We start from the raw sequence: 144179 nt of genomic DNA, 5'->3' as shown, positions 1-144179 counted from the left end.
TCCCTGGCGGACCCCCCCCGGGGTCAGGCTCCCGCCCCAGGGCTGTCCTGACCACCCGCTCTATGTCGCAGGACACAGGGGCGAGGATGAGAGCCTCCGGAATGATGGGGTCGGGGGTCTCCACCAGGTCCACCGGGTCGAACTGACGGGAGAGGGCGTCAGGTTTGGTGTTCTTCGCCCCTGGACGATAGGAGATGGTGAAGGTGAACCTGGTGAAGCACAGCGCCCACCTCGCCTGACAGGAGTTCAACCGCTTGGACCCCCCGATGTACTCCAGATTCTTATGGTCCGTCCACACTTCAAACGGCTGGACGGTGCCCTCCAGCCAGTGCCTCCACTCCTCCAACGCCAGCTTAACCGCCAGCAGCTCACGGTTGCCTACGTCGTAGTTCCGCTCTGCTGGGGACAGCCGACGGGAGAAGAAGGCACAGGGGTGGACCTTCCCGTCCTTAAGGCACCGCTGGGAGAGCACCGCTCCCACTGCAATGTCGGAGGCATCCACCTCCACCACGAAGGGCCGGGTACGATCAGGATGCCCAAGGACCGGGGCGGAGGTGAAGCGCCGCTTGAGTGTGGCAAAGGCGTTCTCCGCCTCGGGGGACCAAGCGAATTGAGGGCGGCTGGACTGGGTGAGGACGGTCAAGGGAGCGGCCAGGGCACTAAACCCCTGGATGACCCCAGGAAACGTTGTAGCTGTTTCAGGGAGGAGGGCTGGGGTCAGTCCAACACTGCCTTGACCTTGGCAGGGTCCATACGCAACTCCCCCCTGGAAACGATAAATCCCAGGAAGGAGACGGTCTCCTGGTGAAAAACGCACTTCTCCGCCTTCACATAAAGCTGGTGGCGGAGAAGGTGTTGTAGAACCTGGCGAACGTGCAGCCTATGTTGGGCCAGGTCCTTAGAAAAAAGAAGGATGTCGTCCAGGTAGACGAACACGGACAGATCCAGGAGGTCCCGAAGAACGTCGTTGACCAACACCTGGAAGACCGCCGGGGCGTTGGCCAATGCGAAGGGCATGACCCGATACTCGTAGTGGCCCCTCGGTGTGTTGAATGCCGTCTTCAACTCATCCCCCTCCCGGATCCTCACCAGGTTGTAGGCGTTACGTAGGTCCAGCTTGGTGAAGACCCGGGCCTGCTGCAAGGATTCGAAGGCTGATGTCATCAGGGGGAGTGGATAGCGATTCTTCACTGTCACGTCATTCAGGCCCCGGTAATCGATGCAGGGCCGCTGTCCCCCATCCTTCTTGGCCACAAAGAAGAACCCTGCACCCGCCGGGGACGTGGAAGGTGGGATATGTCCCGCAGCGAGCGCCTCCTCGATGTACTCCTTCATGGCCAATGTCTCTGGTCGGGACAGGGAGAACAAGCGACCCCTAGGAGGCATGGAACCTGGCAGTCGATAGCGCACTCGTAGGACCTGTGGGGCGGCAGGCTCTTGGCCCGTGACTTAGTAAAGACCTCTGCCAGGTCCCAATACTCCGGGGGAACACCGGTCAGGTCGGGCACAGGGGAGGTAGGTGGCAGTGGGCGGGGAATGGGAGTAAGGGGACTGGATGGACATGTGTGGACGGTCGAACCTACCCCCAGAACAACCTGCCCGGTGGCCCAGTTAATCCGGGGGTTGCTGGAAGTCAGCCAGGGGTGACCCAGGACGAGGGGGCAGTCAGCCTCAATGATGAAAAAATGAGCCTCCTCCCAAGGAGCCCCCTCGACCTGGAGGCGCACGGGGATAGTGCGCTGTGTAATCAGGCCAGCTCCCAGGGGCCGACCGTCCAGACCGGAATGGGCTTCGCTAGCTGGATGAGCGGGACTCCCCATCCAGCCGCCAGGCTCGTGTCCATCAGGTTCCCCGCGTGAGGACCCTCTGTGGGTCGGAGCCCCACTGCACTGCGACCCAGAGAAAGGTCCGGGAATCTCCAGGAATGGAGGGTGGATCCCGTCCCGCCAGCACCCCCCCAGATACTAGCGGGAGCCTCCGTTTCCCGATTTCTCCGGGCAGGCAGCGCAGCGGTGACCCGACCGGCCGCAGTACAAGCAGCGCCCCTCGCTCAGGCGGCGCTGTCTCTCCGCCTTCGAGAGGTGCTCTGCCCCCAACTGCATGGGCTCCTCCTGAGGGACCTTCACAGGGGGACGGGGGAAGGGTTCTGGGTAGGGAGGCACATGGGGAGGTGCGCCGCGTGTCAATCGTCGCTCCCTTGATCTCTCCTGGCGACGGTTTTCCACGCGTATAGAGAGGTCGATGAGATCGTCCAATTGCTCAGGGAGCTCTTGGAAGGCGAGATCGTCCTTCATCACCTCTGAGAAACCCTGAGTGAAGAGGACGACCAGCGCGCTCTCCTCCCAACCTGCCTCCCTCGCCAGGGTCCTGAACTCCACGGCGTAGTCCGCCACGCAGCGCTCACCCTGCCGACAGGCCGTGAGACGACGGCCGGCCTCATGCCCCGACGCCACCCGGGAGGTGTCGAATACCTTGCGTATCTCCCGGGTGAACAGTGACGTCAGAGCATGCCGGCGTCTGACACTCCCACTCGGCCGTAGCCCAAGACAGAGCCCGCCCCGTCAGCAGGGTGATGATGTACGCCACCCTGGAGCGCTCCGTGGGAAAGGATGAGGGCTGCAGGCTGAACACCAGGGAACATTGGGTGAGAACTCTTGGAGTTCAGGCGGTGGTAGGCGCGGCTCCCGTGCTGGGGTCTGGGGAGCTGGAGCAGGTGGTGTTGTTGCACGTACCGCGCCGGCCTCCTGAGCCTCCGACATGGAACGGACCATGATGGTGAGTTGATGGAGGCTCTCGTCCACCTGCTGCATACCCTGCTCGTGCTGGGTTAACACTTTGCGCTGGGCTGCGGATTCCTCCTGCAGCCTGAGTATCTCCGCTGGGTCCATATTGGTCAGAGATTCTGTTAGCAATGCGGTGGACCCAAGTGCGGAGAAATACGAACGACGTAAATACAAGAACTTATCTCTTTAATAAAGAATGGTCGGGGCAGGAAGCACAAACAAACACTGGGAGAAAAGGGTAAAATAAAAGTGGAGAAAACCAAGCTCCAATTACACAGGTACTCACTGGCAGACAGGGTAAACATGAACAGACGGGGAGAATCTCTGACAAGGACATGGGGAACACACAGGCTAGATATAGCAAACAGGGGACAGAACACACAGGTGAAACGAATCTGGGTAGATTGGGAGGCCACTGGCCCCGTACCGCCAGAGGACGGCGCCAGAGTCACCAGACAGCAACCTCAGGCGTGACACATTGGGGCTTTCATATGCTGAGTTCTGATTTGTAGGTCACTTACAGAGCATAACATTAAGTTGCAGCAGGGGAAACTGTGGGAAGTAGACGGTTAACAGCAGGGTGAGTCTGTTCGACACCAGCCTAAGTATATCTTTCGAAACCTATTAGGGTTGTCATAGAATTCAAGTTATAATACTTTGAAATAAAATACCGTTAACCAGAGCTGTTGATTCATTCAAAGACTTTATTCACGCGGAATATGTAGCCGTTCAGGTTTGCAAAGCTGACCCCGTTATCTCCTCAGTCACCTGTCTTTATAGACTTCGCACAGGTTAACGCCTTCTATTCAACGTATTTCTGTTTCCTTTCTACTTGCACCAATAACATTTAAGATATTAAATATATACTATATTTCATAATCAAGGTGTGCACTGCCCATTGGGCTGGCGCCAATTCGTCTGGTCAGGCCTTGCTGACACCCAGGCTGTTTTCAAAAGCCTTTTGTTCTGGCTGTTTACAACTTTGTTTATTACTTAATACCCTAAACCCTAACTTTAATTATTCTATCCTGTTTCCTCCCGCTTTGATCCTTTGTTTTCTTCACCTATAGCAAACCCCTCAATCTAACCTCACCCCTCTTTACTGCATCCTCCAAATGTTCTAGGACCATCTGTTTTCCTGTGACCTTTTCCCTGGTGTGGGATTACAAACCCTTATATTGTCTTTAAATTTACCATATATTCCCCCCTTTGGGACTTAATAGTCCCACATCCTATATCGGTGATTTGAAAATGATATACTAATAAAACATGCAAGTGATTCTAGATAATATACATATGTGAATCGTATAAGTAAAAAATAACACATGAATTACATCAACAGTATGACATTCTATTAGCTCCTGGGGACACGTCTCCTTTACAGGTGGGGGCGAAAAACCTAACCTCTTGCCAGGAAAATTCCCCCACGGTTCTCACACTATCCAGTCATCATTGAGCAACCACTTTACAGGCCTGCAAATGAGCACCCGTCCCCATGAGCAACAACTTCCTACACATGTATATGGCTACACAATTTGTTATCAAAAAGTAAAATATCACACAATACACCAACCTGTAATGGGACCTATATTTCCATTACAGGGGAACATTCCCTGTCCCTGAACCATGACCATCCCATTGCGCCTCTATGCATACATTCAATATGGTCATTCTTGTTACTCAAGAACGTCAGCGGAACCAAATGACAGCGCTCAGAGATGGTGGGAGTTTAGCCCGAAGGCGTATTTAATTATAGAGGGGGGAAAAGGGGTAGGGGAGAGAAGGATAATCCAAAAGAGTAGTCGTGGGTCGGTCCAGGGTTCGGCAGGCAGGCGGGTAGTCAGACGAGCAGATGGTCGGGAACCCGGGAGGTCCAGTAGTCGGGGAGGGGGCTAGGTCCGTGGAAGGGTCGACGAGAGGAAACACCAGGGAGGACGGGGTATCTGGATGTGGACACAAGGGAACGTGGTGACAACACAAACAAACACAGGATACTCGAGAGAGGTAATCTAGGGCTAGAAGCGTAAGGAATACTCAAAGAGTTACCGTGGGATGCAGTACGATCTGGCAATGGAGAGAAGATCAGGCAGGGTTTATGGAGGGTGCTGATTGGGGATGTGTCGCAGGTGTGATGATAGGGGATCGGGTCCAGGTGCGCTGTCGACTGGGAAGGCGCTCCAGTGATGACCGCCGCGTTCTCGAGGTGGTGCCAGGGGGTTGGTTAGGAGGGGGAACCGTAACAATTCTATCAGTTCTACACACAATAATTGTTATACATGACACCATCAAACACATCATCGTTCATTCGAGTTGTCAATATTTCCAAGGGGAATCTAGTCCTTGTATGGCCAGGGTTTCGTCCTTCTTCATGGATGGATCAATGTTCCTCTCAAATAAGTGTAGCTGTTAGAGCTTGATAGTCCTGGCTGGGAGTCTAGACGATCTCGTCGTCATCGGATGAGGTGGCAGAAGACTCACTGCTGCCTCCCCAGTCGAGAACAGGATATAGGTCTAGTTGGCCTCCCATTCTGTTGAGTGCCATTGGAGCTATCCCTCTGGTTACACTCATCTGCTCAATTGTGCCCTGTATAAAGAAAGATCTCAAAACAGGCATTATACAACAAAATATCAGTCCTAACACTACAATCACTATCACAACCATTATTCCCAATTTTGCCAACATTCCTCCCCATGATCCTAGGATGTTGTCAAACCAGTCTAATATCCCAAAGTCTGTGCCCGCATTGTGTCTCACTTCCTGTCTCAAGGTTTTTAGTTTAGTCATTGCTCTAACAAAACTTCCTGAAGGATCAGTGTTATCAGGAATGAATGTACAGCATTGGTCCCCAAACATTTTACACACTCCACCTTGAGCGGCCATCAGAAAATGTAATGCTTGTCTTTTCTGCCATGTCATTCTACTTGTCTCTCTGACCTGCTCTCATAGGGCTGATAAGGCATCATCTGTATAATTGATGAACCTTTGCTGATTGTAATAAATGGCATTTATCCAATCTACATTTTTATTTATTGTGGGCCAAAGGAAAATTGATTCCAGTCCTGCCAGTATCTGGCTTCTAGCCTTATGCTCTTCAGGTACCCCTCTTGGTACTCCTATGGCATTTATATAAACTGCAGGGTCTGCCTGATATGCCCTTTTTCTCCTACTTCCTGGTTTAACTTCCCTCTGATCTGGGTTTTGCTTGTCTGCCCATAACTTCGTGTCATTTCCCATCATAATAGTTAGCGACTTGGCTAACGTAACCCTAGCACATATTCCTGACCAATCAGCGGGTAATGCCGCCATTAGCCTTCCTTCTCCACATACCCAATAGTAATCTGCCACTGGCTCATTCTGGCTAAGATATATATCGATTAGGGGTATGCCTCCTGGAGCCCCAGGAGCCCCTAATCTTAGTACCAGTGGTCCAGAATAGTTTCTTTGCCTATCTTGTTTTATCCTGCGCCTCTCATTGGATACTTCTTCTTCTGTCTCAAACATGTTAGGGGGAAGTACTACCTTACGGGTAGCATTCGTATATGTCACTATTGCTTGGTTAATAAGGTACTTTTGGCCTAGGTTGTTCCATATTCCATGGTACAATACGCCATGTGACGTGACAGTCCCCTTTAAATTTCCCCAGGTTTGTGGTGCCATATGTTGTGTTAAGTGGTTTTAAACTTTTGCTTCCAATCAATTGAATAGGGTCCTGGAATCTCCCTCTTTTTCTCATCTATTCTCACATCTATTGTTCTGCATTGGTCTCTAAAAGTTTGATCATAAAATGTATGGTATCTGGTGTTGCTTAAGATACCCAAACATTCGGCTGGACAATATGGTTGTTTTGATTCTTCTATAGGACAGGACTTTTTATTAAACTGTGCACAAGTCTGGTATGTGTGTGGGTTAGGTACAACTCGTAGTTTTTTAAGTGCTGATGGACTACACATGAGGCAATCTCCTTCTGTTACTGACTGGGCTGTAAACTCTACCCATTTATACCAATCATTTTGCTTTGCCTGTTCCCATAATGTATTTACCTTATATTCTCTGTCACTATCTCTTTTGGTTTCAACCTGTGTTTGCTTCACTTCCTGACTCAATTCTCTAGACAGGGCCTGTTCTACTTGGGACAGCATATAGATTCGTATTATTACTTTATATATCACTAGTCCCTTCCCCACTAGTCCCTTCCCTTATATATCACTAGTCCCTAGGATCCCCCTGGCTCTACTGTCCTTCCCGTTCGGCTGGGGGCTGGATTTCCGGCCCCTGTCCAGCCTTTGTACCTGCTTTTTCATTTTCCAGGTCCTCCTGTGAGTTCTTACCCGTCTCGTTGTCCTCGTCTGTGGTCTGTCCTAGTGTTTGCCTCGGGACCCTGGTGCAGTGGTTCAAGTGGTACCAGGTTAGACTCCCTCGGACTTGTATTGCAGTGGGGGTGGCTCGCACTACCTCGTATGGTCCCTCTCTCCTTGGCTCGTTCCACTTCCTCCGGAAGACTTTGATGTACACCTGGTCTCCTGGAGTTATCGGATTGGGCAGGGGTGGCTCCGGCTGCTTGTCTTTTTCCTGTGAATATATAACTTTATGTATCTCAGTTAGTTGTTTCATGTACTGCTTTAGTTCCATCTGGAGTTATTCCAGTGGGGGTCCTTTGTAAGGTCCTCTTAGTGTTGGTACTGGCATGGGTCGACCCGTAAGCATTTCATGCGGTGTTAAATGCGTGTTTCTGTTAGTCTGCATGCGATAACTCATTAATGCAAGTGGCAAGGCATCTACCCAGTTAAGCTTTGTGCTGGCACATATCTTATTCAGCTTTGTTTTGAGGGTACCATTTATTCTTTCTACCATTCCTTGTGATTGTGAATGGTAGACACAACCCAATCTTTGCTTTATTCTTAACTGCTGTATGACTTGTTTCACAGTTTTCTGAATAAATGGTGCACCGTTATCTGAACTAATCTCATTAGGTATTCCAAATCTGGGTATTACTTCTCGTTAGGAATTTAACCACTGTTCCTGCCCCTAATTCTGCCGATGGCGTTGCTTCTACCCATCTGCTGAATCTATCTATGACAACAAGCATGTATCTTTTTCCATTTACCTTTTTTATCATGTCTACATAGTCCATTTCCAAATGTTTAAATGGTCCGTCTGGAACCGGTATGTGTCCTAAGGGTGTTTTGATTCCCTTTCTCACATTGTTTTGTGAGCAAACTGTGCATTCTGCCAATGCATTTTTTACCATTGCCTGTAAATAGGGTGACCAATACCCTTGGAGTTTTATCTTTCTCACAACTTCCCCCCTTGCACAATGGTCAAAACCATGCGCATCAGCGATCAAAATCCCCAGTAGCACCGTAGGTGCCACTATAGTACCCTCATGCGATCTCCACAATCCTGTAGAGTCTACTTTTGCCCCCCTTTGGAGCCACATGGATTGCTCATACGGCCCTGCAATCTGTTGCATGCGTATTATATCCTCTAGCTGCGTTATTGGTTCTATTAATATCATTGGGGCCAACACAGCCACCTCACACTTCGAGGCTCGCTTTGCCGCTTCATCAGCAGCATTATTGCCCTGAATAATGTAATCATTGCCTTTCTGGTGCGCCTGACATTTAATGATCGCTAACCGTTTTGGTTTCATCATAGTCTACATAAATTCCTTAATTTGCTCACAATGCTGTATGGGTGACCCATCACTTTTCAAAAAGCCTCTCTGTTTCCATACTGCTCCAAACAGATGACAGACTCCATGCACATACGCTGAGTCAGTAAAAATGTTCACTGATTTGCCTTCTCCCATTTTACAGGCTTCTGTCAGTGCCCTTAGTTCTGCCAACTGGGCAGAACACGGTTGTGGACAGCTGTCTATCTTCTCTTCTCGGAATGTCTGCCCTATTTGTTTGACTATGCCGTACCCTGCATGATTTCCTAAATGATCTCTATAACATGAACCATCTACAAAATATGTCTCTTCTGCATATTGTAAGGGTGTTGATTCTAAATCTGGTCTTAACCTGGTGAATGTTAGCGAGTGTGCTATACAATCATGTTCTTCCCCTTCATCTGCCAGTGGTATTAACTCTGGATTTAAAGCTGGATTTACTGTGCTACATCTCTTGATAGTGATGTCTGGGTATGTTAATAACGACAAATATGACATGTTCCTAGCTTGTGTTAGAACAAACCTTCCCTGTTCTAACAGTTCCACTGTCTTGTGATGTGTGTATATTGTTATTGGGTAGCCCATTGTGATTGACGAGGCCTTCTCATAGGCATAGTGCATAGCTGCCACTCCCTGAAAAAGTTTGGTGCTATAGTAGGCTAACGCTTGCTTTTTCCTACCACTACACGTTTCCTGTACTAACACTGCTGAAGCATACCCATTCCTTCTGTTTGCCACATACAATAGGAATGGTTTGTTATAATCGGGCACAGCCAATGCTGGTGCTCGTTGCATTTCTTTTTTCAACGTTTCAAATGCTATTGTAGCTTCTGTTGTCCACATTAAAGGGGCTCTTAAGTTCTGCTGACCCGCTGTTTTCATCAGCACCCTCAGAGCTGCTGTTTTTATCGCATAGTCCTCTATCCAATCTCCGCTGAATCCTGTCATTCCCAATAACGTCATCATTTGGCCCACATTTACTGGTTTTGGTGTTTTACTTATGCCTTCTAATTGTCCTGGTGATATTGCTTTTGACCCATGCGCTATAGTTCTTCCCAGATAGTCAACCTGAGGTAAGCAATACTGCAATTTAGTTTTTGACACCTTGTGTCCCCCTCTGCCAATTTTTGGAGAACTCTTATGGAGTCCTCATGACATTGTTCCAATGTGGTTGAACAAATTAGCAAATCATCCACGTATTGGATTACGGTGCTGTTTATCTCCAGGTCTTCTAAATCTGCTTTTAGCACCTGGTTGAACACATGAGGCATTCTAGTGTATGTGTATTGTTGTCCTCTGTAGGTAAATGCAAACAAGTACCGACTTTCTTCTGCTAACGGTACACTGAAAAAAGCTGAGCATAAATCTATCACTGTATAGTATTTGGCTGTCGGAGGATTCAAGATTCAAGATGGTTTTATTGTCATATGCACAACAATTACAGAGCAGTCGCTGGCAATGAAATTCTTAAGTCTTGGGCTCCTCCAACAGTGCAATAAGAAGTGTAAATAATAAAAATAAAAATAAACAATAACAATAGTTACCTAAATACAAAACTAAATAAATGTAAATGTGTAGCAAGGTCCGACGATACACAGAGGCAGACGCAGCGTTCACAGTAAGGGAAGTACTTTCCCGTTTATTCCACAACAAGTGATCAATAGGGCTTGGGCTTTCCAGCCTCGTCGATACGTCTCTCTGCTTGGGCTTTCTAGCCTCGGTGATAAGTCTCTCTGCTTGGGCTTTCCAGCCTCGGTGATAGGGCTCTCTGCTTGGGCTCTCCAGCCTCCGTTCGCTGCTCGCCTCGCCTTCTCCAGCTTCGCTACTGAAATGGCAGAAGCACACACATCTTAAACATTCGCCGGCGAGACTTAATTCGCAGCAGGTGTGCAACGAAAGTCTCGCCGACACAACCCCGGCCACGGTCCTGTAGCTCCCTCTACAGGCCGAACGCTGCATGTCCCCCCACAAAATGTAAAATGTAAGAAGTGAAATGTAAACAGACGTTTTTACCCAGATGTCGACTGGTATAAAGTGGCATGTTATAAAGTGGCATAGTTAAAAAGTGTCATTGTGGTGAGCTAAGTAGCTCAGGAGTTCAACAGTCTTATTGCCTGTGGGATGAAACTGTCCCTGAGTCTGGTGGTGTGAGACCGGATGCTGCGGTAGCGTCTGCCAGACGGGAGCAGCTGAAACAGTTTGTTGCTGGGGTGATGAGGGTCTTTAATAATCCGGTTAGTCTTCTTCCTGCAGCGCTGAGTGTAGAGGTCCTCCATGGATGGCAGCTCCGTCCTGGTAATGTGCTGGGCAGCTTTCACCACCCTCTGTAATGTCTTACGGTTGAGGGCGGAGCAACTGCCGTACCAGGCGGTGATGCAGCCAGTCAGGATACTCTCTATGGTGCACCTGTAAAAGTTGCAGAGTATCCTGGAGTCCATGTTGAACCTCCGCAGCCTGCGGAGGAAGAAGAGCCGCTGTCTTGCCGTCTTTGTGATGACGTCGGTGTGGTGAGTCCAGGTCAGGTCCTCGCAGATGTGGACCCCGAGGAACTTGAAGCTGCTGACTCTCTCTACTGCCGTCCCGTTGATGGTGATAGGGGCGTGCCCGGCTCCCTGCCGCTTCCTGTAGTCCACAATCAGCTCCTTAGTTTTGCTGAGGTTGAGCTGGAGGTTGTTGTCCTGGCACCAAGATGTCAGGGCTCTCACCTCCTCTCTGTACGCCGTCTCGTCGCCGTCGGTGATCAGGCCGATGACGGTCGTGTCGTCAGCAAACTTGATGATGGTGTTGGAGCTGTGTGTGGCCACGCAGTCATGTGTGAACAGGGAGTAGAGGAGAGGGCTGAGCACGCAGCCCTGGGGTGCGCCGGTGTTGAGAGTCAGGGTGGATGATGTGGCGCCTCCTATCCGCACTGCCTGGGGTCTGCCCGTCAGGAAGCTCAGGATCCAGTCACAAAGCGTGGTGTTGAGCCCGAGGTCCCTGAGCTTCACAGCGAGCTTGGAGGGCACAATGGTATTGAATGCTGAACTATAGTCAATGAACAGCATTCTCACATATGTGTTCCTCTGGTCCAGGTGGGAGAGGGCAGTGTGGAGGGCGAGGGCGATGGCGTCGTCTGTGGACCTGTTTGCCCTGTATGCAAACTGCATGGGGTCCAGTGAGTCAGGGAGGGAGGAGGTGATGAATGATTTGACTAACCGCTCAAAGCACTTCATGACGATGGAAGTGAGTGCTACTGGTCGGTAGTCGTTGAGGCAGGATGTTTTTGACTTCTTTGGGATGGGGATGATGGTGGACTTTTTGAGACATGTGGGGACCACCGACTGGAGCAGTGACAGGTTGAAAATGTCTGTAAACACACCTGCCATTGTTAACAGTGTATGAGGATTTGGTCCTTCTGCTGGCCAATCCTGTACCACCTCATTTACTGCTCTTAAGTCATGCACCAATCTCCATTTTGACTTATCTGCTTTTAGAATTGGAAGAAGGGGGGTATTGCACGGGCTGTTTATTCTTTCTAAAACTCCCGCTGCTATCAAACCCTCTATTGTTTTGCTTATTCCTTCCTCAGCTTCAGGTTTCATAGGATATTGGGCTTTTCTAGGTAGTACACTGCCCTGTTTTGTGGTTATAATTATAGGGCTTGCTGATTTTACTAAGCCCACGTCAGTGTCATGTTTTGACCAGAGACTTTTCTTTCATCTGAACTTGTTGTTTAACCAATATGGCTACTTCCTGTGGTATACCATTCATAGGCGTGGCACATATTATTTTTATGAATTCTTTGTCTGCAGAATGTTTTACCAATGGGTTACTTGTTTCTTTCCAATCACTTTTTAATGTGGTTCTCATCATTGGTCCCAGGTCTCTTGCTCTATACCCTTTATTTACCATTAATGACACATGAGGAGCAGCATTAGGTATATTATACCATTTTTGTACAAATTCTCATTCATCTATTTGCATAGCTGCTCCCTGTTTTCCCACTATGATGTATTGTGACATTAATGGGACAACCAGATTTTTAGTTTGCTCCTGCCAAATTTGTTCTTGGTAGGAGTTGCAATTTGAGTCAAACTGCACAGTGCAGTGGTAGTCAAATCGTGGTTTTCGTGCATCTGGCAATTGGGCTTCAATACATTTTTTCCATTTTAACCAAGTTTGCTGTATTTCATGGTTTATTTCCCCTAACCAGTAAACATTTGCGCTTGCATGTATTGGTGTTTCTTGTGTCTTTATTGCCGTATTATCTACATATACACCTTCTGGGGAACACCATATTTTCATCCCCAGCATGCATAATGCATCCCTCCCCAAGAGATTCACCGGTGTCTGGTCAGAGATCAGTATGGGCAGGGTTGTGGCTCTGTCTCCTATCTTCAGACTTACTGGAGTTGACATTGGAATTAACTGCACTTGTCCCGAGAATCCTACTGTTTTAACACATTTTCCTGACTTGGGGAGGTGAGAGGCATAATTTAGACCTACACAAGTGTAGGAAGCTCCTGTATCTATCATCATGGGTATGTCTCTATCTTCTATTTGAACCTGCAGCATTGGTTCTTGATCAGCTTCTGTGGTTAACACTGGAAGCTGATCCTCCCTCTTAGGATTCTCTGGGCATCCCTAGTAACCATAATTTGATCCCTTATAGGGATTGACTAATCCCTGTGGTGGCTCCTGCTTTGGCTGGCCATAGCCCTTTTGTCTATTCTCCCTAGGTTGCCATGTATTAGTACAATTCCTTCGGATATGTCCTGGTTGTTGACATCCCCAGCACACGTCAGTTGGGTCTTGTGAGTTTGTCCTTTGGAACCTTCCTAGGGGTCTCTGTCTGCCCTTCCATGGCTGAAACTGCTGGGGCTGCTGGGTGTACACCTGGACTACAGGTACGGTGGGTTGCTCTTGTCCCTGAGGTCTCAGCACTGGAGGTGGTTCTGGTGTGGCTCTGTATGGAACTGGTTTCCCGGTTTCGGCGCCCATTACGCCTTGTACCTTCTTTTTGTTTTGTTCTGTGAGTTCCCCCAGCTGGAGCTGTGTTAACTTTCTCTGGTTCTCCTTTTCTTGCTCCTTTAGCCTTAATTCATCTTTCCACCGCATGGACTAGATGATCACAGAACTCCTTGTGTGTTTTTGACGTGAGTCCCACCACATCCTCTAACCTGCTTTTCACCGGAGGGGACATGGCCTCTATCACTGCGGTTCTGAACAGAGTTGTCATCAGTGGGTCTCCCTCTTGTTCTACTTCAGTCTCTAGTTTCCACTTCTTCAGTTGCTGGTGCAGGTATGTGGCAGGATTCTCAGTCTCTCCCAGTGGGTCTCCCTTCAGGGTCTTAGTATCCAGCCTTTGTGGATATTCTTCTCTCAGGATTGTCCACATCTCATTTCTGGTTTGATCAAATGACATCCCATCGGCTCTGGTATTGCCCTTTGCTCCTCCCAGTCCACAGCTTATGAGAATGTCTTCCATCTTTGTCACCCCCAGTACCTTGGCCAACAGGGCCTTGAGGTCTCCCACCGCCAGAAGCTTCCCTGCAGTCTCTTCCTCAAAGCTTTTACCTGCTCCATCATGTATGTCAGGTAATCTGCTAACTATTCCCTGCATGTCCTGCATACCCCAGGGCACATAGTGTCCTTGATTTCGTTTTATCAGGATGGGGAACTGAAATCTATCTGGGCGACCTATCTTTCCCCTATCCCTCAACTCTCGATCTGTTGTTCTGTATTCTTCCTCATGTCTTCTCCTAACATTTGCTTCCCAGTCACGAATCATTTCGTCTATTTTTTGTGCTTGGTGTATCTCCCTCTGGCTCATCGAAGATTTCCTCTCCTCCTGTCTCTCATCACCTGACCTCGGGTCATCTCTTAGTTCATCGCTGGGTGTCCAGGCGGTTGCCCCCTCATCTCTGGGTGTGCTGTATAGCTGTTTCTCTTTTCTGCGTGTGCTTGGTTCCTTCCCTTTTCCTCTCTCTCCTTTTACTCCGGCTTCCAATGGTTTAGTTCTCTTTTCTTGTCTTGACTCTGACCCCCACACGCCTTTGTCTACCTTCTTTTAGTTCAGCATAACAATCAAGTTCTATGGGGCTTCTTGATCCCCTTCTCCCTTCACTTCCCCTCTCTTCTTCCTCATCTTCTTCTTCCAACTTTATATTCCCATCCAGGTATATCTTTGCTGATAACATAGGGAATTCCCCATGGTTATAGGGTGGGGGCATCACCTTTTCTTCCTCATTTCCTCCCTCTGTGCCCTTCTCCAACTTTCTTAGCTCCCTAACCTCTTTTAACATTGTTTCTCCTTATGTCTATTTCTCTCTTTCTTTTCTCCTGTCTTTTTCTTAAATTTTTATCAGTGTTCCCATTTCCTTACACACTGCCACATCAAATGTCCCTTCCTTTGGCCACTTAGTATAATTCTTACTAGTTAGTTTTATTCAAAAGAGGGTTTTTATTCTCTAATATTTCTACTGGAGTTAACATGGTAATCCCTTTCTCCATTTTCCCTTTTGTCTTTCCTTTTGCAGTAATTACTTTTAGGGTTATTGTAAAATGTCTTAATTTTCACTCTTTTCTGCAATTTGTCAAAAGAGAACAATATTGTTGTAACGGGATCCGTTGTACACAGAGGCGGACGCAGTGGTGTGATGAGGGAATGGTCCTGTTTATTCATAAAGTTCTTGTTATATTTGTTTCTGGCTTTCCAGACCTCCAAACAGTCTGCAACTTTTCAGTTGCCGTTCTCTCCTTCTATCCTCCCTGAAAGCAGAGGCACACACATCTTAAACCATCGTTAACGAGGCTTCATTCGCAACAGGTGTGCGACAAAGCCTCGCTCCCGCACACTGGCCACGGTCCTGTAGCACCCTCTACAGGCCGAACGCTGCATGTCCCCCCACATACCCCCACCGCCCGACACAGGCCGGGGATACGACGGCCGACAGCCGACTCCCCCCCCCCTGCACGGGAGAGGAAGTCTGCCACGACCATCTGCACCCCCAGTCTGTGCACGACCGAAAAGTTGAAGGGCTGCAACGCGAGATACCACCGGGTGATCCTCGCGTTCACATCCTTCATGCGGTGGAGCCACTGGAGGGGAGCATGGTCGGAGTAGAGGGTGAAAGCGCGACCCAGCAGGTATTAACGGAGGGCGCCGACCGCCCACTTGATGGCCAGGCACTCCTTCTCCACCGTGCTGTACCGGCCCTCCCTCTCCGACAGTTTGCAGCTCAGGTACAGCACCGGCCGGTCAGCCCCCTCCACCTGCTGGGTCAGCACTGCTCCCAGGCCTCTATCCGACGCGTCCGTCTGTAGGGAGAAAGGGAGGGTAAAATCAGGCGCATAAAGGACCGTTTCTCCACAAAGAGCGCCCTTAAGGGCCTCGAACGACCCCTGGCACTGGCCCGACCATTGGACCGGATCCGGGGCACCCTTTCGGGTGAGGTCCGTCAAGGGACTGGCCAGCTCTGAAAACCCCGTCACGAACTGCCGGTAATAGCCAGCCAGCCCCAGGAAGGCCCTCACCTCCTTCTTAGTCTTGGGCGGCGATGGCCGCAGTCTTTTCAATCTGCGGCCGCACCTCCCCTCGACCCAAGTGGTACCCCAGATAGCGGATCTCCCTCCGCCCGATCACGCACTTTTTCGGGTTGGCCGTCAGCCCCGTCTGCCTCAGGGACCGCAGAACAGCAGACACACTCTGCACATGCTGCACCCAGGTGTCACTGTGAATGACAATGTCATCCAGGTAGGCAGCAGCATAGGCAGAGTGTGGCCGCAGAATGCGGTCCATGAGGCGCTGAAAAGTGGCGAACAACCCGAAAGGGAGCACCGTGAACTGGTATAGCCCGAGCGGAGTGGAGAATGCAGTCTTCTCCCGGGATACCGGCGAGAGTGGAATCTGCCAGTATCCCTTCGTACAATCCAATATCGTGAAAAATTTGGCCGTGCCAAGCCGGTCCAAGAGCTCGTTAACCTGGGGCATCGGGTAGGCATTGAATTTGGAGACCGCATTAACCCTTCTATAATCCACACAGAACCGTATAGACCCATCCGGCTCGTTGACAAGCACGATGGGGCTACACCAGTCACTGCGGGACTCCTCGACCACACCCAGCTCCAGCATGGCTTCCAATTCCTTGCACACAATGTCTCGTTTGTGTACCGGTAACCTATAGGGACGCGTGCGCACCGTTACACCCGGCTGCGTTTCTATATGGTGGTCGATAAGCGTAGTCCGCCCGGGCAGGGGAGAGAACACGTCGGTGAACTTAGCTTGCAAATCTGCAACGTCCGTGGCCTGGCTAGCAGAGAGATGATTATCAATACCGACCGGAGTGCTAACTTTTTAGACTACCGGTCCGAACTCATCTCTCTCTGGAATTATTGTCGCCAGAGCAACAGTGACCACGTCGTTCCATTTTTTCAGGAGATTTACGTGATACACCTGCAAGCTATCCCCCCGGTCCGAGCGTACTACCTCATAATCCACGTCCCCCATGTGACGTGTGACCACAAACAGCCCTTGCCACTTCGCGAGTAATTTCGTGCTGGAGGTGGGTAACAGTACGAGCACCTTGTGTCCCGGTGTAAATTCTCGCAGGTTAGTTCCCCTGTCGTATAGGCGCTTTTGACGCTCCTGGGCTTGCTGCAAATGCTCGCGTGAAATAACCCCTTGGGCGTGGAGCTTTGTGCGCAAGTCCAGGACGTATTGAATCTCACTTTTACTGTCGCTAGACCCTTCCTCCCAATTTTCTTTAAGAAGGTCTAGGACACCCCGGGGCTTACGCCCGTAGAGTAATTCAAACGGGGAAAACCCGGTGGAAGCTTGGGGGACTTCCCGTACCGCAAACAGCAGGGGATCTAGTCATTTATGCCAATTCCGACTATCCTCGTGTACAAACTTCCGGATCATTGATTTCAATGTACGATTGAACCGCTCACAAAGGCCATCAGTGGCCGGGTGGTAAACACTGGTTCGAATTGCCTTGATGTTCAACAACCCGTACAGTTCTTTAACCCTCGTATTGTCTTCACTTTTTGGACCCTTTGGAAGTCTTCGGGTCAAATTGACCCGGGACATTATTGGGGCTTTAAAAGCAATACAAAAATACAAATTTCCATTCAAAACTCTTTAACATATATTGTCTTTATCTCAATTCCAAACAATATAGATAACATGTATGATTAATATTTGCAATTAATCTCTGCTAGATCATATTTAACAGTGGAAGTGTAATTCGTTTTTTGTGATAAAGTTCTGCTTAAAAGATAAGCAGAACTTTATCATATCTGATAAAAGATCTGCTATAATAAGGACTTGGGTGGAATGCTTATCTCTGAAAAGTTGAAATGAAACAATGTTTTCATTGATGTTTATTATTTTTCAGGAGATATTCTCATTTGATTTTCATCTTTATCTTATTATAATCAAAGCTGTGAAAAGCAAATACAGGTGATGAACGACAATAGAAACACGAGAACCAAACTTAGATCGATTTAGTCACTGGATATAAAATACATCTCTCAAAAATGTCTCCAAAATAATTTGAGATGATTTACAATAAATAGAAACACAAAACATGAACGAAATGCTTTATTCACTGTCAATGAAATACAGTACACTGAAAAATACATCTTTCAAGCAATTCTGAAATAATATTGGATACATACAATTTGAGAGTATGTGTACTACAGACTTTTAGCAGTTTCTGCATGTGGTTTGTGTCTTTGAGTCCTTTGAGGGTTCACACACCTCGCTGTGCTTCCTCTTGTTGCCACCAGCTGCAATCTAGAATAATGAAAATACTTTATTAGTTCAGGATTTTTTTCCCACCACATCTTCTAATAGTCAATTTCAATTTGACCCACATACATACAGAGATACTCAGAAACATACACACACACACACACAGATACATGCACACATAAACAACAACAACAACAACAGGACACTTACTTCAGGCACTGGAGGTTGTGGTTGTGTGGGTCGTGCAGGTGGGACAGCAGGAGCCTCCTCCACCCTCCTCACTATGGCTAGAGAAGCTGGGTTCCTGGGCACATGTTGTCTCCTCTGTATGTGCGGTGTCACCAGTGCTCATAAGCATCACATTTTTGCCCTTTTTGGGTATGTAGGATACCAGGGCCATGTTGGCCGTAAACACAAAGTGGGAGGAATGGACTGGCCTGTTCTTTACAGTTGGGAGCTCTGTCTTATTTTTTCTGACTGTTCCACCCATTGTCAGCTTTCTTTTGAGAAGTTCCTGTCCCGGGCTGTACGATGTGAAAAAATTATCCCAAGTGATGTTGTGGCCACTGAGGCCCTGTGACATATCCAGTACCACCCGTGTTCCCTGGTGTCTCTCAGGGTCTCCTCCCTCTGGCTTCCCAGAATGTTTTGTAACAACATTGTGCAGATTCTGTGTGTGTGTGTGTGTTTGTATGTGTGTGAGTGAGTGTGTGTGTGCGTGCATGTTTCTGTGAGTCTGTGTGTCTCTGTGTATATGCGGGTCAAATTGACCCGAAGACCTTGTGAAGGACATAAATGTGTAGGGGGGGTGTAGCATGTGCACTCAATGATTTTCTTTTCTTTGACATGTTCTTCACAGTAAATAAGCCAAGGCCATGGAGTTTCAGGTTGAAAAAATGTTTCCTTGTATATTTTTTCTTCAATTAAAAATTTTACACGGGTCAATACCTGCGCTACACTCCTGGCAGAAATATTGCACAGCGGTATTGCGTAATTGGGTTGCGTAATCTATCGAGACCAACACAAATCGATATCCCTGTGCACACCGATTAAATGGCCCGATAATATCCATGGCAATGCGGTCGAATGGGTTCTCGACCAATGGTAAGGGCCGCAAGGGGGCCCGTGGAATGGCTGTGGGATTTATCAACTGACATTTGCGACAAGAAGCGCACCACCTATGCACCTCTGCCCGAATTCCCGGCCAATAAAATCGAGCCAAGAACTTTATGAATAAACGGGACCATTCCCTCATCACACCACAACGGATCCCGTTACAGTGGCACCCAACGAGGGACACAGAGAGACGGAGGAGCGACAGGGGGGGTGTGTTGGCGATGCGGACGGCCGGGCCATGTTCAGGCCGAGTACCCAGTGATGGAGGTGGGGCAGGGCGTCCGCATCGGCGATATACCGGGCCCTCCCCCCGGACCAGGAGCGGCGTATTGTGTTCTGGTAAGGATACAACACGATACGCACCAGGCGTTCTTGGATTCGGGCTGCATGCAGTCCATGATCCAGGAGCACCTGGTTCGACCGAGGGCATTGTTAAAGGCATCAAGGGTGTTGGTGAAGTGTGTGCATGGGGCCATTCACGAATATCCTGTGGTCGCGATCGAGATTCATTTTGAGAGAAAAAAGCATAGTGTACAGGCGGCTGTTAGCCCGCGCCTCACGCATCCCCTTATTCTGGGTGTAGATTGGGAGGGGTTTCCTCAAGCGGTAAAGCGGGCTACCGGGGTCCGTGCACGACAGAGAGGGAGGTGTGAAGCGTGTAATGTGCTCTGTGCTGAGGCGGTGCCTCGCGACACTGCCGAGGAGCCGGAGCCGGCAGGGGGGGTCTCAACCCGAGATTTCCCCGCCGAACTATCCGCTTCATAGTATTTTATTTTATTATTATGTATTCATTCATTCATTCATTCTAAACCTGTCTGCTGTAAAGTCTATTGTATAAACGCAGCTCAGCCCACTTGGTTGGTTCCCTCCCCCTTTTACAACAATACCGCCCAACCCGAATGACGTTTCAAGATGGCGGTCTTCCCGTTTTTGTTTTTTTCTCTTCACTTATTTCAACTATCTCTCACAATTCTTACTCCGACTCCCCAAAGGGTTGTCTCTATTCCTATTTTTGATTATTTGGTTTTTACAAAAAGTATCGTACGTTTCCTTTAAGAGGAAACGATGGCTTTCTTCCAAATCCGTGTACACATAGATATACTATATTCTGTACTCTGGGAGGCCTAAAAAGTTCACACATTGACCCGTTCTCTAAAAATGTATACTCTTTATTCTTCTGTACCTAATGTCTACAATATATCTATTAGATTAGACGTTTGTCTTCTCACTTATTTTATATACTAACTGTCGTCCTCCATTCCCGACCAACAGTGTTATACAGAATATCTCTCTCCGTTTCGAGCCTTTTGTCGCTCTACTCCCACACAGCACAACAATATATCACTCTCTCAACACAACACAGCGACTTTTACAAGCGTTTCACAACACGACACAGCAATTTTTACACTAAAACTACAGGCGGAGGTTTTCTTTCATAACACAGCGCTCTCAAGCCCTTCTGCTATCTACGTCCGCATACGTCACAATACTAATATGACGCTTCACTACACATCAGCAGTACTCTATTCGAATTACTTTGCTGACTCTTTAGCTTAACCATTCAGCCCCAAATCAATCAATATCAATTTCAGCGGTATCCATGCAATCAGCAATCTGCCCTGTCCAGTACTATAGCATTTATAGTTGTACCCACAGGTTATTGCCCGTCCGTCCTGCCCAGAATATATCTGCGTTTATCCACGGGACTTGCACATGTGACCCAACATTGGGCTTTCTAATCTTTAACTTATTTACAGTTGGTGCATGCACATTTTCTGAAATCCCCAACAGCTCTAGGTCAAATCCTAAATTTGGTTTCTTTATTGATTAGACTCATGCATTTACCTACCGTTGAGTCGGGAGACCCAGAACGGACAACACAAATTTCCTATTATAAGGCAGTAACGCTGCTCACCTCGTGTTGGCCGTATAATTTGTGCAATCCGTCCAGGTCCCTTTCTCAACGGCCGGTCTTGATGCGAGTCTTTGACATCAATTTAGTTCGTGACGCCAAGTATGTCGTAGAATTTAAGTTACAATACTTTGAAATAAAATACCGTTAACCAGAGCTGTTGATTCATTCAAAGACTTTATTCACGCGGAATATGTAGCCGTTCAGGTTTGCAAAGCTGACCCCGTTATCTCCTCAGTCACCTGTCTTTATAGACTTCGCACAGGTTAACGCCTTCTATTCAACGTATTTCTGTTTCCTTTCTACTTGCACCAATAACATTCAAGATCTATATTTCGTCATCAAGGTGTGCGCTGCCCATTGGGCTGGCGCCAATTCGTCTGGTCAGGCCTTGCTGACACCCAGGCTGTTTTCAAAAGCCTTTTCTTCTGGCTGTTTACAACTTTGTTTATTACTTAATTACCCTAACTTTAATTATTCTATCCTGTTTCCTCCCACTTTGATCCTTTGTTTTCATCACCTATAGCAAACTCCTCAATCTAACCTCACCCCTCTTTACTGCATCCTCCAAATGTTCTAGGACCATCTGTTTTCCTGTGACCTTTTCCCTGGTGTGGGATTACAAACCCTTATATATTGTCTTTAAATTTACCATAGGGTAAGACTCTTTAGGCTGAGGATTTAACCCGTTGGACGGAGGGCTGAACCAGGTGTGACGGCCGCCGGGGTGTGCGGGCGCATCACGGAGCCAAACACAGTGTAAGCAGAGAGGTCCACACCAGAATTATAATCAAAGATGTTTATTCGGTTAGCGGGGAGAGGGAAATGATAGAGAGAGGGTGGGGGTGAGAAGGCGTCGTGTCGTGAAGATAGCAGGGGGGTTCGGTACACGGTGGGTGGTCCTCTTACGTTCCAGGTCGGGGCGGCAGCGGGGTAGTCAGACAGGCGAAGGTTGGCAACGTAGCGGGCTCTCCTATGGTCAGGGGTCATACACTGGACAATGGTGACTTGGCTTATTCTCTCTCTCATCAACTGCTCCTTGGTTCGCCGTAGCAACTCCTCCCCACTGGGTGCTCCGTGGGCTACTTTTGTACCGTCTCTGCTGCTCCTGCTGATGCCCTTCACCTGTGCCTTGATGGGCAGGAACTCCATGTATGGGCATACGGTGATTATCTCCACGGGTTGCAGCTGTGGCCCCTTGGGGCGCAGGAACTCCATACATGGTCCTGCCAAAGACAACACGGGGCAAGAGAGGGACAGCAGAGACAAAGCGAGGCGAGATATATACTCCATTTACCACCGTCCCACACTCGCGCATGGGCTTAGGCACGGGCCGGGCGCCACATATCCCCCTCCTGAGCTCCGACCTCGCGGGAGGGGCGGCCCAGCCTCCTAGTGCGTCCCGCCGTGAGAGAGCGTCGGCGTTCCCATGCGCGGCCCCGGCTCGGTGGACCACGTCGAAGGAGTAGGGCTGAAGGGAGAGGAACCAGCGGGTGACCCGGGCGTTGCTGTCTTTGTTCCTCGCCATCCATACCAGTGGTGCGTGATCGGTGACCAGGGTGAACTGCCGCCCCAGTAGGTAATACCGGAGGGACTCCAGTGCCCATTTAATGGCCAGGCATTCTTTCTCTATCGTTGAGTAATTTTTCTCTCTTGGGAACAATTTACGGCTGATATACATGATGGGATGTTCCTCGCCTTCTCCTAGCTGGGAAAGGACGGCACCCACCCCGGTCTCCGATGCGTCCGTCTGTACCACTAGCGGCTGTTGGAAGTCCGGGGTCACCAACACTGGGTCCGTGCAGAGGGCCTCCTTCAGCCCTGCGAACGCCTGTTCCGCCTCCGGCGTCCATTCGACCCGATCCGGCATGCGCGCGTGGGTGAGGTCGGTGAGGGGTCCTGCCAGGGAAGAGAAGTGGGGAACAAAGCGCCGATAATAGCTGGCAAGCCCTACGAAAACCCGTACCTGTTTCTTTGTCTGGGGGCGGGGCCACCCGCGGATCACCTCGACTTTCCCTACCTGGGGCTTGACACACCCTCTCCCGATCGTGAACCCCAGGTAGTTTGCTTCTTGGAGGCCGAGCCGACACTTGGCTGGGTTTGCGGTGAGCCCCGCCTCTCGTAGGGCTTGCAGCACAGCCTCCATCTGTTTCAGGTGGGCCCCCCACTCCTCTCCGTGGATGATGATGTCGTCAATGTAGGCGGCCGCATATTCGCGGTGGGGACGGAGCACGTGATCCATAAGCCTCTGGAACGTGGCCGGCGCCCCGTGAAGCCCGAACGGTAGCTGTACGAACTGAAATAGTCCGTCCGGGGTGGAGAACGCAGTTTTCTCTCTGGCCTCAGGTGCGAGGGGCACCTGCCAATACCCTTTAGTGAGGTCCAGGGTGGTGATGTACCGGGCCCTGCCCAGCCTCTCGATCAGCTCGTCGACCCGTGGCATTGGGTAGGCATCAAATTGCGAGATCGCGTTGAGCTGGCGAAAGTCATTACAGAAGCGAATGCTCCCGTCGGGCTTGGGCACCAGCACGATGGGGCTGCTCCAGGCGCTCCGCGACCGCTCTATGATGCCAGCCTCCAGCATCGCCTGCACCTCCTGGTTTATGGCCGTCCTTCGGGCCTCGGGGATACGGTAGGGCCTGAGTTTTACCGTTTTCCCTGGGGTTGTTATGATGGGGTGGGTGATCAGGGTGGTGCGCCCGGCGGTGGAGGAGAAGACGTCGCGGTGCCTGGCGACCACCTCGGTCAGGTCGTGTCGTTGTCGTTCGGTCAGCTGCTCCCCGAATGGCACGTCCTCCGACTTGGGTTTCTGTGTGGAGAGGGGGTTTGACACAGACAGCATGGCGGCGGGGGCCACCCATTTCTTTAATAAATTCACATGATAAATCTTGGTGGGCTGCCGCCTTCCCGGCTGTCTTACCCGGTAGTTGACTGGTCCTACCTTCTCCATCACCTCGTATGGCCCGTTCCACTTTGCCAGGAACTTGCACTCGGAGGTAGGTACCAGGACAAGGACCTTGTCTCCCGTCACAAACTCCCTCGGCTGCGTCCCCCTGTTGTAGGTTCGGGCCTGTGCGGTCTGGGCCGCCTCCATGTGTTCCCTCACCAGGGGCCACAGGGTGGCCATCCGTTCCCGGAGCTCCTCCACGTGCTCGACCATCGTGCGGTGGGGGGATGGCTGGCGCTCCCAGGCCTCCTTAGCCAGGTCTAGCATTCCTCGGGGCCGTCTCCCGTACAGCAGCTCGAAGGGTGAGAACCCCGTGGAAGCCTGGGGCACCTCCCGTATGGAAAACATTAGGAATGGGAGGAGCTGGTCGCAATTCCTCCCATCCAACTCCATCACCTTTTTTAACATCTGTTTTAGTGTCTGATTAAACCTTTCCACTAAGCCATCTGTTTGGGGGTGGTATACTGACGTGCGAATTTGCGTTATGCGCAGGAGTCGACACACATCCTTCATAATCTTGGACATAAATGGGGTGCCCTGGTCAGTTAAGATCTCGTCGGGGATGCCGACCCGCGTGAACATTACCACCAGCTCCTTGGCGATACCCTTGGTGGCCATGGTGCGGAGGGGAATGGCCTCGGGTACCGGGTTGCGTAGTCCACTATCACCAAGATGTACTGGTACCCACTGCTGCTCTTGGGGAGGGGCCCGACCAGGTCCATCGCAATGCGGCTGAAAGGAACAGAGATAATAGGGAGGGGGATTAAGGGGCTTCGTACATGGGGACGGGGCGCCACCATTTGGCACTCGGGGCACTGCCGACAGTGAGTCTCCACCGCTTTCTTCACTCCGGGCCAGTAGAACCGTGCCTGAATCCGATCCAGGGTTTTCGCTACCCCCAGGTGCGCTCCCAGGAGGTGGGTGTGGGCCATCTGGAGAACTGAGGGGATATAGGCTTTGGGCACCACTAGCTGTTCCTGTCTGGCCCCGTTAGTCATGTTCATACGATACATTAGACTGTTCTTAATGGCAAAATGTGGGTTTGGCAAGTCCCTTACCCCGTCCATCCGCTGCCCATCAACCACGCTCATCTGCTGCAGCACGCTGGCTAGGTTGCGGTCCTCCATCTGAGCTGTCCCGAACCTCCCCTTCAGGCGGGCGGGCAGTGGGGCGGCGTCGGAATCCTCCAGGAACATCCCCATTAAGTCGGCGCCATCGTCAGGGGAGGGTGAGTCGCTGTCCGTGACGACGGCTTGGGTCTCCGCGAAGGCCCGTTCTGCGGCGGCGCTGCCGGCGCCCTCGGAGATGGGGTCCGTGGAGTCTCCCGCTCCCTCCTCGTTCACGGCGCACAGTTTGGGCGGTCGTGGGGTTCTCTTCCCTCGGTGGGCCCCCCAGGCCGGGTCTTCTCGAGTCATGTGGCTCCACAGTTCCTGGAATAGGGGAGTGTCCCTCCCGATCAGCACCTCCACGGGCAGCTCCGGGACGACTCCAACCGTCCCCTGGAAGACGCCCCGGGTGGTTTGGAGCCGGACGTGGGCAGTGGGGTAATGCCTGGTCTCCCCATGGATGCAGGTTACGGCGAGGGTTTCGGGTAGGTAGGGCCGTTGGGTGTACTGGGGCCTGGCGAGCGTCACCGCGCTACCCGAGTCCAGGAGCGCCGTGGCGTCCTGCCCATTGATGCGCACCGGGGTGATCGGGGGTGTTCCCGTCGGCTGAGCCCAACAGGCCGTCAGGAGCCCGCAGGGACGTCCGGGGTCGCTCGCCGAGGGCATGGACGCCTCCTGGGCGTGGGGGCAGGCCCAGGACAGATGACCCACCTCACCACAGGAGAAACAGCGTCTCCGGTCGGCCGTCGCCTCCGGGCGACTCGTCGGTAACAGGGACGGGATTCTTTTCGGTGTCCGGGCCACCCTCATCACGCCCTGGGCGGCCTGGTAGCCTTCCACCAGGGATACCAGCTGCTCGGCGCTCTGGGGGTTGTTCTGGCACGCATACCTCCGGGCCTCGTGGGGCAGTGCCCTCATGTATCGGTCCATGACCACCCTCTCCACCGGCCCCAGGGAAGGGGGGTCAGATACCAACCACTTGGTGGCCACCCGAGTCAGTTCGTGCATCTGGGCCCGGGGGAAAGCGGCCGGGTCGAAGGTCCACTCGTGGAGCTGTTGGGCCCGGGTCAAAAGGGTGTGGCCGAGCCGCTTGACGATCTCCGTCTTCAAGGTTGGGTATGGCACAAGCCCTTCCGCGCAGAGGTCCTGATAGCAACTTTGGGCCATGCCTGACAGAAATGGAGCCACCAGGCCTGTCCATTGATCGGGGGCCCAGCCTTCCCTCTGTGCTGTCCTCTCGAACATCTGGAGGTACGCCTCCACGTCGTCGTCCCCCGTTTGTTTGACCAGGAATTGGGCCGGAGTGGCGGACTTGTGCTGGCCCTTGGCCAGCAGGCCGGCGACGAGCTCCTCATGGCGGGCTTGCTGCTTGACATTGAGGTCCACGAGCTGCGCTATCAGCGCCTGGAAATCCGTACCAGTGGCCATGGCGGGGTCTGGACTGGTTTCCCGGTGCTTGGCCCCCTGGTGTCTCTGCGGTTCACTGCGTTTGGGTCCCGGGTCGCTATGCCCGCATTCTCCACCAAATGTGACGGCCGCCGGGGTGTGCGGGCGCGTCACGGACCCAAACACAGTGTAAGCAGAGAGGTCCACACCAGAATTATAATCAAAGATGTTTATTCGGTTAGCGGGGAGAGGGAAATGATAGAGAGAGGGTGGGGGTGAGAAGGCGTCGTGTCGTGAAGATAGCAGGGGGGTTCGGTACACGGTGGGTGGTCCTCTTACGTTCCAGGTCGGGGCGGCAGCGGGGTAGTCAGACAGGCGAAGGTTGGCAACGTAGCGGGCTCTCCTATGGTCAGGGGTCATACACTGGACAATGGTGACTTGGCTAATTCTCTCTCTCATCAACCGCTCCTTGGTTCCCCACTGGGTGCTCCGTGGGCTACGTTTGTACCGTCTCTGCTGCTCCTGCTGATGCCCTTCACCTGTGCCTTGATGGGCAGGAACTCCATGTATGGGCATACGGTGATTATCTCCACGGGTTGCAGCTGTGGCCCCTTGGGGCGCAGGAACTCCATACATGGTCCTGCCAAAGACAACACGGGGCAAGAGAGGGACAGCAGAAACAGCAGAGACAAAGCGAGGCGAGATATATACTCCATTTACCACCGTCCCACACTCGCGCATGGGCTTAGGCACGGGCCGGGCGCCACACAGGACTCCAGTATAGGGTCCAATACTGGGAGACACCCACCATATCCTAAAACGGGAGCATTATAGATTTTAGAAGATAACGGCTGAAGAAGAAGATGTTGTTGTTGTCTGTTTGGGAAACAGTGAGGGACCATATATACTGAAAAATGAATGCACTTACTGCAATGTAAGTCGCTTTGGATAAAAGCGTCAGCTAAATGGCATATATTATTATATTATATATTATATTATACAGTATATTAGTATATGAAAGGCAGGGGAGTGGGGGAGGGGAAGTGTTGTTCTGGGCCTCACTGTCTTTCTGTGACAGTGACTGGCTGCATGTAACTGGCTGCATGTGGAAGTACAGTATCGCCATGTACAGTAGAGGCTAGTGGAGGTAGAAATCGGAGGACAGTCTCATTGTAATGCATGGAACAGAATGAACAGAATAAGGAATGGTATCATACACACACGTTTTTCCGCTCTCCCTCCACTAGCCTCCCCTGCTCTGTAGGATACTGTTTCTGGGGCAAAATGGTTCCACACATGAAAGAAAGTATTAGTAAACAATGTACACTTACAAGTTAAGACAAAGAAAAAACACCAAGTATGATGAGAGTATTATATTGGGAAACGTCATGGAAAACATACTCCAGATCTATTCAATGTTTTTACGTCCAGTGAATTCTGTGTAAAGCCGAGCTCTCTTATCCTAGAATGTGGTATATAGCATGGCTTATCTCTCCAGAGTAATGTAAACACACAAGTGCACTAGTTCACTCCCCTTTATGTATAAAAGCATAGCATGGGTGCTGGAAATGGTGTTACGCGGGGACGTTCGGGTGGAACCAATAACGGCACAGGGAGCGGAGAAAAACGATATTGCCCGAAGGCGTCTTTAATAATAATAATAATAATAATAATAGGGAAGGGGGGAAGAGTGGAGAGAGTAGTCGAGGGTCGGTCCAGGGGTTGGCAGGAGAACGGGTAGTCAGACAGGCAGGGGTCGGGCAGGCAGAGGGGTAATCAGGGGTAATCGAGCGGGCGGGGAGGTCCAGTAACAGGAAAAGTGGCTAGGTCCGTGGAAGGGTCGAGGCGGGATCCAAGGGGGGTCGGGACTGCAGGAGGAAAACACAGGAGACAATGGGTGAGGTAACGACGAGGAGACGAAAAAAACACTGGAGGGCTGAAGCGTAGCGATGAGAATACTCTAGGGGTTACCGTATGGTCACAGTACGTTCTGGCAGTGGAGTGATGAGGGTTCTTGTGGGGGGACATGCAGCGTTCGGCCTGTAGAGGGAGCTACAGGACCGTGGCCAGGGTTGTGTCGCGAGGCTTCGTTGCACACCTGTTGCAAATAAAGCCTCGTTGACTAGTGCTTAACATGTGTGTTCCTCTGCTTTTTCAGTAGGTGGGCTGGGAGCGAGAGAGGGAGAACTCGACAGACAACTGGAAAGTTACCGAGTACATGACGGCTGGAAAGCCAAAGATAGAACATTATCGCTATTACCTTGAATAAACGGGACTAACAATCCCTCACTGAAATACTGCGTCTGCTTCCATATATACGGACATTGTTAACATTGGCGCCCAACCTGAGGCTGGAGCATGGAGACGCTGACGACGGCAATAGCAAGGATGACGCTCATCTTGGAGCAGCAGGCTCTCCTGCAGCAGAACCAGCAGGTCGCGGTGGGAGAGATGACAGCGGCGAGGGCTGAGGACCGGGACCTCGCCGGGGCCATCAAGGCGGGGCCGGCGGCTGGGTCGGCACAAGATCCACCTCCAGAAAATGGGGGACCTGGACGACCCGGAGGCGTTCCTCGCGGTGTTTGAGGGGACGGAGAGTGGGCCTACCATCTGCTGCCCCTCCTGTCAGGGGAGGCGCAGCTCGCGGCCCACAGCCTACCAGCGGCCGCCCAACGGGACTACCCGTCCCTAGCCCGGTCAATTCGGGACCGCCTGGGCCTCACACCGGAGGAGCACCGTCGCCGGTTCCGGGCCCTGACTATGGAGGAGGGGAGCCGGCCCTTCGCCTACGCCCAGCGGCTGCGGGACAGCGCGTGGCGGTGGCTGGACCCAAGGAACAGCTCGGCGGAGGAGGTCGGGGACCGGGTAGTTCTAGAACAGTTTCTCACGGGGCTCCCGGCCCGAACCGCCGCCTGGGTCCAGTACCACCGACCCCAGGATCTCGCGGCCGCCGTGGGACTAGCAGAGGACCATCTCTCCCTCCCACCGCGGGATCTGCGACGACCAACCCCGGCCCCTAACCCTAACCCTAACCCTAACCGGAAGGGGAAAGGCCGGCGCCCGCCCCGAGGACGAGATGGCAGAGGCGCACCCATCCGGAGCCAGCCCTGGCCCCACAGGTAGCACCCCGAGCGACAGGGGGGGTGTGTTGGCGATGCGGACGGCCGGGCCATGTGCGGGCCGAGTGCCCGGTGATGGAGGTGGGGCAGGTCGTCCGCATCGGCGACATACCGGACCCTCCCCCCGGACCAGGAGCGGCGTATCGTGTTCCGGTAAGGATACAGCATGATACGCACCAGGCGTTCTTGGATTCGGGCTGCATGCAGTCCATGATCCAGGAGCGCCTGGTTCGACCGGGGGCATTGTTGAAGGCGTCGAGGGTGTTGGTGAAGTGTGTGCATGGGGACATTCACGAATATCCTGTGGTCGCTATCGAAATTCATTATGAGGGAAAAAAACATAGTGTACACATAGTGTTTCATAGTGTACGCCTCACGCATCCCCTGATTCTAGGTGTAGATTGGGAGGGGTTTCCCTCAAGCGGTAAAGAGGGCTACCGGGGTGCGTGCACGACAAAGAGGGAGGTGTGAGGCGTGTAATGTGCTCTGTGCGGAGGCGGTGCCTCGCGACACTGCCGGGGAGCCGGAGCCGGCGGGGGGGTCTCACCCCGAGATTTCCCCGCCGAACTATCCGCTGCTAGGCGACTTCCCCCTCGAGCAGTCTCGTGATGAGACCCTAAGATCGGCCTATGACCAAGTGATAGCAATTGATGGTACTTTGGTACGGCCAGACACAGTGCGAGCCCACCCCTATTTTGCGATTATCAGCGACAGGGTATACAGAGTAATTCGTGACTCACATAGTCAGGAGGAGGTAACCCAGTTGCTGGTTCCCCGTAGCCGCCGGGAAATGGTCTTCCAGGCGGCTCATTTCAACCCCATGGCGGGCCATTTAGGGTATGACAAGACACTAAACCGTATAATGGCTCGATTTTATTGGCCGGGAATTCGGGCAGAGGTGCGTAGGTGGTGCGCTTCTTGTCGCGAATGTCAGTTGGTAAATCCCCCGGCCATTCCACGGGCCCCCTTGCGGCCCTTACCATTGGTCGAGAACCCATTCGACCGCATTGCGATGGATATTATCGGGCCATTTGATCGGTGTACACAGGGATATCGATTTGTGTTGGTCTTGATAGATTACGCAACCCGATACCCCGAGGCAATACCGCTGCGCAATATCTCTGCCAGGAGTGTAGCGCAGGCATTGTTTCAAGTAATCTCCCGCGTGGGAATCCCGAAAGAGATTCTCACCGATCAGGGCACTAATTTTATGTCACGCACCCTCAACGAACTGTATGGCTTGTTGGACATCAAGGCGGTTCGAACCAGTGTCTACCACCCGGCCACTGATGGCCTTTGTGAGAGGTTCAATCGGACCTTGAAGTCAATGATCCGGAAGTTTGTACACAAGGATAGTCGGAATTGGCATAAATGGCTAGATCCCCTGTTGTTTGCGGTACGGGAAGTCCCCCAAGCTTCCACCGGGTTTTCCCCGTTTGAATTACTCTACGGGCGTAAGCCCCGGGGTGTCCTAGACCTTCTTAAAGAAAATTGGGAGGAAGGGTCTAGCGACAGTAAGAATGAGATTCAATACGTCCTGGACTTGCGCACAAAGCTCCACGCCCTAGGGGTTATCTCACGCGAGCATTCGCTGCAAGCCCAGGAGCGTCAAAAGCGACTGTACGACAGGGGAACTACCCTACGAGAAATTACACCGGGAGATAAGGTGCTCGTACTGTTACCCACCTCCAGCACGAAATTACTAGCGAAGTGGCAAGGGCCGTTTGTGGTCACACGTCGCATGGGGGACGTGGATTACGAGGTAGTGCGCTCGGACAGGGGGGATAGCTTGCAGGTGTATCATGTAAATCTCCAAAAAAAATGGAACGACGTGGTCACTGTTGCTCTGGCTACAATAATTCCAGAGAGAGAGGAGTTCGGCCCGGAAGTCCCAAAATCAAAATTTAGCACTCCGGTCGGTATTGATAACCATCTCTCTGCTAGCCAGGCCACGGACGTTGCAGATTTGCAAGCTAAGTTCACCGACGTGTTCTCTCCCCTGCCTGGTCGGACTACGCTTATCGACCACCATATAGAAACGCAGCCGGGTTTAACGGTGCGCACGCGTCCCTATAGGTTGCCGGTACACAAACGAGACATTGTGTGCAGGGAATTGGAAGCCATGCTGGAGCTGGGTGTGGTCGAGGAGTCCCGCAGTGACTGGTGTAGCCCCATCGTGCTTGTCAACAAGCCGGATGGGGCTATACGGTTCTGTGTGGATTATAGACGGGTTAATGCGGTCTCCAAGTTCGATGCTTATCCAATGCCCCGGGTTGACGAGCTCTTGGACCGGCTTGGTACGGCCAAGTATTTCACGACATTGGATTGCACGAAGGGATACTGGCACATTCCACTCTCGCCGGTATCCCGGGAGAAAACTGCATTCTCCACTCCGCTCGGGCTGTTCCAGTTCACGATGCTCCCTTTCGGGTTGTTCTGACCCCCAGTCACTTTTCAGCGCCTCATGGACCGCATTCTGTGGCCGCACTCTGCCTATGCTGCGGCCTACCTGGATGACATCGTCATTCACAGTGACACCTGGGCGCAGCATGTGCAGAGTGTGGCTGCTGTTCTGCGGGCCCTGAGGCAGGCGGGGCTGACGGCCAACCCGAAGAAGTGCGTGATCGGGCGGAGGGAGATCCGGTATCTGGGGTACCACTTGGGTCGGGGGGAGGTGCGGCCGCAGATTGACAAGACTGCGGCCATCGCCGCCTCTCCGCGGCCCAAGACGAAGAAGGAGGTGAGGGCCTTCCTGGGGCTGGCTGGCTATTACCGGCAGTTCTTGCCGGGATTTTCAGAGCTGGCCAGTCCCTTGACGGACCTCACTCGGAAGGGTGCCCCGGATCCAGTCCAATGGTCGGGCCAGTGCCAGGGGTCGTTCGAGGCCCTTAAGGGAGCTCTTTGTGGAGAAACGGTCCTGTATGCGCCTGATTTTAACCTCCCTTTCTCCCTACAGACGGACGCGTCGGATAGAGGCCTGGGAGCAGTGCTGACCCAGCGGGTGGAGGGGGCTGACCGGCCGGTGCTGTACCTGAGCCGCAAGCTATCGGAGAGGGAGGGCCGGTACAGCACGGTGGAGAAGGAGTGCCTGGCCATCAAGTGGGCGGTCGGCGCCCTCCGCTACTACCTGCTGGGTCGCGCCTTCACCCTCTACTCCGACCATGCTCCCCTCCAGTGGCTCCACCGCATGAAGGATGTGAACGCGAGGATCACCCGGTGGTATCTCGCGTTGCAGCCCTTCAAATTTTCGGTCGTGCACAAACCGGGGGCGCAGATGGTCGTGGCAGACTTCCTCTCCCGTGCAGGGGGGGGGGAGTAGGTTGTCGGCCGGTGGGGGTATGTGGGGGGACATGCAACGTTCGGCCTGTAGAGGGAGCTACAGGACCGTGGCCAGGGTTGTGTCGGCGAGGCTTCGTTGCACACCTGTTGCAAATAAAGCCTCGTTGACTACTGCTTAACATGTGTGTGCCTCTGCTTTTTCAGTAGGTGGGCTGGGAGCGAGAGAGGGAGAACTCGACAGACAACTGGAAAGTTACCGAGTACATGACGGCTGGAAAGCGAAAGACAGAACATTATCGCTATTACCTTGAATAAACGGGACTAACAATCCCTCACTGAAATACTGCGTCTGCTTCCATATATACGGACATTGTTACAGTTCTTATAGGGGGTTGATTGGTGATGGGTCGCAGGTGTGCTGATTGGAGATCGGGTCCAGGTGCGCTCTCGACTGTGTCGCCAAGGGCGAGATTAGTATGGCCTTTTCCCGGCCTAAACACCATTCCCAACGTTACCCAGTTAAGCACAGCAGGATTGGCCCGAGGTTTGAGAGCAACCTTGGTGAATCACCATGACACTGCTAGAAAGAGAAAAAGCTTAGCAGCTGGGGGCCCAAACTGACGAGGGACACCGCGGCTGCGGATGTTCCTGAAATACATTTTATCTTTGATCTATCCTTCAAATAGGTGCAACTGCATAACTGCTTATGAATGATAAGTTGATTAAAATAGGTGTAAACTGCATTACTGCTTATAAATGATAAGTTGATTCAAATGTGTGTAACTGATAAGTTGATTCAAAAATGGGTAACTGATTAATGATAAATGAGTTCAAATATGTGCAAAGGCAAAACTGAATAAGAGAAATTATAAGGGTAGTGTATGACTCCGGGTCAACATATCTTGTTGAACCTCGTAGTGATAACAGTTTAACTGATACTGAAGTAGGCTGATCATATGTGCTAATGTTGATTGTATACCATATGTACTAAATGTTAACTTTGAGAAATGCCTAGATTAGTATGGCACAAGAAGGGTTGATAGTGTAGGATCTGCGGGATGTAATGGGTCCGGTTGCAGAAGTCCACAATAAAAAGTATCCTTGAGTCCATGTTTAAGCATGAGAGTGATAAGTATGTCTAGTAGACATAACAACAGGTGCTCTTATACCCATGACTAAGCATGGGGGCGAACTCAGAGTGCTGACTGAATGAACTAGATCAAATTCTATGCTTGACTGAGAACTAGATCGAATTCTATGCCTGACTCAGTGAGTGTAAAAGTTAAAGTGTATGATTATATGTTTTGTGACCCTGAGAGTTGAGGGACAGAGATACTTCCTAAAAAGAACTTCCCTAAAAAACACTTAATATGGCCTTACAAACACAGAGACTATGTCTAACACAGAAATACATGGAGAAAAAGAAAGAAACCCACACTATGTGTAACAAATATTTAGGGACAAACACACAAAGCACCGGCACTCTGGTGTTAGATGAACAGGAAGCCCCATAAGAAAAGGTGGGGGTAAAGGAAAGCCCCATTGCAAGATTAGGGCCCAGCGTGCTTGGCGGGAGTTAAGTGTTTTGGCCGACCAGATGTACGTGAGGTTCTTGTGGTCGGACCAAACCACAAACGGCTGCTGGGCCCCCTCGAGCCAGTGTCTCCATTCCACCAAGGCCGCGTACACCGCCAGCAGCTCCCGGTTCCCCACATTGTAGTTCCGCTCAGCACGGGTCAGACGCTGCGAGAAGAACGCACATGGGTGGAGTTTCTGGTCCTCCGCCGACATCTGGGAGAGAACAGCCCTGAGGCCCGTCTCGGACACATCCACCTCGACAAAGAACTGCCAGGAGGGATCCGGGTGGATGAGCACCGGGGCTGTTGTGAACAGACTCCGAGAAGGCGGCCTCCTCCTCCGTGGTCCAGGAGAACAGGCGGAGCGTGGAGGTGAGGGCGGTAAGTAGGGCGGCCACCTGGCTGAATCCCTTAATGAACCGCCGATAGAACCCCAGGAAACGCTGTAGCTGCTGGCGGTTCGTGGGTTGGGGCCACTCCACCACCACCTCGATCTTCCTCCCGTCCGCCCGAAGGTGACAACTCTCGACGATGTGTCCAAGATATTCCACGGAGGCGGCATGGAAGAGGCACTTCTCGGCCTTGAAGAAGAGCCTGTTCTCCAAAAGCCGCTGGAGGACCAGACGGACGTGTTGGTGGTGCTCCTCCTCGGTCCTGGAGAAGACCAAGATGTCGTCCAGGTAGACCACTACGAACACGTTAATCATGTCACGCAGCACATCGTTCACGAGAGACTGGAATACGGCCGGGGCGTTAGTGAGTCCGAAGGGCATGACCAGGTATTCAAAGTGGCCCAGGTGGGTGTTGAACGCCGTCTTCCATTCATCTCCCTCCTTGATGCGGACGAGGTGGTAGGCGCTTCGTAGGTCCAGTTTCGTGATGGCTGCATGACAAAGGGGCTCGAATGTGGAGCTGATGAGGGGCAGAGGGTACTTATTCTTGACCGTGATGTCGTTTAGTCGCCGGTAGTCAATGCAGGGCCGGAGGTCCGCTGCCACCGGGGAGGAGGAGGGACGGATAATGCCTGAAGCCAAAGACTCCGAGATGTACTCTCGCATGGATTGTTTCTCAGGGAGGGAGAGGTTGTATAGCCGCCCGGAGGGGAGGGCGGCACCTGGGACGAGGTCGATGACCAGGAGTCGAAGGGTCTCGCAGTGGTTCCCCGACAGGGTGAGAGAGAGAGACACAGTGCTGTGGGTAATTGTCCCCAGGAGACGGCCTGTGCATGGATATGGGTGTCCTGGGGGACCAGGGGAATCCCAGCCTCCCTGGCCAGTGTGGCGTCGATCAGGCTGTCGTTGGCCCTGGAGTCCAGGAGAGCGCCCAGGTCATAGGACTCCTGATCCCAGGCGAGGGTCGTGGGGACGAGCCGATGGTGAGGGGTGTCATGCTGGGAGATGGTCGTGCGGATTACCAGGACCCCTCTCTCTGGTAAGCCCACTTTTTTAGCTCCAACGGACGGCGCCGGATTGGGCAGGCCTGGAGGAAATGGCCGGACTGCCCGCAGTAGAGGCAGAGCTGGTCCCGGAAACGCTGTTCCCGCTCTGCCGCGGACAGCCGGGACATGCTCACCTGTATGGGCTCTTCCTCGGACCTGGGAGCAGTGGGTGTCGTAGGGGGCGCCGTAGGTCTTAGCTCCGGGGGGGTGATGGGAAACGAGCTGGGTGGTGTATGACGGGGTGTAAACCTAGCTTCTGGAGATGGGGTTCGCTCCTGGCTACGTTCGTAGTGGCGCTCCCTCAGGCAGTCGTCCATCTCCAGAGCGAGGGTTACTAGCTCGTTATAGGACGTGGGGCGGTTCTTTAGGAGCCAGTCCTTTATGGTGTCGTGCAGACCTCACTTGAACGCGCTGTGGAGCGCCTTATCCCCCCAGCCGCTCTCCGCCGGGAGGGTGCGGAACTTCACGATGTAATCCACCACCCAACGGTTCCCCTGGCCGATGACGTGGAGGCGGGAAGCGGCGTCGGAGCCCTCCTGGGGGTGGTCAAAAATGAAACAGAACTCCGCCTTGAAGTCCTCATAATTTATTGCCAAGGCGGAGCTACTATCCAGAGCAGCGACGGCCCACCTCAGCGCGCACCCAGCAGCGAGACGATGAAGGCCACCTTGTCCCCTCCAGAGCGGAATCTGCTGGGTTGAAACTGGAAGGTAAGCTCGCATTGAGCCAGGAAGCCGCGGCAGAGATCGAACTCCCTTCTGAAGGGGCAAGGCAACACGAGGTGAGGCTCTCGGAAGCCGTGGGTAACCTGGGCACTGGGTCTGGGGGCTGGGCTTGCATCTGGAGGTGGCGGCGCTGATGGTCGGAGTTGTCTCGAGGCGCCGAGCTCGAGTCGAGTGAGGCGCTCGTCGATGCGCGAAAAGACGTTGTCTAGCTGGTCCGTGACCCGGTTCAGGAGGGCGCCGTGTTGCTGGACAATGGTATGCAGAGGATGGTTTCCGAGTCCTCCCTCTGCCTCCCTCTTGCCAGGGTCTCCAGATCCAGGTCTGGTTCCGTCATGGCCAGAACGTTCTGTTACACGGGAACGTTCGGGTGGAACCAATAATGTCACAGGGAGCGGAGAAAAGCGATATTGCCCGAAGGCGTCTTTAATAATAATAATAATAGGGAAGGGGGGAAGAGTGGAGAATCCGGAAAGAGTAGTCCAGGGTCGGTCCAGGGGTCGGCAGGAGAGCGGGTAGTCAGACAGGCAGGGGTCGGGCGGGCAGACGGGTAATCAGACAGGCAGGGGTCGAGCAGGCTGGGAGGTCCAGTAACTGGAGGGGTCGGGACTGCAGGAGGAAAACACAGGAGACAATGAGTGAGGTAACGATGAGGAGACGAACTGTCAGCGGAACTTTCTGGACAAAGCAAAAAAGGTGGGGTGTGTTTTATGATCAATAACACTTGGTGCAAACCAGAGAGTGTTCATACCCTTAAGACTTTCTGCTTCCCGGACTTAGAATACCTAGCGCTGTTGTGTTGCCCTCACTGGCTACCCCGTGAATTCATTGCCGTTGTGGCAATAGCGGTGTACATTAGACCATCAGCTAACACAAGTACAGCGCTCAGCAAACTTTATGACTTTGTCAATAACACAGAAAACAAGCACCCAGAGGCCGCTCTTATTGTGGTGGGCAATTTCACCCGGGCATCGCTGAAACAAGCAATTCCCAAACTTTACCAACACATCGATGTAAACACACGTGCCGGAAGTATTCTCGATCACTGCTACACCCCCTTCCATCATGCCTACAAACCCCTCCTTCAACCTCCGGTCGGCAAATCAGACCACTCCTCCATCCTGCTTCTGCCCGCCTACAGACACAAGCTGAAACTCGCTCCACCCACCGTGAGAACGATCCAGGTTTGGTCCAAGGAGACAGAGGCTGTTCTACAAGACTACCTGGACGACGCGGACTGGGAAATCTACCGCGAGATGAATGACGACCTACATGGATACGCGCAAGGAGTCATGGGATTCATACAACATGGAATTCAGGAAGTTGTCCCCACAAAGACTGTCTCCAAATCAGAAACCGTGGATAAATAGCGCAGTCAGCGCTCACCACGAGAGATACAGCCTTCAAATCCGGTGACATCACCAGCGACAAGAAAGCCCGCTACGACCTCAGTAGAGTGATCAAGGTAGCCAAACGGGAATACAGCAATAAGATAGAGTCACAACTATGCAGCAACAACACACGTTGCATGTGGCAAGGGATACACACCATCTCAGACTTGGAGACCTGGCTGCGCAGCTACTGTAGCTAGCTCTCTCTCGGACGAGCTGAATAGCTTCTACGCCCGATTCGAGAACTCCAACGCCATCCCACCAGAGAGGACACACACCGCGGACAGCACTGCCAGCGCCCTGGTCATCACCGAAGCAGATGTGCGCAGGCAGTTCGGGCGCATCAACATCCGCAAAGCGGCCGGACCAGACGGCATCCCAGGCCGGGTGATCAGAGTGTGCGCAGCGCAACTGCCTGGTGTGTTCATCTCCACAGGAATAGTCCCCTCCTGCTTCAAGTCATCCACCATTGTCCCAGTGCCGAAGAAGAACAAGGTAGCATGCCTAAATGACTGGCGCCCTGTTGCTCTCACTCCCATCGTGAGCAAATGCTTTGAGAGGCATGTCACGGCCCAGATCTGCAGCATGCTCATTCCCACCCTGGACCCTCACCAATTTGCCTACAGGCAAAACAGATCCACTGACGACGCCATCGCCACCACACTCCACTCCGCCCTCACCCACCTAGAGAAGAGGATGCTGTTCGTTGATTACAGTTCAGCTTTTTTCTCATCAGAGACCCCAGCCACCCCAATCACAGCCTGTTTGAACTGTTGCCGTCCAAAAGATGGAGCCTCCTCCGGAGCTTCAGGGCCAACACCCAGAGGGTCTCCAACAGCTACTTCCCCCAGGCCATCAGGCTCATGAACAAGCCTACCCCGAACCCATGACTTTACCCCCAGCACACCCACAGAATGGACTCTAGTAGCACGTAGTCACTTTAACAACACCTTTTACACCAACGGCACAGTGCAGTAATAATGACATTCCAATGAACCACTTTACTTTTTTACTTTACTATTTATACTGCAATTGTGTATTGTCTATTGTCTTGTGTCCCCAACAATCGTCACTGTCCAACCGTCTCACTTATATTGTACTAGGTCACTTATTGTCTTGTCCTACCTCATTGCACTACTGCGTATTTGTATTATTTGTATTTGTGGGGGGACATGCAGCGTTCGGCCTGTAGAGGTTGCTACAGGACCGTGGCCAGGGGGCGGGAGCGAGGCTTTGTCGCACACCTGTTGCGAATGAAGCCTCGTTACCGAATGGTGTAAGATGTGTGTGCCTCTGCTTTTCAGGAGGAGAGTGGCGGAGACGAAGGACGGCGCTACGACACGCGGGCTGGAAAGTCGCGGAGACGAAGGACGGTGCTTACTAAATTAATACTGAACAATAAACGGGTTGATTCCCAGACCATTACCTCTGTGTCCGGACCTTGCTACAGTATTGTATGCTGCATTGTCAAGGAACCGAGCTTAAGAATTTTACTCCCTGCACTCGTGTATGAGACGTAACAAATAAACTTGAACTTGAAGTTGAGGTGTGCTGATTGGAGATCGCGTCCAGGTGCGCTGTTGACTGGGAGGAAGACACTCCAGTGATGACCGCTGCGGCCTCAAGGTGGTGCCAGAGGGTTGGTTAGGAGCGGGAACCGTAACAAATGGTGTACTGACACGCACGCACACACACACACATCTCCTTGAGAGCATTGATACAGATTGATAAAAGAGAGACATGTAAAAAAAAGCCACATCTCCAATTCCATTGCATCCATTTTGAGAAGATGGACCAGTGCTTTCAGTAGAGCCTGTCCTCCACCAGCCTGTCCTGCATTGTACATGATGTGGTATTGTACTGTATAGTCGTGTATTGCATGTATTGTCTCATTGCTGTATATGTCGTTGGTGAATAATAATAATAATGTCACAAATCAGAGGCTGAACCCAAATGCAGACGAGGGGCAAGCAGGTAAGCGTAAAGCAAGTAGTTTTAATAACAAAGGTATACGGGCAGGGTTCGAGCAGGCAGGCGGGTAATCGTACGGGCAGGGTTCGGGCTGGCAAGCGGGTAATCGGATGGGCAGGGTTCAAGCAGGCAGGCGGGTAATCAGGCAGGGGTCAAGTAGGTTGGGTATCTTTGTGAATGGCAAGCGATCCGGCGTTGACTAGCAGCAGGTGCAGGGTATTTGTAGTGATGAGTAGATTACTGGATCGCAGACAGGTGTGCTAGTCACTGCCGGGAAAGGTCATGGAGGCGTGACAAATAATAATAAATCTACTACTACAACTACTGCTACTACTATTATTGATTGATTGCATTTATATAGTGCCTTTCACAACACCCAAAGCACTTGACATTGTCAGGGGGAGAACTCACCTCAACTCACCGCCAACTAGGAATCAGAGTTGATTCGGCGGCCATGATGGAATGGAGGGCCGGATTGGGAATTTAGCCAGGACACCAGCGTTAACACACGATAGATAGATAGACAGAAGTGTGAAGTGTTAGTTGAGTGGGTGGTCAGGGTCTTGTGCAATAGTGGTTGTCTTTCGCATGGGATCTTATGACTCTCTTTTTAAACATCTTAATCAAAGAATGGCATCCTCTGCAAAGCAGTGCCCCATTCACTGCCCTGGGGCATTGGGGTCCCTAGACCAGAGGGAGGAGGGCTCTGTAGAGCTCCCAATTACCATTCCTCATTCCGTTCCATGCATTACAATGAGCCCGTCCTCCGATTTCTAACCCCACCAGCCTCCCCTGGTTGAGGTGAAGGCTGGAGCTAGAGCTGTGTTTATGTTGGAACTGGGGTGTTGGAACACACACAGACACACACACTTTTTACCATCACAACTGTTGAATTCCATAACAAGTAGCAACAATTCATAAAAGTTATTTGGTGTTCTTCCATTGTGGAACCAGCGATCACGTACATTACCGAACCTTGAATTGAATTGAATGAGTGTGAGTGTGATATAGACGGGGTTTGAAGACCTCCTGTATGGAAGACCCAAGCATCTACCAAGCTTCTACACCCCACTGCAGTAAGCCAATATTTGTGTGTGTGTGTTGTCCGCAGGTCTGGGAAACCTAATGTGGTGTTCCTCACACCATGGGCCCCTGTCGCCTCACTCAGCCAGTGTCACACACACACATGCAAGCACGCACACACACACACACAGGGAAAGAAAGAGAGGAAGAGGGACAGAGAGAGAGAGAAAACTGCATGACATCTGCTCCTCCTTAGCTGTTTAATATGTAATCCTGATGTGTCCCAGCTCTGTGTATACTGTAGATGACAGAACATTACCCGATAGCAGCTAATATGGCCAGTATGGTGCTGGCCTCAGGGGAGGCTGGTGGAGGTAAAAATCGGAGGACGGGTGGGCTCATTGTAATACATGGAACAGTAACACACATTTTATACCATTCCTCATTCCATTTGATACCATTCCTTATTTCGTTACATGCTGTAATGACTGTTGTACTGAGGCAGAGGACTCAAATGCACGACTCAGAGAAAAAACCTTAAATCCAATAAAATAGTCTTTACTTTCAAAAAGGTTCAGTACACAGGTAGGCCAGTCAATGGGTAGGCAGATAATCCGAAAAGGGGTAGGCAAAAGGCAGAAACACACTCAGCGATCAAAAACCAGGAATCCTTATCACTAGGAAATGCTGGGATGTATGTGTAGTGGTGTCCGTGTACACAGAGGCAGACGCAGCGGTGTAGTGAGGGAAAGGTCCCGTTTATTCTTACAGTCAGTAATCGTTAGAGTTCAATAAGAGTTTGTTGGCTTTCCAGCCTCGTCAGAGCGTCTCTCTCTCTCTCTCTCTCTCTCTCTCCACTGTCCGCTCTCCTCGCCTTTCTCGCCGTTTCCAGCCTAGCTACTGAAATGGCAGAAGCACACACATCTTAAACATTCGCCGACGAGACTTAATTCGCAGCAGGTGTGCAACAAAAGTCTCGCCGACACAACCCCGGCCACGGTCCTGTAGCTCTCTCTACAGGCCGAACGCTGCATGTCCCCCCACAGTATGACACAAAGGTACAAAGACAAACTGGCACAGAGACAGGGGAACACACAGACTAAATAGACAGGGAAGGATGATGAGGAACAGGTGAAGCCAATCAGGGCGGGGTAGACAATCACACAGGCGGGAAACACACAAGGGCAGGAAGTGAAGTATCAGAAACGAGAGACGAAGTTAGGAAACAACATAAAACAGGAAACAATGAATGAATAACATGAAACAAAGATAAACATAAACTAAGGAGCAGGGCGAGACATTACAGTACCCCCCCCCTCTAGCGACGGCACTTGATGTCCCAGGCAGGTCAGGACGGCTACGGTGGAATTCCCGGATTCCCGTCTACAATGTTCTTGGTGGAGACCCAAGACCTCTCCTCAGGCCCGTACCCCTCCCAGTCCACCAGGTACTGGCGGCCACAACCTCGACAACAAACTGCCAGGAGCTGCTTGACTGTGGACACCGGACCTCAATCAATGAACCAACTCGCAGGGGGAGGTCCCAAGTAGACAGCCAGACCTTCTGCCTGGGACGGTAAGTGGGAGCGGGGGTTCGCCAGCAGTCTGCCGTCCTCTTGTACCGGGCCGAGCACCTGCCGGGCCCGGCTCCAGGTGCGGCGACACCACCGAACGAGTGCCTGAGCAGAGAGGACGCTGACCTCCGTCTCCAGGTCAGGGAACAGCGGTGGCTGGTAACCATAGGCACACTGGAAGGGAGAGAGACCAGAGTGCAGGGTGTTATGGGTGTACTCAACCCAAATGAGGTGCTTGCTCCAGGTCGCTGGGTTCTGGGAGACGAGGCAACATAGACATGTCTCCAACTCCTGGTTGAGCCGCTCAGCCTGGCCATTGGACTGGGGGTGGTACCCGGAGGAGAGACTGATGGTGGCACCGAGAAAGGAACAGAATGCCTTCCAAAACTGTGAGATGAACTGCGGCCCCATCTGACACCACATCCCTAGGGAATCCATGGAGACGGAGAACAACATTGTCTCCGCCGTCTCCTTGGCGGACGGCAATTTAGGCAGGGGGATGAAGTGCACCATCTTTGAAAACCTGTCTACTTCCGTCAATGGTGGTGTTACCTTCCGAGGGGGGTAACCCTGTGGCGTCCAATGAGATGTCAGTCCAGGGACGATGAGGCACAGGAAACGGGCGCAGGAGACCAGGAGGTGGGCGTCGGGAGACCTTGTTCAGGACAGGCAGCCACATAGTCCCCAACCTCTCTTTCCATGGACCACCATCAGAAGCGTTGCTTGGCCACAAAGACAGTCCACCATATACCAGGGTGACAGGAGAGAAGAGAGGTATGAGCCCAATGGATGACCTGAGAGCAATGGGAGACAGGAACAAACAACCGGGTTCGGGGGACAGCCATCCGGTACGGACATTGGACGTTAGCACTCGCCTGTCTGACCTCTTCCTCAATGCCCCAAGTAACACCTCCCACCACACAGGAAGATGGCAGGATGTTTGTGGGAGACCTTGGGGCTGAGTCAGGGTCAAACAGGCGAGACAGAGCATCGGGCTTAGTGTTTTTGGACCCAGGCCGGTATGACAGGGAAAAGTTAAACCTGTTAAAGAACAGGGCCCACCTGGCTTGCCTGGAGTTGAGCCGTTTGGCAGTCCGGATGTATTCCAGTTTCTTATGGTCAATCCACACCAGAAAGGGGTGCTCCGCTCCCTCCAACCAGTGGCGCCACTCCTCCAGGGCCGCCTTGACGGCCAACAGCTCCCTGTTTCCCACATCATAGTTCCTCTTGGCAGGAAAGAATTTCCGGGATAGGAAGGCGCAGGGATGAAGCTTGTTGTCCCCCTGTGACCGCTGGGAGAGAACAGCCCCGATGCCCACGCCCGAGGCATCCACCTCCACCATAAACTGCTGACGGGAATCCGGAGAGTGAGGACAGGTGCCGAGGTGAAGCTCTCCCTCTGCCTCCGGAAAGCCTGATCCACCTGGGGAGACCACTGGGACTTGACATGAGAGGAGGTGAGGACATGCAGCGCGGCGGCTACAGTGCTAAAGTTCCTGATAAACTGTCTGTAAAAATTAGCAAAACCCAGAAAACGCTGAACTAATTTGCAACTGGTAGTGAATCTATCCATTAGTCATCACAAGATAAAGTAATCAATGCTCAGACCAGGGGCCATTGGCAGTCATAATGCTAGAAGAAGATTTTTTTTTATTATTTTAATTTTTTTTAACAGGAGAAAAACTTGTACAGGGGGATAGTGAGGGTGAAGAGATCTTTAGGAGGGACTGTTCAGATGTAGCCTGAAGAGATGGGTTTTCAATCTATGGCGGAAGATTGGTAGTGACTCTACAGTCATGAAAGCAGTGGGAAGCTCATTCCACCAGCAGGGCGCCAGGACAGTGAAAAGCCGTGACCGAGTGGCGTGGCCGCTGCATCCACGTAGAGGCGGCGGTGCCAGGCGGCCAGCCGAGGTGGAAGAGTGGAGTGATCGGGCAGGGGTTTGGGGGCTGACCATTGCTTGCAAGTAGGGAGGGGCTGTTCCCTTTGCAGCCCGGTAGGCTAGCACCAGGGTCTTGAATCTGATCCGAGCTGCTACCGGGAGCCAGTGGAGTGTGTGGAGGAGGGGAGTGACATGGGAGAATTTGGGGAGATTGAACACCAGACGGGCGGCAGCATTCTGGATGAGCTGCATGCATGATGGTGGAGACGGGGAGACCGACCAAGATGATGTTGTTGTCGAGGAAGAATCTACAGGAGCGTACTGTCGCTGTGATGTTCGCCCCACAGGATAAGTGGTTGTCAAGGATCACCCCAAGGTTCTTGGCTGTATGGGAGGAGGTCACAATAGAGTTCTCTACTGTGATGGAGAAGTCTTGGAGAGGGCAGGCTTTCCCTGGGAGGAAGAGCAGCTCAGTCTTGTCAAGTTGTCAGTCTTGTCACTGTTGCCGCTCCACTGCATGCCCTCACCTCCTCCTCTGTCAGATTTCAGTGGTCTCCCTGTTAGCAGTGCTGATGCGGTGGACCCAAGTGCGGAGAAATACTCAGACAAAAAGGCGTAAGGACAAGACGTTTACTTTAATAGGGATGATCGGGGCACGATACACAAACAAACACTGGGGGGAAAAAGGTAAAAATAAAAGTGGAGAAAACTAAGCTCCGATAACTAAGGTACTCACTTCACAAGTGGCATAACGTAGAACTTAGGAAATTGCATTGGACATGGGGAAACACACAGGCTATAAATAACAAACAGGGGACAGAACACACAGGTGAAACGAATACTGGTAGATTAGGAGGGCGCCAGAGTCACCGGACAGCTACCTCAGGCGTGACATCTCTCCAGGCGGAGCAGGCCTTCCGGAGGTTAAGGGAGTGCTTCACCTCGACGCCCATCCTCACTCTTCCGGATCCCTGTCAGCAGTTTGTGGTGGAAGTGGATGCGGGTATCGGGGCAGTCCTCTCCCACCAGTCCCAGAAAGACAATAAGCTCCATCCGTGTGCCTTTCTTTCCTGGAGACTTTCTCCCACCAAAAGGAATTATGGCATGGGAAACAAGGAGTTGTTGGCCATCAAGGCGGCTCTGGAGGAGTGGCATCACTGGTTGGAGGGAGCAGAGCATCCTTTCTTGGTATCGACCGATCATAAAAACCTTGAGTACATCAGGTCCTCCAAACGTCTCAACTCCAGGCAGGCCAGATGGGCTCTATTTTTTAATAGATTTCATTTTTCTTTGTCCTACCGGCCCGGTTCAAAGAATGGTAAGCCTGATGCTCTGTCTCGCCTGTTTGACCCTGACTCTGTCCCAAGGGCTTCCACCAACATTCTGCCCTCTTCCTGTGTGGTGGCAGCTGTTACATGGGGTATTGAGGAAGAGGTCAAACAGGCGAGTGTTGATGTCCCTGTTCCGGACGGCTGTCTTACGAACCGGTTGTTTGTCCCTATCTCCCAGCATTCGCAGGTGATCCACTGGGCTCACACCTCTCTCCTCTCTTGCCACCCTGGAATTCGACGGACTCTATTTGTGATCAGGCAACGCTTCTGGTGGCCTTCCATGGAAAGGGAGGTGGGAGAGTATGTGGCTGCCCAGAGACAGAACAAGGTCTTCTGACGTCCGCCTCCTGGTCTCCTGCGCCCGCTCCCTGTGCCTCATCACCCCTGGTCTGATATCTCTCTGGACTTCATCACAGGGTTACGCCACCATTTTGACGGTGGTGGACAGATTTTCTAAAATAGTGCATTTTACCCTCTGCGCAAGTTGCCATCCGCCAAGGAGATGGAGGATGCAGTGTTGTTTCATGTGTTCCATATTCATGGATTCCCTAGGGATGTGGTGTCAGACCGGGGGCCACAATTCAGGTTTTGGAAGGCTTTGGAAGGCATTCTGCTCACTCCTCGGGGCCACCGTCAGCCTCTCCTCTGGGTACCACCCTCAGTCCAACGGCCGGAGCGAGCGGCTAAACCAGGAGTTGGAGACCTGCCTAGGGTATCACGTCTCCCAAAACCCGGCGACCTGGAGCAGGCACATCATCTGGGTCGAATATGCTCATAACACCCTGCAGGGCTCTGCTTCCGGCCTCTCCCCCTTCCAGTGCGCCAATGGATACCAGCCACCATTGTTCCGGGACCTGGAGACAGAGGTCATCGTTCCTTCTGCCCAGGCGTTCGTCCGGTGGTGCCGCCGAGCAGGGCCCGGTAGGCGCTCCTGAGAACTTCGGCCCGGTATAAGAAGATGGCGGTCCGTCGCACTGGTGAGCTCAGCAACACAAAAAGGCCTGAACGTCCACGGAAGACAACAGTGGTGGATGATCGCAGGATCCTTCACATTCTAAAGAAAAACCCCTTCACAACATCCAGCCAAGTGAAGAACACTCTCCAGGAGGTAGGCATATCATTATCCAAGTCTACCATAAAGAGAAGACTTCACAAGAGCAAATACAGAGGGTTCACCACAAGGTGCAAACCATTCATAAGCCTCAAGAATAGAAAGGCCAGATTAGACTTTGCCATAAAACATTAAAAAAAAGCCAGCCCAGTTCTGGAACAGCATTCTTTGGACAGATGAAACTAAGATCAACCTGTACCAGAATGAAGGGACGAAAAAAGTATGGAGAAGGCTTGGAACTCATGATCTGAAGCATACCACATTATTTATAAAACACGGTGGAGGCAGTGTGATGACATGGGCATGCATGGCTTCCAATGGCACTGGGTCACTACTGTTTATTGATGATGTGACAGAAGACAGAAGCAGTCGGATGAATTCTGAAGTGTTTAGGGATAAACTGCCTGCTCAGATTCAGCCAAATTCAGCAAAGTTGATTGGACGGTGCTTCACAGTACAGATGGACAATGACCGAAAACATACTGCGAAAGCAACCCAGGAGTTTTTTAAGGCAAAGAAGTGGAATATTCTGCAATGGCAGAGTCAATCACCTGATCTCAACCCGATCGAGCATGCATTTCACTTGCTGAAGACAAAACTAAAGGCAGAAAGACCCACGAACAAACAACAACTGAAGACAGCTGCAGTAAAGGCCTGGCAAAGAATCACAAAGGAGGAAACCCAGCATTTGGTGATGTCCATGGGGTCCAGACTTCAGGCAGTCATTGCCTGCAACGGATTCTCGACAAAGTATTAAAAATGAAAATTTTATGTATGATTATGTTAATTTGTCCAATTACATTTGAGCCACTGAAAATGGGGGACTGTGTATAAAAATGGTTGCAATTCCTAAACGTTTCATACAATATTTTTGTTCAACCTCTTAAATTAAAGCTGAAAGTCTGCCCTTCAATTGCATCTCGATTGTTTCATTTCAAATCCATTGTGGTGGCATACAGAGCCAAAATTATGAAAATTGTGTCACTGTCCAAATATTTCCTAACTGTAAGCCTGTCCCCCTGCAGGCTCTGGGCAGCTTGTTGCTCCGTCTCTTACCATACCCTCTCACTAACAGTCTCTCCTTTCCTGAGGTATAAATACATAACGATGCTAACAGATGCACCTGTTACGGTTCCCCCTTCTAACCAACCCTCTAGCACCACCTTGAGTCCGCGGCGGTCATCACTGGAGCGTCTTCCTCCCAGTCGACAGCGCACCTGTTTCCTATCACCCATCGGCAATCACCTCCCTACAAAAACCCTGCCCGATCTTCACTCCAGTCCCAGATCGTACTGTGACTTACGGTAAACCTTCCATGAGACCCACAGTCGCTTCTAGCCCTCCAGAGTTCCTAGCTGTTCCTTGTGTTTTGTCTTTTCCCTTGTGACTCACCTCGTTCTTCTGTGCCCCATCCAGAACCCTCGTCTTCCTCGGATTCCCCTCCTCTACCCATCCACGGACCTAGCTACTGGACCTCCCTGCTACCGACCCCTGGGCCGAACCCCGACTACTCCCCACGGATTACCCCACGGCGCCTTTCCCCTCTCCCGAACACTGGACCTCCCGTTATCGACCCTGGACCGGACCCCGACGACCCACTCGGATTATCCTTCTCTCCACCACCCCTCTCCCTATATTATTATTATTATTATTATTATTATTATTATTATTATTACTACTACTACTACTATTAATAAATACGCCTTTGGGCTAAACCCTACCCTCTCTGTGTGCCGTCATTTGGTTCCGCAGACGTTCCCTTGTAACAGCACCAGCCCCTGTCTATTTACACACGCACGCGCACACGCATGCACGAAAACCCACCATCACCTACATACCCTGAAAGCACCCAGCGGGTAGAACATTCTGGAAGTGATTAAAAAAATAGGTGTAATACCTGACTTTGCAATTTACAAAGCATTACACTGTCAAATAGCTGAAACAATATAATTAGGTCTATCACTGATCAAAGATGAAAGAAATCTATCATCATTGTTACAAACCCTCCCCCCCAGATACTATGTCTAGGGATATAAAAGGGGGGGGAAACGTAACATACAGTGTATGTATATGCTGCTGAGGACTGCTGGTGCTGTGGTAGTGCAACACACATACACTTAGGACGACTAAGTAAAATGGCAACAACAAGCCGGATTTATTCAATATTACATACAACAAACAACCAGACAACACAGGGGGAACAAAGAGAGGGAACTGAGGGGAGGATGCCAAACGGCGGCAAATAAATAAAAACAAAAATAACACCCAAGCTAATATTTTATTCCTATCTGTTCTAACAACGAAAAGTCTGCTATCTAACTAACTAAGTCTTGCCCTCCTACCCTAAACCCAAAATACAAGAGGTGGCGCCCGTCTGGGGAAACTAACCTAATGTATATAACAAAACCAAACCTGCGTGATGGAGGTGTAAGCCCATGGGCGTCTTACATGCCTAACTCACCCTCCCCTGGGGCTAACTACAGGTGTGGCAGCGAACACAATGGTAGGACAGACACTTTACAAGAACAGTAGAATAACAACACTATGATGCAACAAATGACAGAAAACCGCTAACCGATGCTACCACACCCCCTCCTTTCTGAAGAGTGCGCAGGAGTTTTAAACAGAGATGGACTACGGTCTAATTGGATAATGGATGACTGCCATTGGCCGAAGGACAACAGGGGGACTGACGGACGAAACAATGATTGACAGTGGGATTGTACAAAATCCCCACTCACTTCCCGAATAACTGGCTTGTGTCATCGCGCTGCTTCAACTGTCCCTGCCCAGAACGCACTCATGCAACCACGCCACACCTCATGCGTAACGCAAACACCTGATGACAATCAGCTAATTAGAACCGCAATATAACCTACCTGGCTGCGAGGTGCCATCGTTTTGCATCCAGATCGTTTGCCCGAGATCCCGACACGTCTCCTATCTCCTGGCCTGCGAAATTATCCTGTCACACACACGCAATGTAACCAATTTCCAGAAACATTAAAGAAAGAGTACTTGAAAGAAAAGAATTATCAATAAATGCCCATTGCGGCTAAACTGGACTTCTCTCTGCCTGCGTCCTCCTTCCAACTCCCCAACCATCTGACCGTGGTCAGCCTGTTCCCAGTCTCTTTCAAGAGTGTCCCAGTGCCTCACCTTACCTAGAGTGTTTCCACTCGTTTCATGGTCCTTCGAGCCGGATGAAAGAGATGATGGCAGGCTATGGGTTGGAGGCTAGCATTGCAGAGCATCCAGAGGAGGAAGATGGTCTCCAGAATCCGGATGCAACCAGTCAAGAACTGCAGCCAGGTGGAACTGGTTTGCGGTCCCAACGAACGAGGAAACCACCAGACCGCTACACTGTCCCAATGGGCTCCTCTAAGTGTACACCCCGCAGTCCTCGCGTGTTGGCCATCACGTTGATTCCCCCATCCTCACAAGGGCAACCGCCAACATGTGCACCCCCAGCAGAGGAACGCCATGGGCCATCAGATAGTGGGAAGGATCAAACCATCCCCTCGTCAGCTGAACCCCCTATCGTAGCAGACTCAGGTGCTGCCCCCACAGGACTAGTTAGCCAGCCGGACTCTGGATCTGTTCCCCAGGAGCCAGTCATCCCGCCAGACTCTGGCACTGCCCCTAGGCGACCAACTGCAGGTGATACAAGGCCACATGCGCACGTGCCGAAGGCTTCCCCGGAGGAAAGAGTTAAAATCCAGCCTGAGGGTCATGTTCCACCGTGCAAGGCAGTGTCAAAGGGCCAAAGGAAACCATCTGTACAGAGAAGTAGAGCATCTGACACTTATGGGAGTAGCAAATCCAGTAATTCCACCTCTCGAATCTCACTGAGTAATTCGCAAGCAGCCAAGCTAGAAGTAGTGAGGAAACTCCTGGCTTTGGAGGAGTTAGAGAACCAAATAAAGGAAGAGCGGGAAGTGGAGACGAGATATCAGCAGTTGGATGAACAGACTCGTTCTGCTCTAAATGAGAGAGAGGGGCTAACCAAGAGGCTGTCGGAGGAGAGAAGGCTGCGCAAAGCAAGACGGGAGTTGAAGGAGGCCAGGCTCACCGTGGCAGTACTGATCGAGGGGACTGAGGCAGAACAAGCACTTGACAGCCGCTCCTCTGCAATCCGATGGACCACAACAACTGCAAAGTGACAATGACCTACACCTTAGCCCACTTCAAGACGCTCAGAAAGATTCTACTCACACTTCTCAGCCTCTTCCTATCTCTATTTATACAACACCACTGACCCCATCGCCTTTCCGTCCACTCCCGACAACTGGACGACCGACGGGACGGCACCCACGACAGGTGATGATGCATGAAGAGTCATATGTGCCCCCAATGCGTCTGGAGTCTCGAAGAGGAGAGGAAACATCACGCCCACCAGCAGGTGGCGGCAGGGACCCGGGCCCAGTGAATCCGGAGATGGCTGGTGGGGGAAAGCCAGACCACCCAGGGTCTCACAAAGGCGAGAAACTAGGCTGCCCAGCGGCTCCCAGAGGTATGGAATGTCCAGCATCACCTGGAGTGGAGGAACCGTCACGTCCAGCATCTCCAATGGGGAGAGGACCGTCCCCAGAGCCTCCGGTGGACTCCGAGTCTCCGAATGATGAGCCGCTGGAACGCATTCCATCTCCCTCAGGGACGGAGCCACTCCCTGGGCCACCAGCATTCCCAAAGCGTCATGATGATCCATCTCCGGCTGACGACCCAGTGCGCCCAGTTATTCCAAGGGGTGAGACTCCCTTGCCAGTTCCGAGCAGAGGTCCAAATAGAGAAGCCGACATGATGGAGCTGTTAGTAGCATCAGCATATGGCATTCCCAAACCGAGGCTGCCTTACTTTGACAGTGGCAGGGAGAGTGATTTCGTTTTGCTAGACATGGCCCTAGGAAATCTTGTGAGTGTCCATACCCATCTATCAGAACATTTCAAGTTCCAAATTCTCCTAGACCATATAAAGCTCCCAAGTGCCTATAAGCTAGCCAAATCACACATGTATGCGAAGGATCCGTATACCGCTGCCCTGCGAACCAGATACGGACAACCTCGCCAGCTAGTCCAGGGTGAGATTAATAGCATACTGAACACTCCACCAATCAAGATGGGTGATAATGCTGCCTTCCAAGAATTGACCTTGTCAGTCAGATCTCTTGTTGGGCTGTTAGAGTCCATAGAAGGGAAGCATGGCAGTGAGCTGAAGTGTGGATCCCATGCGGACAAGCTTTTGGGGAAACTGCCTCCGTCATACCGTGACGGATTCGTGGAGTACTGCTACAAGTATGGCCTCCTGAAGGATGGGACCAGCAGGACATACACTATTCAGCATCTGTCCACATGGCTCGGAACGAAGGCAAGGGCCAGGACCATTACTCAGCAGTTGACCTCTAATGTCCAGTGGGAGAAGAAGGAACCTGTCGGTAAAGAGGTGAGACGCAAGGAAAGCCCAACACCTTTGTATCTCACTAAAACGTCTCCCACGCCCAATGTTCCTGCTAGTCCTCGGCCTAGGCCTACAGATCGTCCCGCAGAAGCGAGGAGGAGTACGAAGCCCCCTGCTAAAGACAGGAACAGATTCCAGCCTTACTGCCCTTATCACAACAATCGTGAGCACTTCTTTGGTTCATGCCCAGAGGTGATGAAGTTCACTCCACCCCAGCTAAAAAAGTGGATTGCCGATAACAAGAGGTGTTATAGATGCGCTCGTTGCCATCCATCAGATCAATGCACCCTGAGAAAGCCTTGTAACCTGTGTAGCGAACTCCATTTGACTATTCTGCATGATATCAGTGCCACGGATTCCCCTGATCCGACCCAAGTCATGATGGTTCAGTCTCCTTGGGCTGAAGCCGTCTACCTGGACCTGCCCAATCGATCACCGAGAGTCTTGCTTAAAGTCCTAAAGGTCACACTGCATGCCGGAAACCATAGCCTGGACACGTTTGCTCTGCTTGATGATGCTTCAAGTCGAACAATCATCTTACCCGCTGCTGGTCAGCATCTTCACCTCTAGGGGGAGCCAGAGGTGCTTTATCGCCAGACGATTCGGCAGCAGATAGTTCCTGTGCATGAAATGAATGTGTCCTTCTCCATATCCCCCGCTGAACAACCAAGGATGAGATATTCCATTCACAATGCTTTCACTTCTTCCTGCCTTAGCTTGGCTGAACATTCGTGCCCGGTGGAGGCTCTTAAGAAGCAGTATCCTCACCTGAGAGAGTTGCCCCTTCAGCCCTTTGCTAAAGCAGCCCCCCTTGTGCTCATCGGCTCAGATTTCCCACAACTGATTGTTCCGACTGAGCCTGTCCGGATGGGTCCGAAGGGCGGACCTGTGGCGGTTCATACAGCTTTAGGCTGGGCATTGCAGGGACCAATTAACGCCACTTCACCTGATGAGCCCCTTCTGTCCTGCCTCTTCACAGCCTCTATCCACGATCCTCTGCCTTCAAGTGAGATGGATGAGCTGAGGAAGTCCGTCCCCTGTTACCTGACCCATGAACCATCTGTATCCATTCTCCCCGATGCTTCACAGTACAGCAGACTGGAAGATCTGACCACAGCCGCAGCCAAGATGGTCTCTGACGGGGCGGCCACTGCTTCTTCTCATCTCACAGTCGAAACACTGCTTGTCCAGAAGGCTCAGGCTGAGAGCTTCCCAGAAGAGCTCCAGGCTCTATGTAAAGGTAAAGACATACCAACGAACAGCCGACTCCTCTCTCTCTCACCTGAGCTGGACCCTGCTTTGGACCTAATCAGGGTAGGAGGACGACTCCGACGGGCTGAATTGGATCCTGATGTCCTGCATCCGATTGTCCTTGACAGTGACCATCCCCTTTCCAAACTCCTCATAAAGAACTTTGATGAGCAGCTTCTACACCCTGGACCTGAACGGGTTCATGGAGAGATGCGACGGAAATACTGGTTGCTGAAGGGACGTAGCGCCATAAAGCAGCATCAAAACTCCTGCCAGGATTGTCGCAAATGGAGAGCAAAGCCAATTATCCCCAAGATGGCCGACCTCCCATCTGCTCGTCTCCGCCTGTTTAAGCCACCCTTCTGGTCAACAGGAGTTGACTGCTTTGGACCATTCCAGGTCAAATTGGGCCGCCGAGTGGAAAAACGGTGGGGGATAATCTTCAAATGCCTTACCACACGATGCCTCCACCTGGACCTTCTGGAGAGTATGGATGCAGAAGCTTTCCTTATGGCCCTCCGTCGCTTCATATCCCGTAGAGGGAAGCCTTTTGAAATCTTGGCCGACAGAGACACTAACTTTAGAGGAGGTGAGGCGATGCTCCGTAATGCCTTCCAGAGGATGGAACCCACCTTGAGGCAACAGCTGGCAGAGCAGCAGATCACCTTCCGCTTCAATCCTCCCCATGCACCGCATTTTGGTGGGGTGTGGGAGAGGGAGATTAAATCCATCAAGGCGTCCCTCCGAGTGGTCCTTGGCAGTCAGTCCATTCCTGAGACCGTTCTCCACACTGTGCTCATAGAAGTGGAGGGCATCTTAAATTCTAAACCTCTGGGGTACATTTCTGCTGACCCTGCAGATCCTGACCCGATCACCCCGAACATGCTCCTGATGGGCCGACGTGACTCCTCACTCCCCCAGGCAACGTTCGCTTCAACCAGCTTTGTTGGCACCCGTAGGTGGCGCCACAGCCAACTTCTCACGGACCATTTCTGGTCCCGATTCATTCGAGATTACCTACCCAGCTTACAGCCACGGGGAAAATGGAGAAGGGATACCACCAGCATGGCTGTTGGACAGACCGTTCTAATAGTTGATCCTCAATTCCCTCGTGCGTTCTGGCCTGTTGGACAAGTCACCCAAGTCATCTCTGGAGTGGATGGGAGGATCCGGACAGTCAAGGTCAGAGTAGGAGAGAAAAGCTATATCCGGCCCGTGGCAAGGCTCATTCCTCTGCCAGAATTGAAGGAGGAGGATGATGAAGCTCGTGACTCTTCTTCAGGAGTGGAATTTGCCACAAATTCCGGGGCGGCTGTACAAAATCCCCACTCACTTCCCGAATAACTGGCTTGTGTCATCGCGCTGCTTCAACTGTCCCTGCCCAGAACGCACTCATGCAACCACGCCACACCTGATGACAATCAGCTAATTAGAACCGCAATATAACCTACCTGGCTGCGAGGTGCCATCGTTTTGCATCCAGATCGTTTGCCCGAGATCCCGACACGTCTCCTATCTCCTGGCCTGCGAAATTATCCTGTCACACACACGCAATGTAACCAATTTCCAGAAACATTAAAGAAAGAGTACTTGAAAGAAAAGAATTATCAATAAATGCCCCTTCCAACTCCCCAACCATCTGACCGTGGTCAGCCTGTTCCCAGTCTCTTTCAAGAGTGTCCCAGTGCCTCACCTTACCTAGAGTGTTTCCACTCGTTTCAGGGATGAACCAATACCTGGGAGAGAGACAGGGAAAAACAAACAGACAAACGACACCACACGCATACAAATGTGGGGACGTAACAATCATAGTCAGGTGGGGCGAGTAATAAGCAGTTCATGGCACATTCGGGAATCAAACAATTACTCAAGTAGAGATTCTCAGCTTTTATTTGATGGTATTTGTGTACATACTGGTTGCACCTTTCAGAAATTACAACCCTTTTTATGCATAGTCCCCCTATTTCAGGGTAACCAAAAGTGTTGGGACAATTGGCTTGACAGGTGTTTCTGGTTTGTTAGATGTGTTCCATCACATCATTTGTGCAGTCATAAGAGAGCTCTCAATGTCTAGTATTGATTCTAGGCTTTGCTTTTGCCTTTGGAGTCTGCTATTGGTGTCTGTGAACATGAAGACCAAAAGGACATTAATGAAAGTCAGGGAAGCCATCATGAGGCTGAAATATATGAGAAAATCAATCAGAAACATAGCTAAAACCTTAAACCGACCAAAATCAACAGTTTGGAACAGTTCTTAAGCTGCACGGGCCCAATTACAGGCCTGATCTCTGCTTTCATTTGATATGTTTAGATGTCTGATCAGTTAGTCATAACACATGGCATTCGCCTATGCAGTTTACTGTATCACAGGAAAGGTGCGAATCTTGGCTTTGCAATGGTGCTATAATATCTTAGTTTTTCGGTGACGGCACAAACTACGTCACCTTCGACATATTGGAAGCGCTTCAAATCATAAAGTAAAAAAAGATGGAGTCTCCCGACTTCAGACGCCCTGAATACTCGAATATATTACAGAACATACACATGTTTGGTACTGGTTGAAACAGCACAGTCTATTGGTTATAAGTAGCAGGTCAGTGTTGTTTTCTGTGAAAGTCAAGTGAATCTACAGCCCAAAGTGTTGAGATGTTGATGTTGTGTTTCATTTTCTCAAACAGCAAACATGTCATAACAGTCGCCGTACAGGTCTCTGTGTTTGATCAGACCTCATATGTATGGTATGTAGTTATTTATTAGGTTGTTATAAACATAGCTAGCATAGTTTACTGTGATCAGACAACAATTGAATGTGTGAGCACTCTAAATGAGCAACAGTGTTACTCCATCCAAAGCGTGCTGTATACCATGTTCTCCGTGTTGAAGAATCAGAAGAATTAGAATTATTTTATTTGGCCAAGTATATTTGCACATACAGGAAATTGACTTGGTGAGGTTGGTGCATGGACATAAAAAACAAATAGCAAATATTGACCAAATATTGAAATTTACAAAATAGCAAAATATTAACAAAATAGCAATAAAAACTTTACAAATTTACAAAAAAGTCACACAATGAAGCTGTAGCCTATACACTCACCGGCCACTTTATTAGCTACACCTGTTCAACTGCTCGTTAACGCAAATATCTAATAGTGTGGGGGATATTTTCTTGGCACACTTTGGGCCCCTTAGTACCAATTGAGCATCGTTTAAACTCCACAGCCTACCTGAGTATTGTTGCTGACCATGTCCATCCCTTTATGACCACAGTGTACCCATCTTCTGATGGCTACTTCCAGCAGGATAATGCGCCATGTCACAAAGCTCACATTATCTCAAACTGGTTTCTTGAACATGACAATGAGTTCACTGTACTACAATGGCCTCCACAGTCACCAGATCTCAATCCAATAGAGCACCTTTGGGATGTGGTGGAACGGGAGATTCGCATCATGGATGTGCAGCCGACAAATCTGCAGCAATGATGCTATTATGTCAAGATAAACCAAAATCTCTGAGGAATGTTTCCAGCACCTTGTTGAATCTATGCCGCAAAGAATTAAGGCAGTTCTGAAGGCAAAAGGGGGTCCAACCCGGTACTAGCACGGTGTACCTAATAAAGTGTATAGGATGTGGGATGTGGGAAACCAGACAGGCTTGTAGCCAATGAGACGGGGTCTGGGACTTACATTCAGGAGGTGTAAAGGTGATTATTGTTCATATTACTGTGCTTTATTGTATATAGTTGGTATATGTGTTGTTGTTCTACAGTTGGGTGGATTGATTTCATTGATTGTATAATGTTCTTTGCACATTTCTATGGTTCTAAAAGAAAGTACGTAAAGCATTTGGACACTTTGGAGAGATTTTGGGACAACTGGAGAGGTTTCAAGGGAACCACTCACAAAAAGCCTTATAACTTCTGTTCTGTTAGCAGTCGTAACACAATTCTTTTGCACACATGTTATTGACAAGTTGCTGAGGCACTGTGAAGTGTTTTAGCTCTTGTGACCTATAGTAGACTTGTCAATGTTCTGTGTAAGATGACTTGATATGATATTTTATTTGCACTGTCTCCTTGTCATGTGTATTATGTTATTCTGAACTATGATCTGAGCATATCCAGACTTCAAGGTGTTACCTATCAAATGGCATCCTGCTTTTGCATCTGATCATCATATTTCTAATGTTATAAGCAGTTTAGTTTGGGTATGTTTTTTTGGCGTAAATTAGTCAAATAGGGCCTAAAGTTTAAGAGGTTAAAAAGAAAGACACTGATGTGCTCAGAAATCGCAGATGGCCTGATAGGCCAAGGAAGACTTCTACAGTGGATGACCGAAGAATGCTCACCACGATTAAGAAAAAATCCCAAACTGTCCCGATACAGAACACATACGGAACAAGGTAGGAATGTGTCAAAGACGACCATCCACAGAAGACTTCACCAGCAGAACTACAGAGGCTACACTGCAAAGTGTAAACCACTAGTTAGCCACAAAAACAGAACGGTCAGGTTACGGTTTGCTAAAAAAGTACCTAAAAGAGCCTGCAGGAAAAAGGTCTTGTGGACAGATAAGACAAATATTATCATGTACCAGAGTGATGGCAAGAGCAAAGTGTGGACAAAAAAAGGAACTGCCCAATATCCACAGCATACCACCTCATCTATGAAATATGGTGGAGGGGGTGTTATAGCTTGGGCATGTATGGCTTCCACTGGAACTGGCTAACTTGTCTTAATTGTTGATGTAACTGCTGACTGAATTCTGAAGTGTACAGAAACATCTTTTCAGCCCAAGTACAAGCAAATGCCTCCAAGCTCATTGGACAATGCTTCATCATACAGCAGGACAATGACCCAAAACATACAGCCATAGCAACTAGGGAGGTTTTCAGGGCCAAAACGTTCAGGCCCAAAATCCTACATGCATTTCATTTGCTGAAGTGGAGAGTTAAGGCAAAACGTCCTCAAAACAAACAACAACTGAAGACCTGGCAAAGCATCACCAGAAAAGATACCCAGCGTCTGATGGGGTCAATGGGTCGCAGACTTCAGGCAGTTATTGCATGCAAAGGATTGTCGACCAAATACTAAATATGAGTGCTTAATTTGGACATTTGATAAATCTGTCCCATCACTTTTGGATACCCTGAAAATCCAAACCTTTGGAGTGTAGAGCCAAAAGAAGAAAAAATGCTTCACTGTCCCATTACTTACGTGTAAAAGCATAATAGGAGGAACAATGTCCTTCAAAACACCAGAAATCTCAGCTAAATTGTACAGTATGTATGAATTCAAAAATGCAATTTTGAGATACCTCAGCTAATTGCCTTGTTTATGTAGCAAACTGATCAGTTAGGAAACTGAGTCATGCTTCATTACATTCACTTGCAGGATTCAAGAACCAGTGCTAGTACTCAGAGCCCATGCGCATCTATTTTTTCATGTGAGAAGAATAATGTGACTGTGGTTGTGCAATTTCAATGTTGTTAATATTATGTGTCAGCATTGCTGCTATTGTTAGCTATGCAGATGCATTTATTCAGAACTGATTTGTTTACCTACTGTATTCTCAATATTCCCTGCATCTACAGATGTAAATGTGGGCCTTCACCTTACCTGACAAAATCACAAGACAGTACACACAACTACCTCTTCGCCATACCGGCCCACACTTAGCTCTCACATTTTGGAGGACAACAAGTGGATATAAATCTACATGGGTGAGACACCCCTCTAGATCAGGCAATCCAGCACACACACTATGCAGCAAACAGGGATAGGCAAAACCAATGACAAAAACAAAACAAAAAAACACACCTCCACAAACTCACATTCTATGCAGATCAGCGTATAACAATGTAAAGCTCACCTCCACTATCTCCATCTAAGTGTCATCTTTCAGCACGGTCTCCTTCTCTCCCAGCTCCCATAGCAACTGCATCTGGTTGTGTAGAGCATGGTGGCACTAGCAGCTTGTTCTATGAACTCCATTGGGCATGCCCAGCTAATTAAACGCTGTAGACACCAGAGAGAGCAGACAGAAATAAAATGAATGCTGGGAGTTTGAATTCGGGAAGGTGATATTGTTGATCCACAAAATGAACCCTGATGTCTGCAGTTGCGCCCTCTAACCATTAGATGGTAATATTGCACCACGATTTTCTCATGAAATCAGGCTTGTGATTAATTACGATTTCTCTGGACCATGTCAATATTGAAAAAGAGAATGTATCTCAATGACACTAACCTGGATGAATAAAGGTTAGATACAAACTAGACGTGCAATTAATGCGCGCCACGATACTGCAACACGGTCTAGGCTAGTTAATCAAATGTTGTGTGCTATAAAATAATCATATAATTGACTCAGTCTCTCTCAAATACAACAGTGTTACCAATATTTACCATTGTAACCATTAATCTATATGCTATTCTGTACTGTAGCAGCCAAAACAAATTAGTTAGTGAAATGTATTTGAATTTACTGAGCGGTAGCCACAGTTCGCAGTTCATGTTGTTTTTTTTTCAAACTAACGATGATAGGAAATAAACATGTGACTAATTGATAGGATGCGTGTCAAAAATGCATTATATAATAGGAGTCCTATATGCAACTCTTCCTGTGTTATGCAACCAAATGTGCAGGTTATTGCAAAAGATGACTTTAATATTATCAAACTGAAGAGAGAAGGACATTCATTTCAAATCCAAAATCATTCTGCCACATTCTGTGGCATTGCAAAGGGACCCCTGTTCATCATCCTATGTGTGAATACGGTTGCCCAGTCCCTTTCACACTAACATGTTCCTCAAGCAGCCACCTCCACAGTCAGTGACATAAGTGTCTCCTATTTACTCCCCTCTCTCAGCTGCACACTGAGATGCAGCCCCAGAAACACTACCTCCCTGTGTCACGACTCACCACCACCAGAGGAAGACATGGGGATGGGGGACACTGAGTTAAATACATTACAAGACCTACAAAGAGAGAAGGGATGTCGGTGAGACTAGCTGAGCAGCTGTTCTCTCATAAAATACATTTGCAGTGTAGCGTAGCCCACTCAGAATTTCTAGTTAGTATTCAACTGTATACTGTAGTTTAAACCATCTACTAAACTAATTCTGACAATTTTGCTCAAATCTCATTTAGACTTAAATGTTTGAGGTACCTCTTTATGTAGACACCGCTTGTATCAATGTCTCCAACAACTGATTCGCTGTTGTTGTTCATCACTTCATCTCACGCATGCTGTCTATTACTCTCCTCCTCCTTCTTCTACTTTAAATTGTTCATTGCCTTCTCTCTTGTAAGCTCTCTCTCTCTCTCTCTCTCGCTCTCCCTCCCCCTTTCACAAACCACACACACACACACACTGATGAGAGTTCCCCTATCTCTCAGAGCCAGTTCCTCCATTTAAGGACTGACAAGATAAGTGTTGCAATGTGTAACAATGTCCGATATACACAGAAGCAGACGCAGTATTTCGTTAAGGGATTGGTAGTCCCGTTTATTATTGTAATGTCTCTGGCTTTTCAGCGCTTAGTCCTCGTCCACGACTTTTCAGCCGTCTTATCTCCTTCTTTGCCGTTCCCAGCCCACCTCCTGAAAAAGCAGAGGCACAAACATCTTAAGCACTAGTCAACGAGGCTTTATTTGCAACAGGTGTGCAACGAAGCCTCGCCGACACAACCCTGGCCACGGTCCTGTAGCTCCCTCTACAGGCCGAACGCTGCATGTCCCCCCACATACCCCCACCGCCGGACACAGGCCGGGGACACGACGGCCGACAACCTACTCCCCCCCCCCTGCACGGGAGAGGAAGTCTGCCACGACCATCTGCGCCCCCGGTCTGTGCACGACCGAAAAGTTGAAGGGCTGCAACGCGAGATACCACCGGGTGATCCTCGCGTTCACATCCTTCATGCGGTGGAGCCACTGGAGGGGAGCATGGTCGGAGTAGAGGGTGAAGGCGCGACCCAGCAGGTAGTAGCGGAGGGCGCCGACCGCCCACTTGATGGCCAGGCACTCCTTCTCCACCGTGCTGTACCGGCCCTCCCTCTCCGATAGCTTGCAGCTCAGGTACAGCACCGGCCGGTCAGCCCCCTCCACCCGCTGGGTCAGCACTGCTCCCAGGCCTCTATCCGACGCGTCCGTCTGTAGGGAGAAAGGGAGGTTAAAATCAGGCGCATATAGGACCGTTTCTCCACAAAGAGCTCCCTTAAGGGCCTCGAACGACCCCTGGCACTGGCCCGACCATTGGACCGGATCCGGGGCACCCTTCCGGGTGAGGTCCGTCAAGGGACTGGCCAGCTCTGAAAATCCCGGCACGAACTGCCGGTAATAGCCAGCCAGCCCCAGGAAGGCCCTCACCTCCTTTTTCGTCTTGGGCCGCGGAGAGGCGGCGATGATCTTTTCAATCTGCGGCCGCACCTCCCCCCGACCCAAGTGGTACCCCAGATACCGGATCTCCCTCCGCCCGATCACGCACTTTTTCGGGTTGGTCGTCAGCCCCGCCTGCCTCAGGGACCGCAGAACAGCAGCCACACTCTGCACATGCCACGCCCAGGTGTCACTGTGAATGACAATGTCATCCAGGTAGGCCGCAGCATAGGCAGAGTGCGGCTGCAGAATGCGGTCCATGAGGCGCTGAAAAGTGGCTGGGGCTCCGAACAACCCGAAAGGGAGCACCGTGAACTGGAATAGCCCGAGCGGAGTGGAGAATGCAGTTTTCTCCCGGGATACCGGCGAGAGTGGAATCTGCCAGTATCCCTTCGTGCAATCCAATGTCGTGAAATACTTGGCCGTACCAAGCCAGTCCAAGAGCTCGTCAACCTGGGGCATTGGATAAGCATCGAACTTGGAGACCGCATTAACCCGTCTATAATCCACACAGAACGGTATAGCTCCATCCGTCTTGTTGACAAGCACGATGGGGCTACACCAGTCACTGCGGGACTCCTCGACCACACCCAGCTCCAGCATGGCTTCCAACTCCCTGCACACAATGTCTCGTTTGTGCACCGGCAACCGATAGGGACGCGTGCGCACCGTTAAACCCGGCTGCGTTTCTATATGGTGGTCGATAAGCGTAGTCCGACCGGGCAGGGGAGAGAACACGTCGGCGAACTTAGCTTGCAAATCTGCAACGTCCGTGGCCTGGCTAGCAGAGAGATGGTTATCAATACCGACCGGAATGCTAACTTTCGATTTTGGGACTTCCGGACCGAACTCCTCTCTCTCTGGAATTATTGTAGCCAGAGCAACAGTGACCATGTCGTTCCATTTTTTCAGGAGATTTACGTGATACACCTGCAAGCTATCCCCCCGGTCCGAGCGTACTACCTCATAATCCACGTCCCCCATGCGACGTGTGACCACAAACGGTCCTTGCCACTTCGAGTAATTTCGTGCTGGAGGTGGGTAACAGTACGAGCACCTTGTCTCCCGGTGCAAATTCTCGTAGGGTAGTTACCCTGTCGTATAGGCGCTTTTGACGCTCCTGGGCTTGCAGCAAATGCTCGCGTGAGATAACCCCCTAGGGCGTGGAGCTTTGTGCGCAAGTCCAGGACGTATTGAATCTCACTTTTACCCTTCCTCCCAATTTTCTTTAAGAAGGTCTAGGACACCCCGGGGCTTACGCCCGTAGAGTAATTCAAATGGGGAAAACCCGGTGGAAGCTTGGGTGACTTCCCGTACCGCAAACAACAGGGGATCTAGCCATTTATGCCGACTAATTCCGACTATCCTCGTGTACAAACTTCCGGATCATTGACTTCAAGGTCCGATTGAACCTCTCACAAAGGCCATCAGTGGCCGGGTGGTAGACACTGGTTCGAACCGCCTTGATGGCCCCGGCGAGGTCCCGGTCCTCAGCCCTCGCCGCTGTCATTTCTCCCACCGCAACCTGCTGGTTCTGCTGCAGGAGAGCCTGCTGCTCCAAGATCAGCGTCATCTTCGCTATGGCCGTCGTCAGCGTCTCCATGCTCTTGTCCCAGGTTGGGCGCCAATGTAACAATGTACGATATACACAGAAGCAGACGTAGTATTTCGTTAAGGGATTGGTAGTCCCGTTTATTATTGTAATGTCTCTGGCTTTTCAGCGCTTAGTCCTCGTCCACGACTTTTCAGCCGTCTTATCTCCTTCTTTGCCGTTCCCAGCCCACCTCCTGAAAAAGCAGAGGCACACACATCTTAAGCACTAGTCAACGAGGCTTTATTTGCAACAGGTGTGCAACGAAGCCTCGCCGACACAACCCTGGCCACGGTCCTGTAGCTCCCTCTACAGGCCGAACGCTGCATGTCCCCCCACACAATGATACTAGATTCTTTATCACTTAGACAAATGTTTGACTCCATTAGACTACATGTTTGATCCTCTGTTCTTGTCACTCTGGCTAGACTATAATCATCAAGAAAAGGGTATTTTATTTATGATCTGTGGTTGAGCAACTCTCTCAGGCAGCTGAGAGAGTGCGAGAGAGAGAAAGAGAGAAAGAGAGAGAGAGACACGGTTGAGCGACAGGAGCTGGTTTTCAGTTTGGAGGTGACTGTAAGGCAGCCCTCACAGTCACCTCAGTCCTGTGCCTGCGTTCACGGACACACAAGGGACACAGCGGAGGAAGAGTGGGGTCAGCTATGATCCCAGTGAAGGAGGAATGCAGTGGAGAGGACCTTTGCAATGAACAAGGCCAAGAGGTAAGGAGGGGGCTGTGAAACCACATTCCTTCTTTGGAAGTGTCTTCAGCATTGCAGTGTGTTTGTTAGTGAGGACCAAGTTTGTGCAGTCATGCAGTGTGAACCTTGTGGTTGCCTGAACAACTCTGTTTGATTTTATTTTGCAGTCTGTCACAGAGAAATAGATCAGTCACTGCACAGTGTAAACCTGTTCATTTGAATGCATCTTACCATGAGAGGCATTGCAACTTGTAGTACTTAAGGTACTGTATTAGTATTGTATTATTTCACAATCACATTCTTTAAAGAAAAGATGGGATGTGTTTGACCCACATATCACAGAATGATCAGCTGTGCAAATGATTTGTATATGCTGCACACAAGCACACACTGCCATTCTAGAGTTGTCTGTTGTTCACTTTGCAAGGTGTGGGGATTATGGTTTGGCCATGTGAAGCAAGTCAATGAGTCTGTGTTGATGGTGTGTCTCTCCCCAGTCAGTAGGACATGGCTGTGAATCTCGGCTCACTCATCATAATTTGACACAACCAACATTTTCATTGTTCCAAGGCATGGCAAGTGTCTCAGAGCTGGAGTCTGTTGCCCAGGAAGTCAGGCTGGTGGTAAAGCATTTCTTGTTTGTTACAGGGATCCTATGGTTGAAGCTCTTACAGTATCTGACTTAATTGATGATCAATTTCATCTGATCTGATTTTGAAATGTCAGTAGCATTTAAATTGTATACTGTACTTTAGTACAGTATGTCATTATATTGGATAAGTACAGTGCATTTGGAAAGGATTCAGACCCCTTCACTTTTTCCACATTTCGTTATGTTACAGCCTTATTCTAAAATGGATGAAATTAATTTTTTCCTCATCAATCCCCACATAATACCCCATAATGACAAAGAGAAAACAGGTTTTTAGAAATGTTTGCTAATTTATTAAAAATAAAAAACTGAAATATCACATTGACATAAGTATTCAGACCCTTTGCTATGACACTCGAAATTGAGCTCAGGTACATCCTGTTTCCATTGAGATGTTTCTACGACTTCATTGGAGTCCATCTGTGGTAAATTCAATTGATTGGACATGATTTGGAACGGCACACACCTGTCTATATAAGGTCCCACAGTTGACAGTGCATATCAGAGCAACCAGGCCATGAGGTTGAAGGAATTGTCCGTAGACCTCTGAGACAGGATTGTGTCGAGGCACAGATCTGGGGAAGGGTGCAAAAAAAATTCTGCAGTATTAAAGGTCCCCAAGAACACAGTAGCCTCCATCATTCTTAAATAGAAGAAGTTTGGAACTCCTAGAGCTGGCCGCCCGGCCAAACTGAGCAATAGGGGGAGAAGGGCCATCATCAGGGAGGTGACCAAGAACCCAATGGTCACTCTGACAGAACTCTAGAGTTCCTCTGTGGAGATGGGAGAACCTTCCAAAAGGACAACCATCTCTGCAGCACTCCACCAATCAGGCCTTTATGGTAGAGTGGCCAGATGGATTCCACTCTTCATTAAAAAGCACTTGACAGCCTGCTTGGAGTTTGCCAAAAGGCATCTAAAGGACTCTCAGACCATGAGAAACAAGATTCTCTGGTCTAATGAAAGGAAGATTGAACTCTTTGGCCTGAATGCCAAGGGTCACGTCTGGAGGAAACCAGGCACCGCTCATCACCTGGCCAATACGGTGAAGCATGGTGGTGGCAGCATCATGCTGTGGGGATGTTTTTCAGCTGCAGGGACTGGGAGACTAGTCAGGATCGAGGGAAAGATGAACGCAAAGTACAGAGAGATCCTTGATGAAAACCTGCTCCAGAGCGCTCAGGACCTCAGACTGGGGTGAAGGTTCACCTTCCAACAGGACAACGACCCTAAGCACACAGCCAAGACAACGCAGGAGTGGCTCCGGGACAAGTCTCTGAATGTCCTTGAGTGGCCCAGCCAGAGCCCGGACTTGAAGGTCTCAGTTTTTTTTCTTTTGTAGTTGTTAGCTCAGCTCTTATCAGCCTGGAAATTAGGGTTTGTGTGGGTGTTAAGGTAGCCTGACAGGGTTGTTCGACACACAATGGATCCCCTGTACTGTATGTGACCTGTGCATCAGTAATAATCAGTCGCACAACTGATCACATTCCATGACTTTGTAAACTATAAAAGGAGGTTCCTGAATAAACTTTGTGGGCTTGCAAAGTCTTATAGTGGTAGTTTATAAAGTTAATAGATGGTTTGGACTATAACTAGTCCGAAAGATGAATAGATAGAGAGATAGATAGTGTGGTGGAATTCCAAGTTAAAATACTTTGTAATAAAATGGCAAAGACTAGAGCTGATGGTTTATTCAGAGACTTTTATTCACAAGTAATAAAAGCCGAACTGGTTTGCAAAGTAGTTCCCATTGTCATCCCAATCCATCATTTTATACCATTCAAATCTAGGTTACCTCCCCCATATGCAAATCATTCACACTTCCTGGCTGTAGCCACTAATATCATTCACCCGGTTCTTATACCTTGTCACGGCCTGGTTTCCCCTCCCATTCCTAAAGATAGTTCTCGGGTTACTACAACATTGGTGGTGAGCTCATCGTGTTTATCATTGTAATTCTAGTGCCTGGTACCGATGACCTTTGCTTCACCTACCAACTGCATGTGTTTATTAGAGTCTCCATAAATCTTCACTCCCTCTCTCCCTTATCCTGTTTTCTCACGGAATAAGTGTATCTGGTTTCCATAACCTACTCTTAGCTTCTTTGTCTTGTCCCACATGGAATGCCCACAATTGATTGTTTACATCACCCCCTTCACTTCTTATTTACTATATCCTGTTTTTCATGCTCTGGTCATCTGCTTTCTCCAAGCTTTGCTCCCCCCAACCTCTAAGAACCTCTTCACTTCATTCCCCTCACAAATCAACCTCTGGTCATCTGCCGTTCCTACTCCCTCTCTACTTCAACCTTTCCTCTGTGGAATTAGGAATCTTTATTTTCTATAGAAATTTACCATAATAGAGAGAGAGTGTAAATCTGCTTAATGTTTAAAAAGTCTGGGTCAATCACATTATAAAGTTGGATTGAGATGTCAAGCTTAAATGATGAAAGAGGAGTGTCACGCCCTCCACTTCCACCTAGCTTGTGCCAGGCTCTCTCTCCCCTGTCTGTCTCTGTCTGTCTGTGTGTGGGCGTGGCCCCAGGCTCCAGCTCGATCCTGTTCACGTCATCTACTCCACCTGCTCTGTCTACACACCTGCGGTTCATCATCTCATCACCATGCAGTATTTAAACCCCAGCTTCCCATCCACTCATCGCCAGATCGTTTGCTATCCTTACACGTCAGTTTTGCTCTCGGCCACTTTGTAGCGTTTATTTCTCAGAGCTTTTCTGTGTTTAGCATTTGACTAACAGCGCTCTCTCTGTTCTATTGTGCCACTTCCCAGTTTTTGCCTACCCTGTCTGCACAGCCTGCCTGCCCTGCCTTGCTTGTCATTCTGCCCTGCCATTCTGTTCCCCCCATTCCTTCATTAAAACCCGGTTCTTTTAATATACATGTCTTGACTCTGTGTCCTGCGCTTGGGTTTTCTCGCTCTGACCATAACAGTACGATCTGGTCATGACGACGAACCCAGCGGACACGGAGTCTTTCCGCCAAGCCCTTACCTACCAAGGCGCCCTTCTTTGACAACACTCACAAGCCATCTCTGGTACGGGGGAGGTTGTCTGCCAAGCCTTCGCCAGTCAAGACGTCCGTCTGGGGCAACAAGAAGTTTGAGAGACTTTTCAGCTGCTCCCGGTAGCCTCTGCAACCCACCTACCCCTCAGGCATCTCCACTAGCCCCTAGCCCAGTCCCTAGCTCACCTCCCTTTTTTCGCGAACCTTTTGTCCCTGCGCCCGAGCGCTATGATGGTGATTTGGGTTCCTGTCTGGCTTTTTTAGTTCAATGCTCCCTAGTTTTTGAGCAGCAGTCCCTCACCTATTCGTCCGACCGTTCCCATATTGCTTACCTGCTCGGGGTCCCTTAAAGGAGCCGCTCTTGCCTGGGCCTCCGCAGTATGGGAAAGACAGTCGACGATCTGCTCCTCCTACCCAGTCATCACTCAGGAGATGCAAAAGGCTTTCGACCATCCCGTCCAAGGCAAGAACGCAGCCTCTCCATTTCCGAGAGGTCCCAAGTCCCGCAGTGTCTGCACGAGTCGAGCAGCATGTTCCTCTCCCTCACGTCCCCAGCTCAATGCTACCCTTGTGTGGCGAACCCAGTCCCTGCCCCTCTCGACCCTCATTGACTATGATGCAGATGATAGTTTCTTAGACCGGGAGGTAGCTAAACAAATGGGTATTGAGACCAAGCCCCTGGATTTCCCCCTGGAAGCCAAGGCCCAAACAAATAAAGAAAAAACAAGAAACAAATACCCTCTGCTTTCGCCCCCCCTCCATGGAGCTACCGTCTTTTCTAAACTGGACCTGCGCAACGCCTACCACCTAGTCCACCAAGGTTTCCGCTGTGGCAGAGTGGCCAGCACCTACCAACCTCAAGCAGTTGCAGAGTTTCCTTGGTTTTGTTCATTTTTATCATAGATTCATCTGGAACTACAGCCGCATTGCGGCCACCAATACTTCCTTCCTATGGACGCCTGAGTCAGAAGCCGCTCTCAACGAGCTCAAGCGCTGTTTCATCTCTGCCCCGGTCCTCATCCAACCCAACCCAGCCCTGCAGTTCATTGTGGCGGTGGATGCCACTCATCGCCAGATCGTTTGTTGTCCGTACACGTCAGTTTTGCTCTCAGCCACTTTGTAGCATTTATTTCTCAGAGCTTTTCTGTGTTTAGCCTGTGTGATTGTCTACCCCGCCCTGATTGGCTTCACCTGTTCCTCATCATCCTTCCCTGTGTATTTAGTCTGTGTTCCCTTGTCTCTGTGCCAGTTCGTCTTTGTACCTTTGTGTCATACGTCCCAGCATTTCCTAGTGATAAGTATTCCTTTGTGTAAGTTTGTGACTTTGCCTTTTTGCCTGCCTTTTTGAACTGCCTACCTGTGTACCAAACCTTTTTGAAAGTAAAGATAATTCTATTGGATTTAAGTTTTGGTCTCAGTCATGCAATTCAGTCATCTGCCTAAGTACTACAGTCATTACATTGTCTGTACTGCCTGCCTGCCCTGTCACCCTACCTTGCTTGTCATTCTGCCCTGCCATTCCGTTCCCCCCATTCCTTCATTAAAACCTGGTTCCTTTAATATACGTGTCCTGACTCTGTGTCCTGCGCTTGGTTTCTCTAGCTCTGACCAAGGAGATGCATTTTAAAATGCATCATAGGAACCCAAAGGTCCTCATAGAAACCCATATTAATTCATGCAACTTAAAAGGGCTTAAAGTTTAAAAAGTCTAAATTGTATCAAAACTCTGAATGAAGTTCTTTAATTGGAGTCAGTCTACACATTTTAAAGTTGAATTGAGGTGACAAGCTTAAATTATGAAAAAGTGGATACACTTTGAGATGTCCCTATTCAGAGTGAATGGCCATGGGAATTAATAGGATTTCAGGCAAATTCAAGTACAGCTCAAAAAGTATAAATGGTATGAACATTTTTTTTTCAAGTTACACAAGTCTGAGCATTTGATTTGAAAAGTTGATTTGAAGTTAATAGGTTAATCGGTTTAAGCTGTGCACGCAGCAGTATAGGCATGAATAGGATTTCATGGAAATTCGAGTAATCCTGATAAAGTGTAAATGGTAGTAGAAGTTAGAAGATAGATAGAGGAATATAGAAGTTATCTGGAGTGGAGTCAGTCTGCACAGATAGATGTTTGTGTTACAAAAAGCTGAAATGTTGTGTGATGACCGTCAAATGCAGATTTTCAGAAAAGCTGTATGCTTTTTCAACCCATGATAAACAACGTAACAGCAATGGATGATGACCATCAAATGAGAAACATAAACCAACATGATATGATGGTGTTACCACATTCTACTGTGCAACATTTGGTTTTAATGTTGTCCCACAGTTGTTTTCCATTGTCTCTCTATGGTTGGCACAAGACAGTGAATCAACATCCTTTTATGTTTGGATTTAGACATTGCTGCACCATACCATTTTCCGTCATGACCGATATTCAACGATACAACCAAAAAACAACAATACAACATTACAACATTGTTTTTGTTTTTTAAATGCCCATGGGCTGTAGTCTCATTAAATCAGACTCTGAGATTGTCGGATCCGAGATGAAGGATTTTAGCAAGAATTTAAAATGAACATTTTGTACTGCACAGGCAGAAACAGAGGAAGAGAGAAAGGGAGGGAGAGAAAGAGAGAAATGGGAAGGTAGAGAGAAAGGGATGTACTGTAGGTCTGGTCATTCAAGGAACTTGTTATCTGAAGTCAAGTAAGGTTCCTGGTAATGTTTTTTTGTGTGATTTCATTACACATAGTTTCAGTGTCAGACCATTGATCAAACTCAGTTTGAATGAGAAGCCCTATCTAAGAGTGAGGCTTTGCTTATACACTCACCGGCCACTTTATTAGGTACACTTGTTCAACTGCTCGTTAATGCAAATATCTAATCAGCCAATCACATGGCAGCAACTCAATGCATTTAGGCATGTAGACATGGTCAAGACGACCTGCTGAAGTTCAAACCGAGCATCAGAATGGGGAAGAAAGTGACTTTGAACGTGGCATGGTTGTTGAGTATTTCAGAAGCTGATCTACTGGAATTTTCACGCACAACCATCTCTAGGGTTTACAGAGAATGGTCCGAAAAAGAGAAAATATCCAGTGAGCGGCAGTTCTCTGGGCGAAAATGCCTTGTTGATGCCAGAGGTCAGAGGAGAATGGCCAGACTGGTTCGAGATGATAGAAAGGCAACAGCAACTCAAATATCCACTAGTTACAACCAAGGTATGCAGAAGACCATCTCTGAATGCACAACACGTCGAACCTTGAAGCAGATGGGCTACAGCAGCAGAAGACCACACCGGGTGCCACTCCTGTCAGCTAAGAACAGGAAACTGAGGCTACAATTCGCACGGGCTCACCAAAATTGGACAATAGAAGATTGGTCTGATTAGTCTCGATTTCTGCTGCGACATTCAGATGGTAGGGTCAGAATTTGGCGTAAACAACATGAAAGCATGGATCCATCCTGCCTTGTATCAACGGTTCAGGCTGGTGATGGTGGTGTAATGGTGTGGGGGATATTTTCTTGGCACACTTTGGGCCCCTTAGTACCAACTGAGCATCGTTTAAACGCCACAGCCTACCTGAGTATTGTTGCTGACCATGTCCATCCCTTTATGACCACAGTGTACCCATCTTCTGATGGCTACTTCCAGCAGGATAACGCGCCATGTCACAAAGCTCACATCATCTCAAACTGGTTTCTTGAACATGACAATGAGTTCACTGTACTCCAATGGCCTCCACAGTCATCAGATCTCAATCCAATAGAGCACCTTTGGGATGTGGTGGAACGGGAGATTCGCATCATGGATGTGCAGCCGACAAATCTGCAGCAACTGCGTGATGCCATCATGTCAATATGGAGCAAAATCTCAGAGGAATGTTTCCAGCACCTTGTTGAATCTATGCCACAAAGAATTAAGGCAGTTCTGAAGGCAAAAGGGTTGTACCTAATAAAGTGGCCGGTGAGTGTATGTTCTTGTGACACATATACATAAAGGAACATTATAGATAGAGGAATAAACAGGTGTTACATAAAAATGCATTTAGACACTATGTTGTGCACATACTGTACATGCAACCTGGTTTTCTGTGCTGGTTGGGTTTCAAAAAACGTTTACACGATAGCAGAGCCACAGGGTTATCAGATCAGAACTGCAGAGGTCTTAAGATGCAAGTCAGCACTGATACACCAACTACAGTACTTAATTCCATTTTCCATTTTATAGTCTGCACACTTAAACTCACCTCTCTCTCTCTCTCTCAGAAAGTCTCGTGTGGACAACCCTGGGAGGGTGAAGAGCAAACGAGTGGTTCAGAGGTGGATGACCTGCCCCAGGAGATCAGCCGAGCCCTGCAGAGCCCCAGTCCCAACCTCCTGACCCGAGCTGCCAACCTGGACGAACTTATTCAATGCTGCCTACACTGCTTTGGTGTGTGTGTGTGTGTGTGCGTGCATGCCTGGTGTATTTAATTCCCCTCACTTATTGGCCTCATCTTCCCATCCAACATTCCCACTCCATCCTCAGCCTTTTATCCCAAACAGGTTATGTAAGCGAGGGGTGAGAGGGAGTGATATATAAACAGAGCAAGGGAGAGAGAGAGAGAGTGTGAGACAAAGGGCAGACATACAATCAAGCTTTGTTTCATTAGACTGCAACGGCCACACAACCATTCCCAGGAACCGTAAGCCACAGGAGTGAGCACTACCCCCATCTATCTCTCTAACACTCTCACACATCCACACACTAAACTGTCACGCCTGAGGTTGCTGTCTGGTGACTCTGGCGCCCTCCTCTGGCGGCACGGGGCCAGTGGCCTCCCAATCTACCTGTATTCATTTCACCTGTGTATTCTGTCCCCTGTTTGTTATATATAGCCTGTGTTTTCCCCATGTCTTTATCGGAGATTCTGCCTGTCTGCCCCGTTCCTAGTCGTTTACCCCTTCGCCTGAGTTACAATTTCGAATGTTTTTTAGTTCTAGTTATTCCGCTTTTTAAGCGCGTACCTTAGTTTACGGAGCTTGGTTTTCTCCATCTTTATTTTACCCATTTTTCCCCCAGTGTTTGTTTGTTTGCTGTGCCTCAGTTCTCTCATTAAAAGACTCTCCTTGATTTATTTACGCTGTCGTCTGAGTATCTCTCCGCACTTGGGTCCACTGCATAATCACCGCTAACAGAATCTCCGACCAACATGGACCCAGCGGAGATACTCAGGCTGCGGGAGGAGTCCGCGGCCCAGCGTAGAGTTTTGACCCAGCACGAGCAGGGAATGCAAGTGTGGACGGATCATCATGGGTTTGAAGTGTGGACGGATCATAAGAATCTGGAGTACATCCGGGGGGCCAAGCGGTTGAACTCCTGTCAGGCGAGGTGGGCGCTGTTCTTCACCAGATTCACCTTCACCATCTCCTATCGTCCAGGGTCAAAGAACACCAAACCTGACGCTCTCTCTCATCAGTTCGACCCGGTGGACCTGGTGGAGACCCCCGACCCCGTCATTCAGGGGTCTCATCCTCGCCCCTGTGTCCTGGGGCATAGAGCGGGTGGTCAGGACGGCCCTGGGGCGGGAGCCCGACCCCGGGGGGGGTCCGCCGGGGAGACTCTACGTTTCCAAGGCTGCGCGCGCACAGCTACTCCTGTGGGCGCACGCATCCTCCCTCACGGGTCACCCAGGGGCCGCCAGGACCTTGGAATTCATCCGGAGGAGGTTCTGGTGGCCCACGGCAGAGGGGGATACGCGCGCCTTTGTGGTGGCGTGTGCGGTGTGCACGCGCAGCAAGAGCCCCCGTCTGGCCCCGGCGGGTCTCCTCCGGCCCCTTCCCATTCCCAAGCGCCCCTTGTCCCACATTTCCTTGGATTTTATATCGGGCCTTCCCCCCTCCGACGGGTTCACCACTATCCTGGTGGTGGTGGACTGGTTTTCCAAGGCGGCCCACTTCATCCCCCTTCCCAAGCTGCCCTCGGCCCAGGAGACCGCGGACCTGATGGTGCAGCACGTCTTCAGGATCCACGGTCTCCCCCAGGATGTGGTGTCGGATGGGGGTCCCCAGTTTGCCTCCAGGTTCTGGAAGGCGTTCACCACCAGCCTCGGCGCCTCCGTCAGCCTCTCGTCCGGGTTCCACCCTCAGTCTAACTGGCAGACGGAGCACGTCAACCGGGACCTGGAGGGCGTGCTGAGGTGCTACGTCTCCGGGAACCCTGCGACCTGGAGCCAGCGACTGGCCTGGGCTGAGTACGCCCACAACATGCTCCTCTGCTCCTCCACTGGTCTGTCCCCCTTCCAGTGCCAGTATGGTTAACAACCCCCCCTGTTCCCTGAGCAAGAGGAGGAAGCAGAGGTGCCTTCGGTCCAGGCCCAAGTCAGTCGGTGTCGCAGGACCTGGAGACGGGTGCGGGCGGCGCTCAAGAGGGCTTCGGCCAAGTCCCAGCTTCAGGCCAATCGCAAGCGTCTTCCGCCCGGGCCAGAAGGTGTGGCTCTTGACCCGGGACCTTCCCCTCCGGGTCGAGTCCCGGAAGCTGTCCCCCCGCTTCGTGGGTCCCTTTCGGGTGATTAGACGGGTGAACCCGGTCTCCTATAAGCTGCAACTCCCCCCCTCCATGCGGGTTCACCCGACCTTTCATGTCTCCCTCCTCAAGCCCGTTATCTCCTGCCCCCCGCCCCCCCCTCCCCGCCCTGCTCCCCCACCTCGTCTCGTCAGAGGACAGCCGGTGTACACCGTGGACCGGATTTTGGGTTGTAGAAGGGTGGGGAGGGGTCTGCAGTACCTGGTAGATTGGGAGGGGTATGGTCCGGAGGAACGGACTTGGGTGCCCTGGCGGACTATCCTGGACCCCACCTTGATTACTGACTTCCGCCGCCTGCATCCTGGGGCACCCAAGTAACGGCTGGTGCCGTTCGTCCAGGGGGGGGTACTGTCATGCCTGAGGTTGCTGTCTGGTGACTCTGGCGTCCTCCTCTGGTGGTACGGGGCCAGTGGCCTCCCAATCTACCTGTATTCATTTCACCTGTGTATTCTGTCCCCTGTTTGTTATATATAGCCTGTGTTTTCCCCATGTCTTTGTCGGAGATTCTCCCTGTCTGCCTGTGAGTACCCTGTCTGTTCCGTTCCTAGTCGTTTACCCCTTCGCCTGAGTTACAGTTTTGAATGTTTTTTAGTTCTAGTTATTCCGCTTTTTAAGCGCGTACCTTAGTTTACTAAGCGCGTACCTTAGTTGAGCTTGGTTTTCTCCATCTTTATTTTACCCATTTTCCCCCCAGTGTTTGTTTGTTTGCTGTGCCTCATTAAAAGACTCTCCTTGATTTACTTACGCTGTCGTCTGAGTATCTCTCCGCACTTGGGTCCACTGCATAATCACCGCTAACACTTACACTCTTACACTACAGTACATTTGCAACATTAATTGGGTAACCTAACCTGTGCAGATATTACCAAATTGCCCAAGCACCATTGGCCTTTGCTACTTCTATCCCTAATTATACAATAGTAGAATGAAACTACTACATAACATACTGAGGAACCTCTTTGCTGTTATTATGGGTCTACATCCTCTCAAAACAGTGGGCATATCATAGAAGTTAGAAAACACTGTACAGTATATTTGTTTTGTATTACTACTCATACATTATGGTCTTTTGACGTGGAAGTTCTTTGTTCGTTACAGATTCTGAGGGGAAGTTGATCAGAGGGTCCCAGCTTGTCCACATGACCCTGATGATGCACAGCTGGGTCGTGCCTTCTCAGACCTTTGCCCAGAAAATCCTAGCTCTATATCCTCAACTGTATCATACTGCACTGCTGCCTGCCGGGTCTGTAGAGCCTTATAGGTTGGCAGTTACAATATGAAGGATTGGCAAGGAAATGTATGTATTGTTAACAAAGCATATCTTAATATGAATAATCTGACTCCAAGTAATTTAATTAACACAAGTGCAGAGAATTGTTGAGTTTGAGTTGATTAGAGCAAGAAATGTCAAGTGAGAATAAATCTAATTAGGCTTTAATAACTAAGTAATTAATTGTAAACGCATACATTTATTACAAGGCAAATACATCATAAAGAAATGTTACATTTTACCCTCATGGTTAATGACAGGTAGAGAGATAGATAGAGAATGAGAGAGAGAGGACAGACCACACGGCATGTATACTGTTCTTACAGACAACAGCTGGGACCACAGACCAGAAAACGAAGAGAATATGTTCCTCAACATTCTGTGTTACACCCATCTTCCAACCATAAGTATTCAAATCAAGAGCTGTTTGTAAGGGAGAACCAATCAGACATCATCTTATCAGTACCAGTCAAATGACACTAAAGTATTCACACATTCCAAGAGCCTCTCAACATCAAAGTGAGAGATCACAATAGCTATCGGGGGAAGGGATCTCAAGAAGGGGGGCAGATTTGACCCTTCAGGTCCCACCGGTGCAGAGTACCTTATCACATGTCAATTAATCCCTGTGACCAGTAAACAAGCGCTGCGTTGTTTGTCCCTGCTTGTTTACTCATTACTGAGAAAGCTTATTTGTGTTTGTTTTTTGGGTATGGATGTGTAGGGCTCAGTGTCATAGTGGTAAGTTGTGATCTCCGCTGCTGCTGTTTTACCTTGACTCTGTCACCTATAAGGACTGTCCGGTGGAGAAGAGGGGACTGAGATGACCACAGATCTGCCACCTCATCAGGTCAGTGTGTGAACAGTGTGCATGTGTCACGCCCTCCACTTCCATCTAGCCTGCAGTACCCCTCCTCTCCTGCTCTCTCTCTGTCTGCATTTGGGTTCACTAGCCTGACCGTTACAGAGTGTGTGTGTTTGTGCGTGCGTGTGTGTCAGGCACCGTAAGACCTTCACAAAGACTTGGGACCAGACTTTGGCCACAATTTCAGAATAAACCCTGTTTGTATGTAGGTTTTGTCTCAACTGTATATTCTGTAGGCAGTGGATCAGCCAGTTCCCGGCGGTGTTCGAGGCGGACCCTCTGCTGGAGCAGATGATGGGGGACTTGTGGGCACTGGTGAGGTCAGAAGACGAGGGGAATCACTGCCAGCTCATCGACATCTCCTGCCTGTGAGTGACATAGTGATTCCTGTTGCATGCTTAGATATACCTCATGTCACTGAGGGAAAATATAATTAACATCTCTGCCCACATGTGAGACCAGAGACATTCATAGTGTAAAAATGATCCCTTCTCTCTTTGTCACGTTGTCTGTTGTTTGTAATCATCTCTTTGTTTGTAATAAGCCCTTACATTGTTGTCCTAGAAACCCACACATAAACATATCCCAAGCCCACTCGCCCTCTGTGAAGAAGAGGAAGGTGTCACTGCTCTTTGACCACATGGAGCCAAATCAGATGGCTGAACATCTCAGCTACCTGGAGTTCAAGAACTTCTGTAATGTTTTGGTGAGTCAGTGAGTGGCATTACAACAGGTTATGTGACTTGTTCTAGGCCAACAGACATTAGACTTGATCCAGTACTAGCCTGCAACCCTCTGTATCTTCTATTATACTATAGCTGTCCTCTCTGTCCTCTGACTGATCAGTTCCTGGACTACCGTAGCTACGTGGTGCGAGGCACAGTGCGAGACAACCCTGCCCTGGAGCGCTGGGTCATGATGTGTAATGGAGTGTCCCAGTGGGTGCAGCTAATGATCCTCAGCAGACACACAGCGCAGCAGAGAGCCCAGGTCTTCACCAAGTTCATCCAACACTTTTTATGCATAGTGCATTTTAGGGTACCCAAAAGTAAATGGACAATTGACTTGACAGGTGTTTCTGGTAAGTCAGGTGTGTTCCGTCACATCATTTGTGCAGACATAAGAGAGGAAGACTTCCACAGTGAATTGTTATGGTATTGGTAGGGTGGACCCAAGTGCGGAGGGAAACTCAGGACGATAGATGTAACAAAAATAAAGATACTCTTTAATGAGAGGATTGGCGCATGGTATACAGGCATATACTGGCAAAAGGGTAAAAATAAAAGTGGAGAAAACCAGTCTCCATAAACTAAGGTACACACTTAACAAGTGAAGTAAACGGAGAAATAATACTAACTGGCCAACAGGGTACACTACTAGATAACAGACTGGCAGGCAGGACACACTTACATTAGGACAGGGAGAATCTCTGACAAGGACATGGGGAAACACACAGGCTATAAATAACAAACGGGACAGAACACACAGATGAAACGAATACTGGTAGATTAGGAGGGCACTGGCCCCATACCGCCAGAGGAGGGCGCCATAGTCACCAGACAGCAACCTCAGGCGTGACAGTGGATGACCGAAGATTGCTCACCATAATTAAGAAAACCCCCAAAACAACTGTCCCACAGATCAGGAACACTCTCCAGGAGGTAAGCGTGAATGTAGAGACTACTATTCGCAGAATACGTCACCAGACAAACTACAGACGCTTCACTGCAAGGTGAAAACCACTAGTTATCCTCAAAAAGGATGGTCAGGTTACAGTTTACTAAAAAGTACCTAAAAAGCTTGCAGAGGTCTGGAAAAAGGCAGATAAGATGAATATTATCATGACCAGAGTGATTGCAAGAGGAAAGTTTGGAGAAAAAAGGGTCTGCACAAGATTTACAGCATAACAACTGAGGATGGCTGCAGTACAGGCCTGGCAGAGCATCACCAGAGTAGCGTCTGGTGGGGTCAATGGGTCGCAGACTTCAGGCAGTTATTGCAGGATTGTCCACCAAATACTAAACATGAGTGCTTAATTTGGACATTTGACTTTCGGGTACCCTGAAATAGAGGGACAATGCACAAAAAGAAGTGTCATCTCAGAATGGTGAAACCAATATCTACACAAATAACATCAAATAAAATCTCTACTTTTAACCTCATAGTAATTGTTTGATTACAACTTTTGGAGTGTAGAGCTGTAAGAAGAAATAATGCTTCACTGTCCCATTACTTACGCAGGGCACTGCATCTAAATAACTTCACATGAAGGAATATTGTTCCCGACTACCACAGAGAAGATTTCTCAAAGATCCACAACAATTCTCTCTTGCTCTCTCTGTCTCTCTCACTCTCTGTAGAAGTTGCGAGCCCTGCAGAACTTTAACACTCTAATGGCAGTGACAGGGGGTCTGTGCCACAGCTCCATCTCCCGTCTCAGGGACACTGCCAACCTGTTGCCCCCCGACATCACTAAGATCAGCCTGGAGCTCATAGACATGGCCTCTGTCAATACTGACTGCCACAATGGAGCCATCACAAGATTATCTGATCTGTATAACTTAAAATGTATATGCTTGAGAAAGCAATTGTTACATAGCTAGAGTCACATGTTCTGAAGAGCAAACCAGATCAAGATTGGTGTCCTGTGTGGTGGAAGTCTAGGATTTACCACTCTGTACTTTAGCTCTTTGGAGGTAAGAATCAAGAAACAAGTCCTGAGTAGCCACAATATATGAGTCCGGTATTTATTGCTTGCAAACAAGAGACAAGAGCGTAACAGCAGCCCAGCATAGATCCGGGGGTCCGTTCAGCGCAAGTCTAAAGAGACAATGATCAGGTTTGTCTTTTATACAGTTTGAACATAATGGGAGTCGCCGCCAAATCTATCGGCTGATGGGCTTGTGCTTACGTGAGAAAGGGCGGGAGAGAATGAACAATGGAGAGACTTTCTTACTGATTAATCGCCGTTCAACATTTCACACCTATCGGCAGGATGCGCCTGTCCCCCCATTATTGCTCTCTCTCACCACTCCCTCCGACATCACCGCTGTTCATATGGTAAATCATACAGTGCTTCTCAGAACAATGGCTATAGAACTTTAGAGGTGTGGCAAGAGAAAATGTAATCACAGTAGTTACACAAGTTGTATCAGTCATATGAAAGTGTATAACCTGAAAATAGTTCTATGAACGTATTTTCCATAACAATCCCTCCTTTTAACATTTAATTCCTTGAATGTTAACAACACTTCAGCCTAAATATCATATTTCACTGGACGGAGGTTCCCATATCCTCCTCATCAAATAAGTTAAACCCGGGAAAGGGATCCAGGTTAGAAAGGTCATCCCCTGTCTCCATTCGTTCGAGTACCATGTTAGTTGTCATCATGTGGGTGGCCGCCCTCCTTGTACATGCCTTGCAAACCACCGACATCACTATACAACAGGTCATCAAGAAAGCGATAATTGCACGTATGGTAACCAGCAACTTAGCTATAGAGGCCCCCCATGGCCCGAGCACTTGACCCATTGAGGTGAAAACATCAAAGCCATGGGTTTGGTGGAGCATCTCTATACCTCTGTGTGTTCCCTCTACCAAATCCTTTAACTGGCTAGTAGCACCTGTGATGTATGTACAACATTCGGTACCAATAATGTGGCAGACCCCCCCTTGGGAAGGCAAAATCATGTCCAGAGCCACTGTGGTAAGATTCATGTGTTTCTCTAGCACCTGGGAGAGTGCATGTACCATAACTAGGGACTAGGATACTCAGAAATCTTTGGCCAAAAGAAAGTGCTCTCTTGTGTATGTACGAAGGGCGATACAGTGCTTCCATTTCCCTGTCATCTGCACGCCTGATTAAGGGCATCAAATATGCCAAATAGCAAGTTCCACCTGCATTCTTTGGTACACAACTGTAAGCTTTTGAACCACAGACTAAGTACACTTGCTCTGGCAGTGGTTTAGCTGCGGTGAGGTCGAATTGGGTTTGGTTTCCTGACAATCACTCTTTCCCAGATAAACTTGGCCTCTTGTCTTTGTAGAGAAACACCTTATGTAGCTCGTATACAGCCACTGGGGATCGTGGCACCGAACAGTTTCGTGGTTTCAGTGGTCTCATGACTACCGGCTGGGCGCAGTCATGCATATGCACCGTCATCGAGTGTAGGCGGTAATAGCTAGGCCAAGGGGGTTTTCCCACGACCGCATCTACTCGTATGGTCGGGGCGTATGCCGTTGGGGACCAGTGGGCTGAGTATAGAGGGGAGTTAGCTCCAGTACAGTTGGTTTGAACCAGAGTCATCTGTATCTTAGTTTTTTCCCCGTTAGTGAACATTCTTCTTTTGTAGGTTATACGGAGTAGCTTAGAGGTATTTACTGCGTTAGGTCTGTACTCAGAGTTGACGATCATTATGACAAAATTAGTTAGGGCATCAGCCTGCTCTGTGACCGAAGCCAACAATTGCTTCGGTGTATAGCAGTCATTGTCATTTACTGTCAGCTGTGAAGCGAGTCCCGCCCAGTTATGAGTTTCCCAGTCCACTTTGGTGAAGGGGACGGGTGTCAATGTTGGGGATCGTGAGGAGGCAGGGATGTGTTGGCAGATCCAACAATCCGTCATGTTACCTTGTCTAGCGTAATCCACCATTATTCTTAATGCCAGATTGTCTCTGCTCGCATTTGTCGGAACCTCTCCTCCAGGCTCGGCTCCTCCAATAATAGTGGCATCAGAAAACATCCGATCACCCTCCTCACCCCTTCAGAACCCCACTCCGTAGGCCGCAATTGTCTCGGCGGCTTCATGGTATTTCAATTATGTTGGAATCAGAGGTTGCTAGCACGTGATTCAGTGTTGTCCTTGTCTCTGGCCTTACTACTCCTCTCCTCCTGGCTGGTCACTCCTCGTTTCGGGCCCGGGGCTGGCCGCTGACGTCTAGTCTCGCTGGGTCGCTCCTGGTCTGCCCGCTGACGTCTGGTTTCGCTGGGTCACTCCCGGTCTGCCCGCTGATGGCTGGTCTCGCTGTTCTCTCCCGGTCTGCCTGCTGATGGCTGGTCTTGCTGGTGGTGGTGCCTTCTTGCAGTGTGTGGCATGTACCCACGTGCCTCTCTCTGCAGACAGCGTGACGAGATGTACCTGGAAAAGCCCCAACCACCGTAGACTGCTCCAGTGTTTTTCTCCTGCAGTTCTTGATCAGCACCCACTTCCCTTGCTGGATGTCGTGGAGGGGTCCCCCTAGTGGTGTGCAGAGTGCCTCCTTCACGGTTCTGTGGATGCCTCTGTAAACTCTGGTCAAGTTAGCACAGTATGTTAGCATGGAGTAATTTGCATATTCAATGGTTAGCTCACACCCATTATTGGTCTACCAGTCAGGATCCCATGAGGAGACAGGCTGTTCTTTGCCCTAGGCCTCCCTCGCCTAGCTGTGAGGATCAATGGAAAAGCTTTAACCCAGTTCAGTCTGACTTCTTCACATCCTTTTGTCAGTTTTGTCCTGTTCTCACTCTCCACTATCCCTCCACTCTGGGGGTGATAAGAGCAGTGAGTTTTTTAAAGTCCACCCCGAAGTATTCAGACATTCGGTGTGACCAATCGTCACTCGACAATTTCCTTGGGAAATTGTGGCACTACTTCAGTAACCAATGCTTTCGCCACTGCTGAGGAATCTGCTTTTCCCAATGGAAAAACCTCAACCCATTCAGAAAACATGCCCACAAAAACTAAACAATATTACTCAACAAACAACAAAGTCCATCATAACACGATCAAATTGGCCATCAGGGGGAGGAAGGCTTGATTGGGGAACCATTTGCCCTCTTTCTACGTTATGCCAAATTCTGTGGATAATTTGAAAAGCCTTGGGTGTACCAATGCTTATTTACAATATCCGTCATCCCCCCTTTTGACACATGATCTTCTCCATGTGACAACACTTCATGAAAATAAAATAAACATTTGGAAAACATGGGTTATCATTTTAGGCCAACCCAAAACAAAAAAAAGAACAGGTGTTTCTTAGTAATTATCTTAGGTATTTTAGTGATTGCGTCTATTCTGTTTGTACTCTGGCTTTTGCCCTCCCTGGTGAGCTTATGGCCCAAAAACAAACAACAACAACAGCAACATCCTTTACAAATAGTAATCTCTGCAAGCTTGCCTTGTGGCTCTGTTCTGCCAAATATTTTAAGGGTGCCTACCCCCTTTCAACACCAAATTCTTACTAAATAGATACTAAAGTTATCTCCTATAGCTGCCCAAATACTGCTGGGCTTTCAACGTAGCCCCTAGGGGCTCTAGACCATGTATCTATCTATAAAGCAATCAATCAATCAATCAACCTACTTATCTATCTATCTATCCCTACCTATCTATATATATATATATCATATCATATCACTTATCCTTAAAGCGAAATGCGAACCAGAATCCTGGGAATCCTTATGTACAGGAATACTAAAGAACGCATTAGCTAGGTCGACCACTGAGAAATATGTAGCATTACTTTGTGTATGTGTAATTAGTATATGGATCCGTAACAATAGGGGCGCGCGCTTGGACTGCTTCATTAACCTTTTTAAGATCCTGAACAAAGCGCCAGGTTTGTGTTTGGCCTTTTTAACGGGGAACATGAGAGTACGACAAAAGGCTGTCAGGACATGCAACAATAATGCCTCTTTCCAATAATGCCTAAAAAGCTGGTGTAAATATCATCTATGGCTTCTCTCTGAACCAAACTTTTTCAACACTCATCCTGAATTTCCGAGACCTTAGCTGTACAATAAAAATTATCTTTATCTGTGAACGTACAATCTTTAATTCTTAACTCAGCTTCTGCCAACAATTTCTGTGCAATTGATCTCAGCCGAGAGACGGGCAAGTTCCATTCGTAAAAATTATTTAGTGGTGCATTACCCAACGATATATTTTGATTGGTTTTATCTCACCGGGTAATGTCGTCGATGGGACCTCTCCCGCCTCCTCTTTATCAGCCTGCGGTGCCATCAGGGGTCAGTATCGTGGCGGTCGAGATCCACATCAACCTGCTCAGACAATAAAACTATAGGACACTGGTTAGGAGACCCTAGCCTACCTAACTTGTGGTTACTTTCCTGATTCAACTTTGCGTCTACCCTCTTGATTCAACTTGCTTTACCTTCTAGATTCAACTTGCTTTACCTGTTTCTTGTTGTGACCGTCTAATTGTCACCTCCGATTTCCATCCCCAAACCTTCCAATCTACCGTTCCATAACTTCTTTATCTTACCAGCAACATGATTTCCAAGCCTATCTTTTAGTATGTTACTCTGTCTCTTGCTAAAACTCCCGTTCAATGGAAAACCCGAAATCCCCCACATAGGCAATTGTTCGCATGTCCATTGACCATATTTTTCAATAATTATCCCTCCGTGCTCGAAGGCAGCGGGTTCGCTTTACTGGCCGTTTTCCCCATTATCAAATTAGTATACCAACTTTTTCAGGTATTTTAGAAAGGTTAAGTGTTGTCAACGACAATAGGTGAGTTCCTTACCTTTTATCCACTTGTCTCCACACCGGTCTTTACGCGTTTCATAAAAACTCGAACTATTAGGTATACCAAAAAATTATAATAAAAAAATATATATATATTCATATATGTGTGCCTTCCACACGTTGAGTGTCCCTGACACCTCTTCGCGATTAATGTGTTAATTAGGCCGTCGGCTCTCAGCGAGAAATGTATCTAGATTAAACAAAAACACAAACACAAACAAACAACAAACTGCAGACCTAGCATTTACCTAGGATTTTCTCAAACTGTCGACCCACGGTGTGGGTCGACAGTTTGTCATGTCCACGTGTGCGCTCAGTCGGTAGGTAAGTGTCCCCGACACGTACCTATGCCAAATAGGATTTTACAACTGCAGACCTATTACCAAAATAGGATTTTCACTGAAGATGTTATAAACAGCGACCCAGCTGGGGTCTTTGCTAGCACCCAGTCCTACCCGAGGGCTGGGATTTTTAGTACAAATATTGTGGTCTTACCTCTTCTGAGTTCAATGTCTTTATGGACTCGCCGTGCCTGAGAACTCCGTCCCTCTCCTTTCAGGCGCCTTTCTCTCAACCTTTGCGTTCTGAACTTCCAAAGGGAGGATTTCGGCTCCAGGAATATATCCTGTCCGTATACGAGTTGACCTTCTTGGCAGAGAGACGACGAACTTAGGGCAGGCGGTCCCGGATCGAGCCCCCAAATTGTGGTGGAAGTCTAGGATTTACCACTCTGTACTTTAGCTCTTCGGAGGTAAGAATCAAGAAACAAGTCCTGAGTAGCCACAATATATGAGTCCGGTATTTATTGCTTGCAAACAAGAGACAAGTGCGTAACAGCAGCCCAGTGTAGATCCGGGGGTCCGTTCAGCGCAAGTCTAAAGAGACAATGATCAGGTTTGTCTTTTATACAGTTTGAACATAATGGGAGTCGCCGCCAAATCTATCGGCTGATGGGCTTGTGCTTACATGAGAAAGGGCGGGAGAGAATGAACAATGGGGAGACTTTCTTACTGATTAATCGCCGTTCAACATTTCACTATAGAACTTTAGAGGTGTGGCAAGAGAAAATGTAATCACAGTAGTTACACAAGTTGTATCAGTCATATGAAAGTGTATAACCTGAAAATAGTTCTATGAATGTATTTTCCATAACACCTGTTACCAGGCTCTGAGTGAGATGACAGAGCTGCTGTCGTCCTGCAGTAACTACAGTAACTACCGACGGGTATACAGCGAGTGCTGTGGCTTTAAGGTGCCCATCCTGGACGTGCATCTGAAGGACTTGATCTCTCTGAACAAGGCCCTGCCAGACTACCTAGAGGAGGACATGATCAACTTGGGCAAGCTGCAGCACCTCTACAGCAACATCAGTGACCTTTTGGCCATCCACAGCTGTACCCCGCCGTTCGAGGCCAACAAGGACCTGCTGCATCTGCTTACGGTGAGAGAGGGAAGAGTCCTGAGTTTGTTGTTGACAGTTACGTAAGGATGAAAGGGGAGTAGTGTATTCAGAATCATAGTTGACCTCCTATCTCCCCAAGAACCCCAAGATTCAGGTTAGTGGAGACCAAACTGTTTATCTTTATCTTTCACTATCTGCCTTACGTTTATCTTGACCTCTTTTCACATTTACAAAAGTACATCCTCAGTGCTGCAATACATCAAAGTAAACCACAATAAGACATGACAGAGATGTGCTCTCTCTGTCCTCAGCCCATAGCTCCAGTTAAAGCACCTGTTGTGGCAGAATGGGGGTCAGGGGTCACCCCAAGGCTAGATCCTGACACCATTTCTAAACACGTCAAACAGATGGTGGATGTGAGTATGTAACCCTGTGTCTGCATGAGTTTCTGTTTTTCACTTCCTTATTACTATGCAGTTTAAAGCAGAACTACCAGGGCCTGCGGTGTCTCTGGTATAAAATGTAAAATTACGCTGTTGCCCCCTGCAGTCCATCATGAAGAATTATGACCTTGTTATGGCTACATCTCCCTGGAAGATTTTGAAAAAATAGCAGCCAACTTCACTTTTTCCTTCTGCACTCATGAAAGTGACAGGTGAGGAAGCCTCTGCTTCTCACAGGCTTACGTGTATTTAAGACGGAAAGCTCAGACACTTTAAAAAGGTGTATGACACTAGAACAGGAGTGTTACATGGTGGAAGAAACAAAAGAGGAAACCACAATCTATCACTAACTTTGACCCTTACTCTCTCAACCTCCTTCTACTCCAGGGAGGGCGAAATCAGTTGTGAGGAAATCACTTCCTATTTCATGAGGGGGATGTCTGTGTGCACCAAACTGGGCTTTAACTTCAGCAACGTGCATAACTTCCATGAAACCATCTACAAACGGCTCACCTTCTGTGACATCTGCGGAGGCTTTTTGGGTATTAATTTCTTGGTCTAAATATAGTGTAAAGGCTGTGTCATTTCTCTGGCTGTGGTATTGTCTGACCAGTGGCCCATACTCTTTTAATGGCTACTCTACTATGTCTGCTCTCTTGTAGTTGTGGGGAGTCATAAAGCAAGGCTACCACTGTAAAGGTAAGATACTTGCGAATAATCTAATAACTCACATATACCATGGTCCATGACCAATACGTCACTTTTACATGATAAGGAGGCAGAAAACTGGTCTTATACTCTCTGCTCTTGTATGACCTGTACTAAAATGATTTACTGTAGCTTGTGTATTTGTGTATCCAATCAGGTTCTGAGGAGGACACCTTTGTCTTCCCCCAAGGTAATGAAGCAGAGCACAACAAGGGCAATTCCACTATGAAAAATTATGCAGGAGATTCAATTCTTTTGGACTGGTCGACTCAGACAGACCCGGGGGTTTGGACGCCAGAGAAAGTGGAAAAGAGGGGAGATCACCCAAACTCACATGGTTCGCCAACGGAGAGGGTAAGACAGTTACAAGCTCTGTTGACCCCCGGCTCATAAGGGTTGAATTAGCATAATAAACCTATTCTGTTGAGTTACAGCCTCTCCCCCATTGCTTCACCCAGGGTTGTGCTGTGCCCCAGAGAGCCCGGGGCTCCTCCATGCCTGTGTCCTTCCTGCTGGAAAAGATGGAGGAACTGCACCTGCACAAAGACAAGAGCAGGGAGCCCGACTGAGCGCACACGTGGACATGACAGACCCACCCAGACACATAAAAAAGACAGGGTTTCAAAATGGGATGTGTCTGAGACAATGTCTGTTAAACAAATTGAATTATTATTTAAGTGACCATTTTTTTTATGTGAGTTAGATTTCGAAGGTGGTATTATATCTATCATCTGTGGTGTGTCTCATGATAATTTATGGGCACGTCATTTTCCTACAGAAACAGGTGACTGTGTTTTCTGGTGCTAAGCCTCAACTGCCAAAACTGTGAGATTGACCTTTATGATTGCCTTTGGCCTAAAATGCTTAACAACGTACAGTATTGGAAATTAACTCACTAATGTCAACAATGCAACCACTTTGACACTCAAATCCCACAAAACACACTGCTTTATCAAAGTTCACATGGATTGCGTCACTCAAACACCTGTACAGTATACTATTTCATTTTTTCATAATCTTTGTAGTTCTTATGTGATCATCAATACGTTTATTGTTGAGAGTATACTTGAGAATTACTGGTAAATCATAAATGTATGAAGATTAGATTAGATTCAACTTTATTGTCATTGTGCAGAGTACAAGTACAGAGACAACGAAATGCAGTTAGCGTCTAACCAGAAGTGCAAAAAAGCAGAAAAGTGCAGTGTGAACAGTATATACAGGTAGTGCAGTATATGAGCAGTATAGTAGTGCAGTATAAGTATAAGTAGTGCAGTGTAAGCAGTATATGTATTAGCAGTAACATTATAAGCAGAATAAATAGAATGCTGTATAGGCAGTGCAGTATAAGCAGTATATATGTATTAACAGTAACATTAGAGTAAATAAGCAGAATAAATATGGAATGCAGTATGAACAGTATAAACAGATATGTACAGTATGTACAGATATGTGCAGTGTATTAACAGTAGCATTAAAAAAAAAAAAGGATATGTGCATTATGAACAGTATAGACAGATATGTACAGAAGAGCAGTAGTATGTAGTATAAGAGCAGTGTGTACAAGTGAGGATACAGTATGTACAGTTTATAGGAATACTGTAGGGTAAGAGTAGTAAAATTGTCCGGGGGGGGGGGGGGGGGGGGGGGGGCGGTGTGGGTGTGTGAATTAACTTACATAAATATTGGCTTATTCATTGTCAAGGCAAGTTGGCCAGTGACAGCACTGCTAAGATTGGTGTGTTGAATTTCATAATTAAATGGTGGAAAAGAAAACATATTTGTGTGGCTACATAGAACTGCCTACCGTCCACAGATTCTTCTCAGTGTATGGGATGTCACAATAAAAAAATATGATGATAATGAAGACTATAAAATAAAACACTGAAGAATAGAGGACGGGTCAAAAATGAGACTGTAACAATGTTCGATGGTCAGAGGCAGACGCAGTGTGTGGGTGAGGGAATAACCCGTTTATTAAGACAGTTCTTGTAATTTCACAACTCGTAATATATCGCTCTGACTTTCCAGTCGTCCTTCTCTGCTCCGCCGTTCCCAGCCCACCTACTGAAAAAGCAGAGGCACACACATCTTAAGCACTAGCCAACGAGGCTTCATTTGCAACAGGTGTGCAACGAAGCCTCGCCGACACAACCCTGGCCACGGTCCTGTAGCTCCCTCTACAGGCCGAACGCTGCATGTCCCCCCACAGAGACATACATTTATTCCCAATAATTACTTCTAACAGTTATGAACATGATGAATCGAACTCAACACAAGTGGACCAACTAAGTCAAGTTAAAATTACGTTATATCTGACTCCAAAATATATTTCATGGTTAATAATCATTGACAATGCATTGCTCATCCCTGTGGCAGAACCTTTATCTCGCGCACAACATCACATTAATGCACATAGGAAGAATGAGAATAGAGTATCAACAAAATAACCAATTTAACAGTTTCAAAGCAACACATGACTAGGTTTTAGGCCAAGCAATGGACAAGGTGTGAGATACATTACAATCGCAAAGGAATTGACAAATGGTGAGGGTGCGATTTCTTCAGGATGTCCGCTAGGCTCATTCAACTGTAAATAGCTATACACATTTAAATCAAGGCTGGCGCCACCAAAATCCGTATACAGATACGCCCGCTTGTTCGCCTGAAACACAGACAAACTGAATGGCGAACAAAAGAGATAGAATGGCGTCGTAACATACGTCCCTCCACTGGATATCAGCACGACAATATCCCAGGGTAACAAAATCATGCAAGATCTATTTGTGATATATAATAGAAAAACAGAAAAAACAACCAAAAACCAAAGACTTAATCACAATTACAAATAACAGGAAAAATTTGAGGACAGTAAGATGAAAACTATCCACAAGCACATTCAAACCATTTTTGCAATTCATGTACGATGACAAAAGCTAAGGCTTTTAGGTGTGCCATTGGCTTGGGGAAGCTAAGCTTTCCCAAGAGTAAATTGAAATCAGTTTACAGATGACATAATTACTCCTGTGATTACAATCAAAGTCAGTAATTTATTGTTACACTTACCAGAGGCGTTATTATCGCAACAATCGCATTCGTTTCCTTTACCGACGTAATTTGCAAGAGTAGGCTACAAGAACCGATAGATTTTCCCAAACGATGTGCTCACCAAAAATGGATACATTCAAAATGTCACACAAAGCATTTACAGTAAACAAAGTGATTGTGATTGGCTATTTGGTTGGGGAGGAGCCACGGTTTAGACTTGGCAGAGAATATAGTATTCACCTTCTGTCAAAAGGTGATGACGTCACATGAATTTAATCATCAAAAATAATACTTGAAAATTATAAGTCCCGCCCCTTTGGGGTGATGGGGTTTGTGTTGATGATTGTGCAATGAGATGTAGGTGAGAGGTCTCTTATATCTCCCGCCCGTTTGGGGTGATGGGGTTTGTGTTGATGGTTGTGCAATGAGATGTAGGTGAGAGGTCATGGGGTTCTGCTGTTTGTGAAATGAGAAATTAACCAGGGGCCCTGAGAGCTGGTCACAACGGATCAAAGACTTGACCAGCTGCATCAGAACTGAACTGGCTGAACCCTAACCAAGGGGTAGCTAAAGTTTGTCACTGATAAGTGCTGTGTCGTGATGACTTCATGCCGCATACATGCATCTATGTCAAAATTGCATATGTGGCTTAAAATAAAGGCTCAATACTGAGGGTTAAAATGTGCAATTAAAAAAAAAGGCCATTAAAAAATGGTTAGGCTGCTACTCTAGTGGTAGTAATGTGTTCAATAATGAAGGGTTAGCGTTAATAAAATGGGGAATTAAAAAATGGTTAAATTTTTAAAAATGACATGTCGCGGGCTGATAAGATCACGTGTTTCCCGGGCAAAAGGTGTATATATATGAGCCTGTGTGAGATCTGTAGTAGTTGTCACTATATGACAGTGTCTAAAATGTCGTCTACAAGTAAGATGTGGGAATTGGACGACGGTCGTGTAGTGTGTGTAGAGTTTGCATCAGGAGGTGCATTCCCCTATGTGGACATATACACTTTAGAAAAAGAATCAGAGAATCTTCTGAGAATCTATTAATCAGAATTCGAAAGATTGAAGGGTCACATCCTGGAATTCATCTGCTACATGCATTCTGTACACGACAAGCAAAATGCGACCCTGGAGGGTATGAAACCCTCTATCCAGATGAACGTGGATCCCAGAGTACCGAGCCGTTCCCTGCAGGAAGCTTTTCTTGTTGACTGTTCAAGATCTCACATATGGCTGTTGGTGCGATTCCAGACAGAGGCAGAGTCTTCTGAAAGACCAAAGACGGTGATGGAGAAAGAGCGCTACTGGCCGATTAAACTGGCATTCAAAGTGGTAGACTTCTCAAGGTTGACAAATCTCTTGAAAGCTATCACCGAGTTTTTCAATCAGGAAAGTCAGAGACTGAGACTCATCCAGCTGTCAAAACGTCTGAACACGTGCTCTGGTAAACGGATCTCAGGCCCGTCCAGGCGTTTAACCCCTAGATCTCTGTCTGACTCTGAGCCATCCAGACGTAATCTTTTTCCCGAAGACATGCTTGAAACAGACGGTGTTGAATCATAGTAAATCATGCTAGACACCTCTACTACCAATGGCTACTAGACACGCCTACTAGACACACCCCCCTTCAATCTATATAAGAAAAAACGGAAAAACGAGTTTGTGCGACATTACTTCAACATGGCTGATTTTTTCACAGTCAACGATTTGCCTTCATCAAGTGAAGACGAAGGCTACTCTGCTGCTGCGGAATGTAAACCGCTAGAATCTCAGGATGAAGAGGAGACTATTAGCCTTGTCACCTACTCTCCTGACTCGCCCGTCAGCGACGTGTCAAATACTCCGTACTGGCCTCTTGAATTCCCCGGCAAAAGATATAGGCCATATACCGACAAGCCCACATCGGACAAAGCACCCTGTCTGTACACCCCTGGGTGTCAGGCTTCAGATTTTGCTGCCCCCGTGGCTGAAGATCGTTCTGTCCTCAACGCCTATCCTACACCTCCGACTTCGCCTCGCCTGCAAGTAGCGGGATCCCCTGTGGTTCAGAACGAACCCTACCGGCTTCAATCTCAGCATCTGGGTGGTGATGTTTTTCTGGACACGGTGAAGGCCAGCGTTGCCATTGTGTTAACATTGGTGATAGAGGATCAGATAAAAAACTAATGTTATGGCTGTAAAACCGGTCATCCAAGCCAACGTCAGCATGCTTGTCTGTACCCTCTAGAGAGTGATTACTTTTACAGCAACTTTGAGGCGCTGATGACCGCCCTGTGGACATGGAAATTTCTCCCGACTCTTATGGTTGCTCTGGAGACGGTTGGATTAGGGGAGATAGCAACCGGCCGTGTTCAAGGAGCAGCCGAGGCCTTTCTATACGGTCTGAAGTATGAAGAAAACATCCAGGCGAAGCTTAAAGAGATCGTTGATGCGTATGTGGGGGTTGACAAGGGCCGGGATCATATGACAGATGAACTCATATCCTACTGGAAGAGTGTTGAAATAGTTCACACCCTCTTTTGAACTAGTCTAAACTGATCAAAAATGGGGAATGCTTTCAGACTATTCTTTAACTTTTTAAATTCCGCTTCAGGTCATCCTGGGGTCAGCTCTCTTGTAAAACGGGCTATTGCTAATCGTGTTAATGATGAATCTTTATTTCAAACATGTAGCGATGTTGACATTGAACAAGTTGTCCGTTTTGAGAGGTCATTGGAAATTGTGAGAGATTGTGTGTCTTTTAACCGTTGGAAGGAATTGGTGTATATTGGTTCAAATGTATCTGATGCGGAGAAATTTGAAAAAACATTAGATGGAATTATTAGAGAAGTGTCTAGGCATAGCTTCAAATTTAGTCATCTCATGGTGTTGTATACCTATATAATTGATGTAGCAGCATATCGCTTTAAGAATGGTCTACCATTTGAGGGCCCGAAATGCCTTACACACTTCTGTGGGGTTGTATTAAAAACATGTATTAATCATTCAAATGTAATGACATGTAGTCAATAAATAATTATGCAAAATCGTCATTGTACTCAGATCTTGCATGCTTACTAGTCGTCATGACCTCAAAAAAGTCTGAGCGTGTAATGAAGAGAATATATTATGACCCTGCACACCCGGGATCATTTGGAGGGGTAGAAAAACTTCAAAAAGCCGTCGAAGAGCAGACGGCTGAAAAAGTTAGCCCTGATCAAGTACGAGAATGGCTGTCTGGTCAGGAGGCGTATACCTTACACAAAACGGCTAGAAAAACCTATGCTAGAAATCGTGTTTTTGCGCCACGTCCTATGTATCAATTTCAAGCGGATCTTTGCGATATGAGTGCACTGTCTAAAGACAATGATAACTTTAAATTTCTGCTTACAGTAATAGATGTATTTTCAAAAAAAGCTTATGCACGCTCTTTAAAAAACAAGACGGCCGTCGTAGTTGCAGAGGCCTTTGCTGCAGTCTTAGAGGAGAGCGGTATACCTGTTAAAATTCAAACGGATGCAGGAAAATAATTTTTTAACCGTATCTTTGAAAAACTAATGAAGAAACATAATATTCAACACTTTGCAACGGGTAGTGATTTGAAGGCGTCAGTCGTGGAACGTTTTAACCGTACGCTGAAGACGAAGATGTGGAGGTTTTTCACTGCTAAGAACACCCGCAGATATATTGATGTGATTCCGGATTTGCTTGATAGCTATAATAATAGTTATCATAGCAGTATCAAAATGAAACCTGTTGAGGTAACACCCTCCAATAGCATGCAAGTCTTTGAGAATTTATACGGGACTTTACCTCTGAACAGTAAGCCCCCAGTGTTTAAATTCAAACATAGTGCGGATTTCCAAATACAGGGGGATATTCGATAAAATGTACGAACAATCATTCACTGATGAATACTTTATAGTTAACGAATGTATCCCTAGACTCCCGACCGTTTATAAATTAAGGGATATAAAAGGTGAAATTCTTACTGGCACATTCTATGAGGCAGAACTGCAGAAAGTGAGAATCACCCCTGACACGGTCTTTCGGGTAGAAAGGATTTTAGACAAGAAAATTCAAAATGGACGGAAGATGGTTTTAATCCACTGGCAAGGTTGGCCTAGTCAGTTTGACTCATGGCTGCCTGCTAAAGAGGTCATAGAGCTTGGGAAGAAGAAAAACAAGAAGAAGCCAAGCTAGAAGAAGCAAGGATGGAGGAGCGAGAATCTTTCTATGTGACACTCCCTTCAAATGCATGTCACAACGTTTACCCTAGCAATAACAGTTCAAATTATACGATAACGCTGTCTCAGCCTATAGAGTTACATGGACCTTATGAGGTGGCGTTAGCAGAGATAATGTACTGTCATACATGGAATAATATTATAAGTTTAGAAGATACCTATGACCTGAAAGACCATTCGAGACCGCGGGACCCTCCAATCTACCAGAAAATCCCTACAGGCTATTATGACAGTGTCGATGCGATAGTGAAGGAGATAAATGCCATATTTAAGAAACAAAAAACAGATCTACTTTTATATTACAGTTCTATACATAAAAGAATTTCTGTATTAGGACCTGATAAATATTCGCTCAGGTTCAAGGCTCCACTAGCCTACATGCTAGGATTTGAGCCTGACGAATGGACACGATCGGGTGGAAATCCCAGGAGTAACTATCCCAGCGATATTAATGCAGGGCAGTATAATTTTTTCGTCTATACGAATATCGTGGAAGCACAGCATGTTGGAGACTATGTTGTTCCCCTTCTAAGAATCGTTAAAAAAGAAGGATCTTACGGTGATGTAATCACTCTCTCCTATAGCAAGCTACACTACGTTCCTGTTAATAAACAGCGCATACAGGATATACAGATTGAGCTAAAAACGGATTTAAACAAGCCGATTCGATTCACATACGGGAAGACAATTTGCAAGCTGCACTTTAAACCAAAGTCTCTCATCTGAATCTATAGAACAAAGCAAAAACAGCCGCAAAAAAATAAATAAATAATAAAGAATGGATTCACAAAGATTTGTGAATTATTACGTAAACCAAACAGGTCGTGGCAGTCTAAGTGGGTTTTTAGGTGCTCCTGTGCAATATGGCCGAGGGTTAGGGTCTATCTTAAGTCGGGCGTTCAGATTTGTCCTACCGTTTCTTAAGCGAGGGGCAAATATTGTTAAACCACATTTGAAATCAGCAGCGAAGGGGATAGCATCAGACGTTGTGGGGGCCGTAACCAGTCATATCGCCAATCGAGCCAGCCAGTCTCAGGAAGGATCAGGAATAGGACGCCTTGCCAGAGGAAGAAGAAAAAAAAGATCTGTGGCATTGTTAGAGCATCGCACCTCTAAGAAACGCATATCAAAAAAACCCAGAAAGGCTAAAAGACTAAGTGACGGACATATATTCTAAAAATAATAAGAATAAGAATAAGAAGAATGTCTCTTGTACATCATCTCTCAGCTGAGTGCACCAAATCGGAACTTGACCTTTTTGCACCGCCCATGACCCAATTGTCTATAGAACAAAGCAGTTATGTGGAGATCCATCCTCTAAACTCTATTGTGGATCAAGAGGTTCTGGATTTTCAGATATCCGGAAGTGGAAGTGCCTATCTAGATCTAAACTCAACATTGCTCTATCTACGACTCAAGATTACCAAGGCAGATGGAACAGATCTTGCAGGCGCTGATAATTGTGGAATAATACAATACCCATTAAATACTATATTCTCACAGGTAGATGTCAGTCTGAATGATGTTCTCATTAGCTCATCGTCCGCAACACATCCTTACAGATCTATTATTGAAACTCTGCTCAACTTTTCAAAAGAAACCTTGGAGAGCCAGTTTTCAGCAGGGCTCTGGTATAAAGATGAAGGTGTTGATTTGGATTCTGTATCTATTGCGGCTGATGGTCCTAACACAGGGCTTGTTAAGCGCGCGAGCTTCTGTCGAGGTTCACGCGCATTCGAACTAATGGGACCTCTACACAGTGACATATTCTTCTCCGAAAGACTCTTGTTAAACAATGTGGATGTCCGTTTGAACACTGGTGAAAGCCAAAAGTGCTTTTACACTGGTGTCAGCTGCTGACCAGGAGTATGCATTAAAAATCCTATCTGCAAGTATTTTTGCGTAAAAAAGTACAGGTTTCACCCGATGTCATGTTAGGACATTCGGCTGCTCTGATGAAATCCAATGCGTTATACCCTATAAGCAGGGTAGTCGTTAAGAATTATACAATCCCTAGAGGTTCACGGGTGTGCGCGCAAGACAATTTATATTTAGGGAGGCTCCCTAAATATATAGTAGCGGGATTAGTTGATCATCGAGCTTTCGTTGGAGCAAGGGAAAAGAACCCGTTCAGATTCCAGCACTTGGATCTTGAATATCTCAGTCTCAGTGTAAATTCACGCTTTATCCCCGCAAAACCCTACCAACCCCACTTTGATACACATCAGAGTGTTCGAGAATTTTACAACTTATATGTGGGTACAAACCGACATATCAGAGACTCTCCGCTCTGCATTAACCGTGACAACTTTGAAAACGGTTACTCATTGTTCCTGTTCAATTTGTCGAGGGATGATGAATTAGACAGCGAGGCTCTCTCACCCTCGATGCATGGTACCTGTCGTCTGGATTTAAGATTCAGAGTAGCCCTGCCTCAGACAATGACCCTGATAGTGTATGCCTGCTATGACAGTGTCATAGAGATAAACTCAAAGCGACAAGTCCTGATCGACTATTAAAAAAAGTGGAAACCTTTAAACCTGAAAAAGGATGGATAACCATCAGCTGGAGTCTATATTAAAGCCAATTTTAGGTGATGCTTTTGCAGGTGTTTGGCCTAGTGATTTACTACCCTCCAAGATAGATAGACGACCGAGCTATCTAGTCGTTAACACGCACGATCAGAACAGAGAGGGCGAACATTGGGTGGGGTATGATTATTGAAGCTGAACCTGACAAGGCAACATCTTTTGATTCATATGCAAATCCTCCAGATCACAGATTCTACCCTGAAGCGTTTATGCGTTTTCTATCAAGGAATGCTCATGAAATACGCTATAACAAACAGAAGGTTCAAGATGATTATTCAACGACTTGTGGAGCCCATGTAGTATTCTTCCTCTGTCAACGATTTAAAGGACTCTCCTTTCAAGAAACAATGCGATTGTATTCTGATCATTTAAAAAAGAATGATGTTATGGTCAGCAAGTTTGTCAAGAAATATGCTAAATGTATTTCACGGGTGAAGACTGTTAAAATGTATAATCAGAATGCCTGCTCTTTAAAACTGTTTAAAGAGTGTTATAATTGTCATGAATGAATACTCTTTCGGTCATATATTAATTTCAATAAATCATTTTATTGATTAAAACATCATACAGTCTGCTTGAATTCATTTTTTTCGATTGAAATCTAGCCATCTAGGATGGATGGGTGTAGAGAGCTGCCATTCGGTGGGCATTGACCATTCAGAGTCTGCTGATGTAGCCATCTGTAATATATCCTTAGGTGTTTTAGAAGGGGTCCTGGCGTAAGACATGTCTAATAATAATGATGTTGACAATGGAGATTTTTTTTTTTTTTCTCCACGGTTTCTCTTGCTGTGACGTATCTGAGGAATTGATTCACTCGAGGTTTTGGAGGGTTTAAGCCGTAATTGCTGGCGAGCCAGTGTGTTCGTAACCGTTGTGATTGGAATATTTAATTCAGAAATTGTATTTAAAAATACATCCCATCCGCGTGGTAGAGTTCCGGAATGGAACCGACGGTTTGACAGCGTCTTCATCAAATCGAAAATATGAGATCCTTTAATAGGGGTATCCTGGACAATTATCTCGCCTGAACGATTCCATCTTAGAAGGTTTGATTGACGAAGCTTCTGCAGAATGTAGGCGGCATTTTTTCGATTGCGAGAACCTATATTCTCCAAAATCTCACCCTCCAGGTTGTCAGAAGCTTCTTCCTCCTCTCCCACTCTTATGTAGCCTTCATCAGCTTCACCTGATTTCTCAGAGGGCTTGTCAGGTAGTTTAAAAACGATTTCGCGATCTAGAGTCTCCCCCTTGCGGTGTCAGGTTAGATATTTATCGAGTAAATCATTGAACTGCTTGGCTTTAGTCAACACTTGTCTGTTTCAGAACTCGTTCCATATTGTTTTGCAAGACATGTTGGGCTCGCTCACCAATGCTCTGTGAACTCTTTTGGGTTAAATTATCCAGCTGTTGTGGAGAAATCATGTACATTTTATTAAACGCAGCCATAACCAGAGTGTCTATGGCTATCTCTGACGAGAAAACAGACTAGTTATAAACGGAATTGCAGTGGCTAATAATGGTAGCAGGAAGCCCCCAGATTGCGTCAGCACTTTCCGCTTGTGCTTAAATCCAGTTTTACGCTCGGCAAAAAGCTTGATAAATTTTTTCTGTTTTTTTAATTTAGTGAACTGGTCAGGTGTGAGAGGGATGTTTCCCTTCAATATGTTTAATGCAATCTCACACAGTGCGAGTATGAGATCTTCTGAGCCCCTACATAGAAAGCTTCTTCTCTCCTTGGGTTTTAGAGCGAGCAAAGCTTTTAAAATGGGAAGGTTTCTTTTTATCCGTTGAGACATTGTTTATTTATTTAAAAAGTCTCTTGTCACTTTCTAGGTTGATAGACCGTCGGCCACTCTCCTGGAAGTATCCCGCTTCTTAGTCTTAAGGCTTCTGGGCAATTAGGACGTAGGTCAACGATTAAATATGTATACGGTTCCCTTGTAGCATCTTCATAACTTTCTAAAAAGAATTTTTTCAGGCCGGGATACATTTGTTGAGCTAAAACCCGGATCTGCATTTTATCACGCGGTGATTTAAACAGCACCATGTAATTAGTGTTTAAACTAATCGTGCGCGAATGTTTCCCTTGATTAAACAAATTCTGAAGCAGATAAAATACGCTCAATTTTTTATGATGTCAATATTCTGTGAACGCTTTTATTAATTCATCATGATTGCCTCCCACATCCATGGAATCATCTACTACTAAAAGATTGTGCTGGTTCCGAGGGAAAAGATTTTCATCATTAAAGTTTGCGGGAATACCTTCTATGAATTCGATATTGACATTTTGACTGAGTTCGTCATACAATGGCTGGTATGAAGAGTATGCCCAGATTATACGAGCCGGAACTTTTGAAAATGTACTCTCCATGTTTTCAAGTAATTGTTTTACAAAAAAAGTTTTACCTGAGCCACTAGGCCCCACTATTAGCATGCTACATGGCATTTGGAATGCCAGGTCGGCTGTCACCTCCATTCTCAAGGCTGAGTTATAGCAGACTAACAGCATGGTTAACGGTGAACCCTGATTTTATCCAGCCTGGAATATGTAAAAATGATGAGGCGGGGTGACGTATGAATAAGAATTTAATGAGATATACATTTTTCAATTTCAATAAAACACCATTAGGATACATCGTAGAATACATTGTAGAATACATTTTTCAAATACAATAAAACACCATTAGGATACATTGTATAATACATTGTAGAATACATTTTTCAAATACAATAAAACACCATTAGGATACATTGTAGAATACATTTTTTCAAATAATGTTCCTACACAACTATAGAAAACACCCGGTAATATTGTGAACACAGTCTATTGTGAACCTAGGTAATAACAGGTGATAACAGGTAATAACAACTCAGTAACCAAACGGCAGTGTTCTACCTGAGGGGAGAAGGCGTCTCTTATCAAAAACAACTGAAAAGTTTATCACTTGTTGTTTATTAGCGAGCGAAAAAGCTTTGATATCACGTTTAATGCTATTGTAACGGGCAGGGATCTCGCGTCGCGTGTTAGGATCTATAATATAGGCTTCTACCAGATCAGTCAAATTATTAAAGTTAAGTTTTTTACAATTTTCATAATTCTGGATAAAACCTTTGACTTTCAAACACACCTTTCCTTGCTGGGTGAGAAAGCCGTAGGATTTTGGTCCCGCTGCTGTCCACGCACAAATATAATCATCAGCCGCTAATTCCGATGTCAAATCACCTAAATAATTGCCTGTCGGAGGGGTATAAAGATCCTCGGGGGTAGAGAGGTAAACGATTGAGTCGGTGTCATAGTATAGGACTCGCTCTTGCAATAAATGTAACTGTTTGTATAATACACCTCTCGCATATGCTGTCGTAAACGCAGCTAAAAAAATATTTGATTCGCCGGGTGGTAAGACACACCTGGAATTATGACGCCATTGAATGATTGCAACATCATTATTTATGAAATGGAACTGGCTTATATCATACTTACTGCTAAAGAGGTACTGAAAAAACTCTTTGGGTTCTTTCACGATGGAGGTTGTAAGTTGATTAGATCTTTGAGCCATTTTTCCCCAGAGGGAATTAAGTAAAAGTTTTGCGATCTGACGCTTGGCTGCGTTGTACTCAATTTTATGAGGGTCAAGTTGGATACCTTGGTTCTCTATATAATCGTTTATGTAAGCCTGTTTACTAACCTCGTCTGTAACCTCATCAGGATACCCAGAGGCCTCCTGCTTCTGCTTAAGGAATGTGTAGATGTAATCTTTAAACAATTTATCGGATCTCTGTTCAAATTGCCAGGCCTCATAAATTTCAGCTATAATGTAGCCTCTTTTTTGGGCTTCTATTAACTCAATACTAACCCATACACCTTGAAGCGCTCTCTCTTCCTGTGAGTGCATGCACGCCGTTGCTTGATTATTCTCAATCCCACATGTTCGACAGAGTGTAAAAAGCAGTTTACCTTCGTCATTTTAGCACAGGTAGCACAGGGAACGCCTCGGCGGGTGAACTTTAGCATGTATGAAGCCAAAGTAATTTTCAACCGGTTTAAAATCTTTTCTGATTATAACCGGGTGGCCAATTGGATATTCAAACTCTGCATTACAGTACGGATATAAACTGGTAAAATCGACATATTGAACGGTCTGACCCTGTTCAACAATATGCCTTAAGCATATGGCCTCTGTTCTTCCTCCGAATAGCGCGGCCCGGGGATTTAAAGGGCTCGGCTCCTGGTATCTCTCAAGGAATAATTTAACAGAAGGTTGCTGTTGTTTCATCGAATTCCATGTATGTTCCCATATAACCTCTGTTTTCAGCTTAAACTCTGTTTCTAACCGAGTTAGCCTTTTCATGGTGTTAGAGTACATCACCCCAAACTCTGATCCTGTAAGCGGTGATACGTCATGAGGGTTATAACAAGTCGGACAACCGTGAAAATAACAGCCATAGAATTCTAATGCTGTTTTCACACCCTTTATCACGGCAAATCCATCGACATGAAGAGGACCAAAACAACGTTCACCTTGCGGTGTTAATGCATGTTCAATGTCAATGCCGCGTGAAAATGCTAGATACTCAAGCCACTGTATCGAAGCATGGGAATATGCCTTGAATTGTCGTCTGTAGTTGTTAGCATCGGGTAATGCGATTGTGTTTTTGATTAAGAAGTTGGTTTGAAAAACAGCTAAAGCAGCTGACGCAATTGTCACGCTTGCAAAAGGGTCGCATCGAGTTGTCTTTATAAATTCATTGCGGAAATTGGTGGCACCTTCGGCTAAAATCTCCACATCATTCCGACAATAAGCCTTTAACTCGGTTAAAAAGTCAAATTCCTGATCTTTTACTGTGTTATACCACTTAAAGAAACTGTTTCTCTGCTCTACAGACATCTCATCAAACCCATACATTTCAGCAGCGGGGTACCGACCTTTGTACTTATTTAACATGTTTGAATAATCGGTCATTTTATGAGGGAAATATCCCTTTTTTGCTTCGGTTTTACAACCGAGCGCTTTTGGAAACTGTCTTAAGGGGATGGGGATGAAGGAATATGTGTCAATGAATTTGAGCCGGAATTGTCTATCTATAATGAGTATGATTTTACTCCCTTGGGCTATGACGAACGGTGTTATCCCCTGTTTTACATAAGCATCTAAAATTAGATAACTGTCATAACCTTTGCTATAATGTGCTAAGAACACTGTGCCTTTGAATTCTTTTCGACGGTAATACAATAAAAACTCTAGAGCACAATCAGGGCCCTGTGCACTCCATCTAGCCCCTTGCAAGGATTGTGTAGCCACATAGACAGGGGTATGTGTTCCTGTTGTCTGGCTTGATTCAAAATCATAAAATACCAGCTTCTGATTAATCCTCTCCTCTGCTACACGAGGTTTACGTTGCATGTAACATTGATGAATATCGACGCACTCAGACACTTCTTCAGAAGTCTGAACAGATGATGAAGGTGGCGGTTTAGCAGTCTGAAGGTCTTGTTTACAGATGCGACAAACTAGAATTGCACAGACATGGGGTTTAGAGTCTGTGAGGTTTATACGGTATGTAAATCCACATTTAAGGCATTTTTTATTTATTTGGCAATTGCTCGCCATCTTTTCAGCTTTTGGGCGCCATCTGCACACTTTATGCATCCTATAACATACACTATTTGAACAGTTACGATTGCAATCATTACAACAGACTTTTTGAAATGCAGCTTGTTGTTTACAGTCTGAAAGACAGACGTTGCAAGCTTTTTCAAGCTACCTTCACCGTATCGCACTGTCATTGAGACATCATCTTGTAAACTATCAGCTCGTAAATTGAGCTGAATAATATCACGAGGGTTTACACCAACTCTTTCGATTATCGCAGACATTCGGTTCTGAAAACCGTTTACTACAGCCTGGTAAAACTCCCCGAAATTTGGGTTGGTATGTGACCTATTCGGCATTGGGAAATTTAAAAATGTTCTCACCTCAACATTATTGAAGCTATCTCTGTTTATTACCTGCATGCCATCATGCGTGTCAAAAGAGACTCGGTCAATTTCCATACGCTCCGCAAGATCCTCCCCGCTACCTACATTATAGGGCGGTACAGACACGCCGGGCTTCACCCCCCTCTGGTAATTGCTGGTTGTTATTATCCATTACAATATCATTAATTTCACCATCTCCATCACCCCCACCACTCCCGTGTTGAGTTTCAACATCGTTGAGGGCTTGACAACATACATTATCTGCAGGACTCCATGGGGTCTCATAGTCAGTTATCTGTGAAAGAACAGATAAAACAGACGTCTTGCAATACGTCTCAATAGGCCTGTACGCCTTAATATCTGTCTAAGGCAATTACGCCGATGATTAGGGTGAGCTATATTTCTGGATCTCACATGTAACAACCGGGCCGTTTGCAACCCTGTTTCAATGCTGACCAGGGTCCGCTCAAAATCTAGACTATTCACAGAATCGGTCTCTGAACCACTTTCATCAGACACTGTAGTTATACCCATAGCATCATCGATACCTTCACGATAAGCTGTGAGAACAGCATCAATGCGACCACTATCAACATGCTCATCTTGACTGAGGGTGGGAGACATTTGAACATCATCAACATCATAAAAACCTTGACGATTCTCCTCTAGATGGTTCAGACCTCGCACCTGCGCACCCTCACTGTAGAGAGAAGGCCGTGGTGACGTCGGCAAATAGGCCCCGCTGTCGCTGGCTGGCGAATGGAAGAGCATGAAGGTGCCGGGGGGTCCAGAATCTTCATCGTTGTAACCCTCTGGTTCTATTGTAAAAAGAAGAGAAGCAGGTTACAGCTAGTTTTTATTTAATTATGAATTTAATAATTTGTTGATTTATTGATTGATTTATTTAACATACCTGGAGCATCCCTCCAGTGACGATATGGCGAAACACGTGCTATTTGACGTTCACGACGAGGTGACGAATGAAGCTTTGAAGAGTCAATTGTTTGATCTGGAAAGATTAAAGATTACCTCTCTCACAGAAACCCTCCCTTACACACATAGGAAAAAAACGTACGTACATCTTCCATGGTGGAGAGAGATTGATCTGATGCTGCTGTCACAAGTCTTTGGTGAGTTGTGACCAGCTCTCAGGGTCATATATATACACCTTTTTGCCCGGGAAACACGTGATCTTATCTGTGACATGCCCACTACCTGTCATTTTAAAAAATTTAACCATTTTTTAAACAAAAACAAACTTTAGCTGGCCCTTGGTTGGGGGTCAATCAGTTCAGGGTTCAGTCAGTTCAAACTAAACATTGAGAGATCGATCTGATGCAGCTGGTCACAAGTCTTTGATCCGTTGTGACCAGCTCTCAGGACCCCTGGTTAATTTCTAATTTTTCGAAAGTGTATATGTCCACATAGGGGAATGCACCTCCTGATGCAAACACTACACGACCGCCGTCCAATTCCCACATCTTACTTGTAGATGACATTTTAGACACTGTCATATAGTGACAACGACTACAGATCTCACACAGGCTCATATATATACACCTTTTGCCCGGGAAACACGTGATCTTATCAGTGACATGCCCGCAACATGTCATTTTTAAAAATGTAACCATTTTTTAATTCCCCATTTTATTAACCCTAACCCTTCATTATTGAACACATTACTACCACTAGAGTAGCAGCCTAACCATTTTTTAATTGCCTTTTTTTTTAATTGCACATTTTAACCCTCAGCATTGAGCCTTTATTTTAAGCCACATATGCAATTTTGACATAGATGCATGTATGCGGCATGAAGTCATCACGACACAGCACTTATCAGTGACAAACTTTAGCTACCCCTTGGTTAGGGTTCAGCCAGTTCAGTTCTGATGCAGCTGGTCAAGTCTTTGATCCGTTGTGACCAGCTCTCAGGGCCCCTGGTTAATTTCTAATTTCACAAACAGCAGAACCCCATGACCTCTCACCTACATCTCATTGCACAACCATCAACACAAACCCCATCACCCCAAACGGGCGGGAGATATAAGAGACCTCTCACCTACATCTCATTGCACAATCATCAACACAAACCCCATCACCCCAAAGGGGCGGGACTTATAATTTTCAAGTATTATTTTTGATGATTAAATTCATGTGACGTCATCACCTTTTGACAGAAGTTGAATACTATATTCTCTCTTGGCTCTTCCCTTGTTGGTGTGCTTAGGCTGGTCCCAGCCCCTGACACCCGATCCGTTCCAGGTAGAGATATTGCCGGTCCGTTCCATCTTGGGAACGAGCTGACCTGCTGAAGAAAACATATACCTACTCTGATTTGTCCTTTCCTAGCCTAGTATTTTTCCATTACATCATTCTTGTGTTATGCGTGTGTTGCAACATCCATCTTGATGACCTGACCCTAACCTCTCCATGTATTAATCCAACGTACCATGGGACTAATGCTTGATTCATCTCTCATTTATCAACAGGCCATCACATTAGTAAATTTAGCACACTGCAGTAATGTATTTTTTTATAGCAATCATAAACAGTTTTTTATAATAATGATTTCCAACACTTCTCAATCAAGAGTTAATGATTACCAAACAAGTGTTCCCTGTATCAGATGATTAAAAAACATATTAATTCAATTGATTTGCACATGAAATATCAAATACAATTATTTTAATCACCCTAAATAAAGAACTGAATAGCTTTATTTACTCGTCTGCTATTGAGCATTATAATGCAACTGTTTTTATAAAAATTATTTCTAACAATGTGGACACAAGGGAACGCGGTGACAACACAAACAAACACAGGACACTCGAGAGAGAGGTAATCTAGGGCTAGAAGCGTAAAGGAATACTCGAAGGGTTACCGTGGGACACAGTACGATCTGGCACTGGAGTGAAGATCAGGCAGGGTTTATGTAGGGTGCTGATTGGGGATGTGTCACAGGTGTGTTGATTGGGGATCGGGTCCAGGTGCGCTGTCGACTGGGAAGACGCTCCAGTGATGACCGCCGCGGCCTCAAGGTGGTGCCAGAGGGTTGGTTGGGAGGGGGAACCGTAACAGTAAATTCGTCATGGAGTAAATTGTTTTAATTTCTCCTCCTTTTATAATTCTCTCTGTTTAGGTTCAACACTATTGTCCCCTCCAGGCTTGACACCAAGCTGAGGAACCTAGGCCTCAACTCCGGCCTATGCGACTGGATACTGAACTTCCTGTTGGACCGACGACAGGTAGTGAGAATGGGCTCAAAGACCTCCACCCCCCTGACCCTCAACACAGGAGCCCCCTAGGGCTGTGTCCTGAGTCCCCTCCTCTACTCCCTGTACACCCACGACTGCGTGGCCACTCATGGCTCCAACTCTGTGATGAAATTCGCTGATGACACCACAGTGATTGGCCTGATCACAGACGGCGATGAGACGGCCTACAGGAGAGAGGTCGACCGCCTGGCCCAGGACAGCCAGGAGAACAACCTCTCTCTCAACACCGACAAGACCAAGGAGCTGGTGGTGGACTTCAGGAAGAAAGGCCGGGAACAGGACCTTATCACCATCAACGGGTCCGCAGTAGAGAGGGTCAACAGCTTCAAGTTCCTTGGCGTCCATATTTCTGACGACCTCACCTGGGACGAGCTATTTATTTATATGTCAGAATTCCAAGCTTGTACAAGGACCATTTTTGGCGAAGAAAATCACAGTCAGCAAGCTGTTAATCTGTAACCAACCTTCCAAAAATGGATACATTCAAAAAGTCACACAAAGCATTCACAGTAAACAAAGTGATTGTGATTGGCTATTTGGTTGGGGAGGAGCCGTGGTTTAGACTTGGCTCTTCCCTCGTTGGTGTATGGGCTGGTCACACCCCCTTGACACACGATCTGTTCCAGGTAGAGATATCGCCGATCCGTTCCATCTAGAGATATTGCCCTGCTGAAGAAAACACATACCTACTCTGATTTGTCCTTTCCTAGTCTAGTATTTTTCCATTACATCATTCTTGTGTTATGCGTGTGTTGCAACATCCATCTTGATGACCTGACCCAACCTCTCCATGTATTAATCCAATGTACCACGGGACTAATGCTTGATCCATCTCTCATTTATCAACAGGCCACCACATTAGTAAATTTAGCACACTGCAGTAATGTATTTTTCTGATAGCAATAATAAACTGTTTTTATAAAAATAATTTCTAACAATGCCCTGCTTAAAATTGACGTAAAAAAATCCATTGGGGCTGATCTGCTTGATCCAGGTCTATTGCAGCTTTCGGCCCCCCCTGATTGCGGAGTCATTGACACACATTTTTAATCTGACTGTTATCTCAGGTGCTGCCCCCAAGGTTTGGAAGCTAACCCATGTGCTTCCTCTTCATAAAGGTGATGACCCCTCCAACCTTGATAACTACTGCCCAATATCCAAGCTATCTTGTCTTTCCAAAGTATTAGAGTCCCTGGTAAACTCCCAGCTAAGAACCTTTTTATGTTTCCATTCAATTGTAAATGTGCACCAATCTGGCTTTAGACCTGGTCATAGCACAGTCTCAGCTGCTACGCTTGTCTTAGATGATGTGTTAAATTGCCTAGATCAGAAAAAGCATTGTGCTGCCTTATTTATAGATCTCTCCAAGGCATTCGATACAGTCGACCATCACCTACTCATTCAGAGGTTGTCTGAAATAGGCCTGGATCAGGCTTGGTCCAGTAGTAGCTGGTTTGAAAATTATTGAACGGACAGAATGCAGTGTGTTTTAACTGATAGTGTTAAATCAGGTTTTCTGGCGGGTGTCCCACAAGGATCGATTCTTTTTACTATTTACATTAACAATATTGGATTATCTGTAAATAATTGTAACCTGCATCTGTATGCTGACAACACTGTTGTATATGCTATTGCCCCCACGATTGACCAGGCTCTTTCTGAGCTACAGTCTGCATTCCCTGTCCTACAGAAAGCATTTGTTGGGCTGAGGTTGGTGCTTAATACTGGAAAAAACAATTTCCCAAGTCACAGAAAAATATATATGATTTATGCATATGTACTGTACTTTGGGTGGTGCCCCCATTGCGCATGTCCCTGCGTATAATACCTGGGCATTTGGTTTGACAAAGACTTGACGTTCAGAAAACATACGGAAGAGCTTGTTAAAAAGCTTAGATTTAAGGTGGGCTTCTTTTATAGGAATAGATTTTGCCTTTCCCTGGACAGCAGAAAGCAGATTGTGCAATCAACCTTCATGGCAGTGATTGATTATAGTGATATCATCTACCAAAATGCAGCAGCCACTACTCTTAAACCTATGGATGCCATCTACCATAGCGCCCTTGCTTTATCACAGGTGATAGTTTTAATACTCATCATTGCAAAAAGGTTTGCTGTCGTTAAAGTCCTATAGATCTCTTCATTACTCCTTTTTGTGTATAAAACCCTACTGCATAAACTCACGGCTTACCTAACCTCATTATTGAAATTCAAGAACAAAAATTACCTAACTTGTTCTCAGAGTTGGTTAACTCTTGAGGTTCCTCGGGTCTCCACCGAAATGGGTAAATCTCATATGGTAAATTTAAAGACAATATAAGGGGTGTAATCCCACACCTAGGGGAAAAGGTCACAAGGACACCAGATGGTCCTGGAACATCTTAGAAGGGGTGAGATCAGATAAGTGGGGGTTGACTAGAGGGTATGAACACAATGGAGTACAATAGATCAAAGCTGCAGAAACAGGATAGATGAGTAATAAACACAGTTGTAAACAGCCAGGACAGATGGCTTTTGTAAACAGCCTAGGTCAATTGATCTCTCCACAGACTGACCGACGCCACGTCAGGTGGGAGTAGCCCCTGGATGACGAAATGTAGTTCTTAAATATCATTGGTGTAAGTAGACAGGAATTTGAATGAAGGGCGTTGACCTGTGTGATGTTAATAAAAGGACAGGTAACGGAAGTGGAAGGGGTTCAACTTTGCAAACCTGACCCGGCTTCTTTCTCTGTGAATAAAGTCTCTGAATGAATCAACAGCCCTGGGTAACGGTATTTTATTTCAAAATACTATGATTTAAATTCTACGACACTCACTGCTGGAAAAATCGACAAAACATGTTTCAGTAGGTTGTCTCTGTCAATTTATGGTGTTGATTGAGGACCTCTTTGGTGAAGGGTGTGATTGTTTCTCCTGTGGTTTTATATGATGTATTGATTTCTGTATTTAACTCTGTTGTATTTTGTATGTATTGTTTTGTAATTGTATATATATTGTGGACAGGGTGCACCTGCAAAAGAGGCCTTGGTCTCAGTGTGTGTTCCCCTGTATAAATAAAGGCAACACTTCTAGAATATGGATCAGGTGAGTTTGAGTCTAAAGCGATGTCTTAGCGAATGTTGATGGCACTTTACTCCAGCCATACAGCTTAAAGTGCCCTATCTGCACTGCGTAGGACACATATAATGGACTGTACAGAAATATTTCAATTAATCTCTGGTACCACTCTACTCAGCAACACTTCTAGAATATGGATCAAGAGAGTTTGAGTCTAAAGCGATATTACCGGCCATACAGCTCAGAGTGCCCTATCTACAGATATAATGGACTGTACATATATATATATATATATATATATATATATATATATATATATATATATATATATTTTTTTTTTTTTTTTTTTTTTTTTTTTTTTTTTTTTTTTTCCATTATTTGTATGATTCTATTTCCTAAGTGCAACTTTAAACTTCACTTTTAGAAAGACATGTATAGACATGTATATTGACTTTCCATTTAAATGTTTTAAATGTAAATGTTGATATTTTAAACTAGGATGTATAATGTGTTGGTTGTTCTAAATAAAATAAATTCTCTATTATTAACTCATCTGTTTTGTCATCTCTTATGTGGTCTTGCTAGAACAGTACCTATTGCTTATATAAGGAAAATGCTTTCAGGATAGAGCCATCAACATTTGGTAAGACTAGAGACATATTCTAGAAATGTTGCTAAGTAGACTGGTACCAGAGATGAGTTGAAATCATTGAATAATATTTCTGTACAGTACATTACTCCAGGACAATACTATTTCATCAGGGTAATTAGGATATTAGAACAATTACAAACCCTTGTATGCAATACTATACCATATATGATATGGTGATGATTTAATATATATTTGTTAAGATAAGATTGTTGTTCATTGATCCCTATTTACTATGTTTAAATGCGAAATGGAGTTTAACTTGGGCGCTCTTATTTTGAAGAAATCCTAATTTACATTAACCGGAAATGGTGGCCGGAGTTCCTGTATTGCTTACAGAACAGATTCACAGATCTGCGCATCAGTACAGATGACAGGGGAGACGCGATGGATGACCCGATATTCGGATGGAATGATGCGGCGAAAACGCGAGGAATAGCTTGAAAGTCAGTGTAGTTTCAACATGATGGCGTAGGTTTGGGCTAAGATATGTAGGTCTATTCGCACATCGTGTTACATTGTAGCGTCCATTGCGGACGAGGACGGGATCGCACGTGGTCCGGGATCGCACGTTTGGGCATCATTGACCGGGGGATGGTACCATGATCCTGATCAAAACAAATTGAAAAACTCTTGTCATCTCTATTTGTGGATATTCCTCTTCATGTTGCCTCTCTCACTGCATTTGGTGAGTGTGAACATGAACATATTGTGCATAACGGTGTTATAATGCACCGTAGCCTGCATCACGAAGCGTCTTTGTCATTGTCACACACGGTTATTTGGGATTAACATTCTATTTGACTCAGACTATTTTAAGAATATTTACCCTCAACACGGAAATGTCGCCGGTCATCCTTTAATTGTAGGGGAAGCGATTTACACTCTCCGGCCACTTTATTAGGTACACCTGTTCAACTGCTCGTTAACGCAAATATCTAATCATCCAATCACATGGCAGCAACTCAATGCATTTAAGCATGTAGACATGGTCAAGACGACCTGCTGAAGTTCAAACCAAGCATCAGAATAGGGAAGAAAGGTAATTTAAGTGACTTTGAACGTGGCATGGTTGTTGACGCCAGACGGGCTGGTCTGAGTATTTCAGAAACTGCTGATCTTCTGGGATTTTCACGCACAACCATCTCTAGGGTTTACAGAGAATGGTCCGAAACAGAGAAAATATCCAGTGAGCGGCAGTTCTCTGGGCGAAAATGCCTTGTTGATGCCAGAGGTCAGAGGAGAATGACCAGACTGGTTCGAGATGATAGAAAGGCAACAGTAACTCAAATAACCACTCGTTACAACCAAGGTATGCAGAAGACCATCTCTGAATGCACAACACGTCGAACCTTGAAGCAGATGGGCTACAAAAGGGGGTCCAATCCAGTACTATCAAGGTGTACCTAATAAAGTGGCCGGTGAATGTATATTGTCGCATTTTTTCTCTGCATTCTGTTCGGTGAAGGAACGCATGGCTGCCACACAGATGATAGCACATACAATAGAAGCCAAGCCAAGCATTTCAGCATATGTGTGTGTACACAAACAGACGCGACACAGCTAGCTCTCTCTCTCCTTGGATCGGGCATACAGTCGTAAATACACTCATCATTTACCTGTTAATTGCAGCCTATTTCCTATATGCGTCATTAGACTATGACGTAAATGCTGTTGGGTTTTTGGTCTATGATTTGGTAAATATAGGCAACACTCTACTGAACTCGAGATGTACTGGCCTCATAATGTACGCCTACCATTTCCATAATAGTGCTAGCATATTCTCTTGACAAGATTATTGTTTCCTCTATCATTACAAGGGCCTATACCAGGCTTAATGAAGGGTCTTGTTTTATATTTTAGCCTTCTATAATTCATGATCACTACAAACGATGATAGGCGTGACTAACTATAAAAAAATATTAATGAAAGACTTTATTGAAAATGTTACTATCATTCTAATAAACAACTGATTACAGCTCTTAAGCTAGGTGGGTCCCCTAAATAGAGTTAAGGAATGTTCTGATTGGGCATACAGTACAGGGGCACACCTTCCTACACCCATGAGCAAAAGCTTATTTTGCAAATAGCCTTAGGACGTAGGACTGTGTGGTCTAATGAGAGGAAATCGCTTAACATTATATCATGGACCATACTGTCAACATTCAAGCCGAAACATTTCAGTATGGTATCTTTAGAACTCAAAACAACATTTTGAAGCCACAATCTGTAATTCATGAACCCATTTTGGATATACAAATGTATGACAAAAAGCCACATAACTTACAGATGCCTCATGATCTTAATACAACTGTCTTACCCCATCATATCCCAAAATACAGTGCCCTCCATAAGTATTGGAAAGAGGAAGCATTTACAAACATAGCTCTATACTCCCAACAGTTTGTATTTGAAATCAATCAACTTTAACTATGAGGTTAAAGTAGAGATTCTCAGCTTTAATTAAATGTTTTCTTTTTTCAGATTGGTTTCACCATTTAGAAATTACAACCCTTTTTATGCAGTCCCTCTATTTCAGTGTACCAAAAGTATTGGAAAATTGGCTTGACAGGTGTTTCTGGTTTGTAATTTGTGTTCCGTCACATCATTTGTGCAGGCATAAGAGAGCTGTCAATGTCTAGTATTTATTGTAGGCGTTGCATTTGCCTTCGGAGTCTGCTATTGGTGTCTGTCAACATGAGGACATAAAGAGACATAAATGAAGCCATTATGAGGCTGAAATATCAGCAAAATCAATCATAGAAACTTAGCCAAAACCTTAGACTTACCAACATCAACAGCTTTAACGTCATTGAAAAAGAAAGAAAGCACTGGTGAGCTCAGCAATCGCAAAACGGGCTGGTAGGCCAAGGAAGACTTCTACAGTGGATGACCGAACACTGCTCACCATAATTAAGGGAAAAAAACAACAACTGTCCCACAGATCACTTTCCCACAGGAACACTTTCCAGGAGGTAGGCGTGAATGTGTCAGAGACTACCATCCGCAGAGTACGTCCCCAGCTGAACTACAGAGGCTTCACTTCAAGGTGCAAACCACTGGTTATTCTCAAAAAGGATGGTCAGGTTACAGGTTGCTAAAAAAAGTACCTAAAAAGCCTGCAGAGGTCTGGAAAACTCTTGTGGACAGATAAGATGAATATTATCATGTACCAGAGTGATTGCAAGAGGAACGTTTTGAGAAAAAAGGGACTGCCCAAGATTTACAGCATACCACCTCACTTGTAAAACATGGTGTAGGGGGTGCTATGGTTTTGGCATCTATACCTGCCACAAGAACTGGTTAACTTGTCTTAATTGATGATGCCACTGCTGACAGCAGCAGCAGAATGTATTCTGAAGTGTACAGAAACATCTTGTCTGCTCGAGTACAAGCAAATGCCTCCAAATTCATTATTTCATACAGTAAGACTATGACCCCAAACATACTGCCATATCAACTAGGGAGTTTTTCAGGTCCAAAAAGCAGAAAGTTATTGACTGGCCAAGTCAATCTTCAGATTCAAATGTGTGTTTGTTTGATTTCTCTTGCCACCATATTCTGGGATGTGATAGGAGTGTGTCTATTCCGTTCTCCTCTATCCAGGCTCTTCCACCCACCAACCTGGCCCTCAGTATCTACTGCACGTCAGTCGCTGTTTTCTTCATCCTCATCAAGATGGCCAACTACTACCTCCATATGATGTTTGACAAAGGTGACGTAGTGCCTCAGAGCAGTCAGAGCACTCTCTGTCAGCAAAGGAGCAGTGAAGGAGAGTAATGCCTCTGACTCATGTCTTCCAGCCAGTCTAAGGTGAGACACTGAAGTAATGAGGATATTGAGAGGGAGGGTTTCCTGGACCTAGAGTATGCCCACTGCTGGACTGGAAAGCACTTCTTCTAATCTCCTTTGAACATGGTTTTTAGTCCAGAATTAGGTTAGAATCTAGTTCCGGGAAACCAGCTCTCAGGGGCTGTTTCCCAGACACAGATTAAGCCTAGTCCTAGACAAAAAAGCATCCTCAATGGAGATTGTCCATTGAAAGTGTGATTTAGTCGAGGAGTAGGCTTATCTTTGTCTGAGAAACCGCCCCTCAAAGTTTAGAGTAGTGCTTCTCTGAACTACTCTAGATAATTATAACCTCGTTATACTCCCCAAATAGAAAAAGCAGCACGGTCCCAGACAGTGTTGCCATGACGATGTTGACCAGAAACAGGCCGAGTCCAGTGATCCAAGTCACAGTGAAGCAGACTGAGACAGACCCGGGACTGATAGGAGTGGTTACTGCGCACGCACGCACACAAACACACTGCACCTATCCAAATGCTTTAGAACTGCATTCTGCTACTATGGCCAACTTCTCAACATTTATTGAGAAGCTTTTTAGGTCACAGTTTTGCACAATTAATCTTTTATCTGTGCTTCTGATCATCCATCCATCTCTCCTATACATGAGTTTCCAAAGACAGAAGACTTAAAGAATACTGAAGGTACTTGTTTTTTTTGGAATTTACTTGATTTTAACCTCACTAGGGTCAAATGGGTTTTTTATGATCTCAAACCGCACTGTTAATGCATTGTATGGATTTAGTGATTGATTAATGACTTCCCCTTCATTGCCACAAATATGCTCAGACAAGTATGCAGTAGTCAACTGGCTTTCAGTAAACCAAATGATCTCATATAGACTCAATGTGATGGCAGTGCTGTTGAGAAGACTGCTAACATGAGATGTCTTTGGGATAACAACAATACATAATTATGTTGCTGTTCCTTTAATAGTCTGTATTCCAATTGTGTGATAACAGAAACTATTACAGTGTTAATTGGAAGTTTATATAGTTATAACAACAACTCAATGTAAGTAACCATTATTGCTTTTATGTCTTTTTTAAAACTCATGTAGTTATGGTGGTTGTAACAGTAGCCATCTCTCCTCCAGGCTAGAGTGAATTTGTCCAAGAGGAGAGACCCAGAGAGAGTCTTCAGCTTGACACACTCTATACCATCCCAGAGAAACTCATCCCCATCGTCTCTCCAGACAGGTACGCTGCTCTGTTCTGTTTTGCATTCCAGTTTAGAGATTTGTGTGATCGTCACATTCATCTTATTTTTTTACTTCCTTGAGATATATCCATAGTCAACATTGGGCTGTTTTTTGCTGGACCTAGATTAACACTAGTCTTGGACTAAAGATTAAGGCCTCGATTGAAAATGTGATCTAATCCAGGATTTATTTTTATCTATGTCCTGTATACTGGCCCATTGTTTAAATTAAGCAATGTATTGGCCATGGATGTGGTAAGTGGTATGCTAGTGTGGATATTGTGACCTCCCACAGTCCCTAGACAGACAAGGACCCAGACTACGACTCCCTGCCGTCCCAGACCTCACAGTCAGAGAGCTCAATGCTGCAGGTCATCTGTAGGCCAGAGGCCACCTTCCATACTGTCCACAGTGAGTCTACACACACACACACACACACACACACACACGCATGTGCGAGCACACACACGCATACACACACGCCCAGGCACACAGTCCGAAGTACTTTTGGACATTTCACAAAAAAATAAAAAAGTTCTCTCTTCCAGGAGACAGAACTCGTAAACTGTATGCTGAGAGAGCCCTGAACCTAATGCTGGGGGTGGAGCTTATCACTGGCAACGTGGTAAAACACCTTCAATTACTCTAATACCACAATTAGATCTTCCAGGTGACCCCCCCCCCCCCCCCCCCCATAAAGGTCCTGTTATCCCAGGCTAACTAATGGCTGGGTTAGAATGCCAACTAGACATGACTAACAGTTGATCGACGCACAGGGAATTAACAAAAAGCAAAACAATGCTATTACTAAAGTACTATGTAATAACATGTAATTACAGTGTTATAACACAGGTATAAGAGGAACTTGATACCAAAAGCTTTGTTTTCTCAGGAGGAGGATTCTATAGACGAGTCATCGGAGACCTCGACCCAGGAGAAGCCGTCTCGTAAACTTTACTACAAACTCAAGCTGTTCCCTGGGAAGTGGGTCAACATCCTGTATGACAGACTTACCCTGCTGGCCCTATTGGACAGGTAACACTGGCACCTCCTAGTCAATGGCGGCTGGTGGAGGTAGAAATCGAAGGACAGGCTAATTGTAATGCATGGAATGAGGAATGGTATCAAACGTGTGTTTCATACCATTCTTCATACCATTCCATGCATTACAATGAGCCCATCCTCCGATTTCTGCCTCCACCAGCCTCCCCTGCTCCAAGTCTATCTGTCTCATGCTATTAACAATCTTACAGTGACCCCTAGCTCCTATTCCCAAGACCAGCAGCTGTTTTTCAAATTGTTTGTTGCTCATATAAATAAAGACAAACATATTTATTTCGTATGAAGACAAACAATGTCTGTGTATTCCACCTGTAGCCTATATTGCAGTGTTTTGGAGTTTAAATACAACCAATAAGAGCATATTTTAGGCGATAGCCCGCAATTAATTTGTTGGCGTCACAGGAAATTATTGATGTCAATTTGGGGTCGTGAGACAAAACAGTTTGGGAACCCCTGTGCTAGACACTTCTCTGATCTGAGAGGATTGGACAGGTGATAGCTCCATATTACCTTCTTATAGTCTAGATGCAATTTTCACCATATTGCTTCCAACCATCTGATCCTTTCAGATCTACAGTAGGTCTTTAGCCCTAGGTTATATTTTAGGTTCTAGGGGTAGATCTTGAACTGAGCCATAATGATGCCTCCCTCTCAGGAACCAGGATGTAGTGGAAAACATGGTGGCGGTGTTCCTGGCATTCCTGGTAGTGTTCCTGGGATTCATCCTCCTCAACTACAGATGTTTTAAAGACATCTGGGTCTTTCAGTTCTGCCTGGTCATTGCCAGCTGCCAGTACTCCCTCTTAAAAGTAGGACAGGCAGTTCTTTCAGCTGTAATGTAGTGTGTCAATATGGTTGTCAATCATAATTTTTACTTAATCTGCGTTGTCATGTTGTTATTATGATATTGTAGTGTGTTTGCATGTTGATGATCATGTATTATCTTTACAATGCCAGTTTCTATGGTTTTCACATTGATGAAAAACTTTTAACCCTTGTGTGGTCTTCGGGTCAAATTGACCCGTTTTAAATTTTTACTTGAAGAAAAAATATACAAGGAAACATTTTTTCAACCTGAAACTCCATGGCCTTGGCTTATTTACTGTGAAGAACATGTCAAAGAAAAAAAAATCATTGAGTGCACATGCTATACACCCCCTACACATTTATGTCCTTCACAAGGTCTTCGGGTCAATTTGACCCGCATATACACAGAGACACACAGACTCACAGAAACATGCACACAAACACTCACTCACACACATACAAACACACACACAAACACAGAATCTGCACAATGTTGTTACAAAACATTCTGGGAAGCCAGAGGGAGGAGACCCTGAGAGACACCAGGGGACACGGGTGGTACTGGATATGTCACAGGGCCTCAGTGGCCACAACATCACTTGGGATAATTTTTTCACATCGTACAGCCCGGGACAGGAACTTCTCAAAAGAAAGCTGACAATGGGTGGAACAGTCAGAAAAAAATAAGACAGAGCTCCCACCTCAGCTTCTAACTGTAACGAACAGGCCAGTCCATTCCTCCCACTTTGTGTTTACGGCCAACATGGCCCTGGTATCCTACATACCCAAAAAGGGCAAAAATGTGATGCTTATGAGCACTGGTGACACCGCACATACAGAGGAGACAACATGTGCCCAGGAACCCAGCTTCTCTAGCCATAGTGAGGAGGGTGGAGGAGGCTCCTGCTGTCCCACCTGCACGACCCACACAACCACAACCTCCAGTGCCTGAAGTAAGTGTCCTGTTGTTGTTGTTGTTTATGTGTGTGTGTGTGTGTGTGTGTGTATGTTTCTGAGTATCTCTGTATGTATGTGGGTCAAATTGAAATTGACTATTAGAAGATGTGGTGGGAAAAAAATCCTGAACTAATAAAGTATTTTCATTATTCTAGATTGCAGCTGGTGGCAACAAGAGGAAGCACAGCGAGGTGTGTGAACCCTCAAAGGACTCAAAGACACAAACCACATGCAGAAACTGCTAAAAGTACATCTGTAGGACACATACTCTCAAATTGTATGTATCCAATATTATTTCAGAATTGTTTGAAAGATGTATTTTTCAGTGTACTGTATTTCATTGACAGTGAATAAAGCAGTGTACATTTCGTTCATGTTTTGTGTTTCTATTTATTGTAAATCATCTCAAGTTATTTTTGAGACATTTTTGAGAGATGTATTTCATATCCAGTGACTAAATCGATCTAAGTTTGGTTCTTGTGTTTCTATTGTCGTTCATCACCTGTATTTGCTTTTCACAGCTTTGATTATAATAAGATAAAGATGAAAATCAAATGAGAATATCTCCTCAAAAATAATAAACATCAATGAAAACATTGTTTCATTTCAACTTTTCAGAGATAAGCATTCCACCCAAGTCCTTATTATAGCAGATTTTTTACATCAATTATAACTTTATCACAAAAAACGAATTACACTTCCACTGTTAAATATGATCTAGCAGAGATTAATTGCAAATATTAATCATACATGTTATCTATATTGTTTGGAATTGAGATAAAGACAATATATGTTAAAGAGTTTTGAATGGAAATTTGTATTTTTGTATTGCTTTTAAAGCCCCAATAATGTCCCGGGTCAATTTGACCCAAAGACTTCCAAAGGGTCCAAAAAGTGAAGACAATACGAGGGTTAATGTCAAATGTGTCCAGCCTGATGTGTCCAGCCTGATGCAGCTCACCAACACATGAGTCCCGACAGTATATACTGTGATAAGTTGTACAGCTCACTCCACATAAACAGTAATGTATGTTTTAAAGTGATACATATTATTTATGTATGGATTTATTCTTTATAATTTTGTTCTAAGGTGTCAAGAGAAGTAGAGGGTTTTCTTATTTGCCTCTCTCCTCTCTCTGTGTTCTCCAGGGCCACAATCAGCTGGTGGAATACAGCAGGGCAGTGTATTTCTGTATCTTCTGTGGTCTGATCTGGGTTTTAGAGCAGGTACTGAGGAGGCAGGACCTGCCTGTCTCCACTGTCTACGGCATCACCATCGTCATCTCTGATGCCCTCAAGTTTGTCAGAGACATCTTTGTGGGTAAGACATACTGTACTGTCTAGGGCTGCTATAAATTTCACCAACACTCTTGCTGAATATTCTTTTCACTAAAGTAGTGAATGTATTATTGTCATTTCAAGAACTTTTTTTAACAGACTATGATTCACAGGCTTTATCCACTGTTTTCCTGTAACATTGCTGTATTATAAATTATATAAATATTCTATATTTGACAGGTTTCACCTACTGTTTCCCGATTGCGTTCCTTGCGGGCCTGTTCCCCCAAATCAACACCGTCGTCATCTACCTGCTTGAACAGATGGATATGCATTTCTTCAGTGGGACAGGTGTGTACTGGAGCACTCTCCACTATTCTGTTTGACCTTCACACCATTGTACCTGAGGTAGTTCAGTGAATCATGTCCGTGTGATGAGTTATTTAGGCTTATGCTAGTTAATACAGTCTTGTGGCTCACACATGACCTGGGTTTGAACCCAGTCAATCGGACTATCATGAATGCATATCCCTCACCCTGATTCCAGTATGTCCTTTGTGTATGAATTTTGTGTGTGTGTTTTGTGTGTGGGGGTTGGGATCAAGAAAAAGATACATTTCTGTTTCCTTGACAATTTTCTCTTCCTCAGCTGCTACTGGCCTCCACTCAGCGGTCTACAGCATCCTGCGCAGTCTGACTGCCTTGTCCCTCCTCTACGGATTCTGCTTCGGAGCTCTGAAGGTAGGGCTGGAGTCATAATTCAGTCAAAGTGTGTGTGGAGGCAGAGGACAGGCTCATTGTAATGAATGGAATGAGGAATGGTATCAAACACATGTAATTCCATTCCATGCGTTACAATGAGTCGGTCCTCCGATTTCTACCTCCATCAGCCTCCCCAGGTGTGTGATTACAGTATATAAAGGATGCGTTTTGCACTGCGACAGAGCTAAGTGGTGTAGCTGCGAAGGGCGTATCCAAGCATGAGACATGTAATGGGTTTGTAAGCAGCGTCTGCCTCTCCACTGATCCAAGATGGCGCCGTGAATGACTGCAATCGGATCTTCTCTGCTCAACTTCGCTATTTTCTTACTATTTTGCTACTTATTATTGCCTTTTGTGCGCAGCAAGTTGTTGCTCTTATTTCCTATGACCGCCAATCTCTTCTGGACATAAGATCTATTTTTACTCACCATAACTTTGACCTACTGCACACGGATCCCGTCACTGCATCACTCGCTGACCTACAGGGCTGTCCACGTCTCCCAACTATTCTCCTTGCCAATGTCCAGTCACTGGACAACGAGCTGATGAACTCAGGGGGAGGATTACTTTCCAACAAAACATCAGGGACTGCAACACACTCATCTTCACCGAGTCATGGCTATCCCCATCGATACCAGACGCAGCCATTAAACTAGCTGGCTATTCATTACAACGACGTGATCGCACTATCGACTCCAGGAAGCGTGGGGACGGAGGGGTATGCTTCATGATTAATAACAACTGGTGTACTGATGGGGAACCACTCTCATCCTACTGTACTCCTGACTTGGAATATCTGATGCTAAAATGCAGACCTTTCTACCTCTCTTGGGAATTCTGATCTGTTAATATTACTGTGGCCTACATCCCTCCACAAGCGAACACTACGATTATCTCAAAGAACTGTACGTGACAGTAAACAGGCAGGAATTGGCTCATCCCGAGACCGCCTTCATAATTGCGGGGGACGTTAATCAAGCCAGCTTGAAGAAAGTTCTACCGAGGTACCACCAACACATCTCCTGCCCCATGCGAGGGGACAACACACTTGACCATCTCTACTCCACTTTCAAAGACGGCTATAAATCCCTCCGTCGAACGCCATTCTGTAATTCTGACCACGTATCTAACTCTGGAGTAGCCAAATCGGATTCTATGATACAGGATTGCTTCGACTGCACGGATTGGACTGTGTTCAAGGACAATAACAACATTAGTGATTATGTAGACGCTGTTACCGGCTTCTGAGCAAATGCGTTGGGGACTGCGTTCCCACTGTCACTGTTCGGACATACCCTAACCAGAAGGCTAAGGTTAATAGTGACATCCCTGCTCTGTTAAAAGCACGGACCAACACATTTATCTCTGGCAATCTCAATATAATGATTTCTAATGTTGAAGAATGCCGTCACCAATGATGTAAATAAAATGGATACTCCGAATGAAAATTGGATGAGGATAGTTTTATTCAAATCGATTTGGGCTCACATGGAAGATACATCGTCAATGCACATTTCCAAAGAGAGCACCCATCTTGGGGTCTCCCTCACATTTATACAGTGAGACAAACAACTCTCAGGAAGTCTCTAACATTCCACATATGGCCTGGTCTGGGGGTTCCAAAGGGGCCCAGGGTAGTTGTTCCACACCTGGCTATCTCATCAAAACAAAGTCGGACATGATTTGTATCCCAGCCAAAATTCCTCATAACACTCAACGAGTACAAGAAATCCAGAGGCGAACTGGGTAAGGCCATTAAGACCGCTAAAAGGAATTGCACAGGCAAGGTCGAAACACTACCAGGGTGCTGATGTGAGAGGTATGTGGTGCGGACTACAGACGATTTACAGGCGACAAACAGAAAGCTGACAGCTTTGGTATCGATGCTGCTCAATAACTTCTATGTTCGGTTCGACGGCAACAACACTGAGCCCCCCCCCATCAAGGCTCTCGCTGCTCGTTAGGACAATGTGCAATGCAGCCGACGTGAGGAAGGCTTTTAAGCGTGTCAACACCCGCAAAGCTGTCGGACCAGACGGCATCCCTGGCCGTGTCCTCAGAGTATGCGCCGACGAGATGTCTTCACTGACACATTCAATCTATCCCTGTCCCAGTCTGTAATCCCCACCTGTTTCAAAGCAACCACTATCATCACAGTCCCCAAGAAGAACAAGGTAACCTACCTCAACGACTACCGCCCCGTTGCACTCACCCCAATGATCATGAAGTGCTTCGAAAAGATGTTTTGTCGCACATCAACTCATCATTATCTGCCACTCTGGACCCTCTTCAGTTTGCATACCGCCCCAATAGATCCACAGATGACGCCATTGCCTACGCCCTGCACACCACCCTATCCCACCTGGACAAAACAGACACCTACGTGAGTGCTGTTCATCATCTACAGCTCAGCATTCAACACCATTGTCCCCTCCAAGCTCGTCACTAAGGTCAGGGATCTGGGTCTCAACACCTCCCTGTGCAATTGGATCCTGGACTTCCTGACGGGTAGACCCCAGGTGATGAGGGTAGGCAGCATCACCTCATCCACTCTGACTCTCAACACATGGCCCCCCAGGGCTGTATGCTCAGCCCCCTACTGTACTCCTTGTTCACCCACGACTGTGTGGCCAAGCACTGCTCCAACTCCATCATCAAGTTCGCTGATGACACCACTGTGGTTGGCTTGATCACCAAAAACGACGAGTCCCTACAGGGATGAGGTAAGAGTCCTGACGGACTGGTGCCAGGACAACAACTTCTCCCTGAACATCAGTAAAACTAAGGAGCTGATAGTGGACTTCAGGAGGAAGAAGGGGGGATGTAATGATTTGATGAATGGGAGTTTCTGACATTGAAGAATAATATCCAATGATGCGTGGAAGAAAGTGGATACTCAAATTGAAAGTTGAATAAAGACAATTTATTAGTCAGAGCGCTCTGGGACACCACGCCACCATCCACGAGCATGGACAGCAATGTAGTGGCCCCGAACAAAGTTTGCAATCAGTTCTTATAGTGGAGAGTAAACCGGAAACCAGGACATATGGTTCACACAGATAGGGCAAGGCGCCAGTAAGTCTGACCTGAAAGCATGGGGCCGGGGTACCTTTTGTGGTAAAACAACATTCCAAGGGTCTCTCAGGAAAATACATCATATCAATCCCCCCTTTTCCTCCTAATCGGATACTTAATTTTCCTGAATTCTAAAGATACTGTCATAAAAAGAAGTCCACATGGCTGAGAAATAGTCCTCATATACAAGTCTATAATGAATCCAACCGGATTCTCAATATGATTATCATAAGAGGTATAACTTCTCAGTAATCTGGATCGCATACGACCAAACATCTCAATCCACAATTGACTATAATTGAGTAAAAGATCAGTACATGACTAAATAATCTATAATGTGAATACGTCTTATTTGAGCAAAATCTCGTAGAATAAATTATCATAGCTATGAGATTAATGTAATAAAGGTTACTCTCTGTTTTCCTCTAATGTTTTCCTCTTTTTTACTCTTTCCAGCTACAGAATTTGGTGTTGGATTCGGCGGTGGTGCTTTGAGTCTGGACGCATGAATCCACTGGGGTTGACTCCTGACCTTGACTGCGGTGCTAGTCGTTAGAAGGGCCTGAGTCAAAGGTCTATAGCGTAGTTCCACCTGGAAAGTCACTGGTTTTTAAACTGCGCACCAGGACATAATCGCCTGGCTGAAAATTATGTATGGGCTTATCACCTGCTGAGAATATTTAGAAACAAAAGAGAATAAGTGTTAAACATAGTTTTGTTGCATTTCCTGTAATTGTGTTAAATCGACAGCTGGTTTCTCCTTCATCAGGGCACCTAGAGAAAAAGGTCTAGCCATTAAAACTTCATGGGGAGCCAATTCTGTGCAAGCATTAGGCATAGCTCTTATTAATAAGAGCACTAATGGTAATGTGTCAATCCAATTCATCTGTCTCGATTGGTGCACTTTCATTAATTTGTCTTTTTATAATTCTGTTTGTCCTTTTCTCTTGACCTTAACTCTGTGTATTGTAAGGAATGTGAACTGTCCAATTAATCCCTAACGATGCTGCTAATTGTTTAGTTATCCTAGAGGTAAAAGGTGTTCCATTATCTGAATCAATTCCCATTGGAATTCCAAAACGCAATGTTCCATTGGACACTTCACTACTGTCTAAGCATTTTCTTTTCTTGTTGCAAAAGCCTCTGTCCACTTGGAAAATCTATCTATAATTAGCAAAAGATATAAACAAGCTTTGCATTTTGGCATTTGTGTAAAATCAATTTGCAACCCCCTCGGGTTTTGGCAAGTGTTCATGCTTAGGCGTTTTAATGTTTGGATTACATTGTGCACACGTTAAACATCTCTGGATACTATCCTATTGTAAAGAACAATTTTGAAATGTACTCTGTCACTCCTTTATAACCAACATGTGTAACCCCATGTACATATGCGATAAGAGGATCATAAGCTAATTTTGGCAAAACAATTCTTTAATCTCTGAATTTTCACAAACCTTGATCATCTTTTCTGCATCCTTTCTTTTCTTGTAATTTCACTTCAGACTCTTCTGTCTGATTTTGAAAAGTTATTAGATTATTGACAGTGAAGGGAGGGTCTATTTGTTGTACTGCGATGAGTGTGTTATCACTCATCCATGGTGGGAAGGACGCATTCAACGCTGCATCTTGAGCGTGTTTGTCTGCTAAATTAATTCCTCTTGCAATGTCTGAATCAATTCTCGAATGTCCTTTACACTTAACACATGATCTTCTCCATGTGACAACACTTCATACAAATAAAATAAACATTTCGGTAAACATGGGTTATCATTCGGGCCAACCCAAACCAAAAAAAAAAACAGGTGTTTTTTTGTAATTATCTTAGGTATTTTAGTGATTGCGTCTATTCTGTTTGTACTCAGGCTTTTGCCCTCCCGGGTGAGTTTATGGCCCAAAAAAAACACCACCACCTCCTTTTATAAACTGTAATTTCTGCAAGCTTGCCTTGTGGCTCTGTTCTGCAAAATATTTTAACAGAGCCACTGTGTTCTTCTGACAAGTTTCTTTGTCAGTTGAACAGATCAGAAGATCATCAACATATTGGGTGCTACAACACTAAATTCTTACTAAATAGATACTAAAGTTATCTCTTATAGCTGCCCCAAAATATATATATATATATATATATATTATATGACTTATCCTTAAAGCAAAATGTGAACCAGAACTGGGAATCTTTATGTACAGGAATACTGAAGAACGCATTAGCTAGGTCGACCACTGAGAAATATGTAGCATTACTGGGTATATGTGTAATTAATATAATGATCTGGAACAATAGTTTTTACGGGGAAGATGGGAGTACGACAAAAGGCTGTCAGGACATGGAACAATAATACCTTTGTCCAATAACGCCTCAAAAAAACTGGTGTAATACCATCTACGGCTTCCTGTCTCAGGGGATATTGCGCCTGTCGCGGACTGTGAGGCCCCTTGGGTACAACAGCCAGCGGCTGCACATTCTTTATAAGACCAACGTCATATCTTGTGCTGCGCACAGAGAGCAGGCGGTACTCCCGATAATCGACTGTCATCTGCAGTCATTACAGTTCCCACAAACTGAGCAATGTTATTTTGCTCTGGGATAAGGTGTACAATTCATATTCCTACGAACGTACACTCAAAACAGCTACGGTAAGCCCTTGCTGTCACATGCTGTCTCCCTCACATGAGACCCAGTCTCTTACTCGGTTGCCAGATGATACCCGAGGCCCTACATCCTACCCCCGTAACCCGTACGGCTTAGCGAGAGATACATGGGGGGTCTGACCCGCGTATCTCACAAAACTTGAGTACTTCCTTTGTACTGCTTACAGACACAGCACAATATCCCTGGTCACTCCAATAAAGCCACTGTCCTGACAATGAATCACTCTTCTCTCTGAACCAAACTTTTTTCAACACTCTCATCCTGTCTTTCGGAGAGACCTTAGCTGTACGATGAAAATTATCTTCATCTGTGAACGTACAATCTCTAATTCTTAGCTCGGCTTCTGCCACAATTGCAATTGATCTCAGCCCGGAGACAGGCAAGTTCCATCCATAAAAATAATTAAGCTGCGCATTACCCAACAACATATTTTGATTGGTTTTATCTCACCAGGTAATGCCGTTGACGGGACCTCTCCCGCCTCTTCTGACCATCCATAGCCCTCTTCGTGCCCCTCGGATTGTTGACAGTAATTCTGTGTTTTATAGCTCCGTTTCTCTCCTCCTTATCAGCCTGTGGTGCCGTCACGGGTCTGTATGGCTGTGGGCGGACAGAGGAGCAGTTGAGGTCGGCATCAACCTGTTCAGACAATAAGGACTATAGGACACTGGTTAGAAGACCCTAGCTGACCCAACTTGCTTTACCTTCCCTGGCTCCCCCTTACCTTCCTCTTTCATCTTTAGCTGCTCCGCCTGTTTCTTGTTGTGACCGTCTAATTGTCACCTCCGATTTCCATCCCCAAACCTTCCAATCTACCTTACGCGACCCGTTCCGTAACGTCTTTATTTTACCAGCATCATGATTTCCAAGCCTATCTTCTAGTATGCTAATCTGTCTCTGGCTAAAACTCCAGTTAAATGGAAAACCCAAAATCTCCCACACAGGCAATTGTTTGCATGTCCATCGACCATATTTTTCAATTATTATCCCTCCGTGCTCGAAGGCAGCGGTTCGCCTTACTGGCCGCTTTCCCCATTATCAAATTAGTATAGCAACTTTTTCAGGTATTTTCAAAAGGTTAAGTGTCGTCAACGACAATAGGTGAGTTCCTTACCTTTTATTCACGTGTCTCCACACCGGTCTTTACGCGTTTCATGCAAATTCTATTAGGTATGCCAAACTATTAGGTTATTAACCTACCTAATTAATAACCTAATTATTAGTTATGCCAAAAAACTGTGCGTCCTCCACACATGGAGTGTCCCCGACACTTCTTCTCGATTAATGTGTTCTACCCAGTTTTCGTGACTACTGCACAACCAACAATCATTAATTAGCCCGTCGGCCCTCAGCGAGAATTTTATCTAGATTCAAAAACTGTGTGTCCTCTACACATTGAGTGTCACTGCAGACCTATTGCCAAAATAGGATTTTTCAACAGTAGACCTATGCCAAATAGGATTTTACAACTGCAGACCTATTACCAAAATAGGATTTTTGCTAGCACCTAGTCCTACACGAGGCCTAGGATTTTTAATTCACAAATATTGTGGACTCACCTCTTCTGAGTTCAATGTCTTTTTGGAATCGCCGTGCCTGAGAACTCCGTCCCTCTCCTTTCAGGCGCCTTTCTCTCAACCTTTGCTTTGAATATATCCTGTCCGTATACAAGTTTTGACCTTCTTGGCAGAGAGACGACGAACCCAGGGCAGGCAATCCCGTACGAGCCCCCAAATTGTGGTGGATGTCTAGGATTTTACCACTCTGTTCTTCGGAGGTGAGATTCAAGAAACAAAGTCCTGAGTAGCCACAATATTTGAGTCCTGTATTTATTATTGCTTGCAAACAAGAGACAAGAGCCTAACAGCAGCCCAGCGTAAATCCGGGGGTCTGTTTAGCGCAAGCCTGAAGAGGCAATTATCAGGGTTGTCTTTTATACAGATGAAACATAATGGTAGGCGTCGCCAAGGCTATCACCTGCGAGCTTGTGGTTACGTGAGAGGTGGCGGGAGAGAAAGAACAATGGGGAGACTTTCTTACTGATCAATCTGCGTTCAACATTTCACACTTATCCACCTTCCTGTCGGGACGATGGGTCTGTACCTTTGTTCTCGCTCTCCCCCACCACTCCCTCTGAAACTACCGCTATCCATATGCTAATCATACAGCGTTTCTCAGAACAATGGCTATAGAACTTTAGAGGTGTGGCAAGAGAAAATGTAATCACAGTATTTACACAAGTTATATCAGTCATATGAAAGTGTATATCCTTCAAACTGTTCTATCAATGTATTTTCCATAACATTCTCTATGCATCTTCCTTCATTATCAACAAATGCATATGCTGAGAGTGTAGTTCTATCATGTGGTCACATGGAAGAGTCATCACAATATAAAATAAGGTCATTTTTCTCCAAGGCTGTCTGCTGTAAGTCTGTCCACACGCTGGATGTGGGGTTAATTATCTCCATGCAGTCATGTGAAATCTGTTCACTATTTTGTTCATGTTCAACCCCATGCAATAATGTTTTTAAATGTAGTGCAAGATTGGTGTGTGTTGTTGTAGAGTCAAGTTTTGAATGCCTGTCAAAATATGCTCATAATTACTGCGTCTCTGTCACGCCTGAGGTTGCTGTCTGGTGACTTTGGCGCCCTCCTCTGGCGATACGGGCCAGTGGCCTCCCAATCTACCCTGAATTGTTACACCTGTGTGTTCTGTCCCCTGTTCGTTATATCTAGCCTGTGTGTTCCCCATGTCTTTGTCAGAGATTCTACCTGTCTGCCCGTCTGTTCCGCTATTTCCAGTTGTTACCCCGTTGTCCTAGTTATTCCACTTATTAAGTGTGTACTTTGGTTTATGGAGCTTGTTTTCTCCACCCTTGTTTTACCCTTTGGTCCCAGTGTTTGTTTGTATGCCGTTCCCCAGTTTTATGATTAAAACCCCCTTTTGATAAATACTTTACGCTGTCGTCTGAGTATCTCTCCGCACTTGGGTCCACCGCACTACCACCCGCTAACACGTCTCTGGCTTGTCGTGTTTACATTTACATGTATGGCATTTAGCAGACGCCTTTATCCAAAGCGACTTACAACAAATACAGTCATGAGAAAAAGTTAGGACACCCTATGAAAACTTGTCTTTTTCAACATATTCAAACATATGGACATTTGATATTCATTTGAACAATATCGAAAAATTGAGGTAATATAATAAAACAAATACAACTGAAACAAATTATTTAAAACATGATTGGTAAAATGTAATTAATAGAAATGCAATCTTCTTGTGAGGAAAAAGTTAGGACACCCCCACATTTCGTTCCACTTAAAATGCCTAAAATTATAATCAAGAGCACCGCATCAGGTGCAAATGATTAGAACATCGTTACAGAGGATTTTGGAGGAGCCTGTCCTATTTAAACCTCAGACATTTAGTTTGGTTTGCTCTTGATTGTTGAAGTGAGTTGATCACCATGGCGAGATCAAAAGAGCTCTCTGAGGCCTTCAGAAGAAAAATTGTAGATGCATATGAGTCTGGGAAGGGATATAAAAAGATCTCCAAACAATTTGAAATTAGCCATTCCACTGTCCGGAAAATAATTTACAAGTGGAGAACATTTAAAACCACCACCAACATGGCCAGGTCAGGCCGCCCAAGCAAGTTCAGCCCAAGAGCTGACCGAAAGATGCTTAAAGAAGTCTCCAACAATCCCAGAATGTCATCACGGGACCTACAGGTATCTCTTGCCACAATTGATGTCAAAGTACATGCATCCACCATAAGAAAGAGACTGAACAAGTTTGCATTACATGGGAGGTGTGCAAGGAGGAAACCCCTGCTGTCAAAAAAAAACATCAGGGCAAGACTAAAGTTTGCCAGAGAACACCTAGAGAAAGACCAGAACTTCTGGAACAATGTGCTTTGGACAGATGAATCCAAAGTTGAACTATTTGGGCACAGTAAGAGTAGACATGTTTGGCACAAAACCAAGACAGCATTTGAGAACAAGAACCTCATACCAACTGTGAAGCATGGGGGTGGAAATGTCATGGTTTGGGGCTGCTTTTACTGCAGCAGGGCCTGGTCAGCTCACCATCATAGAATCCACTATGAATTCTGTATTGTATCAGAGGGTGCTTGAGGAAAATGTGAGACCATCTGTTCGAAAGTTGAAGCTGAAGCGGATGTGGACCATGCAACATGACAATGACCCAAAACATTCCAGTAAATCTACCAAGGAATGGCTCAAGAAAAAGAAATTGAGAGTTCTGGAATGGCCAAGTCAAAGCCCGGATCTTAATCCTATTGAGATGCTGTGGATTGATTTGAAACTGGCTGTGCATGCAAGACACCCCTCGAACATCACACAGCTGAAAGAATTCTGCAAGGAGGAGTGGGAAAAATGTTCTCCCAATCGATGTCAGAGACTTGTAGACAGTTATAAGAAATGTCTAATTGAGGTTATTTCAGCCAAGGGGGGCAATACTAGCTATTAGGGCATAGGGTGTCCTAACTTTTTCCTCAGTAGGAATTGGCATTATTGTTAATTTTTCGTTAAATAAATGATTACAAAGTTACATTTTCATTGTTTTTTGTTCAATTACATCCCCTTTATCTATAGATATTGTTAGAAAGAAGATAAAATATTGATATGTCCATATTTTTAAGAGAATAACTTAATATTTTGGGGGGTGTCCTAACTTTTTCTCATGACTGTAAGTTTCCCCTCCTCTGTGATAACATTGGTCCAGTAGGCATCGTCCGTGGTCGACGTTGCAAATAGCGGGACATGGAAGAGAAGAGGATATAATGCAACTATTACTTTGAGAATTACAATGGAGTTCACCTCCTACCTCTATCAAACTAAGTGTTTGAGAGTGATGTAAACAAATGCTTATCCATTCCCAAATCAGAGAGTGTGAGAATCATAAGGATTCAAGAAATAGTCACGTGTAGTGTATTCACCACACCTTAGAGCCCATGCAGCCATGAGAACACCTAGTCAGCGACTGAATCTACATAGTGATTCTTCTTGAGGACACCAGCTGTGCACAAGAGGAAAAGAAACATTTTAACATTGCTAAAGTTGCATTTTCTTAATCCGTTGAGGAGATTATATACTCACAGACCACTTTATTAGGAACACTATACTAGTACTGGGTAGGGCCTCCCTTTGCTCTCAAAACAGCCTCAATTCTTCGTGCCATTGATTCCACAAGATGTTGGAAATATTCCTTTGAGATTCTGGTCCATGATGACGTTTGCATCACGCAATACGTGCAGATTTTTCAGGTGCACTTTCAAGCTGTGAATCTCCCGTTCCACCACATCCCAAAGGTGTTCTATTGGATTCAGATCCAGTGACTGGGAAGGCCACTGAAGAACACTGAACGAGTTTTCATTTTCATTAAACCAGTTTGAGATGTTTTTTGCTTTGTGACATGGTGCATTATCATGCTGGAAGTAGCCATGACAAGATGGGTAAATTGTGGCCATGAAGGGATGCACATGGTCAGCAACAATACTCAAATAGGCTTTGATTGGTATTAACGGGCCCAAAGTCTGCCAAGAAAACATTCCCCACACAATTACACCACCTCCACCATGAGAAGGTACAGAAGTGTTCCTAATAAAGATCTCAGTGAGTGTATATAGGACTCCCGAACAATCTAACTGCAGGAATCATGCACCACAGCTGGACTGAAGGCTGCCATCTGAAGACTGCCATCGTCGTCTTTTCTGCCCCATTCACATGTATAGAGCAGCCTTGGACACAGAAAACAGAGCATTTAGTCTAGAACTATAGCTGAAAAGGGGGCAAGGCATGTTTGCAGACCAGCATCCATGAACCTTGAGCAGGATAATAATTCGCTAAACTCTGAACCAGGTTAAGACCTGTCACTTCCGCTCTGACCGTCTCGTCTAGTTTACAGCTTTCAACAATATTTTTGAATGTAACGTTATACAGTCATGAGAAAAAATTAGGACACCCTATGAAAACCTTTGTCTTCTTCAACATATTCAAACATATGGACATTTGATATTCATTTGAACAATATTGAAAAATTGAGGTAATATAACTAAACAAATACAACTGAAACAAATTATTTAAAAAATGATTGGTAAAATGTAATTAATAGAAATGCAATCTTCTTGTGAGGAAAAAGTTAGGACACCCCCACATTTAGTTCCACTTAAAATGCCTAAAATTATAATAAAGAGCACCACATCAGGTGCAAATGATTAGAACATCGTTACAGAGGATTTTGGAGGAGCCTGTCCTATTTAAGCCTCAGATATTTAGTTTGGTTTGCTCTTGATTGTTGAAGTGAGTTGCATCACCATGGCGAGATCAAAAGAGCTCTCTGAGGCCTTCAGAAGAAAAATTGTAGATGCATATGAGTCTGGGAAGGGATATAAAAAGATCTCCAAACTATTCGAAATTGGCCATTCCACTGTCCGGAAAATAATTTACAAGTGGAGAACATTTAAAACCACCACCAACATGGCCAGGTCAGGCCGCCCAAGCAAGTTCAGCATAAGAGCTGACCGAAAGATGCTTAAAGAAGTCTCCAACAATCCCAGAATGTCATCACGAGACCTACAGGTATCTCTTGCCACAATTGATGTCAAAGTACATGCATCCACCATAAGAAAGAGACTGAACAAGTTTGCATTACATGGGAGGTGTGCAAGGAGGAAACCCCTGCTGTCAAAAAAAAACATCAGGGCAAGACTAAAGTTTGCCAGAGAACACCTAGAGAAAGACCAGAACTTCTGGAACAATGTGCTTTGGACAGATGAAACTATTTGGGCACAGTAAGAGTAAACATGTTTGGTGCAAAACCAAGACAGCATTTGAGAACAAGAACCTCATACCAACTGTGAAGCATGGGGGTGGAAATGTCATGGTTTGGGGCTGCTTTTCTGCAGCAGGGCCTGGTCAGCTCACCATCATAGAATCCACTATGAATTTTGTATTGTATCAGAGGGTGCTTGAGGAAAATGTGAGACCATCTGTTCGACAGTTGAAGCTGAAGCAGATGTGGACCATGCAACATGACAATGACCCAAAACATTCCAGTAAATCTACCAAGGAATGGCTCAAGAAAAATAAATTGAGAGTTCTGGAATGGTCAAGTCAAAGCCCGGATCTTAATCTTATTGAGATGCTGTGGATTGATTTGAAACTGGCTGTGCATGCAAGACACCCCTCGAACATCACACAGCTGAAAGAATTCTGCAAGGAGGAGTGGGAAAAACCTTCTCCCAATTGATGTCAGAGACCTGTAGACAGTTATAAGAAACGTCTAATTGAGGTTATTTCAGCCAAGGGGGGCAATACTAGCTATTAGGGCATAGGGTGTCCTAACTTTTTCCTCAGTAGGAATTGGCATTATTGTTAATTTTTCGTTAAATAAATGATTACAAAGTTACATTTTCATAGTTTTTTGTTCAATTACATCCCCTTTATCTATAGACATTGTTAGAAAGAAGATAACATATTGATATGTCCATATTTTTAAGAGAATAACTTAATATTTTGGGGGGTGTCCTAACTTTTTCTCATGACTGTATCTACGTTGTAACAAAGGTCCGGACACAGAGGTAGTGGACTGGGAATCAACCCGTTTATTGTTCAGTCTTAATTTAGTGGTTTACTTTCTCTCCGCGACTTTCCAGTCGGCGTGTCTTAATTTAGTGGTTTACTTTCTCTCCGATACTTTCCAGTCGGCGTGTCTTCCGCTCCTTTATTCCTCACCGCCACTCTCCTACTGAAAAGCAGAGGCACACACATCTTACGCCATTTGGTAACGAGGCTTCATTCGCAACAGGTGCGTAACCAGCCTCGCTTCCGTAACCCTGGCCACGGTCCTGTAGCTCCCTCTACAGGCCTCTACATGTCCCCCCACATACGTTCTCTGCTTTCTAATTTTCACAGATCTAAGAGCGACATTGGACTACAATTTTGTCTTGTTGTTTTTCCATTCAACTTTTTACAACTGAGTGAATTACACCAAACAAATCACAACTCACATAGCCAGGTAAGATATTCCCTGCAATCTTAACTATGTCCCCCTCGTATTGTGAAGGATGTAGGATTGCCTCCATGGAGAGGGTCATGTTATTGCAGAAGATAGCAGGTTTAGAGAGTTGCATTCAGATGCAGGAAACTTTGACAAAAATTGAGGATTCATTAAGAGAAGTTAAGGAACAGTTAGAGTTTATTGAGGTTGTTCCATCCGATGCATTAGAACAGTGTTTAGAGTTAAGACAGCAGCATTACCCCGGCACAGCCAGCAGACAGGTTTGTTGTCTCGGGGAGACGCAGTTGCCGGCCTTGGGTGTCAAATTGAGTTGTGTAACTGCTTCTCACCGCTCAGCATTAGCACATAAGCACGTTGGGTGTTTGTCTCCTTGAGATCACAGCTTTCCTACAAATAAAATGTTAGTCATTGGCAACTCCATAACTTGTAATATGAGATTAGCGTCACCAGCTACTGTACATTGTTTACTGGGGGCCAGGGCTACCGACGTAGCAGCTAATCTGAAAGTGCTGGTGTCTAATGTGAAGATAGCAAAACTAGGGAGCTTAGGCAATATAGGGACATTGTTATTCACGTCGGCTCCAATGATGTTAGAATGAAGCAGTCAGAGGTCATTAAGAGCAACATTGCTAAAGCCTGTGATCTCGCTAAAAAGAATCTCTGGTCCCCTCCCGGCTAGGGGGAGCGACGAGATCTACAGCAGACTCACGTCGCTCAATAGCTGCCTGGCTAAATCTCAGCTCCCTCTAAGGTCCAGTTTGGTGTCCCGCAAGGCTCAGTACGAGGCCCTTTACTGTTCTCTGCATATGCTTACCCTTAGGCAATATTATTCGTAAGCATGGTGTACATTTTCACTGTAGGCAGATGACACTCAACTTTATATTTCAATCAAACGAGGAGAAGTACCACGGCTGGACACTTTAGAAGCTTGCTTTTTGGCCATAAAAGAAGTGGATGGTGGGCAACTTCCTGCTCCTCAACTCGGACAAGACCTGAGATGGTCATCCTTGGCCCAAAGAAACAGAGAAACCGACTGTCGGTTTCTTTTACACATATCAAAACCATCTAAAAAATGTGCGTTCTTTCATCTCCGTAACATATCTAAGATTAGACATTTTCTATCATTTAGTGATGCAGAAAAGTTGATTTAGGCGTTTGTATCCTTGCAACTTGATTACTGCAATGCTCTATTATCTGGCTGCCCAAATTGTTCGCTCAAAAATCTCCAACTAGGACAAAATACAGCTGCTTGAATCCTTACTTGAACCAAAAAGTATATATTATATATATATTACTCCAGTACTTGCGTCTTTGTACAGGCTACACACTTTAGCCTATAAAGTGTTACATAGACTTGGCTCCCGTATCTTGCTGACCTCCTTTAGCCGTATAAACCTTCACGTGTGCTTCGTTCACAAGATACAGGGAGCCAGATCAGATACAGATCAGCCATTCCCAAAATATCTAAGATTACGGCAGGGGGCAGAGCATTTTGCTACAGAGCACCCCATCTCTAAAATAATCTTCCAATTCATGTTAGGGAGTCAGATTCAGTCTCAATTTTCAAGTCTAGGCTCAAGACTCATCTCTTTAGTCAGTCTTAGTCCAGCCATAAACCATCCTTGCTGTCTCTGCCTGGGGGTTGGCTTGCTGGGTGGTTACAGGGGTGCCCTCTGGTGGTGTGGGGGCTGGGCCGGCCTGGGCAGCTGCACCTCCCCACCCGATGCAGGAATGCCACTGGATTGGCATTGGTCTGGTGGCTGGTGTTAGCTGTTGGGGGCTCGGGATGAGCAGGCGCTGGTGGGCTGGGGCTTTGCTGCTGCGTCCGTCTCCATGCAGGCGTGTTGCATGGGCTACACAGATTGGGGGCGGTGGTGGTTGCCCCGAGCGTTATCCGGGTCTGGCTGCAGTCATTGTCTGTGGGCGGGGGGGTGCCCTGTGCACGTGGACGGGTCGAGGCTGGTTTGGCCTGGGTGTTTGGTGTTGGCCCCTCTACCGAGTTGGTACAGGTTGGGGGGGTGTCATCTGCTGCCTGGGCCAATCTCGGGTCCTTCTTCCTGTTCAGTGGTGGGTGGACTCTTGCGGTGTACGGGCTTGGGTTGGCTGGGCCCTCCTAGTGCAGGCATGCGGGCTGGGATGGTCACGGTGCTGGCTCTGGGCATCTCGGGCTCATCCTGCTGCCCCCTCTACCCCCCTGATGTTCCTCTGGCGGGCCACCCCGTGACAGAGTGGACGCAGTGTAAGCGGGCGCTGGCCTTGTCCTTTAGATGTGCCGGGGGCTTTATGCTGATTCTCTCCTACTGTTTAATGCATCCGTTTTTGAGTTTGCAACAGCCCCTAATCTTGTGTTATCTGTCCGAGGTGCTCTGAGCCCCTCAAAACGAGACTCCAGTTCCTGAATTCGTCCAGGCTGAGTCGACTCCACCCTATATCCTGGTCCTTGCTGCCCCACCCGGGTCCCACCAGAAAGCTGCCCTTCACTATGGACCCCTGAACTCTTGCACCACATTCTACATTAGTTTACTGTTCAACACCTGATCAGCCAGAGGAGGATGGCTCCCCCTGGAGTCTGGTTCCTCTCAAGGTTTCTTCCTCCCAGGGAGTTTTTCCTTGCCACTGCGCCCTATATTTTTTTCCCCTTTGGCCAGTTTTTTCCTTGTGTGGCTTCTTGGGGGTCTATGTTTTGGTGTTAGGTCATATTGTTTGTATTGTATTTATTGTTTATGTTGTTTCGTATTGTTTTTGCTGTGACCATTTGTCTATGTAAAAAAGTGCCATACAAATCAATTTCATGGATTCATTGATTAAGACCCCAAAATGAATAGAGACCTTAGATTAGATTAGATTAGATTCAACTTTATTGTCATTGTGCAGAGTACAAGTACAGAGACAACGAAATGCAGTTAGCGTCTAACCAGAAGTGCAAAATAGCAGAAAGTGCAATGAACAGTATATACAGGTAGTGCAATATATGAGCAGTCAGTAGTGCAGTATAGTATAAGTAGTGCAGTGTAAGCAGTATATGAGTAAGCAGTAGCATTATAAGCAGAATAAATAGGTTGCAGTATGAACAGTGTATCAGCATATGAGCTGTGTAGGTAATGCAGTCTAGCAGTATATATGTATTAACAGTAACATTAAGGTAGATAGCAGAATAAATATAAATATGGAATGCTGTATGAACAGTATAAACAGGTATGTACAGATATGTGCAGTGTATTAACAGTAGTATTAAAGAAAATATAGGGATATGTGCATTATGAACAGTATAGACAGATTATGAGCAGTATAGACAGATATGTACAGAAGAGCAGTGGTATTGAGTAAGAGCAGTGATACAGTAATAGTGCAATTGTCCAGGTGGGGGGGGGGGGGGGTGCAGGGGTTGCAGGGGTTGGTAGGTTGTCACCTAGGTGCAGTGTTCGAGTTCAGTAGGGTGACAGCCGCAGGGAAGAAGCTACCTCTGAACCTGCTGGTTCGGGTGCGGAGAGACCTGTAGCGCCTCCCGGAGGGGAGTGGGGTGAACAGTCTATGGTTGGGGTGAGAAATGTCCTTGACGATGCTGCGTGCCTTACGCAAGCATCGTTTGCCCTGGAGAGCCTCAATGGAGGGGAGTGAGGAACCGGTGATGCGTTGGGCAGTTTTCACCACCCTCTGCAGTGCTTTCCGGTCAGATGCCGAGCAGTTGCCATACCATACTGTGACACAGTTGGTAAGGATGCTCTCGATGGTGCAGCGGTAGAAGTTCACCAGGAGCTGCATCACAACTCGACGGCGCACGTCTAGACAAAGACGGTGAAAAGAAACCCAAACTAGACACAGCAAGGACAAATGCATGTTGACAACATCCTGCATCCAACATAACGGTGCAATAGTCAACAACATAGATACAAGCCGGCAGGTTCACTAGCATCCTGTCCCGTCCGCATATTGTGAAAGTTATACTGACAGATTTCTAAAGCAGAAACAGTAGACTGACTGTACACTGATTGTGTATTATTAATATGAAATGGTACTCTCTAACTCAGTTGTACTCTCCCCACTCGAGGAAGGGTAACATAGCTGCTGTGTTGACCAACGCACGCACCCGCAAGTGCAAAACTCCAACAATACACAACTGAATTCTGACCTAATACTGTATACATGTAATTCACCATGCCATTTCGAAAGTTTTAACTTTCCGAACCAGTTAAGAGGACAAGTAGAATCATGAGCTGAGTGCACAACTGGTCAGATTTATACCATAAATCAACGCAGCCCCACATGTTGTCACTGTAACAACATGAAGACACACGAATGTGACCACTGAGTGCAAATTAAGTCTAGTCCGAGCAACACATCCTCCCTAATAATATAACCCCCCCCAGTTCACTTGCTGAGACAGACATGATGTTTCCTGCAAGTACAGGATGTTTAAGCCATTCCTAGCCTACTACCGTTGCACAGTAAATATGTGTAACAAGATCCGTGACACAGAGGCGGAGTCGAGGTTCTGTGGTCTGGGAAATCCCATTTATTTTATAAAATGTTCGTAATACTTTCATATTTTCAAGTTCGTAAACCAAAACACTCGGCGACTTTCCAGTCGCCCTCCTTCTTCCATGAACGCCGAGGCACACACATCTTAAACCATCTAGTCAACGAGGCTTCATTTGCAACAGGTGTGCAACGGAGCCTCGCCGACGTCACCCTGGCCACGGTCCTGTAGCTCCCTCTACAGGCCGAACGCTGCATGTCCCCCCACATACCCCCACCGCCCGACACAGGCCGGGGACACGACGGCCGACAACCTACTCCCCCCCTGCACCGGAGAGGAAGTCTGCCACGACCATCTGCGCCCCCGGTCTGTGCACGACCGAAAAGTTGAAGGGCTGCAACGCGAGATACCACCGGGTGATCCTCGCGTTCACATCCTTCATGCGGTGGAGCCACTGGAGGGGAGCATGGTCGGAGTAGAGGGTGAATGCGTGACCCAGCAGGTAGTAGCGGAGGGCGCCGACCGCCCACTTGATGGCCAGGCACTCCTTCTCCACCGTGCTGTACCGGCCCTCCCTCTCCGATAGTTTGCGGCTCAGGTACAGCACCGACCGGTCAGCCCCCTCCACCCGCTGGGTCAGCACTGCTCCCAGGCCTCTATCCGACGCGTCCGTCTGTAGGGAGAAAGGGAGGTTAAAATCAGGCGCATACAGGACCGTTTCTCCACAAAGAGCTCCCTTAAGGGCCTCGAACGACCCCTGGCACAGGCCCGACCATTGGACCGGATCCGGGGCACCCTTCCGGGTGAGGTCCGTCAAGGGACTGGCCAGCTCTGAAAACCCTGGCACGAACTGCCGGTAATAGCCAGCCAGCCCCAGGAAGGCCCTCACCTCCTCGACCACACCCAGCTCCAGCATGGCTTCCAACTCCCTGCACACAATGTCTCGTTTGTGCACCGGCAACCTATAGGGACGCGTGCGCACCGTTAAACCCGGCTGCGTTTCTATATGGTGGTCGATGAGCGTAGTCCGACCGGGCAGGGGAGAGAACACGTCGGCGAACTTAGCCTGCAAATCTGCAACGTCCGTGGCCTGGCTAGCAGAGAGATGGTTATCAATATCGACCGGAGTGCTAACTTTCGATTTTGGGACTTCCGGACCGAACTCCTCTCTCTCTGGAATTACTGTAGCCAGAGCAACAGTGACCACGTCGTTCCATTTTTTGAGGAGATTGACGTGATACACCTGCAAGCTATCCCCCCGGTCCGAGCGTACTACCTCATAATCCACGTCCCCCATGCGACGTGTGACCACAAACGGCCCTTGCCACTTCGCGAGTAATTTCGTGCTGGAGGTGGGTAACAGTACGAGCACCTTGTCTCCCGGTGTAAACTCTCGTAGGGTAGTTCCCCTGTCGTACAGGCGTTTCTGACGCTCCTGGGCTTGCAGCAAATGCTCGCGTGAGATAACCCCTAGGGCGTGGAGCTTTGTGCGCAAGTCCAGGACGTATTGGATCTCACTTTTACTGTCGCTAGACCCTTCCTCCCAATTTTCTTTAAGAAGGTCTAGGACACCCCGTGGCTTACGCCCGTAGAGTAATTCAAACGGGGAAAACCCGGTGGAAGCTTGGGGGACTTCCCGCACCGCAAACAACAGGGGATCTAGCCATTTATGCCAATTCCGACTATCCTCGTGTACAAACTTCCGGATCATTGACTTCAAGGTCCGATTGAACCGCTCACAAAGGCCATCAGTGGCCGGGTGGTAAACACTGGTTCGAATCGCCTTGATGTTCAACAAGCCATACAGTTCCTTGAGGGTGCGTGACATAAAATTAGTGCCCTGATCGGTGAGAATCTCTTTCGGGATTCCCACGCGGGAGATTACTTGAAACAATGCCTGCGCTACACTCCTGGCAGAGATATTGCGCAGCGGTATTGCCTCGGGGTATCGGGTGGCGTAATCTATCAAGACCAACACAAATCGATAACCCTGTGTACTCCGGTCAAATGGCCCGATAATATCCATCGCAATGCGGTCGAATGGGTTCTCGACCAATGGTAAGGGCCGCAAGGGGGCCCGTGGAATGGCCGGGGGATTTACCAACTGACATTCACGACAGGAAGCGCACCACCTACGCACCTCTGCCCGAATCCCCGGCCAATAAAATCGAGCCATTATACGGTTCAGTGTTTTATCATACCCTAAATGGCCCGCCATGGGGTTGAAATGAGCCGCCTGGAAGACCATTTCACGGCGGCTGCGGGGAACCAACAACTGGGTTACTTCCTCCTGACTATGTCACGACTTACTCTATATAACCTGTCGCTGATAATCGCAAAATAGGGGTGGGCGCGCACTGTGTCTGGCCGTATCAAAGTACCATCAATTGCTATCACTTGGTCAAAGGCTGATCTTAGGGTCTCGTCACGAGACTGCTCTAGGGGGAAGTCGCCTAGCAGCGGATAGTTCGGCGGGGAAATCTCGGGGTGAGGCGCCCCCGCCGGCTCCGGTTCCCCGGCAGTGTCGCGAGGCGCCGCCTCAGCACAGAGCACATTACACGCCTCACACCTCCCTAGCTGTCGTGCACGCATCCCGGTAGCCCTCTTTACCGCTTGAGGAAACCCCTCCCAATCTACACCTAGAATCAGGGGATGCGTGAGGCGTGGGCTAACCGCCGCCTATACACTATGTTTTTTCCCCTCAAAATGAATTTCGATAGCGACCACCGGATATTCGTGAACGTCCCCATGCACACACCTCACCCACACCCTCGACGCCTTCAACAATGCCCCCGGCCGAACCAAGCGCTCCTGGATCATGGACTGCATGCAGCCCGAATCCAAGAACGCCTGGTGCGTATCATGCTGTATCCTTACCGGAACACGATACACCGCTCCTGGTCCGGGGGGAGGGCCCGGTATGTCGCCGATGCGGACGACCTGTCCCACCTCCATCGCCTGGCACTCGGCCTGCACATGGCCCGGCCGGACGTGTAATCCCGTTGGGCGGCCGCTGGCAAACTGTGGGCCGCGAGCTGCGCCTCCCCTGACAGGAGGGGCAGCAGATGGTAGGCCCACTCTCCGTCCGGCCACCCCGAGATCCTTGCCGTCCCCTCGAACACCGCGAGGAACGCCTCCGGGTCGTCCAGGTCCCCCATCTTCTGTAGCTGGACCTTGGGGGGACCTTGTGCCGACCCGGTCCTCGGCGCCGGCCTGATGACCCTGGTGAGGTCCTGAAGGAGGGCACGGTCCTCAGCCCTCGCCGCTGTCAGCTCTCCCAGCGCAGCCTGCTGGGTCTGTTGTAAGATGGTCTGTTGCTCGAGGATCAAAGATATCCTCGAGACTGCTGCTGCTAGCGTCTCAATTTTTTCTGTGCCCCGTGTTGGGCGCCAATGTAACACTGTCCGTTCGCATACAGAGGCAGACGTAGTATAATGGTAAGGGATCGCTCCCGTTTATTCATACAGTCACTGGGTAAATCTGTTCGGTGGCTTTCCAGCCTAGTCAAAAGTTACTCTCCACGCTCTCTCTCTCCCGTGTCGCCGTTCCCAGCTCACCTACTGAAAAGGCAGAAGCACACACATGTTAAGCACTCGCCAACGAGACTTTATTTGCAACAGGTGTGCAACGAAGCCTCGCCGACACAACCCCGGCCACGGTCCTGTAGCTCCCTCTACAGGCCGAACGCTGCATGTCCCCCCACAGTGACAAAATCTGCTGGGTCAAAAATATACATACAGCACCTTGAATTATCAATTTTGGTGATGTAGAAAGTTGTGTCAATCAAATTTGCTTTGTGGCATGGCCTCTTAACTTCTTTTGAGTGATTATGATTGACTACAGCTGGTGACTTATTTCAGCCCATTTAAATAGGGCTCGTTTGATACACTCATTACACTCAGCCAAAAACGCAACAATGGGAAAGTCTAAGGAGCTCAGCACGGATCTGAAAAAGCGCATTATTGACTTGAACAAGTCAGGAAAGTCACTTGGAGCCATTTCAAATCAGCTACAGGTCCCAAGATCAACTGTGCAAACAATTGTTTGTAAGTATAAAATGCATGGCACAGTTGTGTCACTGCCACAATCAGGAAGAAAACGCAAGCTATCACCTGCTGCTGAGAGAAAATTGGTCAGGATGGTCAAGAGTCAACCAAGAACCACCAAAAGGTCTGCCATGAATTAGAAGCTGCTGGAACACAGGTGTCAGTGTCCACAGTCAAGCGTGTTTTACATCGCCATGGCCTGAGAGGCTGCCGTGCAAGAAGGAAGCCGTTGCTCCAGAAGCGGCACCTTAAGGCTCGACTGAAGTTTGCTGCTGATCACATGGACAAAGAAAAGGCCTTCTGGAGGAAAGTTCTGTGGTCAGATGAAACAAAAATGTAGCTATTTGGCCACAAAAAACAGAAATAGGTGAGGCCTTTCACCCCAAGAACACCATACCTACCGTCAAGCATGGTGGTGGTAGTATTATGCTCTGGGCCTTTTTTGCTGCCAGTGGAACTGGTGCTTTACAGAAAGTAAATGGAATAATGAAGAAGGAGGATTACCTCCAAATTGTTCAGGAAAACCTAAAATTATCAGCCAGAAGGTTGGGTCTTGGACGTAGTTGGGTGTTCCAACAGGACAATGACCCCAAACACACATCAAACGTGGTAAAGGAATGGCTAAATCAGGCTAGAATTAAGGTCTTAGAATGGCTTTCACAAAGTCCTGAGAACATGTGGAGTGTGCTGAAGAAACAAGTCCGTGTCAGAAAGCCAACGAATTTAGTTGAACTGCACCGATTCTGTCAAGAAGAGTGGTCAAAGATTCAACCAGAAGCTTGCCAGAAGCTTGTGGATGGCTACCAAAAGAGTCTGATTGAGGTGAAAATGGCCAAGGGACATTTAACCAAATATTAGCATTGCTGTATGTATATTTTTGACCCAGCAGATTGTCACATTTTCAGAAGACCCATAATAAATTCATAAAAGAACCAAACTTCATGAATGTTTTTTGTGACAAAGAAGTATGTGCTCCGAAAAATAAGAGTTGTAGAAATGATTGGAAACTCAAGACTGCCATGACATACATGTTCTTTACAAGTGTATGTAAACTTCTGACCACAACTGTAGATGGGTACACTGTGGTTTCCCGTTCTTAGCTGACAGGAGTGGCACCCGGTGTGGTCTTCTGCTGCTGTAGCCCATCTGCTTCAAGGTTCGATGTGTTGTGTATTCAGAGATGGTCTTCTGCGTACCTTGGTTGTAACGAGTGGTTATTTGAGTTACTGTTGCCTTTCTATCATCTCGAACCAGTCTGGCCATTCTCCTCTGACCTCTGGCATCAACAAGGCATTTTCACCCAGAGAACTGCCGCTCACTAAATATTTTCTCTTTTTTCTGACCATTCTCTGTAAACCCTAGAGATGGTTGTGCGGGAAAATCCCAGTAGATCAGCAGTTTCTGAAATACTCATACCAGCCCGTCTGGCACCAACAACCATGCCACGTTCAAAGTCACTTAATTATTTTTATTTTTTTTAGATTAGATTAGATTCAACTTTATTGTCATTGTGCAGAGTACAAGTACAGAGACAACGAAATGCAGTTAGCGTCTAACCAGAAGTGCAAAAAAGCTGAAAAGTGCAGTGTGAACAGTATATACAGGTAGTGCAGTATAGTATAAGTAGTGCAGTGTAAGCAGTATATGAATTAGCAGTAGCATTATAAGCAGAATAAATAGAATGCAGTATGAACAGTGTAAGCAGCATATGAGCTGTATAGGCAATGCAGTATAAGCAGTATATATGTATTAACAGTAACATTAGAGTAAATAGCAGAATAAATATGGAATGCTGTATGAACAGTATAAACAAGTATGTACAGTATGTACATGTGCAGTGTATTAACAGTAGTATTAAAAGAAAAATATAAGGATATGTGCATTATGAACAGTATAGACAGATTATGAACAGTATAGACAAACATGTACAGAAGAGCAGTGGTATGTAGTAAGAGCAGTGTGTACAAGTGAGGATACAGTATGTACAGTTTATAGGAATACTGTAGGGTAGAGTAGTGCAGGGGTTGGTAGGTTGTCACCTAGGTGCAGAGTTGGAGTTCAGTAGGGTGACAGCCGCAGGGAAGAAGCTTCCTCTGAACCTGCTGGTTCGGGTGCGGAGAGACCTGTAGCGCCTCCCGGAGGGGAGTGGGGTGAACAGTCTATGGTTGGGGTGAGAAATGTCCTTGACAATGCTGCGTGCCTTACGCAAGC

The 144179-nt window shown here is 47.0% G+C and overlaps 1 protein-coding gene and 1 pseudogene across 4 annotated transcripts; both read left to right on the top strand.

The window, feature by feature from the left end:
* Positions 1-64463: 64463 nt before the first annotated feature.
* Positions 64464-87492, top strand: LOC310824070 (RAS guanyl-releasing protein 1-like; annotated as a pseudogene). Its single transcript has 16 exons — positions 64464-64480; positions 69035-69226; positions 72405-72570; positions 75802-75919; positions 76761-76827; positions 77079-77206; positions 77403-77544; positions 77685-77864; positions 79199-79315; positions 85536-85872; positions 86084-86188; positions 86322-86427; positions 86603-86753; positions 86878-86914; positions 87081-87277; positions 87382-87492. The product of its transcript is annotated as an RAS guanyl-releasing protein 1-like (transcript).
* Positions 87493-110137: 22645 nt separating this feature from the next.
* On the top strand, positions 110138-123339 carry LOC310823838 (pecanex-like protein 2). 3 transcript variants are annotated; one of them, XR_014554975.1, is made up of 11 exons: positions 110138-110447; positions 113366-113572; positions 113922-114249; positions 114702-114804; positions 115101-115216; positions 115354-115430; positions 115698-115840; positions 118781-118952; positions 119150-119260; positions 119559-119650; positions 123203-123339. XR_014554975.1 is itself a non-coding variant. In XM_083696711.1 (8 exons), exons 5-8 carry the CDS (start codon positions 115168-115170, stop codon positions 116707-116709), a joined length of 456 nt encoding a protein of 151 aa, XP_083552837.1. In that variant the 5' UTR covers positions 110138-110447; positions 113366-113572; positions 113922-114249; positions 114702-114804; positions 115101-115167; the 3' UTR covers positions 116710-117473. The 3 variants fall into 3 exon arrangements, 2 of the variants coding, with proteins under 2 accessions (XP_083552837.1, XP_083552838.1); XM_083696711.1 differs by lacking the exons at positions 118781-118952; positions 119150-119260; positions 119559-119650; positions 123203-123339 and adding an exon at positions 116523-117473; XM_083696712.1 differs by lacking the exons at positions 110138-110447; positions 113366-113572; positions 113922-114249; ... (3 more) ...; positions 119559-119650; positions 123203-123339 and adding an exon at positions 116523-117473 and having other exon boundaries at positions 115065-115216.
* Positions 123340-144179: the final 20840 nt, after the last annotated feature.

The sequence above is a fragment of the Argentina silus genome (genome assembly GCF_951799395.1).
Source record: "Argentina silus genome assembly, chromosome: Y".
Taxonomy (NCBI): domain Eukaryota; kingdom Metazoa; phylum Chordata; class Actinopteri; order Argentiniformes; family Argentinidae; genus Argentina; species Argentina silus.
This window is presented reverse-complemented; position numbering and strand designations above follow the sequence as displayed.

What these genes read in the sequence shown, in the direction of transcription:
- LOC310823838 (XM_083696711.1), top strand. Translation starts at nt 115,168, where the DNA reads ATGCTGCAGGTCATCTGTAGGCCAGAGGCCACCTTCCATACTGTCCAC. An exon ending in CACCTTCCATACTGTCCACA is followed by an intron (nt 115,217 to 115,353) that starts GTGAGTCTACAC and finishes TCTCTCTTCCAG; the next exon opens with GAGACAGAACTCGTAAACTG. An exon ending in AGCTTATCACTGGCAACGTG is followed by an intron (nt 115,431 to 115,697) that starts GTAAAACACCTT and finishes TTGTTTTCTCAG; the next exon opens with GAGGAGGATTCTATAGACGA.